At 42.6% G+C, this 121,896-nt stretch overlaps 2 protein-coding genes and 1 long non-coding RNA gene across 4 annotated transcripts in view; 1 reads left to right on the top strand and 2 right to left on the bottom strand.

Annotated features, from left to right (window-relative positions):
- Positions 1 to 15,501: 15,501 nt before the first annotated feature.
- LOC308094276 lies at positions 15,502 to 16,803 on the top strand. Its single transcript, XR_013933934.1, has 2 exons — positions 15,502 to 16,216; positions 16,272 to 16,803. It is a non-coding gene; the product is annotated as an uncharacterized lncRNA (long non-coding RNA).
- On the bottom strand, positions 15,849 to 94,399 carry cskl (c-src tyrosine kinase-like). 2 transcript variants are annotated; one of them, XM_080440626.1, is made up of 13 exons: positions 94,114 to 94,399; positions 49,510 to 49,598; positions 42,884 to 43,000; positions 42,424 to 42,536; positions 32,329 to 32,548; positions 25,788 to 25,881; positions 23,891 to 23,956; positions 22,540 to 22,639; positions 21,649 to 21,739; positions 20,487 to 20,560; positions 19,635 to 19,830; positions 18,975 to 19,061; positions 15,849 to 17,526 (listed from the first exon to the last, which is right to left on the bottom strand). In XM_080440626.1, the coding sequence occupies exons 2-13, from the start codon at positions 49,522 to 49,524 to the stop codon at positions 17,341 to 17,343; spliced, it is 1,359 nt and encodes a 452-aa protein (XP_080296752.1). In that variant the 5' UTR covers positions 49,525 to 49,598; positions 94,114 to 94,399; the 3' UTR covers positions 15,849 to 17,340. The 2 variants fall into 2 exon arrangements, with proteins under 2 accessions (XP_080296752.1, XP_080296753.1); XM_080440627.1 differs by having other exon boundaries at positions 94,120 to 94,399.
- An 18,862-nt stretch (positions 94,400 to 113,261) lies between these two features.
- Positions 113,262 to 121,896, bottom strand: part of LOC308082924 (enhancer of mRNA-decapping protein 3-like) — a 38,830-nt gene continuing 30,195 nt past the window's right edge. The window contains exon 7 of the mRNA XM_080425005.1: positions 113,262 to 120,358. Coding sequence (XP_080281131.1) covers positions 120,021 to 120,358 — 338 coding nt within the window. The 3' untranslated portion in view covers positions 113,262 to 120,020. The remainder of the gene's footprint in view (positions 120,359 to 121,896) is intronic.

Below are 121,896 nucleotides of genomic sequence, written 5' to 3'. Positions count from 1 at the left end.
GGAGGTTGAGGCCGAAACGCGTTAGCGTTCTCAATAAATAGAATGTGCATCTGAGCCTCTCTTGCATTCTTCATTTTGAAGTGCCGCTTTTTCCACTTCTGTGGTATTTGAGCACTGTTACTCATTATCATAATTAGACACATTTATTTTAAAGTTATCTAACCAATTAAACACTAATCTGTACCTAAACAATGCATATGAAAAATGTCTTGATTTAAATGTATTACTATCACAACCAGCTAAGCAGTGGAATATAAATATTTACTACTTCACCCATTTCCAACCGGTCTTTGTATAATTGGTCTTCACTAATGCTCGTTATATAATATGGTACCAGTTTTGTGTCTCAGGGGATGGCTGAACCCCGGCTGAACCCCGCCTACCAGTGACATTAGGCCATTTCAAACAAGATTAAATTATTTTTTTGTATTAATGCGAGAATAATGGCTTCTATTATAGCATGCAAACTTTCCAGTTATAGAAAGCCTGCTGTTTCTATTAGCTTGGATTCCCTATTGATGATAGGCGTGTTTGTGAACTGTCCACAGCCCTCCTCTGAGACACAGACCAAGTAGACAAACATTTTACCATATTATAATGAGCACTAGTGAGGACGAGTGAGAATGGGTGAAGTCCTCCTTTAAGTTAGAGAAACATAGGATTAATGTTTTAGACAACCTCTCAGCATTGGTAACATGTCCCACATCGCCCCACACAATAGCTGACTCTTTGTCCTACATTCGGTTTGTTGGGATCTGGTAAGATGTGACTGGTGAATTTTGAAGCAACCACAATGTAGGAGTGACACACATCTGGTGCAACAGACTGAACAGACGTCATCTGCAGTCCCTTTTGAAATAATACTTTACAATCCCCATGGATCCGATAAGAATTCTGAAGGTTTTTTTTTCTTAAGAGGTGGGCATTAGAGAGCCTGTCACAGACACAGCTCTAATTGGGGCGGCCATACCTGAATGGTTTGATCCCGCCTAGGACTCCGGACTCCGGAGGTCCCAGGTACGATTACAGCCGTCAGCAAAAAGTCGAAGTGTAATTGTTTATTGTGGATCCCTATTAGTCCTCACTAATCCCCATTAGGGTTGAAGTGTCCCTGAGCAAGACACTTAACCCCTAACTGCTCCCCCCTCCGTGCTCCTCTGTGGGCAGCACTCAGCTGGGTGAAGCTGAAAACCCTGTGGGATGTGATAGATACAACACTTTTTTTTAACATGGCTAGCCAATGGCAACAAGAGCCAAACTGACCTCTGTGGAGGAAAATACTTTTGTGTCTCAGAAGTAACTGCAAAAGAAAACTAGAAAAGGGCGCTCCTAGAGGCACAGATCTCCGCCAGGCCAGGTTGCCTGCCCAGGGCTGTGTCAGTCACAGTGTGTAGCTGTCAGGACATGAGGAAGCTGCGGGGGAAACAGACTTTGTACGACAGACGCTGCAACTGTTCGTGTTGGTGACTATGGGCAGAAGTGAACGCGCTTTTGGAGGTGTGCTCTATAGAGGCCCCCCAACATGCAAATCCAATTTGTGTGTCACATAAGTCACAATACCATTTGTACATTCATATTTTTACACTTATGGGTGTAAGTGAAATCACTTTTGGCTCAGCGTCGTTTAGAGGCCCCTCAATGTGTAATTCAAAATTGTAGATCTGACGTTCATCCTCCCGCAACATTTGGAAGCTAATAATAGCCAATCAGAATCAAATATGAAAGATCTGACTGATACGTGTTTATCACAAGGAGTCCACAGATAATGAATACCAATTTGTGAGAGTTTTGGACAAAATTTGTAGAAGAAGTAGCAAAGACTGTTTAGAAGAAAACACAAAAGGGTGGAAAAAATTGTCACAGACACACAGACAGACGGGCAGGGGCAAAAACATAATCCCTGCCCCTGGTCGTTGTGGCCTGGGGGAGAGCTCTCGCTGTCTGCTTGCTGACCTCCCGTGACAGTCTGGAACTCCTACATGCCCCCCAGTGGCGACGGCAATGCATGGCAGGCTGAGGGGACTAGCCGGACAGGGGATCCTCTCCTCTACTCTCCTGCAGGCCGAGCTCGTGTGGGGCTGTTGTAGCAGGATGGTAAATTGGACTTGGGAGTGATGATGGGTCCTGACAGCGGCACAGTCCTGTGGCCATGAGCACAAACTGCCTGGCTTACATAACCATCCCATTGTTACTTCCCTGTCACCGCCATTAAAAATTCATAGGAACTGCATGAAGTCATGCACCGCAGCAACTGTCGGCTCTGGCGGTGGATGGGTGGCTTTGCCAGGAAGCGAAGAGAGAATTTGACACAAAAATATACAAATAATCCAGTGAAAATGGACATTTCAAGCACTACAGGGTGACACAATGGTGAACAGAGAAAGAAAGCCCCCAGTGCAGTTAACAAAATTCTGCTCTGATTCTAGGCAGCGAGTCAGCCGTGCAGTTTGTAGAACATCACTGGAGGCCCCACCAGGGCCAGGGGTGAGAGAGAAGATACACAGCAGCGATTCACACCTTGAAGAATGTGCTATAGCACCTCGGCTAAATCTGTACTCCAACCTTCACATCACTGAAAAGTATTAGACCATGTTACATCATGTGAGGATTTAAATAAAGCTATAAAATCCAGTCTTAAATTAACTCTCGGGAAGACTAAAATGACTATAAACTGGTCAAACCACCGGCAACTGGGTAACCTTCTTCTATAGAGCTTTATAGATTAACAACCTTTGATCTGTAAACTCTTTGAAGTAATCCACTGTACCTAATTGCTAACATGATACTGAGTCTGATTATGGAATCCTATGGTACATGCCTCATGTCTCACACTAACACAAGGTATTTTAGCTCACGAGTGACCTTTCTTTCGAGGATCGAGTGAGCGAGTGCATAGCCAGACGATTAGATAGCTCCGCCTATCTCCGCCTAGCAGCATAAAAATTCATTGTTTGGGCTTGGACGCCCGGGGATCTGTGTCGGGGACAAAGTTAAACCCACTGTTTTTATTTTCTAAAGGACACGCCTTTCACCACACCGACTGAATGCCCCCGCCCAGATTAGGGAGGACCACCCTCCTAATTGCATTGGTTCTGCAATGCAGTTTTTTGTAGATTTTGTATTCTCTGAATTGTTACTACCAACCGCTAGCCTTGGCCTGCACACAATCTGAAAGTCTGGCTATGTGAAAAAGTGAGCAAGAGCAAGTGCTATATTGTTTTTGTAAGAATAGCTTGAGAACGTCAAAGAAGAGGATAGCGCTTGCTTTTGTTAAATGAACAAGGCAGGCTGCAAGTGCCCGCGCCGAACATCCGGTGGCCTCGTGCGTCATCTTGAGTTGGCAAGCTGTGGTGGATGAATTGGAATTGTTTATTACGTGAAGTAAAAGTAGAGCTCCCGTCAATCACAGGCGGCACGGCTAGAGCCAAAATCAAAAGTGTCAAAAACTCCATGGTGAAAAACATGGCCTAATCAATGGCTACTAGAGAGTCTAAGCAAGTATTGTTGCTTTCTCCATTCTGATTCTGTTGAAAAATAAATCAAGAATGACTAGTCCAGGCCTTTACCCGCATGCCAGTTCTATTACATGTACATACAGTGTGTGTGTGTGTGTGTGTGTGTGTGTGTGTGTGTGTGTGTGTGTGTGTGTGTGTGTGTGTGTGTGTGTGTGTGTGTGTGTGTGTGTGATGTGTAGTTGTATTGATTTTACTGGGGTCGGCTGCTTCAAATCACCCATCTATGAAGAAGTGGGGCCTGACAGACAGCGCAGCATGCGAGTGTGGGGAGCTGGAGCAGACTGCCGACCACATAATCAACACCTGTCCCCTGTACAGACCATCTTCAGAGGAGGGCCTGTTCCCAGTGGAACCAGAGATGAGGCCATGGCTGCACCACGACACTGAGTTGGACATTTGATGATGATACACGAAGTGTTGGTGTTGTGTTACGTTGTGTCAGAATCTCATTGTCCAGTCCACGTCTAGCACAGGCAAAACATTTTCTTTATCACTGGCAATGCAGGACAATAGGTCACCCCAGGTGAAAAGGTGTCAATTAAGAAAGTGTCATTTAGAACCAGACAATTTCTGCTTCTCTTCCTAAGAAGTCTTGTAAACTAGCCATTACTGATGAAAAAAAAGAAAATTAATTATACTTGCAGTGCATTTTGCACTGTACAAACATCCAAACTCTACAGATTGCCCAGGGCATTCAGGAGATGTCCTCTGAAGTAAAATCATGTGACAATAATGACATTAAGAATAATAATTTTCCTGCAACTGAATATTTGTAAACAAGTATTTGCAATTCACATCTAAATTGCACTACAACGTGCTGTTGCAGCACCGCCATTAGATATCTGTCTGCATTTTCTTCAGTGGATGCTGAGTTACAGATTGTCATCCGGACACCACAGATGTCCAGTAGTACTTGACCAGCTAGTGTCATCGGTGTCACTACTCACCAACATAGAACTCTTTGTTGTGGATGAAGCATGATACCGGACCAGTTGACAGAGAGCATTAACATCAGCGGGCAAGTTTCCCTCAGACAAATTTCTGTCACATTTTTACTGAACTTAAGATGCCCTGCTTTTTACTCCCTAACAAACCAATTCTCTCCATTTTCTGCCAGAGGGCTGCCAGTAGGCAGCCAACTGCTTCTGGTCTCTGCCACCTTTGAAAACACAGACACATTTCACAAAAACACTCATTCCTCAACAGTTACCATCAGCAGGCTTGAATGAAAAGACCTCAATAAGCTACAACATGTAACAGTTCTACATACATTTTAGAGACAAAAACAATTATAACAAGTCTCCGCCAGGTCAGGTAGGTTATTATGGCCTTCTGGTGGCGCTATAATAGGCCAATGTGAAAAGGGTTCCATTTCTTCTTAGGCTTTTCACAGCAATCGGACACTGCATTCATGATTTTGTTCCAAAAATGTGGTTTGCTAAATTAGACCTGCTGGTGGCGCTACAACAGGTCAATGTGAAAAGGGGGGCATTTCTTCCTCGGCCTAGTGGGAATGTGCGTACAAAATTTCACGGAAATCGCACACTGCGTTCATGATTTGAGGTTCAAAACGGACCTATCCTGCAAACTTTGTAAGGCAATGTTAGGCAAGTAGGATGGAATATGAAATATCGGACACATCCATCTTGATCACACAAACAGCCCCGAGGTGAAAAGGGTGACAACATGTTGGTTTTTTTCGGGTCAGGTGTCACACTATTGCCCTATTTGGATTCAAAACGGCTATTGTAGCTGAAAAGCTACAAGTTTGCATGTCTGAATAATGCAAAAACAGAATTATTTGTTTGCATTTGCTTTTTTATATATATTATTTGCTTTATATATATTTTAATAATAAAAAAAGTGCGTATCGTATCGAAATCGTATCGAAGTTGTGAGCCCAATATCGTATCGTATCGTTTCGTGAAATTAGTGTATCGGCACACCCCTAGTTCCTGTCATGAGAGAGAGAGAGGGGGGGAAGAGAGAGAGAGAAAGAAAGAATGGCCATGAGGAATAGGCCTACATACTGTAGGCCAGTCATCAACCAATACAGCCACGTGTCACAACTCACAACCTTCAACATCAGCCACAACACACATACAGTAGGTCCACATCAGTCGATGGCTGTTATGTCAAAGCCCAAAACCTCTAGCTTGAACTTAAAAAGGAAATAGCAAGCTCACACATAAGATAATTGAAGTGACCAAGAGCCACATACACATACTGTGCCCTGTCACAACTCAACACCTAAGGTAATTGAAGTGACCAAGAGCCACGTACACATAGGCCTACTGTGCCCTGTCACAACTCAACACCTTCCAACAGAAACAACATACACACTGTAGATTCACATAAGCATTCAATTCCAGAGCCAGAAAGGGTCACTGAACATATTTCATTGCCACCCGGTGGGTCTGAAAATGACAGCAATAGTACCACAGCTTGAATCCCGTTAGCAATACACCACAAGCTGCAGCAGCAGCAAAGAAAACATAAAAGGTTCCTACCTTGAGCCGTCTTCCAGGGTCAAACTTTGGAATTCATCATAGAGCGATAGAGCCCCCCTCTATCTAGTTTGTCCTCAGACAAGCCCTCCAGCGGCGTCTCCAGTCATCTCCATATCTGACTAGCTTCACCAGTACTTTCCTCCCCTGCTGGGAGCTCCCGGTGTCAATGGCAGTGACCGATCACCAGCCTCATTCTCCCGGGTGCCATCTTCTCACTCACCCTTGGTAGCCATCCCACACAGATGCTTGTTGGTACTGTACCATGTTCATCCTAGTTAGTGTGGTTGCCCGAATAGGGCAACCAGACTATAGTACTCTTCCGACTTTATTAATCTTTATAGATAAACTTTATTTTGTCGCGCTACTCCTCCCACAGTTTATTTTTCCCAATTTCGTGCTATATGTCAAAATGACCGGTCTCACCGGGAATCGATGGCTATCCGTTTTGCTAATATATTGGTTACATAGTTTAATTGATATTGATTTATTAGTGCATTAAATATCCCCATCGACTTTAATGGGAAAATGAAAAAACTCATTCAAGTATTTTTTTCTCAGAAACCGTAAAGGCTAGAGTTACAAGACTTGGAGGGGAGGTTCATAGTTTATTGCAAAATTATTACAAAAATAATTACACCAGTCGTGGCGCTATAACAGCCCACTTTACCTTTTGGCCTAGAACTCTTGAACCGTAGGTCGTAGAATAAAAATATATTTTCCCCTGGATTCCTTGGGCCATGACGCAACTCCCCTTATAGGCCACGCCCATTTCCATCTGGATAGATTTTCCGCCATTTTGAATTTTCTTAAAAACACACTTTTAGCTCCTCCTCCCACATAATCGGTACACATAATCTCTGGACCCATGCGATAAACATATCCAATAGTCATTACCGTTCGTCCGTAATTGGCTTCCAAAGTTAGTGGGAGGGGCCCGTTTTACCAAAAACGCCAAAAATCTAATAGATCTGCCATTTCTACTACTTTGATATTTTTTATAAGCGAAATTGGTTGTGTGTGTGTTATTAATATTGAACCAATGAAAAGTATTAACAAGAGCATGCGACTAATAACATTGGACCCATTGGAACACAGGTTATTTTTTCCATTTCCTGAAAGGTTTTGGACATACAGTACGAGGTTTCCACCCGACAGCAACGATATGTACATGACTTGTTCTTCCATGGCCAACAGAATCATATGTCAAGGGTGGTTTACTCAACGAATCACCAAAAGCATTTCCACTTTGATCCATAGGGGGCGCCACAAATGCGCAAAACGTGACCGTTTGATGCAAAAACATGATTTTTGAGGGGATCAATCCTCTCAAAATGAAACGCGAGTGATCTCAGGAGTGACGTGACTATATAATTGGGCCGTTACATTTGTGGGAGGGGCCTATTTCTTGAGTGGGAGGGGCCTATTTCTTAAAATCAAAACGGCACGTGTCACGAACGCGGGATCCAATCGGCACCGAATTCGAATCGCGCGTCGCGCGGCCTCCGAGGGTATTCCTCCTGGCGTATTCCTCGAGTCCCAGCGGCCGCGACCGGCGTCGGCGCAACCACACTTTGCAATTTCCCAGAATTGTGACGCGTCTAGTTGATCTTTAGTATTGCACATAGCATTCTGGTGTAGCACAGTGGCCAGGGACTTCTGTAGGGCAGGCTTCAGGGTCCAGCACTCACAGCCATATAGGAGAACAGACTCTACAGTCGCTGAGAAGAAGCTGAGCTTGATATGGTGGAGGAGGTTGGATTTCCACACACTAGACATGCCCTTCAGAGCCATGCAAGGGATTTCCTCACTTTAAGGTTGTGTTGACCCACGAGCCCAGGTATATAAAGTCAATTAATTACTTCTTTCAGGACACTGCCTCCTGTTGTCTCTAGTCCAACCTTGTCACACTTGACACAACTCTGGTCAGGAGCACCTGTGCCTTCTCTTCATGGTCAGGCAGATGTCATCTGTATAGTCTAGCTCTGTTAAGAGTAGTGAAGCCAAGTTCTTGCTCCCCTCCACTGATAGTGCATAGCCCAGGACTATAATGAAGAGGAATGGAGTGAGGGTGCCCTCCTGCAACACCAACACCCCTGCCAGGATGTCAAACTCTGTAATGTTGTTGTCTGGGGTCATCACTGTGGCTCTTGTATCCATGTACATGGCTCCTATAGCCCAGAGAGGGTTGGAAGGGACGCCATAAGCTTCGAGTCTCTGAAAGAAAGAAAATTCAACTACAGAGCTGCTTAGGGGCCATCAACAATGTACTCAACATTGTGTTAATTGAAATATAGTAGGCCTATTAGGATTTAGTCATTAGTATTTTCAATTGCTTCTAAAACAAATTAGTGACCATCTATCAACACACTCTACATTATGCAGGGGGGTGAATGTGTGCACAAATTTAATATTTTACACTGTATTTTTACATTTTATGTTTTTATTACTGTAAATTATGGCAGGGGGGGGGGCACCACTGTGAGCCTAGCCACATAACCCGTCCAGAAGGCCACTTGCTCCACCAATCATGTTGCACTCGGAAAACGAGAGAAGAAAAGGTTATTATTCACAGTAATTGAGTATACAAACAGTATCCACCTGTTTCCGCGGGAATTTACTGGAGCAAAAATCCTGTGTGGGAAACATCCTGCGGGGGGACCGGAAGTAGGAAATAGCGGCTCAGTGTGTTTACATTTGCCAGCAGAACGTAGCTGTACTGCGGCGAACGGGCCTTTTGCATGTAGTTGAAGCGCAAGGGGGCGGGGGGGCGGTGCATGGGGAGAGAGTCAGCGCACTGAAGTCAAGGCACACTACAGACTACTGTGTTGTTGACAGACAACGGATGCACGCTGCGAACGAGCTACGTTCTGCTGGCAAATGTAAACACACTGAGCCGCTATTTCCTACTTCCGGTCCCCCCGCAGGATGTTTCCCACACAGGATTTTTGCTCCAGTAAATTCCCGCGGAAACAGGTGGATAAGAGGAGCTTAAATAGTTCTTGGGGGAAATAATAATACAATAACTGAAATAAATATCAAACAAAACCCAAACATAACAAAACAAAACAGCAGTGGCAGTCACAGTCTACAAAAGAAACAAATGATAGACATTAATACACTGTAAAACACATCTATTATAGGGTTAGGGTTAGAAATAGCCCCTTTCGGGACCCTGTTTACCTTTTTTATATTTGGGAAGGCGGTATCCAGGGTCCCTTGTCGCTCAAACCACTCTCTCTCGTAGTCGCGGCTACCACTGTCTGGTCTCGGGCTAATAGCTCGTCGCTTAGAAGTTGCAGAGATTTCTCAAAGGTTCCCACAAGAGCAATAGTAGCGCGCCAGAAAGCTGCATTAATCCGCACGGATCGGCGATGCCGTTTAACATTTTTAATAATTTAGTAAAACTTAAGCTCCTCTCTCACACTCTGCTCCACTGCCCATGTCCCGCCTCCCCGGGTGACTGACAAGCTGCGCGTCCTACGCATAACTCTATGGTTACTGCCTCTGATTGGCGAGCTCCTACATGCTTGCATGACAATCACAACGCGGGGAGGCGGGACATGGGCAGTGGAGCAGAGTGTGAGAGAGGAGCTTAAATTTTACTAAATTATTAAAAATGTTAAACGGCATCGCCGATCCGTGCGGATTAATGCAGCTTTCTGGCGCGCTACTATTGCTCTTGTGGGAACCTTTGAGAAATCTCTGCAACTTCTAAGCGACGAGCTATTAGCCCGAGACCAGACAGTGGTAGCCGCGACTACGAGAGAGAGTGGTTTGAGCGACAAGGGACCCTGGATACCGCCTTCCCAAATATAAAAAAGGTAAACAGGGTCCCGAAAGGGGCTAGGTTAGAAACAAAATAATGACAATTACCTCTGTCTGACTATTGAACACAACCCATGTGGAAGGCACAACACAGGAGCGCAGAGTCACTAGGGAGCAGGGCCTAAAGTGTGACAAACAAAGGGTCAGCCTCAAGCAGGTAAAATATAACATACATGTACTTTCACCTATTATCTACAATATACACCTACCCGGGGCATTGCACAGAGCAGAGGCAACCTGCTACAACAGGGTTCAAAGAGGGCGAAGCCCCTGCTCAGTGTGGCTTTTATAGTGAACCAAACAATTTGGAAAACAGGAAGTGGGAGGGGCTGTGGCATGTATCTCCACAGTAGCCTAGGAGGGACATTTCCTGACTGGCTACACTTGTATATAAGTGAAATTGGTTGTGTGTGTGTGTGTGTGTGTGTGTGTGTGTGTGTGTGTGTGTGTGTGTGTGTGTGTGTGTGTGTGTGTGTGTGTGTGTGTGTGTGTGTTTTAATAATATTGAACCAATGGAAAGTATTAACAAGAGCATGCGACTAATAACATTGGATCCATTGGAACACAGGTTATTTTTTCCATTTCCTGAAAGGTTTTGGACATACAGTACGAGGTTTCCACCCGACAGCAACGATATGTACATGACTTGTTCTTCCATGGCCAAGTGACAAGGGTTGTACAATCATGAGGGAGATGACAGACAAAGAACCAATGATGTAGGGTAGGGTTGTTATCTCAGTGTTACCTGAAGTGCGTCAGAGACGTGGACAGGAACGAACTGACTGCTCCTTACAACCTGTTAATTTGGGTGTGTAAATGGACCTTCACATGTGACAAAGTGACCGGGAGTCATTCATTTCCCATGAGCACTGGGAGAGGAGGAGAGACAGAGGACTGAAGGCTCCATTCAGGTCAGAGTCAGGCTACTGATATTGTTGCAAGGTATTGTGCATGTTGTTGACACCAGTGGGTCTCAAATTGTGGTTCCTTGAGGGAATTCCAAAGGGCCCCTTATGGGTGCGTAACTCCGTCAGAATGTACAAATGGATTGGGGGTCCTTGAAATTAAAAATGTTGAGAACCACTGTGCTGCACTAAATGGGACAGAGCCTTCATTAGTATAACTGAAGACCTGTGAAGGAAGTAAGGAAGAGGCCCAATGTCTTTCCAATGTGGCTGCTGTGTATAGAGCCGTCTGTTATGCATAAGGCGTTTACTTCTCTTTTTTTTTTTACACATAGCCTATCTGTACACATCATATTTAACCACAACACACACACACTTATTTATGTTCACATAAAGGAGAAACATACAGGGACATAAATGTTATGTGCAGTAAGGTTACGTTCTCAAAATCATGGAATGTCTTCAGCATATCACTCAGCACTCTATGGGTTAATAGGTTATTAATGCAGTGGTTCTCAACCTGTGGGTTGGGGTTGTGCTCAGAATAAATTTGAGAGGAGCTTCGAGCTATCAGAGGCAGCTCCACGGATCATGTTCAACCCAGATTTGGCTCAACAAAGGGAATGAACTCGTTCTCATGCTATTCAACAAAAAAGTGAATGCCCTACCAAAACGAGTAAAGGAGTGTAAAACCCTACTCACTTTCAAAACTGCCCTAAAGAAACACCTTTAGGAGGCTGCAATTCGAAAATGGCCCCTGTCAAAGTCTTAACCTAACCCCACCCCCTCCCCGAACTTTTCCTTTTTTTTCTCTTGTACATAATTTATATTATTCCTACCAGTAACCTGTAAGCTGATGACGTTCTGTATAGAGCATCGCAGTTCCCGCCCACTTCCTGGTTCCACTTCAAAATACTCAATGCATTTTTCCCATTGACATTTCCAAAAATGTTTATATCAATTAATTTAAGCCTAGAATCAAGCCATCCAGGGTCCTGGTGAATCATGACCATAAAACATTTTTTTCTGTGATTTCTTTTATTTTATATTTAATATATGATATACTATATTTAATAAATACCCTTTGTTTTGCCGTTTTCAAAAAAGTTTTTTCACACCCTGGATGGCTTGATTCTAGGCTTAAATTAATTGATATAAATATTTTTGGAAATGTCAATGGGAAAAATGCATTGAGTATTTTGCAGTGGAACCCGGAAGGGGCGGGAACTGCGATGCTCTATAGTAGTGTGTATATCTGTCTGTCTCTTATATGTCATCATGATTTGTGTGCGTGGGTATCTCATTTTAAACAAGCTTAGTGCTTTATGAGCCTTCCAGTTTAGTAGACCTTGTATTGTGAATGTGTACTTCCATGTACTGTTGTTCTCATGCCTTACTAAATAAAGTACATCAATCAATCATAGTTATAACCAATTTGGTCAAGCGAGAGTGTCCATATGGTTTCACGATATGTTGGGGCTGGCCATGCATTTTACACACGCAGTTCCTGTTCATTTGCTCCTAGGCGGCAATGCCATACCTAGGCAAGTATTATATCACTCACCCAGCAGAGAGAGCACAATACTTTGCCAGCCTTTTTGACTCCTTTTTGGGCATCGGGTTGTTGAAACCCTCTAACAACCAGTCTGTGGGTATGTCCTAGGCTGCCAAATATAAAAAAATAGTCTGCTATTAGCCCGGTCAGAGATGGTATGTAGGAGTGGTTGGTATTTAATGACCTTGGTCATAAAGGCTCCCTCTAGGCTAAGGTCAAAGTTGCATATATATATGTGTACACAGGTCTGGTCTTTTACGTTATTTGTATTTTTACACATAACCTATCTGTACACATCATATTTAACCACCACACACACACACACACACACACACATTTATGAGCTTAACTAGGCCTGCATGATAGCATCACAATCAAACAGCTCAATTCAACATTCAACACATTCACTTCATCTCATACAAAAATGCAAAAACTGCACCCCCCTTGAAAAATCACGTTTGAGTATGTGATCATGCAGTCTTATATTATTTGACAATTTGGCCAATGTTTGACCAGTTTTTGTAGTATAGTTTGTTGATTACTTTTGATGCAGTAATGGTCTTTTTTAATTTAATTTCTTTTTTTATAGGTATTAAAAAGTAAATTGTCACTTTAGTGTCATCTGGGGACCCACATGTTGAGAACCACTGGCCATACTGTGTAATGTTCACTTGTGATTCTATGGTCAAGGATACATCAAAGAAGGTTAATCGGCATTTCTGCTACATATCCATATGAGCATTTGTCATTTCTCAGTTCACAGCTACACATCTTGATAAAGTGTCCGTTTTATTAGATTTTTGGATTAAGATGGCTCGTTTTAATTTGTCTCATCAAACTATAGCCTGCTGACAAGATGCACAATTTAGACTACCTACATTTGAACTTTCTCCATTAAGTTTTTTTTAATGTGCATGTTCTTCTGGTATTTGGGTTGTGTACCAAACTGGTTTGAGAGCCACTGTTACACTAAGCAGGACTAATTCCCTACCTACAGAAATGAATTAAGCCCCCACAAAATTTCACCCGCACTCTCAGATCTGAGAGCAGATTCCTCCTCCTCGATGTCCCTGGTACAAATCTTCGTACTATGGGGACCGGGTCTTCTGCTCGGCAGCGCCGTGCCTGTGGAACAGCCTTCCTATTGACCTGAGAGCACCACAAACCCTGGACTCTTTTAAAATAGTTTTTGTTTCAGAGGGCATTTTCGTGTTGAACTGTTATTTAGTCACATCTGTTTTTAAACCCTGCTTTTTTAACTTTATATGATTGATGATGTTTTACCATGTGACACTCTGAGATTCCTTGTGAACGAAAAGTGCATTACAAATAAAATGTATTATTATTATTAATTGGCTCTAGTATAGTCTGAAATATCACGTCTGTGCATTTAGTGTTTATTGACCATCAATGGTTACTTGGATGACATTGTATGCTTTTGAAATACACTACCTACCTCAAAGTCACCAGGCAGTCATCAAATGTCTTCCTCTAGTACAGCAGGTTAACTCCTGTTTTTGAGAAGAAGCGTGACATTTTCAGCATAATTAGTAAATAATACAACATTAATTTTCAGAAGGGGAGGGAAGTCAGATTTGACCTCTGAGGACCGTCAGAGGTCAAATCCAAAATGGCCGCTAGTCCAACTTAAGTTTGGAACCAAACACAGTAGAAAAATGTTTAAAGTATCATTTCCAACTAAATAGGGGATGCCTTTTCATTTGGTGATACTTTCGAGATCACCAGATTTCAAGGAAATGCATTTAGGTCGAGGTCAAGGTAAAAATGTGCCCAAAAAAATAGTGCAATGATTTCCTCAGAATCAACAAATGGCAGTGTAACAAACACGTCTTATATCATAGGCGACACATCTGAAGGGGTTTAGACAATTAATTAATTAACATTCCTCTATCAGAGGGCAAGGAACTTTATGCAACCAATGGAAGTGGAGTCGTCTGTTCTCCTGATTCTCCTGCTGATTCAAACTTGGCCTGCCTTGCCCCATGTTCACAAGAGGAGGCTGAGTCCATTTTATTGACAAGTGCCTTGATTGCCGATATTAGAAAAACAGCACCCCCCTCTGGATTTAATGCAGCAGTGCAGTTGTTAGACTATTATAAGTTGGTCCAGTACACATTCACTCATTCAGAGACTCAGTGCAGATGTCGAGTGCAAGAATCTAAGCTCAATCGAAGTCTTCTTTATTTTAGATAATCTTTCATTTAGCTTTGGTTTAGTTCTTGACTTTTAAGATGTGTTCACACAGGAGGAGAAGATACATGTGTACTTCACGTCACTTTATTGACGTGATTTTGGTCTCTGGGTTTATTCGCGTGTTCACCTATTTGCCTATTCACACATGCTGACTATCACTGTACACATATTTCCATATGTTCAACTCGAGTGAAGATTATAAATTTGCCTCTTCCGAGGCGAATTTCACATCTTCATGCTCAGTTCGACTCATTTGCACCTGCCCGATGCAACGTTGCACTAATTCCCATCTTTTCCTTTACTTTGCATGTAATCACGCCGCATGACAAAATATCTTTGCCTCCTGTACTGTGGACACACCTTCAGCCTTTCCTATACCCGTGTATGTTTCATAATTATTGCTGCTGCAGTATCCCACGATTTTGTAACCAAATTTTTTTTCACCCAGTGCCAATTGTCTAAGTAATCCTGGGCACTACACTCCCTCTGCCAACCAAGGGAGAGCTCAGAGCCGAGCTCATGCCTCCTTCAATGCATGAGAGCTAGCAAGCCTTCTTATCACCCGACAGGGGGAGTTTCCCCGGTTGGACGTAGCGTGTGGAAGGAACACGTTATTCCAACCACTTCCTTTCCCCTCCATCAGGCGGGCCAGGGGGGAGGCAGTACAGTGACCAGGATTACTGCATGTTTTTGTGAGGGTACCTACCCTAAGGAACACGGGGAGAACATGCAAACTCCACACAGAAAAGGCCCTTTCGCCAACCCCACCTAGGGTATGGGCACTGATGACACAGAGGAGAGGACACGCCCCCAGTGCCCACAACCTCTTATCTCCAAATTTTTACTTTTATGTTTTTTTTCGTAATTTAATGCCCTACTTGATCATACTACAGCATCACACAAAAGTATCTAAAGTAGCAGATCCACAAGCTGGTAGATCTGCTACTTTGGCTTTTTTTTTAATTAGAATCCTGAAAAGTAACAGTTTTGGACATATGAGGTTCCCACCTGACAGACAATATGAACTTCCCTCTGCCCATAATATTACTGTCCAGATGTCGATTTCCACGCTGTTCAGATGGAATGATTTATTCTTAATCATGGTAGCATAATAAAACAATGAACATTTAAAGCACTGACAGTTAAACCCCAAAAGGCCTCTCCCAGCATGCACCAGCCCAACCCCCCCCAAACCCCCAATGGTCATTGACACTGACCACGTTCTCATCCAATAGCAGTCATTTTCTCTGACCTCCTTGACTTCCTTTTTTTTGTCCCCCAAACCCCAGTCACTTCCTTTTCCTTTTTTTTTATTTTTTAATCCTTTAAATATATTTTAATATAAAACAAGCCCACATATGATGAACCGACCATGTTTTGTGTGTGTGTGTGCGTGTTGTGTGTTAACTGCCCCAATCCCGCCCTCTCTCTCTCTCTCTCTTCCTGCTGTGTCCTTGTGGCCGTGGAGATGATGGCGGCGGCGGCGAATCAGTAGGTAGGAGGAGGAGGAGCCACAAAGCTGAGGTTGGAGGGTCGTTACGTTTACCGGCTACGCCTCCTCTGTTGGCGTTCACACTCTCCTTATGAACACATCAAGAACTCCACCCCCCCCCCATAAATCCAGGAGAAAGAGAGAGACTGTGTGTGTGTGTGTGTGTGTGTGTGTGTGTGTGTGTGTGTGTGTGTGTGTGTGTGTGTGTGTGTGTGTGTGTGTGTGTGTGTGTGTGTGTGTGTGTGTGTGTGAGAGGGGGGGAGGGGGGATGTAGACAGCACTAAGACAAATAAACCACCCCTTGGAACAAAAAGAAAACAATAAAAAAAAAAACGTATAAAAAAAAAAGAATCGAAAGACAACAGTTTGACTGGAGGAGTTTTGGAGGCTTGGCAGGGGTGGGGGGGGGGGTGGGGGTAAATCTGGAGCGCTGTTGACTGGAGGCACTTTGGCACAGAACGAAGGCCCCACACGGACACACTGGGAGGGGGGGAGGGGGTGGGGGGGGTATGGGCTGGATAGGAAGGGTGGGATGTGATGTGATGGAAGAATAGAATCAGGAATATGGAAGGGTTAATGAAAAGCATGCAGAGCCACTCAACAACACAGAGATCCAGGAATGAGGGGCTCAGAGAAAAAGAGAGAGAGAGAGAGAGGAGAAATGGAGGGGGGCAGAGAGATAGATAGATAGATAGATATATAGATAGAGCACCTGACAAATACGTGGAGGAAAAGGCCAGCCCCCCCCCCACACCAATTATTGTCATGTCCAGGAGAGGAGGAGGAGGGGAAAAAAAGATATTGATCTCAGAGTGGCAGAAGAGGAGTATCTTGGACCGAGAAAGAGAGAGAGAGAGAGAGAGGAGAAATACAGTCATGGCCCACAGAGGGGGGATAGAGAGAGAGAGAGAGAGAGAGAGGGGGGGAGAGGTGTGAACAGTCCAGCAAAAAGCTATACAACACATACAGGAAACCGTCCTTTAGTTTAATGGAAGCAGAGGAGGCTTGACGACGGACAGCTGAGGGGAGGTCAGGAGAGATAGGGGGGTGGGTGGGTGGGGGCAGTATTGCAGTCCCACAGATCAACAACTTGGTCAGGTGGAGGTGTTGGTAGGTAGTGGTGGTACTGGAAGTAGTGGTCCAGAGAGGGGCGGGGCAGGTGGTGGACAGACAGACAGGCAAGGTACACAGACAGACAGTTGCTGTGCCCCAGCCTCCACCCTCCTCCTCCTCCTCCTCCTCCTCTTCTTTATTCTTTCTGTCTATGGCTGCGTTTTTGTCCTCCTCCTCCTCCTCTTCACCCTCCTCCCTCCCTCGCTCCTCTTCACGGCAGGTAGAGCTCCTTGGCTCTGATATGCTGCAGCTTCTCCCTCAGCATGCGGAAGGAGGGCCTGACCACACAGTCCAGGGTCCAGCACTGCTTCATCAGGTCGTAGACCACTGGCGGGCAGCCGTCCGGGGCGTCCATGTGGTAGCCCTTCTCCACCCGCGGCACCACCTCTTTCAGGGGCTGGAGGGGGGAGAGGGGGGAGAGGAGCACAAGGTGATTTGAATGATAATATAACATTATAACCCATTCAATACGGGGACGCATCTCTGTCATTTTAGATTTCTTTGGCTATTCAAAAATAGCAGATATACAAGCTCATAGCGCGGCACCGAGTGCCGCGCTATGAGCTTGCATATCTGCTCGGTGCCGTCCTTTATTAAAATAATTAATATAAATACACTGCTATGCTCTATTATCCTGTGGTAAGGTAGGACCACTAGTGGTTGATAAGTGGTACTGCCTGAAGGTCGAAATTCAATTTCTCCCCTCAGCGAGCAGGCATGCTCTAGTCTAGTAGCTCAATTGTAAATATTTCAGCACTTGTGCAGAGGACCCAGAATCTCGGGTAGGACATGACGCGTCGCGTAGCGAAGCATCGTGAGCTTTTAGATCTGCTATTCTTGCTATTGTTGAAAAAAAGGGGAAAAAATGAAACAATTTGGGGAAATGTAAAAAAAATAAAGAGAGAGAGAGAAAGGGGGACGCCAAGGTCAGTGTGGTGAAGGATCTAACTGGTGCTCTCGGCTCACTGTCAATGAGTGCAACTTTTTTCTTTTTCTTTCTCTTCTGCACTGTAACTGTATATGTTTTACTTATTTTGTTTTATGAATCCTAATATCATTGTATAATTGTGTTTCCTTTGCTTGATGTTCTGTGTCAAGCACATTGTAAATTGCCTTGTTGTTGAAATGTGCTATACAAATAAAACTGAGAACAAGCTACAGTTGTATCATTGTTAACATTAAGAGAAATGAACAGTGAGGAATGCAGGGTAAGCAGCTACTGTACGGTGTCAATATTCCTGTGATCTTACGAGATCTCATGTAAGAGAAAAGTGCTTGGAGAAGAATTATGGGAGATGAGAACAGAGTGGACTATTTATTCTCGCCCTTCAAGACGAGGGCATGTCAGAGTGAGTAGAGGAGGGATATGCGTCTGATTCTACAGTATCAACATGGGAGGTCTGCCAAGCATCTAATACACTCATTTAAACATTGCTTGCTTTGAATCACCTTGCACTGCATTTCTACAATGAAGCCTGCCCTCTACTGGTGTTGTGAGGTCACAGTTCCCAGACAGTCATTAACCATAATCACATTTGGACCAACTTTCGAATTTGTCGCAGAACACCACCTTCTTTACTTTGCATTGGAGAGGTGAGAGGTTTTGCTGAACCACTTATTTACTTTATTCTTAGCTGTACAAATTGACTTGCAACGTTTTTTTCTTTTACCTCATCCTTCTGTGCTTTTATCGTGTTGCTTCTATATTCTTTCATTGTGCAAATGAGCCAAAAAGTACATTTTGCCAGCACAACAAAAAGGCACAGTTGAGCACAGGACATTACACTCTCATTAGTTTCCACATACCGTAGATGTTGTCAGTGAACCACAGGTAAGATTACTTACAATTCTAGGGTAAGGCACACGCCCAAAAGAGTAGATCTCCCAAAGCAGGATTCCGTAGCTCCACACGTCAGACTTCGTGGAGAACCTCTGTGGGATATGAAAAGAAAAACATCACAAATCATTCATTTATCAAATAGATGGTCATCTAACTGCATCAAATCCATCAAGCAGCATTAGCAAATAGCTGACAGTGATATGTTTTAGCATCCAAGAGTTTACCACACGGGATAATAAAATGAGACAAACATGGTTCAATCACACAAGAACATCTCAAAGCCAATTTAGCATGTTCACTGTGACGACTTATCTGATGTCATTTAACCTCATGAACCCTAATGTCCCTATTCTGGACATGTCATAATAGGCGAACATTCTGTGAAAATTGCAGATCTACAAGCTCATAACACATTGCGAGCTGGTAGATCGTCTCTTTTCGGCAAAGAGATTTGGTGTAAAGGGGGAAAAAAGGAGGGGACCAAGTACCGGCCCCTGGGGGGACCCAAGTGTATAGGGTTTTAAGAGGGTAACTTGGCCTGATGCTATGCGTTATTGAATCCTGCCCATCTAGTACCCCGGGAACGTTAAAGCAAACCGAGACAATGATAAAAAAAACAGCTCCTGTCAAGTAACCCAGGTCTGTGAAGAACCATCTCCTCTCACCTTCTCTCGGAGGGCTTCGGGGGAGGTCCACTTGACGGGCAGTTTGGCAGTGTCCTGTACAGAAGAGGCTTCCTTGGTCAGGCCAAAGTCGCTGACCTTGGCAATGTTGTCGTCGGATACGAGCACGTTGCGGGCCGCCAGGTCCCTGTGGACAAAGTTCTGGGTCTCCAGGTACTCCATGGCCTCGCACACGTCACTGAAAAAACACACGTGGAATTCAATTGTCAATTAAAACAATATGTACAATTATGATGGTTTTAGGTAATATTGTTCCTGCTGTTCTACATAGAGCCAACCAGGTGAAGAAATCACAGATCGAGGCTTTAACCTTTGCTTTTATGAAACATCCTAACGACCATTAGGGTTTTATGGAAGATGCTTCTGAACATATTGCTAGTTTGACCACTTCAAATGCTCCAATCGTATAATAGCTGAAAATAGCCGTGAGAGCTTGTAGATCGGCTATTCTAGGTGCACACACGCTTCCATAGAAGACATGCTGTCTTCTATAGAATACCAAAAAAATGAAATCAGTCGTGGCGACTGAGAACTTTAATCCATGTTACCTTCAGAATGTGGCTTAAAGTGTTTTACGAGCAGCACTAGGACACATACAAATATAATACATACCGTTAAATATACCGTTAAAACATTTAGAAAATATTAGAATTATAGCATCGCTGTTGTATGCCTCCGCCAACCAGTTGTCACTTACAGTTTGAGTTTCATAATGCCTGTCAAGTATCTCGGTGTCCTTCTAAAAAAAAATCAGTTTGAAAACCTAATGAGATTTAGCGTGATTTTGTTTATGCTAATGTACTTAAGAGTGTCTGGCTGGTGAAGGACACTTACAGAGAGAACTTTAGTAGGCAGTCGCCACCCAGCACGGTTCGTCCTCGGGAGCGGAGGTAGTCAACTAGACTGCCCTGTGGAGGGGACAGTTACACAACGACTTTAACACAGGAGCAATTAGGGTGAACAACTGTGCAGAAACCTGGCTAGATGTTAGAGGAAAGAGGAGGGTAGAAACTAGAAAGATGACAGAAAATAATAATGAGAATAGTAAGCAAGAGTAAACAATATACACTGGTACGCCAATGACGCATCGGAAATTACACTGTGTAAATGTTTGCATACAAATAAAATATGCAAGTCAAGAGCAGTGTAAGCATTTTGTATTTTGAAACACCGGCTCTTATTGCATACACTGCAAATAAATCAACTTAAAGTTGAAAGAGCTGGGTTTTTACACACTAACCCAGCGTTTTCTTTATTATTATTTACAGTAGCTCTTCTAGCCCCCAATAACTCACATCTGCCCATCAAAGACCACAGGACCTTTTTTATTGTGTAAAAAATACATATTTAGCCACCGGACAGAATGCCCCCGCCCACTGTAAAAAATATCGCGAAAATTGCTAAAACTATAGAAAGCAGTAAATGAAAAAAAAATAACACTCATCTTTTATTTACTTTAAATACAAGCTAAAATATAAACCTTGGTTGTAAAAAAAACTAAGTTGTCCTTTAAACTACAACCCAATATATTTGTTGGGGGGACGGGCGAAGTACACAGAGCCAACTCAGTTTAGCGTCTACACCAAATATCTTCACCAAAATTAGCCAAGCTTTGTGAGCCTGTAGATCTGCTATTATTTGGCTAAGAATATGGATGCTGGGGTTCAAGTGGGGGTACATATACTTTGACTATCTACAAGCTCTACAAACGCGTTGTTAAGCTATTAGGGACACCAGGTTGAAAGGAGTTAGCCAGAGAACCAGGATTCAAAAGTGAGTTGTCAGTTGTTCTAACAAGGTTGTGGACAAAAAGACATACATCAGTAGGGAGAGATATTGTTGTGATATTGCGTTAGTTTATACACAGGGTCCTGTATTGTTTTGGCAAATGTATTATAATCAGCAAATCCATTAGTTCCCTTTTAATGGCTTTGAAAATGAACAGATCTACCAACTGAAACAGGTGGAGGTGTGGACGGTAGAGAAGTGGTCAGACCTTGGCCATGTATTCTGTGACGATGTAGAGGCTGCCTCTCTCCTCCACGATCACCCCCAGTAACTGGACCAGGTTGTTGTGCCTCAGCTGCCTGTGGGTGGGGCACACAGACAGCATTGAGCAATAGCACTGTATGGATGTTTGTTTAATGTTTTGTGACAGTAAACACAGATTATATAATATATATCTAGGGGGATAACAGGGAGTAATCACAGGTTACAAACTGACATTTCAAAATGGGAAGCAAGTAACCAAACAAACACACACACACACGCACTCTTAAATGCTTTATATTGAATCGAGTGAATTAAATAATACGTTAAATAACATTCAGAAATACAGTAGTGGTTTAACAGAGCTACAGAAAATGCAGAAAAATTTACACACAGCATGGCTCAGCAACACACATGCACACATACATGCACATGGCAAAATATGTATTAATGCAATTACTAAAAGTGAGCATAGTTTAACTCCTTGAACACCTTGGTAGTAGAATCCTCTGACCCCCACCTCTCCTTTCTCTGTAAATATACCTTATAATTCAACTGAGCTTTACTCCAATATGTATTGTATTTGCATTACTGCATGTATTACTGATGCATCGAGTACAATGGACCACAATGAAAAATTATATTGTACTTTAACCCATTTAGACCTGAGGCCGATTCTAAAAACGCCTTCTAAATCCTAACCTTAGTTTTATGAAAAACCTCAAATATGTTTTTAAAAATGACAAAAAACGTATGCTGATACTGTACATAGCAAGAGGAACCCCAAAAGGTTGAAAGATATTAGTAACAAATAGGGGTTCCCGCTCAAAATGTGTTAATATTCAATCAATCAATGCAACAGAAATGCGTGCCCAGCGTCGGTCATCAAAAGCCTTACGTCATGACGGAAGCCTCAGCGATGAATGCCTGAGCGGTGGCATCGTTCTTGATGCACTTCACCGCCACCTTGGTCCCTCTGTAGTCGCCTACCATCACATCTGATGACACAAACACAATATTTTAGAAGTGCGTTTATTTATCGGTAATGTTGTTATTCGTGTGCCTAGAGGGCAAATCAGATTCATTGAACGGGTGAACATATTCGACCAATAGACTCATTCTGAATGAGTTAGTATGCAAAACTTTGCTTATGCTGGCTTTAAATAGTCTATTAGTCGCCATTACAAGATCTGATTACAGTATAATGGATGTAGCTTTTACGGCGCGTCTTTGCAGGAAGCAAGCCACCTGTTTGTGTATCTAGTGTTAATCTTGCAAACCGCTGGACTGATCTAGCCTGGTAAACCCTCCCTCCGGAAATCTCATTTCTATTTGATTCCTGGAGTGAGTCTGGCCTGATCCGCCTTTCTGCAATATTGGCTGTGTATGCCAAACGGCCGGGCCTATCAGCGTCGTCGCTCATTGTTCTGTGATTGACAGCTTACGTTGGCCAATCAGGTGGCGAGTTCGAGTGAGCCCAAAACACGAACGGCAGCCATCTTTTTCTTGTGCGGCCAATTCTCCGCTATTTTTTTACTTCAAAAAGCTCTCTAACTTCTATTTTGAGGCACGGAATTTACTTATAAGATATCGTTTGGATAGAATTTAGTTGTTTAACTTCATATATGTGGTCAATTAATCATGACAAAGCCTATTTAAAAATAAAAATTTAGAGAACCGGTAGGGGCGGGCAGTGACACCATTGTATCCGAAAAAGGCAACCCATTTTGGGTATGGCTGTCTCAAAAGTCTCGTTGCGTCACATTAAGACTGGTGAACTGCTGATTGGCTGAAGGGGAAAAATTATCATTGGCTGAAGGGGTTGTCAGTCAACGGTATTACTCCCGCCCAACTCCAGCACAGCCAATATTGCAGAAAGGCGGATCAGGCCAGACTCACTCCTGAAATCAAATGGAAATGAGATTTCCGGAGGGAGGGTTTACCAGGCTAGGACTGATCAGCACCACATTTTATGTTTTATTTTTATGCCATTTATCTTTTAATAATATTTTTTTTTAATTACGGACATCAAAGGGGCTCAGATCAGGCTGAATCCTTGCCCACATTTGGAGTCATGTGACATGGATACATCATAGACGACTGACATTACAGGATGGCCACACAAAGTCCAAGATCCACATGTAGCCACACTGTTCCCACGTGGATCTCAAGATCCACGCCATTGTTTTTTTCTTTTACTGTGGAATATTGTAAAACATGTCAACCAGGCCCTCCGCTCAGCTCCTCACCTCCAAACTCTCCTTTGCCGATGGTCTGCAGTAGTTTTAGCTCTTTCCTGTTGAGAGCCCAGCCACCTGGAGACACAAAAAACACAAGCAAATAAAAAACACAGATAGATAGAAGTCTGTGCTACAAGTTTAACTAAAAGGCAATACCACTGAGTAACCATGGTGGTGGGCATCTTTTCGAGGAATGAAGTGAGAAAGAGGTGAATACTTAAGGTCTTCACCTCAGTTATGCTTTGTGTGTGTCTCACAATGGTCCTTGGTAATGGAGCTTACTTCATCTTGTCACCTAATCTGAGTACAGTGTTAATTTTGACAGCAAATTCTGATTTAGTCTTAGTCTTTTAGTTTTAGTCCTATTGTAGTCATCTGAAATTGTTTAGTCTTAGTCGACTAAATATCAAAATCTTAGTCTTTTAGGGTGGATTCAGACTGGGTCCGATTGATTCGAACCGTTCCCGAGTACGATTGGCCTCTCCTAGCTGGCCAGCATTCACATTGGCCAAGATTCTTCCGTACCCGAGTACACTTCTTTCAACAGTAATGGTACTTATGTGCCTCATGGGGGCGCTGTGGACTATGGGGCTTTGGGAGATAGAGAATGTCATTCACAGAAAAAGAGTAACTTGTAAGAGTTTAGAGTGAATAATAAAGTTTTACTTTGTTCCTGACGTTGTCTTGAGTTATAACATTAACAGAACAAAAATACACAACCAAAGCAGTGTGTGTGCTGGTCTTTGAAACCTTGCAATGTAACGTTGTCTGTAATTATCATATAGTGATGTCACTGACTCATCCTTAGTATTTTAGCAGTGACGCCACTGACTTATCCTTGGTATAATTATCCTAGCGGCAGACAGTTTTTTGTTTATTTTTTTTCACGGCTCGCACTACACAAACACTAGCGGGATTATTATTTCTTGTCAACATTCAAGTAGAATCATGAGAAGGTACAACCCAGGTAAAATAATGTGTCATTATAAAAACATCTAAATGATAAATCATGATAGCAGTCCACTTCCTTCTGTTGGTACGGATGGATTCACATTGCAGCGTTCCGTACTAGAGTACGCATGATCCGGATGCGAGACTACCTCCCTAGGTGGTCTCGGGTACGGTATGGTGATCCGTTACGGGGAACGGTACGCTACGTTCACACTATCACAACATCTGCCAAGTGGTCCGGGGTGCGCACCCGGGACCATAGTCTGAATCTGCCCTTAGTCTTTGTCAACAAAATGTACACTGTCTGAGTATGCAATATTTTACGAAGCATCTGCGACAGACGACCGCTAATTGTTTCAAAAGGTACACAACATACAGATTTTTATTGTTTTGACATCACTTTTGTCGTACTTTGACTCACAAAGAGCATAATTTGACATTTAAGCCACATTTATTTCTGACACTATCGTGCGTTTCAAACATGAATCATTCCAGCTGTGTTAGCCGAATAACACCTGAATTGAGTTCAAACCAACTCAAGTTAAGTTGGATCAGATCTTCAACACATCTCGGGTGAATTCAAACCGCAATTACTGTGTGTGTTCAAGTGTTGTTCAATAACAAAGCAGAGTCCCAGGTGATCTGATTGTTGTTGACCAACACTACAGCACATAATTCAGGTCAATTCAGTCACATGTTGAGGCCATTTGTAAAAGCGGGGCCTTTGATGTTGGGTCTCGTGTCTGCTGGGGTTGATCTGTCTCCAGACAGACAGCACAGCAGTGTCTCTGAGTGAGATTAATAACCCTTAGCCTATTTGTGCTAGGACAATAGCACAGCATTACAGAGGATGAGTGAGAGTGCACGCGTGTGTGAGTGAGAGTGCACGTGTGTGTGAGTGAGTGAGTGAGTGTGCATGTGCTGCATCGGGTGATCTTGGTATGCTTGTCCTTACTCCTGGAGAACTCATCCTGCGCCGCCACTGTTCCCTCCATCAGCTTAGGTTTAATCAGCCTCGTGCACAGCCCATCAGCATCTTTGGTGTAATGCTAAGAGAGAGAGTGTGAAAGAGAGTGTGAGAGTGAGAGAGGGGGAGAAAGAGAGACTGCTTTTATGGCAAGCTTGGTTGCATGGATTGATTTTTACTGATAGATCTTCAACACATCAATCATTCAACATGACATTTTGCTGACCAAATCAATATTAGTTGAGGATAACACATAAAAGTAAAGTTAAAAACACATATTTCCACTATGGTCCTCAAAAGTGTCTGACAGAAGGCAAGCAAGCTGATTTGTTCATGAAGCCGACCTGACAAGGAAAACACATATTTCCAAGCAAAAATGTGGATGTCGTCTTATACAACATAATACAAATAATAAAAATATCTAAAATGTATATAGCGCTTTTCTAAGTACCCAAAGACAAAGTCTAATACACAGTAAATAAAACAAGAAATTAGTTATTTGTCAATATATAATCTTTCTGCTATTTGTTCATTTATTTAGAGGAGAGTGGATGGAGCAAGTCTAGCTTCTGCTGATGTGTAGGTTTCTTATCACCTACTGTGTACACATTGTCAACTGAAACCCTACACACAGTACACTACACACCAAAACTAAAACATGTCGGACAATGAGAACAGAAGTGGAGGCAAAGTCACGCCTGGGGGTGTGAACAATGGTGTCTCAGACAGAGGCAGAGACAGAACCAGATAAACAGCCAAACTCAGCAGTACGCAGTGCGCACCGGGTAAACAAAAGTAACCAGTAACCAGTAACCACATAAACCCTAGTGTCCCTAATTTGGGCACATGAAAAAATATATCAAAACGTCTCAACATTTTTCAAAATATGTTCAATTTGGTAATTTTTGTGTTTTCAAAAATAGCTAAATAGTACATTTGCAAGCTCACAAGATTGGCCATTTCATTATTTGTCATATGGCAAATATACTGTAGGGCTTGTGGTTAAATAAGACATTCCATAACAGGATGGAATCACAAGGTGATGCTCTTCCATTCCATTCACCACAGCTCGTCTCCCCACGCTGCTGCAGGGAGGAGAGGAGAGGAGGAGGGGGATGATGATGATGATGATGAGAGCTGAATGTGGGAACCAGCAGGAGAGGAGTGGTGTGTGGGTGTGGGAGAGGTCACGGACGCTGACCTCTGACCCCCCAGACACACAGCAACAAACAAAGCTGCGGTCAATAGAGGCTCATCTCCCAAGTCAGCAGGAGTCAAGTGCAATCCTCCACGCTGCCTCTTGTCAAACTTTATTGACACTCAAAGAGTCTTTTCACATGCCCTTCTTACAACGGGCGGTCACCGCCAAGTAATAGCACGCCTCAGAGCCGAAGGAGGCGTCTACCTTTATATGTCTATGGTATTTATCACATACAGCATAGAGCAGGTCTAAAATGTCTGAGTAGAAACCTTCCCTCCTAGTGATACTCTATTGATTCTTTCCCTCCGCACACAGAGCAGTTAGGTACACTGTAAAAAATTCAGAGTGTTCATTTAACTCTACAGAGTGTACAAATGGATCCATTGCAGTGTAGCGATTCAGGAGGCGTCCTTCCTCAAGGACACACTGGAGGCAGGGGCTCAAATACTTGGGACCTTCACATTTGAGTCATTTAGCTGATGCTCTGACCCAGAGTGACACAGAGATGGATTTAGATTTAAGAGTCTAGCTCCAGGACACTGGGACCGGACAGATGGGCACAGCGGGGATCCAACTTAGGACTGTTTCCGTTCCTGGGACAGTCGGGTCTATCCACCGGATGAGGCAGACAGCTGAGCTCACTGGGGATCCAACCTGTGCAACCGCTAAATGGCGGTAATGAGTTGCGTCACCGAACTGGCCATTAACCACTTTAAGTCCTATATATATACTTTGTCACATGATGCACAAATAGCAATTTGTAACAATTCTACAAGCTTGTAGAACGGCTATTTTTGAAAAATCCTGACTAAATGGTATATGTCAAAAAATATGGACACCAGGTTGAAAGTAGCTCATCAAAGGAAAAATCAGGAGTGCTTAAGTGCCTGCCCACCACCGCGGAGGTTGTGGGTTCGAATCTACCGTGGTGCATCAGGCTTTGTTGAGCGTCTACTCTATACAAACACAACAAGAGGAGTTGGACTAAGGCTCTACGTCCTCCCGGTGGGGGCTCCGCACTGGTAGGCAAGTCAGTAGGATACAACAGCAGTGACAACACGCAGCAAATGGCATATGCTATATACTGTACATGCACATACACACTCACTGCAACTCCCATGTTGCCTACATTGTATATTTGACTGCTCCAGTAAGCTGGTGTCTGATACTTATTTGAGAGTGGCATTTTTCTTCTTTTCTCTTCTTTAGAATTGTGCGTTAATTAGATTAGATTTTTTGTGGGCGTAAATTCACTCTCAGGGACCATTCTATCCAACTGTATCTCATCAGTATGGAGGACTGGACTAGGTACCATGATGAGGTAACAGTCCTCACCAGCAGAGGGCAGCAGAGCAGAGTGAAGGAAGTGCTGGTAGAGTGAGATTCATCAACACAGGGAAACAAATGAAACGCAGCTCAAGAGACAGACAGTCATGTCAGCACATGAACAACCAGACCTTCTCTGACTGTTCCAGTGCATTCTTCACAGCTCCAGTCATTTCAGCCTGTCATTAAATAGTTTCACGGGGACATTCGAGAACAACTACGTACGTGTAGTGCACAAAATATTGGGAGGCACTCTCATCAACCTTCCACAACTCTGCAATGCCTTGAGGCTTATAAATCCTCCTTGAACACCACACCTCTTCTTCTAAACTCAGTTCATACAATATTAAGACAATATTGAATTATCCTGAACAATTCATGTCTCAAGCTGCTTCAAGGCTTACAAAACCATCTTTAAATCTGTCTGCTGTAGTGCTTCATGGCTGAAAGCAAAATCTTGTATAAGACAAGATGTTATATTGTTTCTAACTGTACATTTTGTAAAATTACATTGTTATTTCTTCTCTTACTTAATATATTACTAAGTTTAGGATGTTGCACTACATTTTTTTGTGAACAAGTCCCAACATTTGGCTGCTTGTACTTGTATTAAGTAAAACCTTCTTGATTCTAGATCTTGAAGGAAACTGCACAAGTATGTACAGTAAGTCATCATGTAAAATAACATAAATGACAAGTGTGTACATGAGCTAACCACATGAAGTCTAGCGTCCCTTCTTTTGGCATGTCATAATACGTGAAAATAGCAGATCTACAAGCTCACAACGTGTTGCGTTGTGAGTGTAACTTGCTCGTAACTAACGAGCAGGGGTTCTGGTAGGAGACACAAAGGAGACTCTTTGTGTCTCCTACCGGAACCCCTGCTCGTCATCAAATTATTGACTTAGGAATAAGCATTGTTTACACCAGGGGTTCTCAAACCTTTTCTTATCAGGAACCCCCACATTGATATGTATTTGGCCGCGGACCCCCATTTGAAAATGTTTTTTTGCCAGGGACCCCCAGAAGAGAATATTTATGTTAAAGAATATTCAAACATTTCTAAACATTTTCGATATTTTTCAAAAAATCATATACAAGCTCGCAGAGTGACGCACTGTGAGCTTGTACATCTGCTATTTTTTAATAGCCAACATATAAATGGATAAAGTGGTTAAAATGATTGTGATGCTACATTAACTACTTTTGCTGGGGACCCCCTGGAACCCCCCCAAGAACCCCTGGGGGTCCCCGGTGTGAGAACCACTGGTTTACACAATAATAATAACATATAGATCTCATATGTTATGAACAATTGCTGACTGTTTTCCATTGCTAATGCGCTCTTTAGAATGTTTTAGAGAGTACACAACACAGGCTCTGCACTCCCTGATAGATCAGATCTAAGATTTGAGCTCACAGCCTTTTCATCTCCCTGTGCCGCCGACACATTTACCATAAAGTGCTCATAGAAAAACATCCTGCATATCTCTATGAAAGTACTGGCCTCTTTGGAGATAATGTTACGTAATCAGACGGAGGTCTGCCTATGCGAGATAACAATCTGGCTGCCAACAGTGCAGACACACACTGCACACACACACCACAAAGAGCATCATTCCCTTACTACCTGCGCTCCACTGTGATGCATTTACAAAGGAGTAAATGTAGATTTCTTAAATTTGTTTCCCTCAGCTACTAACCGTTGTTGTTGCTGTTCTGACATCTATATACAGATAAAGTTGTGGCGGCTGCATGCCTGCCGCAGGCGCACAGATAAGCCCATATATGGACTGGACATGCCCAACGTCATCACCAATCGGATATAAGCTATGCCCATGCAGTAAATGGACTGGGCTGATAACATGGCACTTCATAAGCGCAAATCAGCATAATGGTATGCCATATATGGACTGGACTGTTAACTCATTCAGTGCCTGACTTATTTCTGGCAGTTTGGCTCTGAGTGACGTCTTTGCACAGTGTAATATATGACAGGAACAGTTCAGTGTCCACATGCGTTCCTCTTTATGGATGACAAAAACAACATATGGAGGGGCTTTCCCTCCATTTCACGACTAATGGCGACTAAAATCTAATCATTTTCTCACAGCGGTACAGAACGCCAGACGAGCACATCTACACTCTGATTGGCCTATTGCCACACCGGCATCGATGTGTATATTTGCTTGAAGTTGAAGCCTGGAGCAACTTTGTTTAGCGCCAAGACGCAGCGACCTGTTCGCCAGCCACTATAGACTGCACACCAGCCATATTGGAAAGAAATCGGGCGTCTTCTTCCTTACTTCCTTCACAGGTCTAACCAATTATGCTAATTGAAGTTGTGTTCCATTCAAGAGTCAGCGTGCTGACATTGTGCATGTTGACTCACTGGTCTCAAAGTGTGGTCCAGGGACCCTCATGGTTCCTTGAGGGGGTTCCAAATGACCCCTTTGCGGGTGTGTAACTCTGAGAGTGTACAAATGGAACCAAATGGACCTGTAAGGGTCCATTTGGTTCCATGTGTACACTCTCAGAGTTATGGGGTCCTTGAAATTAAAAAGTTTGAGTACCACTGTGCTAAATGGAACAGAGCCTTTATTAGAATCATTGGTAACACCTGTGAAGGAAGTAAGGATGATGGCCATTTTCTTTCCAATATGGCTGCTGTGCATAGAGCCCAATTGCGTTCTCCGTCTCTCCTCCTCTCCCAGCGCTCATTGGAAATTAACGACTCCTGGTCGCTTTGTCACATGTAAGGGTCCATTTTCACACTCTGGAGTTAAATGAACATGTTGTAGGAGCAGTCAGCTCGTTCCTGTCCACGTCTCTGACGCACTCCAGGGCCAGAGAGTGAACACCAAGTAACACTGAGATAACAACCCTACCCTACATCATTCGTTATCTGTCTGTCCCTCTCCATACCTCCTTTTCACTCCCTCGCGTTCTATCGTCTCCTCTTTCTCCGTCTCTTGCCCTCATCTCTCTCCCTTCTCACGTCCCCCCCTTCATTTTCCTTTCCATCACCTCTCTCCTCCTCCCTATTTCCTTTCTTCCTATCCTGTCCTGCATCCCGCAGCGTTCATATTCCACCTCTCTCCATGCGCCTTTCTCTCCTCTCCCCCTTGTCTTCAGCTGTCTGTCCTCGGCAGCTCTCCCACCCTCTCTCCTCTCCTTTACTTTGATGTGTTCTCTCTGTCTCCCTCACTTCCCCTCCCCTCCATCTCTTTTCCTCTCATGTACTCCTTCCTGCTGTCTACACTCTCCGCTCAGTCTGAACTATAGTGACCCTTCCACAGATAACCTAGAAGGGTTTCTTTGAAGGACATGGCTGTTAGCGGACTGAGTTTTGCAACATGGTTATAACCATAGACCATATTCACACAGCGGCCATATTGGAATTTAACATTGAAAGTGCCGCCACCCGGGGTGGCTACTTTCATTGACTTCATAGAAACATGGCCGCTGTGTGAATATGGTCTATGGCTAGCTACGTTCTGGCGGACCAACCGGCCACTTTGGCAGGTACAAGCCAGCCATTTCTCAAAAGATCCTCTTCCAATTTCAAAAATGGGATTTGATAGGTCAAGTTTTCAATTAGCCGCTGTGACCAGTGGGCAAAGAGGATAGCTTCCTACTGTATCTTCCCATTAGTGATTCAATGCTTTGCTCACAGATAATGTGACTGGACACAGCAGCAGGGATTTGAACCCACGCTCTTTTCCTATTTTGTTTCATGCTTCTGCGTTGTCAGTGAGTTAAACTAACATTAAAACCGGGAAAGCATCTGTGTCATTTTAGATTTCAGCGTTGGCTATTCAAAAATAGCAGATGTGCAAGCTCACAGCGCGTCACTTCGTGCTGCGCTGCAAGCTTGTACATCTGCTATTTTTTTTACATTTTTTAAAAATCTTGAAAGTCTGAGAACTACGTGATTTAGAAGGCATTCATAGACTCGGCTTCACGTCTTAATAATGGGTTAAATTAACACTTCCCCCTCACCTCCACCAGCTGCATGAGGTTTTCAAAGTACTCCTCCTCGTCTATGGTCAGCTTGCCGTTGTGATAGATAATGCGGTAGTGTTCCACCTTGCTGTCACAGCTCACACACAGGGTGTAGTCCCCGGGGTAGTTGGTGCTCTCCCTCACCAGGTACAGGCCCGTCTCTGGGGGGTAGAGGAGCCGCTCCGCCTGTTCCCGGGTTATCTTCCCATGGAACCATCTGCAAGGGGGCGGACACGAGGGAGGAGAGGTGAGGGGAGGAGACATAGAGATGGGTAAACAAACGGAACAAGCACGCACATCCACTCTGAAGTGCCAGGAGCAGGAGATATGTCAGACTATAAAGCCCAAAGTGCACTAGGGCTCGAAACGTCACATACGATGGTGGAAGAAAAATACATTTGAAATCTTTTGGAGCATGATCCAGTGTGCAGATTACAATGTTTCCTTTATAGAAATAGAGAAATAAGAGAGTCAGAGGGCAAGTATGGCCCCAAGAGGGAAACGACATAAGAGCCAACAAGAGAGCAACATGTTCTTAGAATTGCTTACGTGAATTTAAGCCTGCATTGTGTGCACACAAACACGCACATGCACGCACACACACTCACTCAAGCACACACTCACCCACGCACACTAGAGCAATTAGGCAACGCAGTGCATAAGATGATGCCACAATGTGTTGACTGGCTGTTAGAAATGGTCCCAAAACCAGAAGTTCCAACAGATTACTTAAAGTTGTACAATGCAGAATCACAAATAACGATTTTTAGCAACCTCTGCTGGTCACTACCGTCACTGCATACAATTTCCCTAGTCCTCGATTACCCAGAATTCCATTCGTTTTCACCGGAAGCCGGAAGCGTTTCAAAAAGCGATCTTTTAATTGTTTTATACTATCTACGGATCGTTTCTCTTAGCCAGTGGAGCATTAGTTACCATGAGCTGTGCTTTCTTTTTCTGTTCTTTTTCGATCTTCCAATCCTACATTATCTTAAAATCAGCGTGAGGTTCCTTTTTGTTAATAGCGCGGTAGTTCCTGGCCAAACAGGAAACCGTTGCGGTAGTTCCTGAGGACGTCGGCCACGACGTCATGACGTTGGCCAGGAACGTCATTTTCCCGGGAAAGTCCCCCCCGTACACGTTCAATAGAAAATATATAAATAAAAGGCTTCCGGGGGTGAAATTCACGGAGTGGGTGTTGTGAAACTTTTGCCACTCGCAAAAGATATACAATTTAACTTTAGTTTTGTTGAAAACGTTACCTAGTATTACTTTAACTTTCTACATTCATCTATGAGTCCTGTGCTGGAGGGAGACACTTCTCCTCCTTCTGCATTGTTCAAATGACCATCAGCACAACAACTGGAATATAATATGTAACCAGCATTTAGCATATTATATATTAGTACCTAGTTTCCTAGTGTACCAGATAGTTAACCACTTAAACCCTCTATTCTTGGTAAAACAGACCTGAGTTACAACTGTACTTGGACTGCTGTCTTCCGTCTGCACCAACTCATTTCACGATACGTCGCTTGTAGATCTGCTATTTCCGGCGAATGTTCCCCCAGAAATAGGCGTGCAGTGGTTCAAGTGGTTCAGTGCATTCACCTGGAGTGCCAGCAGGTCTAAAATAGTTGATTAATATGGGGCGTGAGTGACAACCAGCGGCCCACTCAAGTGTCTAGAACAAGAAGAACAACATATCATCGCTCTCTAGCTGCATGTCAATCCATCAGAATACAGAGAGCAGGTTTCACAGCAGCATTAAGTCAGAATTAAGCCTCTGGCCAGCTGCTCAATGCTGTGGAAGGGGAGAGGAGGGCAGTCATGCCTTGTCTCAAAGAACCAGAGAGAAAATACCTGGGTCCAACAACAGGAAACATGTCTCTCTCACACACACACACACTCACACAAGCACGCGCGCAGCCAGGGATAGAGTCGGAAACTGACGCACAGTCGCTGCAATAACAGGAAAATACTAAGCATCCGAGGGAAGATGCAGGGACCGCCTGCCTGCCCCTCCCTCCCTCTCTTCATTGCCATGGGGGTGAGAGTCAGAGAGAGGGCAGAGACCAGTGGAGTCTGCTCACCACACGGTACAGTCAATGAACCCTGGCCTCAACTGACCGCAAGCCAGGCTCGGGTCAACCCTCCCAGGCAGCACTGGGAGCCCCACTAGCTCTACCCAGCTCTGCAGGATAAATATAGCTCATGATTTAGAGTGCAGTCTTTGGGCCATACTGTTTAACTCTGCCTTATTCGCACCATATGGCACAATGGTTGCATATCGTCACTGTCGGGCAGAAACCTTGTATCTCTTTTGTTTTTTCATAAATTAATGCCATTAGCTTATACATCGCTGTATGACTTTGTCATGCAAAAGTAGCGAGAATCGCCACCCTACAAGCTCACAACGCCTCGCGATGATGCATCATGATGCATCATGATGCATCATCTTTATAAGCTCACAACGTGAGCTTATAAATCTGGTATTTTCTCTACTGTATGACACGCCCAAAGTGGAGACGCCAGGTTGGAAATAGTTTAATAAATATTTAACCAATGAAAAGTATTAACAAGAGCTTGTGACTAAATTATAACTCGTTGGAACACAGGTTGTTTGTCCCCAATTTCCTGAAAAGTAACCGTTTTGGACATACAAGGTTTCCGCCCGACAGCGGTGATATATAGGCTAGTAGTAATGGATGGATTTGCCCCCCCACCCCCCCCCCGAGCCGACCCTGTCCCTGAACAAGACACTTAACCCCTAACTGCTCCCCGGGCGCTGTATTAATAGCGCGCCCACTGCTCCTAGTAGTTAGGATGGGTAAATGCAGAGGACAAACTCCACACATTATGTACAAATGTAGTGACAAAGATTACCTCAAAGGAGTAGGGACTAAAGTCCCTCAATGTCAGTAGTGTACTTAATTAACAGACACCCTCAACCAGGAGTGTACTGTGGATTTTTTTAACTAGTGGAGCTCTACGTCACACGCATTGACGCGTACGCGAATTTATTTTATTTTTATTACAGCGAACTCAAATCTTTGCTTCTGGGGGTCTCTGGAACAAAACGTTTTGAGATGGGGGTCCGCGGCCAAACGCATATCATTTTGGGGGTCCTTGAGAACCACCGATATAGAAACATACGTTTTTCAAAAAACTGTAGGATTTAGAAGACATTTGTAGAATCCCCAGAAGCAAAGATTTGAGTTACAAATGTTTGCTTTAAAAATATATATATGTTCAAAGATTGCACAAATTGTCAAGATTTTTCAAAAATAACCAAAATCTAAAAAAGACACAGATGCGTTCCCGGTCTTAATGGGTTAATTCACACCGTTGACACTCGGCCCCACCTCCAGTACACCCCTGCCTTCAACCAAAGGCAGGAGAAGAGGGACGCAAGTCGACAAATCAGACACAACCAAACAAAACATACTGTGTATATTATTGTTCACGACACCGTGGCTTACCTTCGATACGACTTTCATGAAGCTGAAGGACGTCAACTTTGACATGAAACTCTAAAAGTTTATATAAAAGATACTTTTTTTTATCAAGGACTGTGCAAGTGTGCAGGTTGTATTCCTCAGGTTGCTATAGCTAGAGGACGATGAGTAAGCAATGCTCTACCAGTGAGATAAAACATGCTCAGCTCTCTGAGGAACTAGGACAAACGGAGAAGGCGACAGGGTCGTTGCCCACTTTGCCCACGTTGAACAGGATCTGTTAAAAAAAATCCCATACTAAACTAAAAACAAAAGGTGACAAAGCCTTTCAGGCTGTAGCTCCCAAACTTTGGAATGCTCTTCCACAGGCATCTTTTAGAATCCCTGATATACATCTACCATCCTATTCTCTTATTTTCCACTGTATTTTACTTATTTCTATTATTTAGTTAAGCATCAGCTCTGGAAAGCATCAGCTTTCATCAAACGGTATGTCTTATAGACACGTCTTATGCATGCAGCCAGCACCTTTCCAAAGAATAGAAGATGTGGACAATACATTTATATCAGTGACAAGTATAGTATGTCAGTGACACATACTTTTAGTATGTCACAGTGATGTACTCACAGTATGTCAGTGATGTAGCTACTGTGCTGCTGTCTGGCATGCTGATGCTGCATGCCAGACAGACATGGCCACTCCATTCTCTTTGTGTTGTTATTATTGGGTGTGTGAGCTGCTGTAAAGCGGCTGATCCTGCTGCCAATTTCTTTTGGGTCAATTCTGTACATTGTTTATATTGTATATTGTCAACATTGCATTGCACTTTGTGCTGAGCTACATTCTATGAGTGAAAGGTGCAATCCAACCACAATTAACGATCAATCTCTGTCCTGCCATCCACTGAGCCGTCAAACTATAGAAAGAATATCTACAAACTAGAAAAGTGTGCTCCTCCTCAGAGAACAGGTCTCCACCAGGCCGGTGGAGCGACACCATGAGGCCGATTTGGTCATTTTGGGTGGTTAGTTCTTCCTTGGCCTACTGGCTAAGGAAGAACAGGAAGAACAGGGGCGAAAACATAGTCTCCGGGCACGGGCAAAAACACATCGGACTTCGGCCGTCCGGCCCAGCGGAGACAACCATGTCAAATGTAAACTGTAAAGCCCAGCAGTACCGGTCAGGCCCTCAGAACAATAGGAGATAAATAATGGATTCCCATCAGACAGCCTGTGTGAGACGGACTGTGTTTAAGACACTACAGTAGCAGCATAAGAGGTGATTGATTTATTCTTAGCCGCGAGCCGGTGTCGCGCACCGAAAATACAGCTGCGGCGCGTTGTGAGCTTACAGATCGTCTATTTTCGGCGAGCACCATGGAGCACAAGAACCAAGTACGAATCAAGACTTCAGCCCCCTCAGGGTGTGTGTGAGTGGATGCTAATCAGTGGGGTCTAATTGATTCACCCCGTTTTCGTCCTCCTCCCCTCCGAACTTCTCCTCTACCTCCACCTCCTCCTCCAGCTCAGATGGAGCAGAGAGTGGGCTCCTTGTGGCAAAGCAGCTTAATGTGACCAGGGTTGATTAGATCAGCAGAGACCGCGGGACGGCAGCTCCCTAACTCCCATTAATCTGAGAGGAGGCATCGGGCAAGCTCAGTCCTGAGCCTGACGCCAGCCAGCCGCACGCACACACGCACGCACGCACGCACGCACGCACGCACGCACGCCAGTGGTGTCAGAATTACTCAAATATTTTACTTAAGTAAAAGTAGCAATACCACAATATAACAATACTCTGTTACAACTTACAAGTAAAAGACCTGTGTTCAAAATGTTACTTGAGTAAAAGTACAAAAGTATTGGCAAGTGCCAAAAGTGAAAGTAATCAAATGTTTGAAAATAGCAGATCTACAAGCTCACAACGCGTCGCAATGCGACGCGTTGTGAGCTTGTAGATCAGCTATTTTCAAATAGCCTATGCATAAAATAGGGCTGAAGTGGTTAATGTACGTTTAATAATGTAATAATTGATATCTGCAAAGTAACTAGTAACTAAAGTTTTCAAACAATTGCAGTGGAATAAAAGCACAATATGTGCCTCTGAGATGTACTGGAGTAGAAGTAAAAGTATTGAAAATACTACAGTAAAGTAATAATGCCTAAAAATTTTACTTAAGTACAGTACTTGAGTAAATGTACTTAGTTACTTTACACCACTGACGCACGCACACACACACAAATACACACACACACGCTCGCTCGCACACACGCGCAAAAAGGACAAAGACACAGCCTCTCAGTGCTCCCCACATTGGCCGTTCTGTCCTCTGAAATCAACCAGAGGGCTGTTGTCTTGCATGACGTCACTCAGAAATGTGATGTTTGTGAGGATTTTTGTCATTTCTTCAAAAATCCAATCAAATGTCAGAAAATGTGGTAAACAACCAGCGAATGAAAGGAGAAAGAGAGGAGGCACGGAGGCAAGGAGGAGAGGAGAGGAGAGGAGAGAATGCAGGATCTGTGCTCCTGGGCAAGCTGGTTTAGGGTGGTGCTGCTGGGGCTCTGTGTGACCCAGCACAACAGAGCACATGTCTGCCACATGGGGGCAGCAGAGAGAGAGAGAGCGAGAGAGAGCGAGAGAGAGCGAGAGAGAGATTCCAAAGAGAAAGAGACTCCAGAGAGAGGGAGGTGGTGAAGACAAGAGGTACAGATACAAAATGTATCTATTGTTATTTTAATACTATGTATTTGTGTTGCTTTTTACCAATTACATTTTTTCCCCACAATTTACATTGGACATATATCAATTTGGGGGGTCCTTGACTTGAAAAAGTTTAAGAACCACTGCATTAGAGCACGGTGAAAATGTTAGAGAGAGTAGTTACAGTGTTGGGCCTGAAAGAGAGGAGGCCCTGGAGACACTAGGAGACACAGCTGAGGTCTTCTGTCAGCTAGTGCAGAGTGAGAGGTCCCATAAACACATCTGTTAGACATTCACAACAACAAGCAGCAACGCAAACAGGACCCCCAGGACCCCTCGGCAATGACCCGGCAACAGGGCTGTGTCACCATCATGAAACTTTAGTTGACCATTACATTGTCATACAAATAATTGCGACTGTTGATTTAATTGTGTTTTTTTGGGGGAATTGAACATTGGAACACAATAAATACAAATTAAGATTTCTGTTCGCCTTTTAGGGCTTTGTGAACAAAGAGTACTACGAGGCAAAATACATTTAAATTTAAATCATTTGTATACAGATTATTTATATTTTATAACGATTAGATAATATCAAATAATTGCGACCAAGCGATTATATCGTCTCCTGTTTCCTGTCTCTCTCCCCTGCATACTATCAATAAAGGCAGAAAAGCCCCAAAAATATATTTTTAAAAAACATTTTAAAAAAAAACTACTTCTCAGTGCTCTGACCTAATATGAAATAATCAGCCAAACATCCAGTGATCTCAACCGGAGGGAGGGGGGCGTGGCGCTGGAAGAAAGGGACGAAGTAATGCACCAAATACCGGAGAACACGAGTTCACATAAACATGTCCACAATGCAAATGAAAAGAGGAGATCACAGCCAGAGATAGTAGAACCACATGTGAAACCTCAGAGAAAGCTGTGCTGTTTGAGGAAGAAGCTAAACACACAGCCAGGCCTGTCTCAATTTTTACATAATCGCCTAAAACCGCTATTATTTGAGATAATCGCGATTATTTTTGCATAATCATCAATCGTTTCCATGTTCAAAGATTTTCATACATTTTCAAGCATTTTCAAAATAGTTTAAATAGCAGATCTACATGCTCACAACGCTGTGAGCTTGTAGAGCGGCTATTTCCACTATTTTGAAACAAGTTTTGAGTACAAAATTATTAAATATAGCCCATTGTGGTCATAGTACATTATTTATTGTGATTAATTATTGGTACCGGTCATTGTTAGTAATTTCTTTGTATATTATGTGACATAATCTTTGTTTACAAAATCTAAAAAAGCCAAACAGAAAATGTAAATTTCATGTTCCAATGTTCAAAGGAAAAAACACAATTAAATTGTTAATCGCAATTATTTGTGTGACAATCAACTGTCAAGTAAAATGTCAAGATGGTTGACAGCCCTACAGCATCACACAAATGTAATCATCACTCTAATACTGTGTCATCAGGAACCTGGCCTCACACCTCTCTCTCACGGGGCAGCCGCTGTAAGCATGCATGCCATGCTAATCCCTGTAATCCTCCATTTGTTTACCGACTTTGCACACAAACGCTGTAAGGAAAACCTACTCAAAATTTTCCCATGTTCCTATGGGATTAAAGCAGAAATTGTGAACTGTACCAACATCAGTAGGAGATTATATTGTTAAGACCCGAGGCCAATTTTACAAATGTCTTCAGTTTTCTGAAAAACCTATGTTGATCCCCAAAATTGATATGTAAATTGCTCCAGGGACCCCCACAAGCAAAGATTTGAGTAAAAAATATGTATTAAAAAAAGATTATATTCAAAAGATATGCACACATTTTCACGGTTTAAAAAAAATAGCAGATCTACAAGCTCACACCTCAGCACGAAGTGACATGCTGTGAGCTTGTATATCTGCTATTTTTGAATAGCCAACACTAGAATACAAAAAAAATCCCGCTCTTAATGGGTTAATGTACTCTGTTAGTTGTATGTACAACTTGGATAAAGAAATAATGGTGACATCATGGGGACTGAATCGTCTCGTTTCTCTGCCTTCTTTTCCCTCTGTTGTTGTACTCTAATAAAGCAGCAATGATATAAAAACAAAGTGCAACATGTACTGCATTTGCAACCGCTAGTAGTCCAACGTCTGTATGTGTAGACAGCCCAGTATAAAATCTGCAGTGAAAAAGGTCTTCTCCTCACACAAAGTACCAGACATGACTCCCGGATGCCCTTCAGATCAACAGTCCACCTCACAGGATAAACAGGGAGTTTAAATACTTTGTTTTCTCCGGATTTTCCGGGTCTCCTCGCTCCAACAACCATCTGCTTCCACAGCTACTGTGAGCGAGCGATGACACCGTAGCGACTCCATGCACACTCTCTCCCCCTCTGACTTTAATATTTGCATAAGTCTCTCATTATATTTTCCTCTTCTGAAATAGCTGTCGTTTCAAACGAGAGCACCGATTCAAATCTGGCTCCGCAAGGCGGGCGGGTCCTGCCCCCAGAGGCAGCCACCCAGAGAGAAGAGACGACACACGCAGTAGGAAAAAAAGAAAAGGCAACATCAAACAAGCCAAGTTGACTGTTAGGTGGAGGAGGTTGGGCTTTGAAGCCTTGGATGACATTTTAGATGCATTGCTACGTTCGCTCTTGCGACAGGTAGCAGAAGGTAAGGTTAGTAATAGGTACACACTGTAAAACAACTGAATAAACACACTTGAGTGTACTTAAGCAATGAATGTACAAAGCTATTTGTACATCGGTAGGACTGAAATGAGCTTCCCGTGAATAATTTTTCAATGCAAAGAGCAGTGTTGAAGAGTCAACACGGGTCTCGAGACGAATTTGATCATGCATGATGTATGTTGTGATTACGTGCGTGTACAGTACCAATGAACCCACATGAACCCTGGCATCCCTAATCCTGGGCATGTCAAAAGAGGCGAATATATGGGGTGGAAGATAAGCTAGATCAACAAGCTCATAACGTATCGCAACGCATTGTGAGCTTGTAGAGCTGCTATTTGCTCAGAGATTTGGTGTGTAGACTGAGGGGGGAAAAGGAGGGAACCAGGTATAGACCCCTGGGGGACACCGGTCAGCAAAGGATAATACTGTAGGAATTACGTGGTTAATGACTCAACAGGGCAGCCACCCCACGTTACCAAGATTCATTTTAGCGGGAAGAGGGGAAACCTAAAGAGCTCAGAGAATGCTAACCTATGGCTTGTTGTGGGATGAGGGTCCTTGGTCCAAATCCCAGGGTGCCTTTGTGCAAGCCAGCCAACCAATGGCCAGCAGTAGAGGAAATAGACATGAATTAAAGTAACCACCTGGATTTGAACCCAGGTCTCCTGTACTGTATGTCCAACCAAACATCTAACACTCATCCAAAAGGGGCTTCTGAGCGTGGGTGGGTGTCACACTCCGAAAATAGCTGATCTACAGATGCGTTGCAAGCTTGTAGATCAGCTATTTTCGGCACACCAGCTAAGTATAAATCAGGCATTACGACACCATCAAGGCCCGCCAGAATTAAATGTAGTCGACTAAATAAACTGTAGATTTAGTTGACTAATCTTACATTTTGTCTTACCTAAAACTACCGGTAGGTATTTATATTCAAAAGACAATGACTAAAACAAAGAAAATACAGAATTAGACCGATTAGCTCAGCAGTAGAAATGTTGCCGCTCACGCGGGGGATCCGGGTGGGACATGAAAGTGATGGGATTGCAACTTGAAGTTCTAACATTATACATCAGACACACTCACACACATAGATATAGAAACCTAGATACCTGTATCGCGGCCGCCATTTTAGAGGTGGCGCGCTGCCATTCAAAGTGACCACTGGCCAATCACAGCGCGTTGACCACTGGCCACACTCACACACACAAACACACACACACAGTCACTTACGGCATAAGACTGAGTTTCCCTCCTGATTTGACGCCTTCTCTTTTCTGGACATAGTTGGCAGGGATGGTTCCTTCTCTGCTGCTGATGTTCTTCGCTCTGTACCAGTTAGGATCCTGAAGACACATGGACCGCATTAAGCTTCATTTTATACTTAGAAATTACTTAAATTCCTTACTTCTTTCACACATCTTAGCGATTATACCAATTAAGGTTTTGTTCCATTTAGTGTAGCACAGTGGTTCTCAAACTTTTTTTTTATTTCAGGGACCCCTATAACTCTTGAGTGTAAAAATGGAACAAATGGAACCAAATGGACCCTTACGAGTGGTTACGAGAACCATATTATGGAAGTAAGGAAGAGGCCAAATTTCTTTACAATATGGCTTCTGTGCATATTAGAGCCTATTATTGCATAGTTTAGTGTAAATAGCCAATCTGCAAGATTGTAGTCTTTTCTTACACGGGTGACTCCGATGATGGTCAAGACGTCTCCTTTACAGAAGGGAAGGTCCTGTTCGTTTTTGGTCTGGAAGTTGTATTTGGCCACACACTCAGTGCCGGTCGCCCAGGGTGCCGGCTGAAACACAGATACACAATCCAAGGTAAGGAACCTCTTATGAAAACTTTAAAAAAATCAGGGCAACAGATCATTTTAAATGATGGATATTCTAATAATGTGAAGAGGAAAAAAACAGTACTTGTGTTATAATTTGGCATTACTAAAACAGCAAATATGTTTTATAAATGTTGGGAAAAGGTGTTTGAACAAAATAATAATAATAATAAAGATGCCCCCAACATTCAGTTGAGCAGTTTTGTGATGTCAGCAGTGGAGGTCGTCCAACCTGGTAAACTCCCTATAGAGACACTTATCTCATCAATGTACATTTAATGTAGCCTTTTACAGTATAGAGGCTGCTAGAGCATTGCAACCATGTTCATTTATAGGCCAATGTTACACTCAAAATAATGGCATTACAGTGTATTGTACATCTAAGAGCTTCCTCCACTCGTGATGTCATTCATCACTGTCAAATTCCTTTTCGGCTAACCTGTAGCGTCACCTTTTCAAAACCTCAAATTTTAAGTGATTTCCATACAATTACTGGTACGTAAAAAAAAGAGAGAAAAAAAAACAGAATTGTTGTTTTAGAACTAGAATGTAAATATCAATTGTTGTGCTTTATCTGTTGCCCTACCTTTAATCCAAGTATAAATTAGCCACTTTTTTTTTTTTTTTTTTTTATTAAATTTTATCCCGCGATTTTTGTAACCCTATTTTTTACACCCTGTGCCAAATGTCTATGTAATCCTGGGCACTACCTTCCCTCTGCCAGCCTAGGGAGGCCAGGGCCGAGCTCATGCCTCCTTCAATGCATGAGAGCCAACTGACCTTCTTGTCACCTGACAGGGGAGAGTTTCCCTGGTTGGACGTAGCGCGTGGAAGGAACACGTTATTCCAACCAGTTCCCTTCCCCTCCATCAGGCGCCCCGGCTGGCCAGGGGGAGGCAGTATAGTGACCAGGATTACTGCATGTTTTTGTGAGGGTACCTACCCTAAATTAGCCACTTTCAACGTGGCATACCTTTTTGGGCATGACATACGCAAAAATGTTTATTATTATTTTCAAAAATGTTCAAAATGGTAAAGATTGCCAATCTACAACTCACAGTGTATGAGCTTGTAGATCGTCTATTTTCAACATTCGTCGTGTGACTATGTATAAAGAGCTTAAAGGGATATTTCATTTTAACCACGTTAGATTAATCAAAAACACCCGTCCTTGGTTCTGGTGACTCATACCGTCCACCTAATACGCGAGGGGGCCGTGTTTTTTCAATTACTTTTTTCATTTATTTGTAATATTTTTTTGGGAAAATGAAAAAAAAAAAATACAATAAAAAATATTAATAAAATAAATGAAAAGATTTATAGGAAAAACACAGCCCCCTCACGCATTAGGAGGGCAGGGTGAGTCACCAGAACCAAGGACGGGTGTTTTTGATGAATCTAACATGGTTAAAATGGAGTTTGAAGTTACAATGGGTTTGTATAGGAAGGGGGCGTGTCTGATAACATTTATATCAAATATCTAAATACTGAATCAAGCAACTTAAAAACTGTCTGGGGGGCTCACAAAGGCCTGAGTAGACGATAAAATGACCAAAAGTTTGTTTGAAAGTTAAATATCCCTTTAAGTAGTTAAAGCTGTAGAATCAAACGTCCAAAACAAACGGACAACAACTGGAGACATACTGTAGGTTTCTTTCTTCTGCTCCACAAACATTAGAACACTGACCTATGACCTCTTTACTAATGACAACAACCTGTAATGGTGGTTATCTAGGACAGTGGTTCCCCAAAGTGGGATCCGGGGACCCCCAGGGGTCCTCGGGTGGGGGGTACCAGGGGGTCCCCAGTCAAAAGATTGATAGTTAGGAACCAAATGGACCCTTATGGGTCTGTAACTCTAAGAGAGTACAAATGGAACCAAATGGACCCCAACGGGTCCATTTGGTTCCATTTGTACACTCTCAGAGTTAGATCAACACAGATGATACCACAGTGTAGATTGGGGTTCCAGAGTTCAAAATGGTATCAAATGGGAGTCCATGGCCTAATGCATATCAAACTGGGGGGGGGGTCCTTGATATAAAAATGTTTGAGAATCACTGCTATTATGTACAAATCTTCTCTTATGGGGGTCCCTCCCTGGCATATCTTTTCAAATGGTGGTCCGTGGGGCTAATATGTGTCAATTTGGGGGGGTCCTTGACATGAAAAGGTTTGAGAACCACTGATCTAGGAATGCAATTGTAACAGAGTGCTATGGAGTGGCCTTTGGATAAGAGCAGCAGCAGCACCATCTAAATATTCAAAAGTGTTACATGTACATGAGTGCTGCAGGCTGTGTGTATCCAGCTGTACAGTAAAGCCTTTTAACCCATAAAATCCGGGAATCTGTCTCATTTTAGATTTTTTGTTACAACCATTATTTTATACTTTGGCTATTCAAAAATGGCAGATCTACAAGCTCCTCTGTGCCGCGCTATGAGCTTGTAGATCTTTTATTTTTTTGAAAAATTTTGAACATTTTTGCAAATCTTTGAATACATATATTTTTAAAGCGGACATTTGTAAGTCTTTGCTTCTGGGGGTCCCTGGAACTAAATATTTTGAGATGGGGGTCCAATACATATAATTTTGGGGGTCCTTGACATGAAAAAGTTTGAGCAGCACTGATATTATAGCAACATACGTTTTTTCCCCAACAAACTGTTAGGATTTACAAGACATTTGTAGAATCCCCAGAAGCAAAGATTTGAGTTACAAATGTTCGCTTTAAAACGTATATATATTTTCAAAGATTTGCACACATTTGCACGATTTAAAAAAAAATAGCAGATCTACAAGCTCATAGCGCGGCACTCGGTGCCGCGCTATGAGCTTGTAGATCTGCTATTTTTGAATAGCCAAAGTATAACATAATGGTTATAGCTCAAATCTAAAATGACACAGATGCGTTCCGGGATTGAATGGGTTAAAAAAAGAGGGGTTGCTGCTTAGTCTGATGAGATCAAAGGGAATAGAAAGTGGCAACAGTTTTTTTTCCTCCTCTTCTCGTGAGTGAAGAGGCCGTCCTTGTATAACCCGGCCCGCGTTGCACAGCTGAATGGGTGTAGATAGATAGATGCTGCAGCCGGAGCTGACAGGAGAGCACATGCCTGAGGCATTACTTCATGACAGGATGACCACACCAAGGGACACACACAGTTCACATGGTCGTCGATATTAAAGGGATAGTTCACCCAAAAAAATACTTTTTTTCTATCGATTAGTCACCCCCCATGGAGACTTGGATTCATTTTGTTTTTGTCGCATTCCTGAGCCAATAATTCGATGACCAGCGGACCGGACGGCAGCGGTTCCGATAGAAGACACAAAGGAGACTCTTTGTGTCTCCTTCCCGGAACCGCTACCGGTCATCAAATTATTGGCTTAGGAATGCGACAAAAACAAAAAAATATCCATGAATTCAAGTCTCCATGGGGTGAGTACTTGATAGGAAAAAAAAGTCATTTTGGGGGTGAACTATCACTTTAAGGGCGGCTCATGGAATAAATCCAAATAAAATCTCACGACTGAAAATGTAATGATGAAGTTCAGGAATTTTTATTCTAAATCGTATGTTGCTGCTGTTCTACAATACAGCCAACCAGTAAAGAAATTACAGATTGAGGCTTTAAACTTAGCTTTAGGATAAGGATAATTCCTTTAACAGGTCCGTTCATGAAAGTCCTTACTGTCTTGTTTCCAATGAGGGCCTGTGAGCAATTAGGGGTTAAGAGTCTTGCTCAGGGACAAATTTCATTTCATCGACACATTTGCTGGCCTGGCCTGGAATCGTACCTGGGGCAACCAGGGCCTCTGGCTCCCTAGGCGGGCTCACTAACCACTCAGCTATGGCCTCCCCAGCTTTTATGAAATTTCGGAGACCATTCGTGTTTATGGCAGATGCTTCTAATATTCTATTGATAGTTTGAACACTTCAAATACTCTTTTAATCATAACGTAACTAATAACCGTGTTGTGAGTTTGTAGATCTGCTATTTTCGGTGCATTCATGCTTCCATAGAAGACATGCTGGCTTATGGAATCCAAATGACTGAGATCAGTAGTGGCGACTGAGAACTTTAATCCATGAAGGCTGAGTTATTTTTCACATTTCTTTCCATGTTTTAGGCCAGTGGTTCTCTCAAACTTATTTCAAGGATGCCCTTAACTCTAAAACAGTTACAGACCTACAGAATAAGGGTCCATTTGGAACCCTGTGGGTCCCTCCCTGGACCCCACTTTGAGGACCATTGTTTTTGGCATTGGGCGAAGGTTGTTTCTCGTCAGTGAGTAGTAGCAGCAGTACAAGATGACGCTTAAATGACTACAACATCCATATGACCAGCAATCAACAGAATGCAGAGTGAGAGCGTCAGAGCCATGATTACAACAAACTAATCTTTGTCCACTGGGCTTTATGAAACCTCATTTAAAACCCAGACACCTCCTAAAAATAACAAGAAGAGAAAAAAATAAGTACATGGTCATCAATTTGCAGACAAGGCAGTTTTTTTGCTCTCTATTTTTTTGCTTTTCTGAAAGGAACACATTATTATGTTTTAACAAGGCAGTAGGGAGACAGCGAGTGTGAAGGGGAGATGGAAACAACTCGGGTTTCTAATCAGCAGAGTAGTTTTCATGACTCTCTTGTGTCTGTGGAATACACTAAAGAAATTCAACAACAACAAAACCCTCATCTATTTGAAAAGAGGTCCTTTTCCCCTCTTTCTTTATTATTATTATTTTTTCAGGAGATACATGGTTCTCACCAAACAGCTGTGGTTACTGCGCTGACAGAGAGGGAAATAATAACACAGATCAGATCAATAGGGGAATGTGGAGGGGAGATGGTAAGATGGTAACCCTATGCTGAAACTGGTACAAGAGAGTCATTAGTTCGGCCACCGAAGACAGCCCAGGAAATATGATACGGCTAAAACAAGGCAGAGCATTTTGACGAATGTGTGTGTCCAACAGCTATGTGCATTAGCACCAGGGCAGCCCCCCTGGGTGAGCGCTGTTTGGGAAGAAAGCCAAAAATCTTCTCTTCTGGCGTGTATTATCATTATAAACGCCATCAAACACGCAGTAGGAGTGCTAACTTATTTTATTTGTGAAATGTAACTAGAACATGTGGAGCTCCTGTATAATTCAAATTCTATTTTAGAGTCTATCCCCCCAAATGCTGTGTGACAACTAAAGCCTGATTTGTACTCGGTTGCACACCCCGACCGAGTGTGGCGTGCCAAAAAATTGCCCATCTCTATGAAGCTCACAACGCGTCGCAGAGCGACACCTTGTGAGCTTGAAGATCGGCTATTTTCGGTGTGCTGCACTGCACATAACACCGGCACGCAACAGAGTATAAGTTTTGAGCATAAGTGAGAAACGGCACAAGGCTGTGGTTGTGCTAACAGCTGATGGGGTGAGAACGCAGGTAAATGCATGGATGCAGTGTTAATTTGACATTTTGATTTAGTTTCAGTCATTATCTTTTGAATAAATTTGAATTTAGTTTTAGTCATATTTTAGTCATCTGAAATATTTTACTTTTAGCCTAGCTTTAGTTGACAAAATATAAGATTTTAATCAACTAAATATTCAGTTGATTTTTAGTTGACTAAAATGTATTTTGGCAGGCTGTGATGGCGTCGTAATGCCCAACTTATACTTAGCTCACTGCATGCCGAAAATAAACAATCTACAAGCTCACTGCGACACGTTGTGAGCTTGTAGATCAGCTATTTTCAGAGTGTAACACCCACACGCAACTAAGCATAAAATGACTTGTCTGATTTCTACTGGATCTCTTCTCCAGTACCTCCCCAACATTTTTGTCTAGTTTCTATCTGTTGACGAAATTGTCAATAGGTTTAGTCACAAGTTTTAGTCATCACAGATAGCTCAGTTTTTATGTCGTTTTCGTCAGTGAAACAAAGATAGTCAACGAACATTTTTAGTCGACAAAATTAACACTGCATGTGATGCGAACCAGGGTGGTACATAATCGTCTAATCGTAATTATTTGAGATAATCACAATTATTTGAGATAATCGTCAATCGTTTCCATGTTCAAAACGTTTCATACATTTTCAAGCATTTTCTAAATAGTGTAAATAGCAGATCTACAAGGTCACAACGTGTCGCATCGTGACACGTTGTGACCTTGTAAAAGGCTAAAAACATTAAGCTAAGACTAAAAAGCAGAAAGGGAGATTTGGTTTGAGTTAGGCGGGGAAAGCCAGTCTGAAAAGGTGGGTTTTGAGTGAGGCTTTGAACACGGCAAGGCGGCTTTGATGTGAGGTGGGAGTGGGTTCCACAGGGAGGGGGCTGCAACTGAAAAAGCACCCCAGGTGGGTTTGTTAGTCCAGGAGGTTGGCATCACCAGACCGGAGGGAGCGGGGGAGGGTCAACTTAACTGTCAAGTAAAATGTCATGATTGTGGTGACAGCCCTTCATGTTCCACTCACCTGGATCCCAGACATGATGATGGGAGTGGGGCAGCAGGCGTCCTCAGGGCAGGGCAACGCTCCTCACTGTTCAGCAGCTACCATCAGAGCTGCAACAACAACAAGAGAAGACAGAAACATTCAATTTACAATGTATTCATTTCAACTAAATCTTCGATGTGTGTATGTAACGCCCGGGATTCGAACCCGGGTGTCCCGTGTGGACAGACAACATCTTAATCATTAGCCTAAAGGGGAGTTCCACCTTGGCTGGGGGAAGATACTCTCTCAGTGCCAAGCTACGAGTTATCCCGAGTTTTTTCTGAATGCCCTCAGTGCCAAGTACGAGTTATCCCGAGTTTTTTAAAAATTAAAAATTAATATATATATATATATATTTTTTTTTTTCTCAAGAATTTTCAGAACCCAAGATATCGTGATCCGAAGATTTGCTGCTCCATTCACTTCTTGTTCAACTTATTATTATTATTTTGTTTTATTTAGAAAAAATTGCTGGCACAGTATGAACATATTTTTTTATTTCATTGGCACTGAAAGAGTTAAGCTTTTGGTCATCAGGTGAACAATCCAGTGTTGCACACTTCCACATGTTGCTGTTGATAATTACACGTATGTAGATGGCAAGAACATGTACAAATAATGTGTCAAATGTATAAAATGCTAGATATTATTGCTATGTGATTCTGAAAGAATACCAAGCCATTTTAAGTCAAAGCATAGGTGCAATTTATGCAGAGTTTATAATCATTGAACAAGTTTTGCCGTCATGTAACTGTACAAACTCAAGAGCATGAATTTCAGGATGAAAATGGGTCTTCAATAAATCATAATTACAAGGTAAACAAAGTCAGCGGTAGGTCAACTATTTCCACAGGGGGCGCCATACTGTACTGCAGTCTGAACTGTATCCACAGGGGGCGCCATACTGTAGTCAGAGTCTTTTAACTTGACACATGTTTGGGCTTGAAACTAAAACCGGACTGGATACTATTACTCACACACACACACACACACACACACACACACACACACACACACACACACACACACACACACACACACACCCCCACACACACACACACACACACACACACACACACACACACACACACACACACACACACACACACACACACACACACACACACACACACACACACACACACACACACACACACACACACACACACAGTGCAGGTCAAAACAAAACTGACCCAACCACATCCTGCGGGCCAGTGAGCAACAAAGAAAGAGACAAATGAATCAGTCCGATTGCTGACTGCCAGGATTGTATAGGTTTAACCCCTTTAGACTTCCACGTACGAATAGCAAAAATGGCAAAAATGCAAGCTCCTAACATGACATGCTTTGTGAGCTTATAGATATGCTATTTCTGAAACTTATTTAAAACAATTTTGAAGAATTTTGAAGATAGGGATGCCAGGGTGATCCTCTGGCGTTTTGCATTTTGTTTTAAAATGCAAAATATGGTCATTTGTGGTATGGCCGACTTGGAAGGATTGTAAAGTGTTTAAGGCAAGCCAATAAGCCTAATTGATATACCACATCACACAATGACGTTGCTTGCCGTAAAGAACGGCATTGTTATGTGGCGTGTTGGCAGTGGTGTAAAGAAACTAAGTACATTTACTCAAGTACTGTACTTAAGTAGAATTTTGAGGTATTTTTACTGGAGTATTTCTAATTTTCTGTACTTTTACTTCTACTCCACATCATCTCAGAAGCAAATATTGTACTTTTTACTCAACAAATTTCTTTTGAAAACTTTAGTTACTAGTTACTTTGTAGATTTTGATTAATATTACAAAACATACATTACCCACTTCAGCCCTATATACATTTTGGCCATTTGAAAATAGCCGAACCCATGGTTGAATGCGTCGCGATGCGACGCATTGTGAGCTTGTAGATCGGCTATTTTCAAAAGATTTTTATACATTTTGAACTTGTGAAATGGGTCATGCTGCACAATGAGTACTTTTACTTTTGTTACTGTAAGTATATTTTGATGCCGATACTTTTGTACTTTAACTCAAGTGCATTAGGAATACAGGACTTCTACTACTCTTCTACTACCACCACTGCCTGTTGGTAGCTTGGAAATCAATTCTTCAGTTCAACCTTTATTCAACACCAACACTAACAGCAAAACAAAGGAGCTCCTAATTGTGACCCACGGCGAGTGATGCTCTGATCGATCCACCATCGGTTTAAATCAGCCGATTTTCACTCCAAATGACTTGTTCGGTCATTGCCAAAAAAAAGAAGAAAGGAGGGGACCAAGTATAGACCCCTGAAGAACAACCGGTCAATGAAGTTGCTGTAGGGCAGAAACCTCTGATCTCCATTTTGTAACTTTCTGCGTTTCTTTTCTGTAAATTAATGGCCTAAGTGATCATACTACAGCGTCACACAAAAGCATCAAAAGTAGCAGATCCACAAGCTCGAAATGCAGTGCGAAGCGACACGTTTTGAGCTTGTCGACCTTATACTTTTGAAAATGAACCCCGAAAAGTAACAGTTTTGGACATGAGGCCAAATGATATGTATTTGGCTGCGGACGTGCCAGGGATTTAAAAGAAATAGCAAATCTACAAGCTCATAGGGCGGCACTCGGTGCCACGCTATGAGCTTGTATATCTTTTGTTAAAGTGGTTAAAATGATTGTGACACTATATTAACTAGTTTAGCTGGGGACCCCATGTTACTCCCCCCAAAGGACCCCTGGGGGTCCCCGGACCCCACTTTGAGAACCAATGGTTTAAGTGGTTAAGCATAGTTAATATAGCATAGCGGACCTGTAAGTAACCTCACATCTCTCCGATTAATCTTATGAACCCCGACAACCAGTTAGTGGCCCTCACTGGTTAACCCATGGTTGACAACCAACACTAAAATCAAACCCAGTACAAAGTGGGGGGAGATTTGACTATCTGATCATCCGGCGCTGCATGCCTGCTGCTACTGGGTGGTTGGTGGGCTCAGGGTGACCTTGGTATATAGAATTACAAGCAGGGGAGTTAATCCTTCCCCGGAGAGGAGAGGAGAAAGTCAGGAGAGGAGGAGGGGGAGAGAGAGAGAGAGAGAGATACAGTGTGTCTGTGTGTCTGTGTATGTGTGTGTGTGTGTGTGTGTGTGTGTGTGTGTGTGTGTGTGTGTGTGTGTGAGTGAGAGAGAGTAAGAGAGAGAGAGAAGAGAGAGAAAGGAGAAAGCTAGAGAAACAAGTGAGAGAGAGGACAGTCAGACGGCGAGAGAATAGAGTGAGAGGAGGGAGAGAAGAGACAGATATCTATGCATCTATTTAATATAAAAGTTAGACAGAGAGAGAGAGAAAGAGAAAAGAGTGAGAGACAGACAGCGAGAGAATAGAGCGTGAGAGAGGAGGGAGAGAAGAGATAGATATCTATCTATCAATCTATTTATTTATATATATAAAGAGGGAGAGAGAGAGAGACAGAGAGAGAGAGAAAGAGAGAGCTCCAAGCATACAGTCAAGTGTCTGTGGTTGGAGCAAATGGCTCCACTCTTCTGCACTGCACTCTGGGTAAAACAGAGCTCCAGGGCTGACTAGACACGCAGGCACTGTGCTGGAAGAGGTGTGTGAGTCCTCGGGCGTTGTCATGTGGAACTTGAGTATGTTATGTGTGTGCGTGTGCGTGTGTGTGTGTGTGTGCCTGAGACAGCGCGTGTGTTTCAATGTTTACCTCAGAGACCATGTGTGTGTGTGTGTGTGTGTGTGTGTGTGTGTGTGTGTGTGTGTGTGTGTGTGTGTGTGTGTGTGTGTGTGTGTGTGTGTGTGTGTGTGTGTGTGTGTGTGCGTGCGTGTGCGTGTGTGTGTGCGCGTGCGTGTGCGTGTATATACGAGAGCCTTCGTATTAATGTGTGCACGTGCCTTAAAAGCTTGCTTGTATGTCCATGTGGTGATGTTTTTTTCATGAGAATGCACACACATATGCTCAGATAGTGTGTGTGTGTGTGTGTGTGGGGGGAGGGGGGGGCACAGAATGTGTGTTTGCCTGAGGAAAAGAACACATATGTATATGTATGCATGTGTGCTTGAGAGTGTGAATTGTAGATGTGTGTGTTTGATGGAGCGTGCACATATAAGTGCCTGACGGCCCGTGTGTGTGTGTACTGTGTACTATGTAAGTGTGTGTGTGTACTGTGTAAGTGTGTGTTGGTGTGCAGTGTTCTCGCCCCACTGAAGACAGACAGCAGAGTCCAAAAAGGCCGGCGGCCAACAGCATGGCTGCCCGGCTCAGCCGGCATCACACTGGGACGGGCACAGAGACAGACAGACACATGCCGGCACAGAGGAACAATGTGCCATCCACTGTTTGCCAGGGCATAGAGAGAGAGAGAGAGAGAGAGAGAGAGAGAGAGAGAGAGATACACAAGGAAGGGACAGCTCGCTCCTGACTGATTTCTGTCCAGAAACACTGGCTTAAACACAGACAGGAATGGAGAGACAGACAGACAGACAGACAGGCCCATTTCAACTCATTCCGGATGAAATAACAGGGAAATAACATGATCTGAGCTAGCCGGCGGAGGAGGTTAGAGTAACTCTGTGTGTGTGTGTGTGTGTGTGTGTGTGTGTGTGTGTGTGTGTGTGTGTGTGTGTGTGTGTGTGTGTGTGTCTATACTTCCAAATTTCCCCACAAGTATAGTAGAATTTCAAAAATAGACAACATAGACAAGAGAAATGGTTTGTTTTATGGTTTAAAAAGATTTTTAGAGTTATGCTTACAATTAGGAAAAGATTCTGGTTGGGGTTTAGGGTTTTGCGTTTAGACGTTAGGTTTTGGGCTTGGGGTGTTAGGAGTAACGCCTGATTTATAGTGGTGCGTCCGTGTCATGCACTGAAAATTGATGCATGACAAAATTGGTCTCGTTGTGAGCTTGTAGATTGGCTGTTTTTGGTGCATGACACCAGCAACTAAGTATAAACCAGGCTTTAATGTTAAAAATGGCATTTATAAAATTACTATATGATCTTAAAATGTTTTATGTCTTCACATCCACAAGTACAGTAATACAAGTGTGTGTGTGTGTGTGTGTGTGTGTGTGTGTGTGTGTGTACGAGTTTACGCGTGTGTGTCTGTAATCCTCCATGTACTGCAACTCACTTTGGAACAACCGAGGAGAACAGGAAGTTGAGAAAAAAAAATTAAGGGGGAAGTAGCTGACGCATATTTTCCAATCCAGGTTCGTGTGAGAGAGGGAGGGTGGGAGGGAGGGGGCCATGGGGTGGCTTGTGGGCAATTTCTTTCATAACAATGCTTGGTAATGCAAAGGGAGAGTTCAACATGAGGGCCATCATCATGCCCCGATCGCTGCCAAGACAGAGCAGACACAACAAGTCTGAAACAGCCTCGCGTTCAAGACGGGACAGGAAGTCCATATTGGAAAGAAATTGGGCCTCTTCCTTACTTCCTTCACAGGTCTTACCTAGCCTTAATTATACTAATTAAGGCCTTAATTATACTAATTAAGGCTCTGTTCCATTTAGTGTAGCACTAGTGGCTCTCAAACATTTGAATTTCAAGGACCCCCATAACTCTGAGAGTGTACAAATAGAACCAAATGGACCACGAGGGGGTTACACTCAAGAGTAACCCCCTCAAGGAACCAAGAGGGTCCCTGGACCACATTTTGAGACCCACTGGTGTAGTAGTGTTTCTAGGAGTGTTTCCAGTGAGCCAACAAGCGCAATATCAGCATCCTGACTCTGTTGGACCAGAATGGAGCAGAGCCTTAATTAGTAGAAATTAATTGGTAAGACGATGTGAAGGAAGTAAGGAAGAGGCTTCTTTCCAATATGGCTGCTGTGTATGGAGCAGATTTCCGTGCTTGCATCTCTACTCTAGTTGTTGGTCACTGGAGTACAAAAAAAAAACACTCCAACACCTGCCTCCCTGGCAAGCCTGATTCATCATTCAGCGTCACACTTGCGTCATGCGACGCAGAGATCCGTTGAAAATACGTTATTTTTAGTCACACGCGTTGCATGACACTTTGTCGGCAGAGTGGCGTTCCAATGGCAACCCATGTCTCAATTCGTCTAAAAGGCAACACAAGCTGTTTTGACAGCTTGCGCTTACGTCACCGTCCACAAGACTGACCACAGAGGAGTCTCCACACAAGTCATCATGTTCAGAGGAGAGAGCCATGGCACTGTGTAGACAAAGACTCTAATAATATAGAAGAACACCTGCTCTGCTGGCTTCACCACGGATGAGCTGACGTTCCCAAAACCTTTGTATATTTAGTTCGGACTATGGCCATCATTTCTTCTGAGTTCTGCACCAACTGTAAAGCCACAACGGAACGTTAGAAGCAATAAACAATGCATTATGACTCTAGCAAGGGCCTACTAGTATCCAATGGGCTGGACCCTCAAAGCACACACACGCGCACACACACACACACACACACACCATCAATGGCTTCACTTCACAACACCACTGCTCATATCCTGTGTTGAAACAGGAAGTAGCCTAATTGCAGACTGCAGCAGATTTGTATGCAGACTGACAGAGCCAAATATAGCCGTGGCCAGGCTCCGGGGCTGCTCTGGTATAGGCAGAGCGCGCCCACTTCTCTCTCTCTCACTGCTCTCTCTCTCACTCGCTCGCCCATTCTTTAGGTTGAGCTGGAGCAGACCGCTTCATCAGGCCCAAAGCCCAGACTGCTAAGCTGGCCAATGAGGGAGTGACAAGTGAGCGCTATTCTTATCAACTCTCTCCAGCGCCCAGGAATGCCTTGGAGGCATTCGAGAGCTTTGGCTACACTACAATGGTTGCACTTCTCTCCTTAACTTAAGACAAGTGGTGTGTGTGCGTACGTACGTGTGAAAGTGAGATGTTCACAGTCTAAAGCGTTTTAGAGCAAACTGGTCCTTCTTTGTAGGAGGAACATCTCCTACATCCTGTCAGGATTACGGGTTCCATTCCATGTGTTGCTCAATGGCTGAGCGTGGCACTGACAAGGCTGGAGTTATAGGGATCTGATGATTTAGAGCCCTGTGTGGAGGAACTGTTTTCCACAGTCCCGCTCCCAATGGATTTCTGACCATTCCCACCCCCCGCTCCCGCAATGGTTTCATCCCATGCCGGCCGCAGTTTATTTTGGACCGCGTGAGTGATCCCGCCCACAGCAACGTTTTAAAGTACTGTCTGCTGCTCCTGCAATGTTTTCATTGGGACCCAAAATACAAACAGAAAACACAGACAGAGAGAGAGAGATCATGGCCATTACAGCACCATGGACAGAGACACACAGCCTTACTGCTCGTCAGCTAGGTTATTAATAAATAGATGCATCTACTACGTTTCAAAATCATTTTCTCTTCCTCCAGTTCCTTTCCATTTTTGTCAGTAACAACAATTCAGAAACTTGTCCATATGTCTTTGCTTTTGTATTGTTCCAGCTTTGATGTTCTTTTCAAATGTGTTTGTCGACCCCATGCTGTGCTCTATGCTGAAACAGTGCTGAACACACAGTGTTGCATGCTTCAGGTTCACTACATCCAGGTTATTGGGGAATGCTGATCCTGCAAGTTGTTTGTTAGTTTGTTTGTTTGTAAATAACTAGAACCTCTAGAGTTCGACACCTACGTGCCACTGCCATAGTGGGGGTCCGGGGACCCCTGCGGGACGAAGGGCTCGCTTCTTTTGGGTTTGTTTTCATGAACCTGGTTGCTTGTTTCTCTCGCTAAACCTGGCAACTGTTGGAAAAAACCACAGACCGCATAGGGCTACATGTAGAACTGTTGTTTATAACGTGGTTAATAATGTGTTTGCGGGGGTCCAATACATTGAGGACCCCCTGGGGGTCGCCGGACCCGCGCGAATACATCGCGGAGACCTAGTGGTCTAGCTCTGAGAGAGAGAGAGAGAGAAAGAGAGACCATTGATGGTCAAGTGAGCATCAGTTTCTATTGAGAGAGGGACCGTGAAAAGGGGAGTGGCATGCATGAGGAAAAATAACATATCTTCAAGCTGATGGGGGTCACTATAATGGAGTATATACGACATTATTGCGAGCGACTGCAAGGGAGGAAAGTAAGTGCAACATTAGTAGCTCGCCCCCTCCCTTGTGAGTGTGTGTGTGTGTGTGTGTGTGTGTGTGTGTGTGTGTGTGTGTGTGTGTGTGTGAGCCCATGACGGTCCACTTGTGTTTCACAGATGTGGCAACACCAGCGCTTGTTTCTCGCACATGATTGGCAACACGGGAGACCCGTACACCATACACCGTAGGGCATGCGCGCGGCTTCTCTATTGGATAGATAGATAGTACCATTCTGTAAACAATCTCTGACATTGAAATAGGCAAGTCATTAACAAATGGCTCAAGAGCAGCATCTAAATATTGCACATACTGCAATCAAGTTCAATAAAGTAATAATAACAATAAAAGAACCAGTCTGTATAAACAATTACCATCTATGAAATAGGTAAGTGACTCACTTATGGCTCAGGAGTAGCATATTGCACCGCTCTAATAATGGACCTTGCGGGTCCATTTGGTTCCATTTGTACACTCCAGACTTACACACCCGTAAGGGGCCATTTGGAAACCCCCCAAAGAACCATGAGGGTACCTGGACCACACTTGAGACTCACTGGTGTAGCAGAGTGTTTCCACTTTCCTGTATGACCAGAATGGAACAGAGCCATTCATTAGTATCATTGGTAAGACCTGTGAAGGAGCCCAATTTCTTTCCAATATGGCTGCTGTGCATTAGCCTGCTTCGCTACGTTCGGCGGACTTTTTTTTCTCTCTTCGCTTCTCAGTCTGGAAAGCCTCCCATTGGGAGGTTTTGCAGAACTACACTGGAACTACATATGTTACGTTGGGCAACGTCGTTGCTGATTGGATGTTGTTCAAACGAATGACGAATCACAACGATCACACTGTTTTTTTGGTCCCGCCCCGCACCACAGACCAATCAGAAGCCCCAGGTTCGATTCGAAGCTTTTGGCATGTCCCGCCTCCCTTGGAGATAGGAGGCTTTCCAGACTGAGAAGCGAAGAGAGAAAAAAAAGATAGCCGAACGTAGCGAAGCAGGTTGGATCCCAGGCTAGCTGTGCATAGAGCCAATGACTTCCACATCATTAAGGTTAAAAACAGCCGTAACGGCAGCTCACTGACTGACAGCTTGGTGGTCTGTTGCTTCACCTGACGTGACACTCATCGCCATTCGCCTCCAGCTCTTTTTCTCCCTCTCCGCTACAGGAGGAGTGAGCAGTGTTGCCAGATACTGTGAGAGAAACAAGCAACCAGGTCTAGGAAAACCAGCCCAAAAGAAGCGACTATGGGCCACATGAGTACTTAAACATGTACATCAGCTATTTGAAAATAGCAGATCTACAAGCTCACAATGCGTCGCGATGCGACGCGTTGTGAGCTTGTAGATCTGCTATTTTCAAATAAAATCTTGCGGGGAAATTATAATAAGCAGATCTGGCAACCCTGCGAGTGAGTGCTTGGCAACGGTGCCGTGGTAACCTGGGCGAGTGACGTTAGAGTGCGTCCCCATCCTCTCCACTCTGGCAAATGACAGTGATGAGGGGAGCCTCTCTCCTCCACCATAAACATCAGAAGGCAGAATGCATCGCTGCAGCATCATGCCTGGCTGACATCTCACACCGGATGCCTTTCCACCACCAACCAGCTCAACGTAGACAAGCCTGAGCTTCTCCTCTTCCCTGGGAAGTCTTGCTTCCTTGCAGATCTAAAATTTCAATTTCCATCGACAACACCCTGGTGGCTCCTGCTCAGATAGGCTCTATGCACAGCAGCCATATTGGAATGAAATTGGGCCTCTTTTCCTTACTTACTTCCTTCACAGGTGTAACCATTGACCAATGATACTAATGATCAAACAGAGTCAGGGGTGCCGATATTTATTGTGCACGTTAGCTCATTGGAAACACTCTGCTACACCAGTGGGTCTCAAAGTGTGGTCCCCGGGGACCCTCGTGGTTCCTTGAGGGGTTTCCAAATGACCATTTGATTCCATTTGGAACCAAAACAAAAAGGAATCTACCCTGCACTCGTTATCAAAGCCTTGCTGGTCTCCCTGCATATTGTCTCGAACCGATCCAGAATGTCATGATGACACACCCAGTCTGACTTCAACCTCCCTAATTTTGCACGTCTCCCCGAAATGCACTCCCTTCCACAGGCTTGCCGTTGCTGCCCCCACATCCATTTCAAAACACTGGTGATATGACCTACAAGGCAACCAAGGGCTTTGCACCCCCCGCCCCCTACCTCCAGGACATGATCACCCCTTCACACTCCCCCATTTTCAGCTGGAGTCTGAAAACTCACCTCTTCAGATTGTACCTCACCCCTAGCACTCCTCATTCCTTGTCTCCCGTTGCGTATTTTGATGGATGCTATAGTTAGGCTATATTAAGTATGTCATTTAGATAAGCATGTTATTACTAGGTTTGACATTTACATAGTATCCTAGTTTCTTTGAAGCACTAGTGATTTATTTGCACTCTATTTATTTAACCATTTACACTGTTGTTTGTTGACAAGGGTTCATGCCAGTGTACTCTAATCTTGTCCTTTGTAAGTCACTCTGGATAAAAGCATCTGCTAAATGACTAAATTGGTACTTCATTTTGGTTTTATAAATTGAACAAAGACAAACATTCACATTTTGATCAAGTTGGAAATCACATGTTATACATTCTTGCTTGATTCATCACACTAAACTAAACCAGTTCAATTACTAAACTTTAAATATATATAATCATTTCTGTTAATGTATTTAATTGATTATTTGATTGATTGTTTTTCACCCTTATACTCGCAGACTGCTCCGGTACATTCTGATCCTGCTGCCTGGCTTGAGCTGGTAAGTGGTAACAGTAATTCACCTAAACATGGACTATTTTTAGATTGCAGTTTATTGATCCCACAGGGGGGATATTCAGTCATTAGCAGTCAGGGTAAATAAGGGTGCTGCTGATGTATGTTACGAGGAGTTACTGTGTTTAAAGAATGAAGTAGAGAGACGGAGAGAGAGAGAAAGGGAATGTGATGTGTTACTGTAGAATAACTTCCAGATGTTTATCACAAACACCATTTGCAGAGGGACAGGACGGAGGGGGAGAGAGGGAAGGCAAAAAGAAAAACAGAGAGGAGAGGAAAGCAGTGAGAGGTAGAACAGTTTATTATGCATGCCCCAAGGCAAGTCTTTTGAATTATTTCTCATCTTATGTGTTTGTGTCACTCTCACACAATGTATGTGTGAGAGTATGTATGGTGCAAAAGAACCAAAACTATTCTGCTATAAGGTGGTCCTAAGGAAGTCTTTCCTATTTTCTCTACACCTTCCTTAATAAACTAAACAATTCAACAATGTATCATCAACATGTTTTATGTGTTCATTAGCTGAAATTGGATTTATGAAAAATGCTAGATTAAATACTAGAAAGGTGCCCTCCTTCGAGCGCAGGTCTCCGCCTGGACGGGTTGCCTCGTAGGCTACCCAGGGGCTGCAAAATGTGGAAGTCAGTCATAGCCAATGGGAATGGAATATAACAAATATACATCTTGATCACATGACTCCAGAGATAATGTGTAGCGATTCGCGTTAGTTTTGGTTAAGATTTGTAGGAGTAGTAGCAAAAACTGTGTGGACAATTTTGTCTGGCACAAATGGCTAGGGGCCTATATCGCCATGATCCAAGGATCAAACCTTTTTCTGTTGGTGTCATGGTTTCTGGCCTTTAATAAAGAAAAAATGTCTTGTTGCTGGTTTACTCCATATAGCACCAAATTAGTAGAAGGGAAAGAAGCAGTTGCACAATGTAAAACAAACACCAACTACAAAAAAAAGGCTATTTCAAATGTACAGAAATGTAAGCAGAAGCAGAACAACCCTGGAAAGGCAATTCTCAAAGGCCAAAAGCCCATCTGTAATGTTGTTTTATGCTCTGTAATTCTTCACTGTTGATGACAATTTGCTGTTAAGACATAAGTCATATTCAGCCTGGTGTCCCTATTTTGGGCATGTCATTATAGGCCACATTTTGTAATAGTTTTCAAAAGTTAAATAAAGGGAATTGATATCACCACAACTCTTTACGGCCCAATCACCAGTCGGGAAAGTTTTGTTCAGTCTCACCACCACGGCTCCTGACTCACTTCTGCCCGTCTCTGTGCCTGCAGGGCAGGCTGTTGTGAGCTAACAGCCACTAAACTGAGTGGTGGCTCTTCAGCACAACTGTATGACACACCTAGACACTATGTAGAGTGTTATGTGTTGTACTGCTCCTTTGTACTGTGCAATTGTACTCATGCAATACTTGCATTTATCCTGCAAGGCCGGTCTTACTGGGGGAAAAAAACGATCCATTACAGGAAGATAATAACCCAGTATTGTCGATATCATATGCCTCTAGTTAGGCCAAATTCTTCACTAAAATCTATATCATAATAACAATGACATAATATATCTCCCAGTCCCTAACTAGCACACTCTCCTTCAGGCCATACAACAGGCTTAGCTCTCAGTAACGCCTCCCTCCCTCCAGAAACAACCAAACAATCCACCACCACAACATTATAATGTATTCTGCTAGAGTGACAGATTGGAGAGGGGTAGGTGTGTATGCATGGATGGATTAAAGCTAAATAAAACCTCACGACTGAAAAGTCCCAATCTCTGAATTGTGAAACCGTGTGAAATTCAATGTTTTAAAGCTTTTTAATACCTTTTGATAGCCCTTAAAAAGTTTATACCGGTGCAGAAATGGGTTGAGTGCACACATACAGTATATCAGAGCTTCAATAAAAAGTTGACTGGCGCAATGTGAATGTGCGTGGACAAGCAGCATGCCCGGAGCATGAAGACTGAAGAGAGACTACGCACGCAGGCTTTGGAGGAAGGCTTCACAGTGACTTCACAGTGGCGTGGAGTAGTTTGGATTTGGCCCGGTGAGCCCCAGACTCCAGGCTGTACAAAGTTGGTATTGTGGAGTTTACTGGCAGTAAACGAAACGGGCAGGAGAGAAATATGGAAATGTGACCTACTGGGTATGCAAATAACAGCAATGGTGCACAACACACACACACACACGCGCGCGCACACACACACACACAGACACACACACACACACACACACACACACACACACACACAGGGGGGCTGGATGGGAACAACAAACGTGGAACTGTCAACATCAAGATGACTGGTGGCTATATCGCATTTCCCCATATGTAAAATTCTGGACAGTCGACCTGCTTGCAGTAAAAAATCCACCGCTGTACAGGATGAATAGGCTCTATGCACAGCAGCCATATTTGGAAAGAAATTGGGCCTCTTCCTTACTTCCTTCACAGGTGTCACCAATGATGCTATTGCTATAAACACATAACCCGCCACGGTATTAATTACCTTCATCCGATGAATTTTGAAACGCTGTGGAGAAAGACGAAAACAAAAAAACAAAAAAGGCGGAGGGAAGGGGTAAGAGGAGGGATCTGTGTATTCAGACGGACCACAACTTTCCAACCGCGATCCGCCATTTTGGGGCTGGGGCTCGCTGAAAACAGTGGTTTTCAATGCAAAAAACAGCAACTGAGTTACAGCCGTTTTTCTGAAAATCCCATAGTCAGGGCGGGCGGAAGTGACGTTTTTTTGAATGATCTCACATCCACATACTTCTTCTCTCATTGACGATGGATCATCCCAGAGCTGTGTTACGGTGCCTAAAACAGCGTGCCTAATTTTATAGAACGTATTTATGCGATTTGGCGGACAAGTGCGCTATTTAATAAACGCATTTATGCGCGATTGGCAGGAAATGAGGTTGTGTTCCATTCTGTGGAAAGAAATTGGGCCTGTAAGGGTCCATTTGGTTCCATTTGTACACTCTTATGGGGGTCATTGAAATTAAAACGTTTGAGAACCACTGTGCAACTAGTGCAACACAAAATGGAACAGAGCGTTAATTAGTATAGTTGGTAACACCTGCGAAGGAAGTAAGTAAGGAAGAGGCCCAATTTCTTTCCAATATGGCTGCTGTGCATAGAGCCTATAGAGACACACAGGCACCTAAGGGAGAACCGTCTACTGCGCAGTTGTCAATGCAATCCATATGAGAGGCATTGTAAAATACCGTAATTTCACTGGTTGACTACTGAGGCTGTAGCGATTTTTGTGGGTGTTCTAATTAAGTGTCCCATTTGTTTGATTTGTCATTTTTAATGTGTATTTTTATTCAAATCAATATCATCTCCAGTTCATGTAGGATTATTTTAAAATTAGGCTAAATTGCAGTTACAGTTAAATTCAGTGGCTTCTATGGGCTGGCCTGCAGTACACCATTCCCGAGTGATTGTGCCGTCTCAATTGTGGGCGGGAAATTGTAGGCGCAGCGCCCGTGTGTCTCTATTCACATGATGAGGCATGTGGCGTCTACCGTTCGATGGCATGTGGCGTCTACCGTTCGATGGCACACTCGTACTATTCCATCACACGTCTCGGTGGCAAACACAGGTGACTGTAATCAAACAGCAGGTGATCATCATTAGGCTAAATGACAAACCCCGGACAATGAGCTGAGGCAGTGGGACCAGAATGTGTGGCAGAACACATCATGAGACTACTAGTGTGAACACAGGCTGACAAAACAACATGTCCCTGGTTGGCTGGCGGCGAGGAGCAGGGGATGCAAATGACAGACAGCAGGCAGCGCGCCGCATACATAAATGAGGTAACCAGTTAGTGTTTGTACTGTGAGTGTGGTGTGACATTAACCACACAGACCTGAGGCCCATTCTACAAATGTCTTCTAAATCCTATCAAGTTTTCTGAAAAACTCATGTTGCTACCGGTATATCAGTGATGCTCAAACCTTTTCATGTCAAGGACCCCAAAATTATATATGCATTTCGCCGCGGACCCCTCCCCCCCCACCCCCCCATCTCAAAATATGTTGTTCCAGGTACCTCCAGAAGCATAGATTTGAGTTAAAAAAAATGATTAAAAAAATATATATATATATTCCGCGCTATGAGCTTGTATATCTGCTATTTTTGAATAGCCAAAGTATAAAATAATAGTTAAAGTGGTTAAGGTTATTGTGATGCTATATTAACTACTTGTGCCGGGGAACCCCTGGAACCCCCCCTCCCAGACCCCACTTTGAGAACCAATGTGCTACATAGACACAGATGCTTTCACGGATTGAATGGGTTAACCACATTAACCCTAGCGTCCCTATTTTGGGCATGTTGTTGTTCTCAATTCTAAAAAATGTGCATATAGGCCTAATGCTTTAATTTGCACGTTATACGACAGTGTTGTGCAGCAAAAATAGCTGATCTACAAGCTTGGCTATTTGCGTTTTTTGTGTGGTGTCAGGCTTTAAGTGGTCGACTACAATTTGGATGTGCCACTTTCCATTTGACATTTCAGACATTTAGCCGACGCTATCATCCGTGGCTGGAGTGACTGAACATAGCCGTGTGCGTGTGTGCGTGTGCGCGTGTGTGTGTGTGCGCACGTACGTGTGCGCGTGTGTGTGTGAGAGCGAGAGAGAGAGTGAGAGTGCATGTGAAGGCTGAAGCATGCTTGTATCTCCTTGCTTTAGCGAGCCTCTGGCTGTGTAGCGTGGGTTGAACCTGTGGCCTTCTGGCTAACGGGACTGTCCCTCTGACCAACTCATTTAGATCCCTCCGCATCACCACAAAGTAAATGCTGCTCTCAACCAAGAAAGAGGAACAAGTCTCTCCACTGTACACACACACACACACACACACACACACACACACACATGCTGAGATGTAAATCAGTTCACAGACAGCCACAGTGGCTGCATGTCCACAACAAATCTACAAGCCCACAACATTGTTGTGAGTTTGTAGACCTGCTATTGTTTTTTTTATAATCGTTAATTCATCGTAATCAAGGCAAACGTTTGAAATCATATCACTCAGCCCAAGTGTGTGTGTGTGTGTGTGTGTGTGTGTGTGTGTGTGTGTGTGTATATATTTACTTGTGAATGTTTGTCCCCCTCTGCTCTGCGTGTCTGTCACCTTCTTCCTGCCAGTAGGAAGCAGGAAGTAGGCTCCAATTAGTGCCTCATATGGCGGAGACATGATGTGCCCTGAGATAGAAGCAGCCTCTAATAAGCCACTGTGTCCTTTTCATGTGGCTGCGTGACCCCGTGCCTGGGTCACACACCCTGCTGTGACACGGCTCCACGTCATTCAGCCTTCACATGGCACTCACACACGGCGTGTGCGCGCACGCACGCACACACACACACACACACACACACACACACACACACACACAGAGTAAAATTCTCTCTGTGTTTATTCAACTCCAGGAGCGTACAAATGGACCAAATCAACCTGTTGGTTACATTTGTACACTCTTGGGAGTTACAAACTGATACATTAATACTGTGTACTGTACACTCCCAGACATAGACAAAAATACCGTACCTCGTAGGGTTGTACCATTAATATATACATAAAAAAATAAGTTAAAAAAATATGTAAATCTATAAATGTGTTTGACAAATTGCACGAGGGTTTAGGCCTACAAATATTACAATCCCATCAGGGAAATCCTTAAAATATCACAGTCAAAAAGTCTAATAATGGCCAACATATCAGCTCGACCGATACATCAGTCTGGCCCTATTAGTACAGTAAGTTACACACATTCACACCTGGGATCTGCCCAGTACAACAGAGGTGCAAAAACCCCAGCCGTTCTTCACTGAGCAGCAAGCTCTACCACCAGCCTTGCTCAAAGGCGGAGGAGAGATCGTCACTCATCCATCCATCCCTGTCCAAGGCTTTCACACACAGCCACTGAAGGGGTTTGAACCACCAACCTTTAAAGGCCAACGAGCTAGCATCGTAAGTCAAGATTAGACTCGAGACAACGTGTCCCTTATGGGTCCAAATTAGGTCCATTTTCAAACTCTCTCGTCATTTAACCCATTCAGACTTGGAAAGGCTATACGTTGTCATACCTTTAAATCCGGGAAAGCATCAGTGTCATTTTAGTTGTTACTATATATCGTTGCTGTCGGGCAGAAACCTCTCATCTCCATATTCTAACTTTTTGTGCTTTTTTCTTTTGTGCTTTCTTGTGCTACTTGATTGTACGTACTACAGCGCCACACAAAAGTATGAAAAGTAGCAGATCCGCAAGCTCGAAACACGGCTCGAAACGAGCTTGTAGATCTGCTACTTTTGCCATTTATTTATTTTTTAATCCTGAAAAGTAACAGCTTTGGACATATGAGGTTTCTACCCGTCAGAGACGATATAATAGCAACAACCAAAAACATAGGTTAAGATTTAGAAGGCGTTTGTAGAATCGGCCTCAGGTCTAAACGGGTTAAATGAACACTAAGGATTTTTTTCTTTCTTCCCGAGTGCTGTAGTGCCTGCAGCTGAGGCAGTGCTTCTATCCTTATGACAGGCTTTCCTCTGGGAGGACAAAATGAGGCCAGTCTCTCCGACTCTCTCCCTCTCTCTCTCTCTCTCTCTCTCAGCAGCCTGCTGCTGGGGGGGGTCCACTGGGGGGGTCCACAACCACCTCCACTCTGCTCACAGCCTTTACATCATCACAGAGGAGACAGCCAGGGGGTTGACCTACTCTCAGTGCTTCTCCTACATTCATCATCTGTCACCTACCAGGGATGTCACCGGGGCGGCGGGAAGGCGCCGGGAACACTACAGACTAGGGCGCCCCCCTCCCCCCCTCTATGAGAAATGACTGGTCACACATACGGCTGCGATAGTGTTTGGGCTTTTAGGCTTCATAAACAAAAAAGCTGCACTGGGCAGATATGACAAATAACTTGCATAATGTAATAATTTCACACAAAAAAAAAACATGAATAGTGGAAATAGCTTGTAGATCTGCCATTTCCACTATTTTAGAAAATGTTTGAAAATATGTGAACATTTTTCAACATGGAAATGACGATTATGTGATTATGTACTAATTGTGACAGACCTAGTAGTCGCACAGAAAAACCAATCCAGAGGGGCAGATTCATTGTGCACTAATGATCTCATATTGCCGATTTCAGTTTCCGACACATCATGTATTATACCTATATTGTTGGCATAATTGCAGATATTGATGTTTTCTTTTGGAAAAGATCTCTTCTCTCTCTAAACCACGGTTCCCTTGTCTACTCTGTACTCTCTCTACTGCTAGAAATGTCACCCACTGCTCCTGAATGAAGCATGAGGACGTGGGAGAGCACTTTCACAGCAAGCGGCGGCAGCAATCGTCTCCCATCACCATCTGCTTTCATCTGAATGTGGAAGAAATACCGGAGGAGGACAACAGCCTGACAGACAGACAGACAGTCCATAGCATATCATGTACAGTATATATGAACGCTGCGTTGCTCACACATTTATGTCTAACCTCAGGTACTTACCACACCGGATAGATATACGGTACCGTACTATGTGTAAATATGTAGATCATTTGATTGTTTTTTTTGTCTTTATTATCTCTCTTCCCTTTGCCCCCCCCCCCCTTCTTCTGTTTTTCTTATGGAAATTACAAAGACGATGGAGCTGGCACAAAAACTAATTTTACCCACTGTTTTACACCTGTAAACCTGTGACAATTAAGTTGATTCTGATTCTGACCAACACAGACAGACAAAGACAGACAGACAGACAGGCTGATCCTCGTGCTTCAGTGATGTAACCATTAACAACAAGCATAGGCTTGTTTAATGATCACACACTTGACTACAAAGACAAAGAACCAGGATGGCGGGGGGTGGGGGGGGGGGGGGGGGGGGAGACGACGACGAACGAACGAAAGGGAGGGCTGTTACATAGGAGGGAGGGAGAGAGAGAGGGAGAGAGAGTCAGACTGAATTAGGAAAGGCAAGGGAGAGGAGAGGACAAGAGAGGAGAGGACTATTTATAGCCTCTTCATATGGCCAACGGAACGGTGCACCATGCTCATATTCATGACTGCATACATTACAGCATCTCTATGTGTAGGCTGGATGTGGGGGGGGGGGGTTCCTCCACTCCACTCATTAGCCATCAAGGAGGAGATGCAACAAAAGGAAATTCTTGCCTCGAAGGTGGGCGGACAGCTGGAATAGTGTGTGTGTGTGTGTGTGTGTGTGTGTGTGTGTGTGTGTGTGTGTGTGTGTGTGTGTGTGTGTGTGTGTGTGTGTGTGTGTGTGTGTGTGTGTGTGTGATAAAACTCCCAGGTGTCATTGGCACTGAAAGGTAAAGTATGATAAGCAGAGCAGACGCGAGCACAAGCACACATGCACAAGTGTGCGTGCACACACACACACACACACACACAGTGGTAGTGACACACACAGAGAGACAGACGTACAGAGAGACACACACAGGGAAAGACAGACAGACAGAGAAACAGAGACACTGACACAGAGAGACACACACACACTGACACAGAGACAGACAGAGAAACAGAGACAGACACGTACAGAGACAGACAGAGAAACGGAGACGCATACAGAGACAGACAGAGACACGTACAGAGAAACAGAGACACTGACACAGAGAGACACACACACACTGACACAGAGACAGACAGAGAAACAGAGACGCATACAGAGACAGACAGAGACACGTACAGAGACAGACAGAGAAACGGAGACAGACACACCAACACAGAGACAGACACACTGACACAGAGTAGGGCTTTCACCAACTAGTCGACTACTCGACTAGTATAACCACTAGTCGACTCTGTTGGTACTAGTCGAATAGTTGAATAGTTTTTTTTTTTTTTTTTTTTTTTGTAATTTGTTTTAATGCCATAGTAATGGCCCATCTTACTATTATTATTATCCTCCTGACTTATTTTTTTATCAAAAGGGGGTCAAAAGTATGCCCAATAAAAGCCTATTATTGGGCAATGGGGATCCTTGGAGACGCTGCTGTGGTGCTGTGGTGCTGTGCTGCTGTGCCAGAAGCGCTTCCCTTAAAACGCCATAAAAATAAAGGGCAGGAGGATAATAATAATAATAGTAATATAGTAGTAGGATGGCAGTTTTTGTAATTTTTTAACACAGAGGCAGACAGACAGAGACACATACAGAGACAGACAGAGAAACAGAGACAGACACACTGACACAGACGGAGAGAGACATACAGGCAAACAGAGACACAGACATAAAGACAGAGAGAGGATGCACTGGGCGGGGTTGAGAAGAGGAGGGGGGTCTGGAGGTGAAGGATGCTGGGAAGAGCTGGGTGCAGCTTTGGTGACTGGCAGCCAGGCAGGGAGTGGTTGTTGCACCGTCAGATGGCCACACACACACATGCATATCAGATGGCCACACACACGCACGTTGATGTTCACATGCACACAATCGGATATCCAGTTGCCCACACACAATCTTCATCTGTGCAACACAGCAAAAACGTGGGCTGTCACACCACACACACACACCCTGTGTGCATCCCTGGCATCATGAATTATATGTCTCTGTCTGGTGGAAACCTATCCAAAAGTCCAAAACTGTTACTTTTCAGGAATTCAAGCTTGTACTTTTGATGCTTTTGTGTGACGCTGTAGTATGATGAAGTAGGGCATTAGTGGGGCATTAATTTACAAAAAAAAACACGAAAAGTTAAAATATGGAGATTGGAGATAAGCGGTTTCTGCCCGACAGCAATCACCCACACACACACACACACACACACATTTCCCCACTGTGCATAAATACAACACAGCTCTTTTGTTCAGACCAGGCAGCCACAACACACACACACACACACAGTGAAAAAGAAGAGAGGATTAGAGAGGAGGTAGAAGAACACTGCAATAAGACCTCAGCCTCATCTTTCCAATAACCCATCAAGACCGAGAACGCATCCGTGTCATTTTAATGTTTTAAAGCGAACATGTTTCGATCTGTGGTTCTGGGGGTCCCTGGAGCAGCATATTTTGAGATGGGGGTCCGCGGCAAAATACATATCATTTTGGTGGTCCTTGACATGGAAGAGTTGGAGCACCACTGCATACCGTTTTAGATATGTATTTGGCCACGGACCCCCATCTCAAAATGTGTTGTATAGGGACCCCCCAGAAGCAAAGATTTGACTTACAAATGTTCACTTTAAAAATATATATTTTCAAAGATTTACACACATTTTCAATTTTTTTTCAAAAATAGCAGATCTACAAGCTCATAGCGCGGCACTCAGCACTTGTATATCTGCTATTTTTGAATATAGCCAAAGAAATCTCTGATGCGTTCCCGGTCTCAATGGGATAAGAGACACATTGAGCCACAGCAGCATTCACATGGTGGATCAAGGCCACCACCATAAAGCAGTGAAAAGTGATGATTCATGGGGCCCGAGGCTACACCAGGGCCCACAGTATTAATGTCATCATCTGTATATAAAATCCATTTTTAAAAGAGGTCTGGTATCATCTTTTCATGGGGCCCAGAACTCATTGCTGGCACTGGCCCAGGCACGGATTAAAAAAAAACACTATGTACGGTAAAGGAAGGATATAGAGAAATTCTTGGAAAGACTGGGGGCAGAGAAAGAGAGAGAAGGGGGGGGGGGGAGAGAGAGAGGTGAAGGGAATAAGGACAGGGCCCATGGTCTTGAAGACGGATGTGGTTCTCAAGGATTAAAGCAAAATAATCTCACAACTGAAAAGATTGTGCATGGCCAAGTCCTATTACGTACACAATATGTAAAATTACGATGTTCTAGACTAGTGATATTGTTCCTGCTGTTTTACATACTGCCAACCAAGGTGAAAATCACAGACCGAGGCTTTAAACCTTTGCTTTTATGAAACAGCCGAGACCATTAGGGTCTTATGGAAGATGCTTCTAAACATATTGCTAGCTGGACCACTTCAAATGCTCTAGTCTTTTGTTAAAAATAACCAAAAATAGCCGATCTACAAGCTCTAAATGAGTCTTGTAGACAGACTATTTTAGCTGTGCAACATGCTTCCATAGAATCTGGCTTCTATGGAATCCAAATGACTGAAATCACTTTAATCCTTGGGTTCTTGTCTAGTTAGTTACATTAGCTGCAATAGTGACAGTCAGACACTCGCCGGTTCTCACTGCATGCATGAATGAATAATAATGGCTCCACCCCCACAGTAACCACACCCCTATGACAGACAGACTGCTGAATAATTGATTCCCGACCTTAGAGTTCCATTAGCCGACACCACGAGGTGCCCGACGTGACGTGCAGTATATACTGTATATATATACACGCATGAGTGTAGTTTCGCCCCATTTGCACCATCATCGCCCAATGCACGTGCAAAAGGTAACACTGGGATTACACGAGAGCTGGGCGACATTACGTAACGATAGCACAGTATTTATGGTTAAACGTATCAAAATAATGCCAAACTTTCTCCAAAATTCCTACCGGAAATGATGTTCCTATATTATATTTCTTACTGAAATTAGAATTTCTTACTTCTGAATTATTACATTTAGGGAAAGTGATGATAGAGATGACTATGATTCATGAGTGTCCATCCATGCACACCAGCGTGCACAGACTTGCACACAAGTGCAAGCAGTGCTTGTGCAGGTGGGTGCTTCAGCTTCACTGCTTGCCAAGCACCCACCTGCACACAGAAATCCCTTTAATCTCTGAACGTGACACTGTAGTGTAGATAGGTTAACCACTCGTCACACGATGGAATAGCAAAAAATAGAATATCTACAAGCTAAAGCCTGGAAAGTTTTTTACCTCACCTATAATTATATGCTCAAAACATGGGACTCCAGGTTGAAAGTGTGTAAGAGACAAGTGTCAAAGGCAACAACGCACCTGGGGGTGCAAACACTGCCTGCACCAATATATCACTTGCTCTAGCTGTTGATTGTGACCATGACCTTCAAATGAAAAGTTAATCGCCTCTTCAAGGCAGCCTACTGATCATTCCCACCAAGTATGAAGAAATCCAGCCTCACGTTATCTTGCTAACAAACACACATACAAACAAATATAGGAAAGATTACAATATCCTGCCAAGCATTGCTGGGGGCAGGGTGATTACTAGGCAAGTGAAGAATTTTCATAGGCGTGTATATTAGTGACTAGTGTAGTGATTAGTGAATTGAATTCTAGCCTAATTAACTTGCAGAAAAATAGGCATATATATGCAGAATAGAATGCACTGCCCTGTTGGGACATTTGGTAATTTATCTACTACTGAGGGGTGAGGGATTGTGAACATAGCATCAAAAACATTTTAACCACTTTATACATTTATATGTTGACTATTAGAAAATAGCAGCTCTACAAGCTCACAACGCGTCACTTCGTGCCACGCTGCAAGCTTGTACATCTGCTATTTTTGAACATATTTGAAAAATATTGAAAAAATATATATATTTGTATTCAATATTATATATAATATTGAATAATTATTTTTTGGGGTCCCTGGCACAAAACCTTTTCAGATAGGCATCCGCGGCCAAATGCAATTTGGGGGTCCTTGACATAAAAAAGTAGCACGTTCTTATCGCTAGCTTCCCATCCGCTACAAGTGGCACATCATCACCCAGGTCGATGGGTGATTCAACGTTAAAGAGTTGAACTCTCATTAAATGCAGAAGGGAAAAAACAACCTACCACACAATGACAAACAACCTCAGCTTTGTGCAGGAAAACAACCACAAAACACAACGACAAGGAGCGAAAACAGAGACACTCAACAGTGCCAAAGGTTCAACAGAACATGAATGTGGCGGGAAAGGCAAAAAATGTAACGCATAAATTGCGAACATGGCTAATGAGGTGTATTATTTCCATTTTCTAACTCAGTTTTTTCGTAAATGAATGCCCTAGTTGATCATGCTACAGTGTCTCACAAAAGTATCAAAAGTAGCAGATCTACAGCTCGAAACGCGGCGCAAGAAGGCCGCGCTTTGACCTTGTCGATCTGCTACTTTTGTTTTTGAATTTGAAACCTGAAAATGTACAGTTTTGTACATATGAGGTTTCCACCCGACAGAGACGAAATATAAGTGTTAATAAATATTGTGATGTTCAAGGTAGATTTTGGCAGAAGTTTATATAATAACGACCCGTTATAAAACATATACTCCCGGTTCAGAAATGTAAATCTATGAAATGATGAATAAGCAAAGGATTAAATGCGGATGGTTTATTCTTAATGTAGTTGAGAAAGGATTCCTGGCAGGAATTGGAATTACTCATTTTAGACTTTAACTTGAGCGATAGGCTACTTGTAGTAAGCAGCACAAAAAATATCTGAGACAAGAAAGGTTCACTGCCTGCCTGTGTTTTCCGACAAAGTAAGAACTCATTTGTGTGGCACATATCTAGTATAGATGTACGTAAGTGCTGTGTGTGTGTGTGTGTGTGTGTGTGTGTGTGTGTGTGTGTGTGTGTGTGTGTGTGTGTGTGTGTGTGTGTGTGTGTGTGTGTGTGTGTGTGTGCGGTATTAGAGATATAAGAAAATAAGTAATTGTAGTGAGAAAACATGATAGCAGGAACCCAGAGAGAGAGAGAGAGAAACAGAGAATGAGAGTAAAGGCTTTGCAGAGAATTTCTGCAAATGCAGAGCAAATGTTTGCAGACTAGGCAGCATCTGCAACCGAGCCTGCAGAGAGTCAGGTCTCGGGGCTCTACAGTGTATTAGTTCAATTTACACAAGGCTCACTCACTGTGTAGTGTGTATGGCGATACTGTAAGTGCAGGGCATTGGCATATTCCATGTGCTGTGTACATACATAACCCATGGCATGTCATTATGGATGATTGAACCCTGCATTGTCATTGTGCAGTTTGCAGATAGCTCAGGGGCACAAGCTCAAAGAGCAATTTTCTACCATCATCTTAGCTTTCATATAACACCCCACTTGGCAAGTGGTCACACCATCAGGGTGTGTCACTAACAGCCTGTCACTTGTCACTGCACACAGTGACGACAAAACACTGATAAAACACTAACCCCTGGTACCGTTCGACACGTCTTTCACTCACATTACTTTTATTTTTATCTTTATCTTTTACCCCTTTTTCTCCCCAATTTAGTCGTTATGCCAATTTATTCCTCCCCCACACACAAATGTGTATGTGCTGTCACTGCTGCTGTGTCGTACCAACTCACCTACCAGTGAGGAGCCCCCACCCGGAAGAAGGAGAGCCTTTGTCCTACGCCTCCCGCCTGATAGGTGCCACCACAGCCCGTAGGAATACGTGCACCCTCCCGCCCGGCTTCCGTCCCCCAAACAGTCGAACACGGGCCAATTGTGTTCGTATAGACGCTCGACAAAGCCGGATTGGAATTGAACCCACAACCTCCGAGGTGGTGGGCTCATCACATTCACTCATCGTCCCACAGCACTTTACCACTGTGCCACATTTTCTTCTCTGATGGCCATAGTGGCAGTGAATTCCCTGTGAAATCTCACTATTCACTAGGGATGTAACCGTATACTGATAGCCTTTCCTGTAATACTGTGGCAACGGTATGAGTGTGTAAAAAATGTTTATATTTTTAGGTAAATATTACATAATGCAGGGGACTTTCCATTAAATACACAAGAAACACACACAGGCACGCACACATTTCAGTTCAATAAAGCAATATTTTTCATCAAAAGCAAAATACTTGTTTGTTTCTTTTGCTATGGGCAAAATGAATACCGTGAATCACTGTATACCATTGGTAGACACTGTACTGTGAAATATCATACCATTACATCACTAGCCTACTGTTCACTTCACTATTTCCCTTTTTACAGGGACCCTTATGGCCCCTGTAAAAGTGAAGGCCTAGCCCCCGCCCCCCCCCCCCCCTTCGAACTGTTTAATACTGTACATATTTTTGTTTTCAAACTATTTATATGATGTTTTGCATAGTAGTGTATATTTGTCTCATTAAATGTTTCGATGAATTGAGTACAAAGGACCCCAATGGAAACAAGCCATAGGCTTTCTTGGGTTTAAAATCCTCTTCAATCAATCACAGGTCTGTAAATCTGAGTGTACAAAAATGAAACTAAATGGACCCATTCAGGTCCACTTGGTTACATTTTAGTTCACTCTCAGAGTAATGGGGGTCCTGGAAATTGAAACGTTTGAGAACCACTGCCTGCGGTAGAAGACAGTGGTTGCACTGGGCAGTGAGTGAATGTGTGTCTTAACTGTACAAGTGTCAACTGGAGGGCGTTGCTGAAACAACATGCACGCAAACTATCTCTGGATACAGTATATAGAGGTTAAAAGACAGGGTGTGGCAGCCAGGATCAGGCAAAGCGGGTATTGGCTCGGCCCCGGTTCCTTCAAGAGTCTGTTCCCACAACCAGGGTGGAGGAGAAGTGCCAACAACAACCACAGCACTTCTAAACAGTGGAGATTCTCCAGCTTTTCTTTTTTTAAAGCACAGAATCCAAAGGCTTAGTTGATTCTCAAGCTTTGTAAAAAGGTAGGGTAAGAGATTTGTTTTGGGTTATAACAAAAAGTTTGTTGTTAAAAGGTTAAAGCTATTCTGTGTGCATTCTGTGCAAGTTCTCTCCGATTGGATAAAATAGGTATCCTGAACTGAAAATGTATTTTATTTTTACTCTATAGCAATGAGTACTTTCACAATAGAGCTAGTTAACACTTATTTTAACAAAACAAAAAAGCCACTTACCCTACCTTTACCCATTTAGACCTGAGGCCGATTTTAAAAACGCCCTCTAAATCCTAACCTAAGTTTTCTGAAAAACTTCTATTGTACGTTCGTTGTACGTTGTGAGCTTGTAGATCGGCTATTTTCACAATGGTTGCCTCTTTCTTATGCAATATTTGACAATTTGGTATTAACATTTTTAACACATTGGGTGCCAGAGGTTTATTAAAATATTATACGTTGAGTGCCAGCATTTCTTCCATCCACTTGCGTTATACATTTCGTGCTGTGAGAAGCCCAGACGCGGAAATGCATGTAAACAAAGCGTGCGTGCGAGACGGCGGAGGGTCCCGACTAACGCCTGGAACAATAATATTTCCAACGCGACCCTCCATTGCAGCGTGATCGCCGATCGAAAACGGCTCGTTTCCACCACATTAAAAAGAAATGGAGATATTAAGCTTTTAATCAAGGAGATAACATTGAAAACGCCGACCGGAAGGATTTTTGACATGGAGCCACATCCAGCCTCTTCTTCTCAGAAACTGCTTGGGTGATGTCAAAGTTTCGTTTTAGCGCCCCACGTGGCCCACATGTATAAAAATAGAATTGGGTCAAAAACGGTCCGGACCGTTTTCGGCACTTCTCGTTTGGACCCTCAAAAACGGTCCGGACCGTTTTTGGCATTCAATGTGTTAAATGGTAACTTTTGAAATGTGCAGATACCCTGCCTGTATACACTTTTACTGTAATGTCTGTTGGTTTGTTTACTGTCGAGTGAGAAAACAATGTTGCACATTAAGCTAATCATCTGGGGACCCCCCAAAATAATTTGGGGGCCCACCTTGGGGGTCTCAACCCCCAGTTTGGGAACCACTGCACTAGAACACCAAAGACCCTTTATCACCTTAATGGCCAAATAAAATAGGGAATAACTGTGAGTAGTACGTACTAGTCAGTATACTGGCACAGGCACACACAACAAAAATAAGTATAACCTTATGCAGTGCACAAGATATGTAGTCACTTTTCATACCCCGTCCTAATGATGGCAATAACCATTACAACACCCTACTGTACATGCCTAACATTTCGCCAAACTCTTGACACAACGAGGGCCACAGTAAAATAGTGAAACCAAATTAGCAAATGCCTTCGGAGGGAGGCATTTAGATTCCTTCATTCCCAAGAGACTGACATTGAGACAAGCTAGACGGCAGGCTGGCCCTGAGGCCTGCACAGCCACTCAGGAGGACAATATACTACTGCTTTTCAGCACAGCTCCTGAGAGCCAGAGTGAATGAGAGCGAGAGAGAGAGAGAGAGAGAGAGAGAGAGAGAGAGAGAGAGAGAGAGAGAGAGAGAGAGAGAGAGAGAGAGAGAGAGAGAGACCGAGAGAGAGAGAGAAAGAGAGAGAGAGATAGGGCCGTCTCTACGATCATTACATTTTAGTTGACAATGAATTGTCAAATAAATAAATGCAATTAATTACAAAGAATACATAACATGCCTTTAGGCTTTGTAAACAAACATTGCACAGGCATATTATGTCAAATAACGTATTTACTGAATCCTTAATTATTAATTTCAATACTCTCAAAAAGCGTAGCCAGAATAGTCAATTTACAAGCTCACGTGTTGCATCGTTGTTTGATTGATTGATTGAATTTTTATTAGGCAAAAGAATGTAAAACAACACAGTTACATTTATAATACTATTGTCTAAAAGGTCCGACCAAAAAAGTCCTTGCGGACTTGTTTCCGTTGGGGTCCTTGACATATGACATTTCATTTAATTTCATCCAGCGTTTCGTTTGATTCAGATGAATGGAAACCATTTTAACAATGCAAAATCTTTGATTTGCTCAAATAATTGCAATCAGGTGACTATGTAATAACTGTCTTAGCTAGAGAGAGAGAGAGAGAGCGAGTAGCAGATAGTAGTGGACTAGTAAGTGGTGGTGTGTGTGGCATGAAAGAAGGAGTGAGACATTCACACTTGGTGATCAAGTTGGCAGACGTCACAACAGAGATAGCCCTGATCACCACCAACGATGAAGACAACCTACAGGAGAGAGCTCAGCAACCTGACAGTGGTGCCAGGAGGAGATCAAGCTCTCTCTCTCAACACTCTGGAGGTGGTTGCGGAGTGGAGGATGAAGACCTCTCATCTCCGCTACGATGTGCTAGCGGGGATGAGGAGCACATTCATCACATTCACTCATCGTCCCACAGCATAAAACAAGGCGATTCGGACAGTCCTTTGAGCCAGCAGCCATCAAGACACGACACCTCCCTCTTTCACCTACAGGCCTCCCACTGAGAGCATCCTGTTCCACCACTGCGTGGTATGGGAGCTGTACCGCTCTGAACCGCAACGCTTTGCAGAGGGCTGTGTGGACAAGCCAGCGTATCAGTGGATGTGAGCTTCCCTTATCAAAGATCCCAGGAACCATTAGGCCTGTCACAATTATTACATAATCGCAATTATTTGAGATAATCGCAATTATTTTTGCTTAATCGTCTCCATGTTGAAAAATGTTCACACCTTTTATATAGAAAAAAAAGCAGGAATAGCAGATCTACAAGCTTACAACGCGTCGTGGAAGCTTGTAGATCTGCTATTTCTGCTTTTTTTTCCCCATTTTTACATTGTATATTTAATTATTTGTCATATCTGCCCTGTGCAACCTTTGATTACGAAGCCTAAAAGGCAACAGAAATTAAGTTTTTATTAATAGGTCCCAATGTTCAACGCCAAAAACACGATTAAATTAATCGCAATTATTTGAGTGACAATTAATCGTCAACTTAAATTTGTAATCGTGACAGCCCTAGGAACCATTTCAAATGATTTTGACTTTTCTGATCATATGAATTCCCCCTGGGATCAATAAAGGTCTGACTATAACATAAAAAGCTAAATAATGGCTTATGATTGATATACAGAATACAAAACACATGTGAGAAACAGCCATTTTTACAGCATAACAAGAATAGAATATGAAACCGAAATAGAATACGATATGAATCACAGGAAAAAGCATTAGCATTCATTAATGTAATCCCTATTGATGCTGGGGAAGAGTCATCAGCCTCAAGTAGTTTCCTCAGCATTCACATCACCGAGGAGGAGGAGGACATTCTCCTGGCACGAGCGCACCGGCCATGTGGTGAACAAGGCAGAGCAAACGCCTCCTTCACCTCAGGCGGCTAAAGAAGTTTCGGCACGGAGCCCAGGATCTTGCAGGCCTTCTTGCACAGAGGCACCACCGAGAGAGAGCATTCTGACTGGTGGATGCATCATCGCCTGGCACAGGAACTGCACTTCAGAGCGGGGACAGTCCCAAAGCATCAGTGGATGTGAGCTCAGCTCCCCTCCATCCAGGATTATGTACAACGGAGGAGGGTGTGTCAGTAAAGCCCCTAGGATTACCAGAGAAGCCCAGCCACCACAACCATGGCCTGTTTCAACTGCTAGACCATGTGGAAAGTAGTACCGCAGCCTCCAGGGCCGCACCAGCAGGCCCCGGGACAAACCTTTTTCCACCAAGCAACCTGGCTTATGTTGACTTATGCCAGTGGTTTCTCAAACTTTTTCATCTTACCACACCTGCATTTTGCTGCTTGTATCCATCCGAGTAGTGACAAATACACAAACACACATGCAAACCACACACACACACACACACACACACACATTTAAACTCATCCTAAACACACAGGCACCCGGCACTTGAGAGGAAGACAGAAGGACCCGTGCACAGTGCACACACAGCACATAAACAAAGCCACCTTACATTGTTCAACTGTGAATTAAAATAATCTTTACTACACATTTTACCACTATTTTTGGGTACTATTTTTCTTATTGCTGCAATGTTGTTGAGCAGCTGAAACACAAAGAATGTCACTCTCTCTTCTTATTGTTGTATAATGGCATGTTACAGTAAAAGATTCTTGAATCTTGTACTGTAACACTCAACACCCACAATTGTGGGTGTTAAGCGAGAGATTCTGCAAGAGAAGTGAGAGTGAGAGGAGAGCGCTACATGGCGGCAGCAGTGCTGTGAACCCCGGCCATAAAAGAGTAGCACAAACAAACACCATCAATGTTTCAACTCCACTAATCCCATTTCCTCAATCGACTATTTATAGACACCAGGAAGTGAAGTTGCATCCAAGACACTCGGGAGGCCAGAGTGCAACGCGATGACTAAACTGCCTGAGTTGGTGGCATGCCGCGTCATATCGCTCACTGAAAATAACAAATCTACAAGATCACAAAGCCGTCGCAGTGTGAGCTTGTATATGTGCTATTTTTGGTGCACGACACCGGCCCGTAACGAGGTGTAAATCAACCTTTACTGGAAAGAAGTGGACAGCTTTATATGGCCGTCCATCCTGTGTGTCAGTGTCAGTGACAGCCAGGCAGAAGCCAGACTTTGTTATTTAGACCAGTGGTTCTCTAACTTTTTTGTGCCATGGACCCACAAATTGATATATTTGACCGCAGACCCCCATCTCAAAATGTGTTGTGCCAGCGACCCCCAGAAGAGAGGGTTTGTGTTTGTGTGATTTTTCACTTTTTCATGTTTCACACTTTTTTCAAAAAATAGAACATGTACAAGCTCGCAGCGTGGCACGAAGTGACGCACTGTGAGTTTGTATAACTGCTATTTTCTAATAGCCAAAGTAAGTGAAATATGGTTAATGTGGTTAAAATTATTGCAACGCTATATTAACTAGTTTCGCTGGGGACCGCCTGGTACCACCCCAAGGACCCCACTGACTTCCTGTCAACATGTGGAAGGAATGTGTACGTGTAAAACAACAGTCATTGTTAGATTATGTATGAGAAAGGTCAACATTTCATGATAAGAGGCAATGAAAGGTCACATTCAGCCTTTTGTGACCTGCCGGAAAAAAAGCCTGGGTACCGAAGGTTTCCCACCAACCAGATGGTTCACAGCAACCAGTGTTAATTTTGACAGATTTTTTTTTAGTTTTAGTCATAGTCTTTTGAATAAAATTGCATTTAGTTTTAGTTATATTTTAGTTATCTGAAAAGTTTTAGTTTTAGTTGACTAAATATCACAAGATTTTAGTTTTGGCAGGCCGTCATGGCGTCATAATGCCCAATTTATAAATGGCCGATCTCTAAGCTCACAAGCTTGAAGATCGACTGTTTTCGGAGCGTGACATCCACTCACAGCCAAGCATAAAATGACTAGTCTCTTATCCACTAGTCCCTCCTTAACATTTTTGTCTAGTTTTTATTCGTTGACGAAATTGTCCAAATATTTTGTCATAGCTTTAGTCATCATAGCTTAGTTTTTATTTAGTTTTCGTCAGTGAAAAAAAAGGTAGTCGACGAAATTAACACTGCCACCAACCAAATGTTTTCACAAACAAACACTGTGACCTCAGGAGTCACAGCATTGAGCATATTCCATCGGTGAGTTACCAGTTCTGGGGTTCAAACATCTCATGTAGGACGTATTCTGTGGCAGCATGGAGATGACATGGAGATTAGTGGTGCTATCGCTCAGTTCCAGGCCTGCTGCTGTCATTAAGCAGCTGTGGCTGAGATGGATCGCTATGGAGACCATCTGGTCCCACCCACAAGTGTGTGAGAGTGGGGCTAGTGGGTGGATGATGCCAGACAACAAGACTAGGTCAATAACCTATAAGTATGTAGCTATGGACCGTGTATATGAAAGGCTAAAGGGCTTTCGACAGATGAAACGACAGATACTGGAAATGGTAACGAGGTGAGTTAAGTTATCCAGGATATCAAGGTTCAAGGTTGCATACATATTGTCCAGAAGCAGGAAAATATTCCTTTCTTAGCCTGTGATAAGTTTTGACTGAGCTTAACGGAACCTCCAACGCCTTGAGGATGCTGAGGAGAACATAATTGAAGACCACGGCAGACATAACTGAAGACTGTGGAGCCGCTGTAAATGGCCCCCGATGACCTAATAGGAACCTGTAAGCACAGAATCATTTGAAAGCGCGAGGGCACAATGAGGAAAGGAAACACTCAGATGTACTCTTAGGATGGTCGATATTTCTTGGAAGCTTTCTCTTGTTGAAACAGCTTGTGTCTGCATTACATTTTTAGGGAATTGAGCAGACGCTCTTCACAAATGCACGGAATTGCGAAATGAGAAATAAATTCAGAAATTCCAAACATTGCACGGTGCAAAGCATCAGATAATAGATGTCCGCACTAAGCAGTATTACTGTATCTACGTTACTCATGCTTAACAGAGAAACGATGCAATTTCACTGGTAAAGCAAGAAGTTACTGTACTGAGTCTGACCACAAAATAGTCACACACAGCCTAAATGTGAATTTGACACAAAAGCTACGCATGTAGCATGACTGTGTCGCCAGTGTTGCTGCATCCTGATGTAAGCTGTGGTAGATCTGTACGTAAAGCAGCTGCTCCAACATCCTTTTTCTGAATGACTGGTCTGGTACTGCATTATTTTCTGAGCTCATCCTCTGCCTCCTTAGCGAAACCAGGGTCCATACACAACATTATTATTATTATTATTATTATAAAATAATAATTTAGTCGAGTCCCCACTCATTTGGGGTATGTTTTGTCACTGTACATTTGCACATACCTGAAATGTGTCCTTTGCATTTACCCAGCCTAACTATTAGGAGCAGTGGGCGCCATTAACACAGCACCCGGGGAGCAGTTAGGGGTTAAGTGTCTTGCTCAGGGACATTTCCACACACAGAGCAGACCATTAAGCAGACTTACTGAAAACCCACTCCCCTCCCCTACTCTACTCACCCACCAACCAACCACTCACACATGCATCCACACACACCACACTCATACTCTCCAACGAATGTTGCCAAGTGCCAAGCACGTACTCTGCTATGAAGCTGTTAAGGGGCCACTCTTACTTGCGTATGTTAACTTCTTGACAGTTTTTATTATACTGTCATACTTGTATTTCTCGGCTCCGTAGGTACGTTGAGCTGTATCATGTTTATGAAAGGCGCTATACAAATAAATAATGATTATTTATTACCTTTGTGATATCCTGAGCAAATTTGCACAAAACACAGTGGAAAGGTTTGTCCTGGGACAAGGCAGAAGTCATTATTTTCATTCCGCTCAAAACTAAAGGCAGTGTGGAAGATGGCATGACCTGTCATGAATGTGGCACATAACCATTGAGCAGCATAACACCACAACACTAGTCCCATGGAAGGACTGAATAAGTGGTCACATGCGTCATAAAGTTATATCGGAGGTGATGCCACCTTATAGACAAACTGCCACCTTGGTGGCGGTCTGCGCTCCACGGATCACATTTTGTAGTTACTGTATGTATCTCTCCTCTCCAGCTGAAATACCCTTCAAAATTGTTTTCAAAATATGATATAAGGGCTGTATGAACATGTGATTGTTTTCCTATTATTTATAATGGTGTCTTGGATACTGGACTTCAGTTCAATACAGGGATGTGGACTAAGAGTTTGTCCTCATTATACAGCTGTCATATTCACTGGGCCTATAAACGTGAGTTCAAGGGTCATGTGTAAGCTGGACAAATCTTCGGCCTTAATCCCTCCTCACATCACAACAAAAATGTCCATTTATAAACAGCCGATACTGAGGTTTCACATTTATTCATCCAAAAAAGGAGAAGTATGCTATGCAGTCCAACATCCTTCGTATATTTCTCTTATTTATTTGAGAGAGACAGCGGGAGATATAAGAGGGGGAAACAGTAGAGAAAGGTTTTGGTTGGGAGTTGATCCTAGTCCACCTGGGGTAGCCTACATGTGGTTCTACAGAAACTTAACTTAAGAAACGGGGGACTTCCGTATTTTTGCACATCAAAAACATTCCCAGTACATTCTTTTTTTACTGTAGTTCCCTAAAGAAACTCTATAGACCTTAGTCGAACTTGCTCAGATCACTTTACTTCCCAAGCATCATTAAAGCGAGGCATCTATTTCTGATGCGTATCTGTTGGACTGCATTGCGTGAGTCGTCTCCAGTGGCATCAAACACCAGATGAAAGTGGGAGCGGCGTGGTTTCCCCACTGTGAGGAAGGCTCATCACGGCAGGTGACTCACGCTGCATCTTCTACAAGACACCACCTCAAACAACAACAACAACAAAATAACAACAGCGGTACAGTTATATAAAATAAAATAAAAACACCCCCAGCGAGAACATGATATCGACATCATGGCCATTTCCTCTTTCTCTCGGCCCATGGGCTCTCAATACGAATGACAGTTAAGCCAGTACACACAGGTGCTGTTTTGCTGAGGGCGGGATGATTACAGATCACAGCAGGGGAAAGCCCATGATGTCCAAAACACAGCAGACCTGCTTTACTGGGATTCAAGATTCAAGAGATTTATTGTCACAAGGATGTACGAGTACATGCACCGTGAAAAACGGGTGAGAGGTCAGGGGTGCTCCATAATACACAATAAAGTAAAAACAATACATAAATACCAATACTAAACTTATTAACAGCCCTATAGCTATTTCTAAAAAGGATTCACCCTGCTTTGCTAGTAGGAACTATAGGCCCTGAATGGTATACAAGTGTATAGGTCTGTCTGAGCGATGCGACTTCAAATCCTAATATCATGATTATTTCAAACTTTTGCCTTGATTATGATTAAAGAACGATGTCTTTTATTCTTTATAGCTCAACGCGTCACGGCCCGTTGTGGGCTTGCAGATTGACTATTTTCACAGAATGTTGCCTTATGACATCATGCCCAGCAAAGGGACGCCAAGGTTCAAGTCTAGTGGTTATGCGCAGCACCCCTGGGTGCCACTGCCCGCATCAAACCCATCAACTGTACGTATATAAACCAGTGATTCTCAAAGTGGGGTCCGGGGACTCCCAGGGGGTCCCTGTTAGCTATCCAGGGGGTCCCCAACAAAAATGTGTTAATATACCATACTTTGGCTATTCAACAAATAGCAGATCTACAAGCTCACACAACGAGCTGAGATGCAACATGTTATGGGCTTGTAGATCTTTCTTTTTTTTCTTTTTTTAAATGAAAAATCCTGAAAATGTGTGAAATATCTGCAATAATTTTAAAATATTTCAACACCACAAACCCTATCTTATTACGGGGGTCTCTGGCACAAAATATTTTCAGATGGGGGGGGGGGGGGGTCCACAGCCAAATGCATATAAACCAACATAGGGGGTCCTTAACGTGGAAAATGTCTGGGCAGAAGAACCACTGATATATACACAGATCAAACCAGGGACAGGCTGTGGGCTGGCTGCCTCCCACTGTCGGCCAGGCCAGACTAAATATCTTGATGAGGGCTCTTCTGCATGGCTCCACTCAGAGCAGGAAGAGACCGGCTGTTCCCAGCCACTCAAATTTATCTGCTGCTCATTAATTCAAATCAGCAGCACACTCCTGCACACAAAGCCCCAAACCCTCCAACACAATACAACACTACACTACCGCCGTTTAAATAATTAATGACCATGGCCGCCTGACTGGCACTACATATGTGTATGTGTGTGTGTGTGTGTGTGTGTGTAGGTTTGCGTGATGCATATACAGTATAGAGAGAACGAGAAGAAAATGCATCTGTATGCGACTATGCGCACACGTGTGTGTGTGTGTGTGTGTGTGTGTGTGTGTAGGTTTGCGTGATGCATATATAGAGAGAACGAGAAGAAAATGCATCTGTATGCGACTATGCGCACACGTGTGTGTACGTTTGCGTGATGCATATATAGAGAACAAGAAACAAGAAAATTCATCTGTATGCCTGACGCATATATCGAGGTAACGAGAGAAAAATGCTTATGCGCACGTGTGTGTGTGTGTGTGTGCGTTTGTATTGCTATACTTGTGAGGACCAAATGTCCCCACAAGTATAGTAGGATTTGAGGAACAAACCGTAAATAACCATAAAATAGCTAATCTACAAGCAATGAGCTTGTAGATCAGCTATTTTTCGGCTACTGTTTGTCTATTTTCAGCCATTTTCAATTCTAAAATGCTTATGTCCTCATGAGTATAGTAAACACACAAACGTGTGTGTGTGTGTGCGTGCCTGGCGTGAGTGCGTGTGCACGTGTCCTGGCTGATTGATTGATGTCCAGTTAGGTGTGGATTACTGCACGGCACTATTTTGAAATCATCGCCCTCCGGTAGGACATCAGAACATGGATCATAAATCACATTTAGTAGAGGGAGCTTACAGGATCTGCCCAGCCTCCTCTGGTATGTTACCTGACCTGTAGAGCTAGCCTCCTCTTACTACAACACTCCGCCTTTTCGTGGGCACACATTGAATAGAATAGAACATAAACATCATCTGACGGTAACCTCCAAAGAAAGGCGTCGCTGGCGTCCTGCCCAGAGCGTTCGTTCGTTCGTTCATTTATTCATTCAATTAATTTCATCCATGGTACACTAGTTAAGTGCAAGTTAAGCCTGATATACTTTGTCAAACGACAAAACCTGATCTGCGAGCTCACATTGTGAGCTTGTATTTTCACTCTTTTTTGGAATGTTTTCTGACAATTTCTTTGACAATATAATGAATGACATGCCCCAAATAGGGAGGGTTGCCGGGTTGAAAGTGATTAACCCATTCAATCCCGGAACGCATCTAGAAATGTCTTCTAAATCCGAACAGGTTTCTGGAAAACATATGTTTCTATATCAGTGGTGCTCAAACTTTTCCATGTCAAGGACCCCCAAAATTAAATATTTGGCCGCCGACCCCATCTCTGGACATATTTTCACAAGTAAAAAAGAATAGCAGATCTACAAGCTCATAGCGCTGCACTCGGTGCCGCGCTATGAGCTTGTATATCTGCTATTTTTGAATAGCCAAAGTATAATATAATGGTTATAGCTCAAATGACACAGATGCGTTCCCGGATTGAATGGTTAAGCCTGATATACTTACGTCAAACGACAAAACCTGATCTGCAAGCTCACGTTGTGAGACAATTTCTTTGACAATAATAATGAATGTCTGACATGCCCAAAGTATGGGAGGGATGCCGTGGTGTGAAAGTGATTAAGCAAGCATGATCACATTTTCTACTAGACAGAGAGAGCACTGAGATAGATGACATACATAATACTGTAACTGTACAGTATGTAGCATGAACATTGATTGATTGATTGATTGATTGAATATTTTATTAGACAAAAATGCAAAACAGTACAGTCAAATACTTGGTCCAAAAAAGTCCTGGCGGTCTTGTTTCCATTGGGGTCTTATGTATTCAATTCATCAACATATAAAAAATAACACCAAAATTCTATATTATCACAAATATAAAACACTATATGTACAGAGTTGAAAAGGGGGGGGGGTCGACTCGCCTGTCTAAGGGAGAAGTGATAATTACCTCCTCCTTTGGTCTCCTGAAAGGTGAATTTTCAAGGCTGTTTTAAAGGAAGCCAGTGAATCACTTTTTTTTTAACTAAGGATAAATACAACTTCTTCTTACTATTGGAGTTTAATTTCCCAACAGTCATCTGTTAGACATTAATAAAGACAAAATCAATCAATCAATCCCCTTCACAATAAACCAATAAGGGTGTAATCCTGCATGCAGATATCTTGTCTTTTCATGGCATGGGCTCTGTATAAATCTAGCCCACTGTTTGTCAACGTCTGGTCCGGGGCCCACCAGGGGTTCCAAATGTACCCTTTCATATCTCGCAATCCGCAGTAATAGCAGTAGAATAATTACCTTTGATGCACATTCCCTAGGGAGCCGTCAAAGCCTGTGAGCCCAGCACCGTGAGAGACGGTCCAAGTACAAGTACATACAAACAAGTGCAACAAAAAAACTTGAACTGTAAACTCAACCCTGACCTCTCATCCCGTCATGCAAGTCATCTTTCAACTGTGTAAAATTGACACCCAAAAAAGAGCCAAAACTGAGCACATTTTGATCTATAAGGCCAAATCTCATTTGAAAAAAATATTTATACCATTAACATTTAAAATGATGCTCTCACAGATGCTCCCAAATAAATTAATCACATCATGCCAATGCGCTAACAAAAGTAGGTCAAATCAATTATGCCGTCACTCCAGCGCAGTCTGAGCCGTTCTGAAGCACACTGCTGACTGTCACTGACCAGTTAGTTAGTTTAAACCATTCAATACGGGAAGGCATCTCTGTCATTTTAGATTTATTTGGCTATTCAAAAATAGCAGGAAGGCCTATACAAGCTGTATACAGATATACAAGCTATGAGCTGGTAGATCTGCTATTTATGAAAAATCTTGATTTTCTTTTTGCAAATGTTTTCTTTTTTTAAGCGAACATTTCTAACTGTCAAACTGTAATGTCTCAACAAATGTCTTCAGTTTTCTTGTCAAGGACCCCCCAAAATTATGTTTTTGGCCGCCAATCCCATCAAAATATGTTGTTCCAGGGACTCCCAGAAGCAAAGATTTGAGTTAGAAATGTTGTTTAAAAAATATATATATATTCAAAGATTTGCACAAATGTTCAAGATTTTTCAAAAATAGCAGATCTACCAGCTCGTAACGCGGCACTCGGTGCCGCGCCCGCGCTACGAGCTTTTAGATCTGCTATTTTTGAATAGCCTAAGTATACAAATTAATCGTTATAGCTCAAATTTAAAATGACACAAATGCGTTACCGGATTGAATGGATTAAACAGTATTGGATCTTCAGCCAAACAGTTGTGATTGAAAACGTAGGCCTACTCTTCAAGCCAATAACACAATCATAACATTTAACTTAGCATGGAGAAGACCTCCATGCCAAGCGGGCCAGTCAGGGTGGGTTCCATGGCCCGCTCTCAAGCGCCAGCCTGCCTGGCCATCCGCTGTCCAGATGGAGAGGCCTCGTTGCGTGTTTCACCCAAGACGGCGCCCACAATGGAGCTATTCTACTGGGCAGCATGGTGGCCAGGAGGAGAGAGGAGGGGCGGCCCTATCACAGCACCACAGCTGCTGAACAGTGGCGAAGAAGGAGGACGACATGCCGAGCAACACATAGATGCGTAGAGAATGGAGCTCAGGCACTCGGGGACGAATTCCCTAGGCAGTCAGCCGGAAACACGGGAGGAACAGCAACGCCAGGACTAGGTCTCACTCAGCACTGCTGAATAGCCTGGTCAGGTGTAATGACGAGTGTCTTCAAAGGTATGACACTAGTGTGGTCCAATGCACTTTTGAACTTCCACCTAAAAAAAAAGGTGGAAATGCAAAAGTGCAAATGCAAGTTGATCAGCCTGTGAAGACCACAAAAGTAAATAAGCCCTGAAACCACTTAAACCCTATGTACAGTACTTGGTTTAACCGGAGTCCCCCAGGTATCTTTACTAGGCCTTCTTCTTTTTTTCCCTCTAACACCACATCTCTTCGGAACAAATAGCCTATCTAGCTTACAACGCATCGCAACACCTGAGTGTAGCAGTAGTGGCTCTAAGCCTCTGCCTGATGACCAAAAGCCTAATATCTCCCCTGTCGAAGGGGGATTTCCCCTTTAGGCTAGTGGTTAAGATGTTGGATTTCCACGCGGGACGAGACCCGGGTTCGAGTCCCGGGCGTTACATGAGCTTGTAGATCGGCTATTTTCGCAGAATGCTAGGGTTCACGTGGTACACTTCTACTACACGGTATTATTTCAGAATGTTTTACATATTTATTATTCATATTCTGAATGACTCATATGCTCATATACTGTCTGTGTTGCGTGCTATACGTCATTCGACAAGATTGTCACTCTACCAAAATTCAGATTCAGTCAGCAATCTGACAGTTTTGGACATTTCATTACTTTAGAATTCTACATTTAAAATTGACAGTTAGGCTTGATTTAACCTGTTGAGAGATGACAACAATGAAAACAGACAGTACAGAGGTGTCACCGAGCAAGAAGTCAGTGGGAGGACGTGGATGGCAGAGATTTGTTTGTATCTTTGTGGTTTAAACAGGAGAACACATTCGAGTATGATCTAAAAAGAGGAACAGCTGCAGGTGCAATGCAGAAACTGCTACCACTTTCAGTTTCCCCTCCTCCCATATCAATGGGCATGTATGCAGAGTTGGCTTTGCTATCTTTGCAAAAATCTTGCCACAACTTGGAATTGTCTGCACAAGTCTGCGCACTTCAGAGATTGGATGCTGAGACACTTTGCAGCCACAGGAATGCGGCTTCTCAGTCACGTTATTTCTGGCAACTCACTAAGCAGCATAAAGTTGTCTTTGTACAAGGACACACATTACACCTCCCGACACCATTTAGGCATTTACAGTAGCAGACTTCTTATCCAGAACGACTTACAAAGTGCAAGATCAGAGTCAACTGACATGAACCCTAGTCAACAACAACAGGGTGAAAACTAAGAAACACTTTAGTGCAACAAATAGTAACTAGATACAGTACTAGGTCAGCAACTGTAGGGCTGTGCACAAAATAATGAATATCGGGATACGTATCGGTGATGGCAATACCCGTATTGTATCGCAATATTCTTTTCTCAGAAATAACAGAAATAGCACATCTAAAAGCTCACAGCGCATGGTGATGATGTGACGCATTGTGAGCTTTGGATCGGCTATTTTCGCCCACACGCAACACTTAAAATCCTACAATCTGATGCTGATGTAGAGGACAGTGGACGTTGGAGAGGGGACAGGCTGGGAGAGGAAGCAGCTAAATGCGGTCATTGTGTTAAGGTCAGCAGGGCCTTGGAGAGGCGTCAAATGTGCAACGGAGACACAACGGCGTGCAGACAGAGCAGCCATTACCTCCCTGCTGGGCGCGTTGAGCCAAGCTCAGAGCTTAGCCTAAGTCCGTAATAAGGCCTGTCCGTAGTAAGGCCTATCCACTTCCTCACTGATCGCGTTGCCAGACCAGAGTGGGTTTCTTTCCTAAAGCCCTTCAATGGAACAAGGAAAACAGACAACCGACTAGGCCCACAGGCCTTGCCTGACAACCGTTAAGGCCTCCTCAAGCCACACAGCACAGCGACTTCTCCAATCTAGCCATCAGTCATTCAATGTGAGAGTGGTTAAGAGCTATTGACAGAGAGCAGATAGTGATGAGAAAGTGACCCGATGTGGTCAATGTCCTCGATATACGAGATGGGTCTGCCTGTCTTCACAGACTGATTGGAGAGTTCTACAGCCTCTTTTTAAGTCAGCCTAGTAGCATTGGATTTGTGCTGCTGTTCCTCTCTCTCTGTAGGTATCCGGGAAATGAAGGCATATAGGGGAGCAACAGTTAATTGAACTAATCGACTTAATCGATTATAAAAAACGAAATAGTAAAAGAAATCCCTATTTGAGGCAAGTCATTATAGACGAAAATGTTTCAATAAATGTGTGTGAAATGAAAGTAGTCGATCTGCAAGCTATCTTGAGGTTCGTGCTGTTGTGATCTTGTAGCTATTTTTGCATGACATCTTTGTGCGACAAGTGTAAAATAACGCTTAAGAGGTTAATCGATTTGTTGATATATTTAAAAAAAGATTTAAAAAAATTAAATGCGCTTTTCGATTATTAAATTAATCGAAAAAGCAACCGACAGAATAATCAGCAAAGAAAATAAACTACAGTTGCAGCCCTAATGGCCCATCCAATTGCACGCCCATTGCCCACACGTGCTATTTGCACGATTGTATGCACGTTAAAATGAGGAGTGACAATAACAAGCTCTTTAGTCAGTGACATCTCCACATGGTGTAGGCAGGTAGTCTTTCCATCATCAAAAGACCACATTTCGCTGACCTCACTAATTAGTTCCCATCCGCTCTGGCTGAAGTTTTTAATTAAGTAAGTTCATGTTCAACGAGGTATGGATGTTTACAATGCCAACAACTGATCTGCCAGAATCTCAACATCTAGGTCAATGTGCACTTCTGTATTACAGAGACGCAACAAGCATATCGTCTCTGTCGGGTAGAAACCTCATATGTCCAAAATTGTTACTTTTCAGGATTCCAATTAAAAAGTTGCAAAAGTAGCAGATCTACAAGCTCGACGCGGGCCACTTCACACCACGTTTGGAGCTTGTGGATCTACTACTTTTGATGCTTTTGTCTGACACTGTAGTATGATCAAGTAGGGCATTAATTTAACACAAAAAGTTAAAATATAGAGAGAAGAGGTTTCTGGCTAGACAGCAACAATATTCTGTGCTGCTGCTTCAGCCAGACCCTGAAGAAACCGGCTGGAACATCCAAGCATAGCAGCAACAGGTCGGCCTCAACAGACAACGTCATTACAGATCCTGAACATGTTGGAGTCTGATTTTCCCAGGCCACACAACACACACACCCCCCTTGCACATGCACGCATACACAAACACACAAACACACACACACACACACACCTACTTTAAGTTCTCACCATGTTGATAACAGATTTCTCCAACTGAAATCCCAAAGCTCATCATGTCACTCCAATGATCACTCCTCACTGTAATTAGTGGGATATTTAAGACAGCATTTAGTTCACTGCCATGTCATTACCATCCAGTAAACATCCACAAATGACATTTATCCATGATATGCGTATATTAGTCAGTGAACTAACGATATCTTTGCAATCAAGACATCCATGACTGTGTGACATGATGTCCTTGTCATAAGATATTTGAATGTTGGACAATAATAGGCTGGGTGGGTGCGCTGCCTTTTAGAATTGAGCTTTTGTCAGTGAAGTATACGTTATAATTTTGCACACCGGCGACATTAAATGCATTATGAGTTGTTCCTTCAGGAAAAATACATAGAAGTGATTTGGTGTGTTAACATTTTGTAGAGGAAAGATAAAAGTAACAATGCTCATGTTACAGCATGCTTAAGTATGCATGTTGCAACTAGGCCCACAGTAATATACTGTACCCAATTCTGATACAGATAGACTGTCTATATTAATGCTCATTATGGAACAACTGAATAGTATACATGTAATAATATATATATATATAAAGAGAGAGAGAGAGAGATAGAGAGAGACTACTACTCTGTTGCTTCACCCATTTAAACTGTCACTAGTATGGCACATGGAGGTACAGTACATTTAAACTGTCACTAGTATGGCACATGGAGGTACAGTAGGCTACATTACATTTTTGGAGGTACAATTTAGAGATAAGTGAAGTCAAGATAAAAACGCTTAGATATCGGGACATCATTGAAGGTCGTCGTTTGGTTCGGTAAATATCGCGATATAACGTATACATGTCATACAGAGAGGTTCCTCTCTGGACTAACCATTTATAACACATAAACCTAAACGTGGTTTCCGGGGCCTCGTCGTGGGCACGCGACACAACCAATAACAATACACTGTACAGTACACACCACACACACACACACACACACACACACACACACACACACACACACACACAAATAATGTGCATGGCAAATCGTTCACACAACATGCCGTCCCAGACCACACATTTTTAACACATTCTAACATGGCCCCATATGAAAAAAGCAAGTGATATATCAAGTGTAATGAATTTAATATGAAAAAAACATAACACACGCGGCATCAATGGAAATGGGCTGACCCTAGTGCTGCTGCTATAGTACATTCTGCTGCTACACTACATTGTATCCATTCCACCGACAGATGAATAAGGCTACAATGTAGCCGCTGCTATAGGGCTAAACGCTGCGATTATGAACAGTTCATGTCTAACACAAAACACAGATTGACACATTACAGAGAGCAGTGTACGGACATTAATGGAGCTGTGGTTTGACGTTTATTATGAAACATAAAAGCATTGCTGCTGCAGCAGGAGGAAGACAAAACACTGCTTGCACTCTGTGTGTGTGTGTGTGTGTGTGTGTGTGTGTGTGTGTGTGTGTGTGTGTGTGTGTGTGTGTGTGTGCAACTCACCCGTACAGAGAGAGATCACTTCAGAATCAGATGTTGGATGGTGTTGTAAACACTAGCGACGCTGCAGACCCATTAGGAGGAGGAGGACCTTCTGTTGTTGTCCTGTCTGTCGGGGACATCCGTCCGGCGACTGTTTACTGCCTGTGTGTTCAAACGGGGACGATCATCCGAAAGGAGGCTGTGATTTGGGACCAGGATTGCTTGGACTGTTGCTTCTGCTATGTGTGTGTGTATGAGTGAATGTGGCAGTGTGTGTGGTGTGGAGCTGATGCCTGGGCCTGCAAGAGGAAATGGTCTCCAAGCCTCACTAGGGACAACACGCATGCGTGCTACGTTCCCGTGGCTCTGCTCAGAGTTTACATCATGGCAGTGAGTGGCGTGGGCTCTGAGCGACCCCTTGTGGCCAGATGGGCGATGTGTGGATCAACTGCAACTTGTTACAAGTTTACAGGTCAGATTCAGAATCAGTCAATCAGAATAACTTCACAGGTTAAAACAAATCCACATGGTAGATCCACAATAGCCTGGTAAACCCTCCCTCCGGAAATCTCATTTCTATTTGAAATGGAAATGAGATTTCCGGAGGGAGGGTTTACCAGGCTAGATCCACAAAGGGAAGTAGTCCAACATAAGAAAAACTGTCAGTCAATAATTAGGCATTTGGTTCGGAGCTATACTAACTGCTACACAAGCTCCCAACATTTAGCAGTGACAAAATATACTCATAAATAGAGAACAAGACAAATCGGGGACTTAATAGGTTATCACCTGGGCCAACAATAATGCCAGATATGAAATAGGGAATCTAAAAAATAAGTAATTATATATGTATATATATATATAGTTCAAGTCGTCTGCCTGTCTGTCTGTGGCATGCGGGTGGGCAGATTATGCCCAAATATGGACATGTCCAACATCACAATGACCTTGGACCAGAGCTCGATGAGCGAAAGAGAGGGGGAGGGAGGAGAGAGGGAGACAGAGAGAGAGAGAGAGAGAGAGAGAGAGAGAGAGAGAGAGAGAGAGAGAGAGAGAGAGAGAGAGTGAGAGACCGCCTATTTCACCCACGTGATAACCTGGACAAAACTGTCTAGGTACCAAATCTCAACAACCTGAGCGATGGGAGGGAGAAGGAGAGAGGGAGAAGGAGAGAGGGAGAGAGGGAGAGAGGGGGAGGGTGGGAAGGAGAGGGGGATATGTCACCCATGCAATAATCTGTTGAGGGAGAGCTGAGAGAGCCTATTTCACCCACACAATAACCCAGCCAATGCTGGGTATAGCCTACTGAAACCTGAACACGCTGATCGACGCTTCACAAAGGAAAGCGTTATCAGCACAATTACCCCAGCAACGCCAGGCAAGCTGATTTTGTGCTTGTACAAATCTAACGTAGAATAATATTGATTTAAACAAAGAATACTGATGAAAGAGCAGAATATTGCACTTACTGTACCGTAGTATTATTGCCCCAGTGTGTTGTATATCTGGAATTTGTTTTGGTGAATGCTGGTGCAGTGATAACCATAGAACAACACATGACAATATGAACATTATGCTGGCCATCTCTGTTGTTTTTCACCCCTTTTCTAAGGCATGTTGTCAAAATCCAGCAGGACTCCAAGCTCCTCCTACGGTGTCCCCTCCCAGAGCTCCTTGCCATCTTGCCTCACTTTCAAATCTGCTCTCCCTCTCCCATACCCATTTTCAATGCAGGAATACTTCTAGCTATATTTCAGCTGAATTGCTGTTAGTATAATCTGTATCCTGTGAAAAGTAGCCTATCAATAATGTAGATACATTTACCACCAGCATTCTTTCCACATTTGGCTCCACCAATGTAATCTCATCTTCATTAAAACATGGTTACATAAAAACATGCAAAACTATTTATAATGGCTAATAAGACAAATATTGTGCTGCATTGAAGTAGACATACATGTTGTCATACTAGCATGAAATATTCACACATTTTAAATGTTCAGCTCAGTGGCCTTGTGGTTAGAGTGTCTGTCCTGAGACTGGGAGGTTAGGGTTCAATCCCTGGCCGAGTCATACAGAGGACTATAAAAATTGAGCCCAATGCCTCCCTGCTGGGCACTCTCACGGCTTGCCTGGGTTAGCAAGAGGAAATGGCCTCTCGCCTCACTGGGGACAACACACAAGACACAAGCATGTTACAGTATGTTCCCTTAGAGTCACTGTGACAAGTGTGACATACTAGCTTCATGTCCAGGGGGTGTACAGTACTTGTACATCAAGCTGCCTCACGCTACCGAAAAAGGACTCCTGACCCACAGTATGGGTCACTTAAGACCACTCAGTTAAGGGAATTTCTTCAAATTTGGAACAAACATCTATTCGGACTCAAGGGTGAACTGAATTTGGTGGTCAAAGCCAAAGGTCAAGGTCACTGTGAGCTCACAAAACATGTTTTTGGCCATAACTCAAGAATTCATATGCTATGACAACATTTCACAGAAACATGTTATATCCAAAAGGTCAAAGGTCAGTCATAATGTTCTACAAAAAACACTTTTCTGGCCTTTAATGAATGTCATAACTCAGGAACTGTAGGGGAGATAGTGACCATGTTTCACATTTGGTTGGATAATTAATTGGTGACACTAATCTTGGGTGCCTACCTTGAAACTGCTGTGTTTGTATAGATCTTCTGTGCTGCCGGGTTGAAGAAGTGTGAGAAACTGTCATGTTTTATCATTAGCTTATTTGCAGCAGCGTCCATATATGAAACATTGTCATGGCTTTGACTTTGTGTTCTTTTAGAATCAGCTTTTTTTTATTTTTTATTGAAAAATACTAAGATTGGTGATGTCACAATTTCCCATTGAAGGATGCCCACGGTAAACAATTATGCATGTCTTCTTGTCTGATGTCCACACAAAAGGCTCAATACTGTCCACAATCAACCTGCATTTTATATGAGATTGTATGCAATACAGTGCATGCAGTTAATTATTAACCCTTAGATGCACAAATGGACCAAAGTGGGTTTGTTTTCTTGCAGGTTTCTTTATTATGTCTGTATCTTGTGTACGGGTACATACCAGTAAAAACGTTTTTCTGGTTCCTCAGTAGAAGCAATCATAATAATATTAATACAAATAATAATAATAATAATAAAAATCAAGAATTCATAAGCTTATTATGACAACACAGTTTGTCTGTTGGTCCTATCGCTTAAGGTTGAAGGTGTTGTGTGCAAGGTTCTCACTACGGTGTTATAAACATCTCTTTAGATGCATAATCTAAAGTAGCCTATGTCAAGGGTTCCCAAACTTTTCAGGCTGCGACCCCCCAAAATAATATTTTTTGAACTGGGGACCCCCCACCCTGACAAGCTTGGTCTTGAAATTGTAGTAGTTGAGGCATTACATTTTGTTTGACTCTGTATTTTCACAATGTTTGCCTCTAAATTCCTAAATTGTAACGTCTACCTGGCCTACTACCTGGCTACCTACTGGCCTGGTATGGTCATGTCACAAGACATACGTCCCTGTCAGAGACCATCCTACTTGGGACAGTAGAGGGAAAGCGAAGAAGAGGCAGGGAGAGAAAGTCCTGGATGGACAACATCAAGGAATGGACTGGCTGAACCTGCCAAACCCCGCTACGCACAGCAGAAGATCGAGAGCGCTGGAGATCCCTGACTGCCCAAGCATCCACCATGACACCCCTACGGCCCCCTAGGCCATGGGATGAGTGAGTGAGTGAGTGAGTGAGTGAGTGAGTGAGTGAGTGAGTGAGTCCTTCTACCAGGTACAGTAATGGAAGGGAACTGCAGACGAACTCTTGTCACAAGCATGGCCTGGGGCTGGAAAGAGACTTTTGGGGTGCTTGTCCCTGTCATAAACTGACTTACCACCAAGCTCCACACAGCCTCCACAGAAACTCATGATGATGATATACAGGTCATCACCAGACTGCTCAGCCGGAGGAGGTGCATATAATATAATAATAATAATCTTTATTTGTATAGAACCTTTCAAAAACAAGTTTACAACGTGCTTCACAACACAAACCACAACAAACAGTGTGGGGAAAGCTAAACAAAAAAAACAAGACACAGACAGTTCACAAGACACAGACAGTGTCTTGTGAACTTGTGTCTTGTATAAGGCGAAGCATGACATTAAGTGTGCTGTTGCATGTAACTGCAAAGAATCGGGGTGTGCAAAAAAAAGCAAATTCATCTAAGGCTGCCTATGTGATGACGATGAAGATGAGCCAGACAACTCACAATGATGATAAAGTTTTACTTGTTGGGAGTCTAACATGTTTATGTTCATCACTATGTATGATTGTTAATTTAGTGCCAATTTGGCAGTAACAAATATCTATAAAACTGCTATTTTAAGTCATAAATAATGTTGTTTTTTAATTGATGTTAATCAACATTCATGGATTAGTGATGTTACTCAAAGCAAAAAAAAGAAGCCATACCGCTGTAACACCTTTGAAAAAAAAAAAGAATTTCCAACATTTCTTTTCTGATGTTCTTGGACAACTCAACCAGGTTTTGGTGTTATTCTTATGCTATGTTGATGAATTGAGTACCTAGGACCTAGGGATAGATTGTGACAATGGAAACAAGTCCCCAGGACTTTTTTGTGTTATCCTTTTAGTCTTAATGTCTCTGACTGTACCTCGTGCTGTTGTTTACATTTCTGTCTATAATAAAGTATTCAATCAATCAATCAATCAATCAATTAATCTTCTCATCTTTTCTGTTGTTCTTGGACTCAATCAAGTTCACTCAACCATTTCCCCCCCTCCCAAATAAATGCCTTTAATATAATGTATTCAAGCCTTGGTGGTGGCGCCCCTGGTGGTCACACAGCACAGTTAATGTCATGGTTTAACTTAAGCACGTACAAATCAGGCACAAGTGCACAAGCAAGGCTATCATCACGTGCTTGTCGAAAAGAACTGATCTACAAGCTAACAATGCGTCGCGTTGCAACGCGTTGTTAGCTTGTAGATCAGTTCCTTTTGACAAGAGACACCCTAGCTCGCATAACAGCCCGCCCTCCCCCAATCTCTGACCCACCAATCACCTGAACGCATAGTAAACGAGGGTTTACACGCAAGCCCCTGATTGGCGGAGAGCCCAGATTGACAGGCCATTCCGACGAATCAGAGCTCACACTATCATTTAGCGGCAACGCGACGTGACACAATAATTGTGCGAGAGAAGCAGAGAGCATGGACGGGACAGGTAAATAAATGTTTAGATATCATTATTTTGTTTAACATAATAATAATGACGTTACACGGCAATAAAACGTGTCTTCAACTTTACCATAGTTTTGTCAAGCTGAAATATAGTTCAAATGGCAATGTAATCTATTATCTACAGTCATGGATCCAAGACGGTCATCCAACATAGTGTTTGCACTTTCTCCCCTTTTGGCCCGTACATCTACATAAACGATCAGATTTCAAATATAAAGTGCTTACCCCCATGGTCAAGAATGTTGCAATCATGACACTGTTGAAGTTCATCCATATCCATGACATACATGACAGTCATGGATCAGGACTATTATCTACACCTGAACGAGCTTTGTTGAATAAAGTTATGCTAGCAGTCAATTGAAAGTTTATTTTTTCCTCTGACGTTGATATTATTGTTAATGTCGATGTTTTTGAATGTGTTTTTAGCTTTGATTGATTGATTGATTGATTGATTGATTGATTGATTGATTGATTGATTGATTGATTGAATACTTTATTAGACAGAAATGTAAACGGCACGAGGTACAGTCAGACATTTGGGCTAAAAGGATAACCACAATTTCCATTGTGGTCCTATGACTAGCATTACATTCTTCTTGTATGTTAATATATGACTTGATTGATGTACTTTATTTAGTAGAAGACAAATGATAGTTGATTCAATCATTCAAATGGAACTGTTCCAGACATAGTCTAGCTTGGTAGATACGAAGGTAAAACCTGTATATCAAGGAGGAACAAGACTCAAAGAATAATACTATATTAAAAACAGAATATACATCTATTATTATGATTATTAATGTTGTTATATTCGTGTAAGTAGACTTTGAATAATCACCAGCAAACACCAAGTCAAATGAATGTATGTGCAAATTGACCTAATAATGTATTCATTATTGTATTATTATTATTATTTACAGGGCCAAAAATGGTGAAGGTTAAGCCGAGGTTCACTGCTCCTCTGAAAAGCTTCTTGCAAGAATCAGGAGGAGAGAAAGGAGGAGAAAGAGAGGAGCAGCAGACAGCTGCAGGGCCGAGCAGCAAGAAGAAAGGAAAGAAGCGACCGGTGAAGGAGGGAGAGGATGATGGGAGAAAGGACAAAGTGAAGAAGAGAAGACAAGAGGAGGAGGAGGAGGAGGAGGATCAGAGACACGTGGCCAAGAATGTGCGAACCAGTGGAGGAAAGAGAAAGAAAGGGAAGGAGGAGAGAGCGGAGAAGAGACTGATTGAGGAACAGGAGACACTACTGTACAGTACTGTAAGACAGTGGTTTTGTCAAGGACCAATATGTGTTTGGCTGCGGACCCCCATCTGAAAAAATATTTAGTAAAAAATGTTTGCTTTAAAAATATATATGCAAATATTTGCACACATTTTTACGATTTTTCAAAAATAGCAGATCTACAAGCTCATAGTGACGCATGAAGTGACACGCTATCTGCTATTTTTGAAAGTATAAAATATGGTTAAAGTGGTTAAAATGATTGTGACGCTGTATTAACTAATTTGGCTGGGGACGCCACTTTGAGAACCACAGCTGTAAGATATATAAGATATGATATGTTTAGTTAAGTTACAGTAAGATGAGATATGAAATATTATAATGAACACAGTCACATGTTCAGTGGGTTTGCCTAAACAAAGTCATAGGAATTGTACATGTTCATCCACTTTGGTAATCAGGTGCAGGGTATTAATAGAGTCTGCTGCACTGTTGTCTGCTCCCACTGTTTATCGCAAGGACCGTTTTCCATCACAAATGGATCTTCATCAGGATGAACACCTAAACAAGTACACTTGTAAATGTTTCATTCAAGCACTTATGCCCTATTTAAAAAAACAAAACAATTCCCAAGCAGTCATGCGGTGGATCTGATAGATAGATAGATAGATAGATAGATAGATAGATAGATAGATAGATAGATAGATAGATAGATAGATAGATAGATAGATAGATAGATAGATAGATAGATAGATACTGTAGATAGATAGATATCTCTGCCTCCAGTGTCTTTCTTTGAGGAGATATTTCTGTTTCTGTGTTCTACAGGCTGGGGACATCTCAACTGATACTGTGGACTACACCAGGTACAAATGACTTTTTGTTGCACTCCCTCATGGAGCTACTTGCGGATTATACTAGGGTCAGTCCACTCTAGGTGGACACGCACTGACCTTTTGCACCTTAATCCCTTGTATAACACACTGACTTTTTTTTTGGTCTTTTTTTTATTGTGCTCTTTTTCCTCTAAGCACCTTAACGTCCATTGTCTATCATGCACAGTATAAGTATAACATGCACAGTATACAATACATTGCTGCTATGCTCAGGCACCTTAGTTTAGTTTTTTTTGTTTTTTTATTATCTCAGGTAATTTGTAAATATGTAGATAACTTGTCTGGCCTTCTGTTGCTCTCTTGTTTTGATCTCCTTCCCACCTGCCCCCCACCCTCTTCTTCTCCCCCCCCCCCTCTTCTTTCTATGGAAACTAACGTTGCGATGGGAACGATGTACAAAAAAGAATTTCACCCACTTTTTTACCTTGTAAACCTGTGATGTGACAATAAAACTGATTCTGATTCTGATTCTGATTCTGAATTGATGCTGAACAGGCTGACATCATTCCCAGGTCACTCACACACACACACACACACACACACACACACACACACACACACACACACACACACACACACACACACACACACACAGAGTCAGCAGGTTAATACTATGTTAAAACCTTTCTGTTCATGAAGTGAACCTTGTTGAGACCTCCTTGTTATTATGGAAACAGGGAGGAAGAGAAGGAGAGGCCTGAGTCCAGAGGAGGACAGGAGGAGGATGAAGAAAAAGAAGGAGTGGAGGCTGAGGAAGACGGCGGTAAGTACAGACAGGTCCTTTGCTAGGGTTGGGATCCTTTCGGATTTTAACGATTCCGGTTCCTTAAAGATTCCCTCTTAACGGTTCCCTTTATAACGATTTCTTTATATACCTCATTGGTTCTCAAAGTGGGGTACAGGAACCCTCTGGGCTACTTTAGAGGGTTCCAAATGGACCCTTACAGGTCTGTAACGCATTTGGTTCCATTTGTACACTCTCAGAGCTATGGTGGTCCTTGAAATTAAGAAGTTTGAGAACCACTGGTATTGTAATTGTATAGCAGACGTGAAGAATCAGAATCAGGTTTACAAGGTAAAAAAGTGGGTGAAATTCGTTCAAATCCCAGATGCTCTCTAGTCTCATACCACGATATTGTTATAATCGCTATATTGCCCGTCCCTAGATCCATCGCTGTCTACCAGAATGTCTTATTTTAATAATGATAACAGTATTATATTGTGTTGTGTTGTAGCTAATCAAAGCTGGGTCCAGTGCTGCAAACCAGAATGTGGGAAATGGAGAAGAATTCTCCCACAAACCGACCCTGCCGAACTCCCACGAAACTGGAACTGCTCAATGAATATTGGTACCACTACAAGACACACCTGCCAAGACGCTATATACACACACATTTTAAAGTATTGATTTCAAAATATTGCTGTTCATCTTTGAATCTAAGGCCACAAATATAGCTCTGACTTTATGAACCCTCAAGAAGTCTTAGGTCATCCGAGAACAGTCTACTAACTCTTCTAGAGTTCTAATAAAACCTGGTTAGGCCGGGATATCAATGTTATCCAATCAGGATAGAGAACTCAGACAGGATACAGATTAAACAAGTGCAATTGGAAGTGATTGTAAGAAATGAGCAGAAAAAATTAAGCTGATAAATGGGCACCCTCTCCTGATTGGCTGAAATTGTACCTGAAAATGTCTTTTCTGACTCCTGTTACTGAACAAACACTCTATAGCAATGATTACTATCAGAATACTACTCCTACCGATTTTGTCCAAACATCACGCAATTCGGTACACATGATCTCTATAGTCATGTGATCAAGACGGATCTGTCCGATTTTTTTGTCTCACTTTCTCTAGAGCCAGTATGTAGTAGTTATTAGTCTCTCTCTCCCTCTCTCTAGATCCAGTATACAGTAGTTGTTTGGTGTCTGAGGAGGAGTTTGATGAAAGTGAAGATTACGTCATCTTGAGTAATCTGGTGCCAGGTTCTCTGGTCTGGGCCCAGCAGAGAGGATATCCCTGGTAAACAAACCTTCATACACTACATAGCCCTACTGGTAAAAATGACACTACATAACACTACTGGTAAACAATAAACACTACAGCAAAATGTTTTTTGCCAGGAAGTACCCCAGAATAGAAGATTAAAACGGATTTAACATTTTACAAACACTTTCAAGATAAAAATATAGCAGATGTGCAAGCTCATAGCGTGGCACGAAGTGACGCGCTGTGAGCTTGTATATCTGCTATTTTTTAATATCCCAACGTACAAACAAAATCAAGCGGTTAAAAAAAAAGGATTGTAATGCTGTATTAACATATTTTGCTGGGGACCCCTTGGAAGACCCCCAAGGACCCCGGGCGTCCCCGGACCCCATTTTTGAGAACCATTACATACCACTACTGGTAACCCAACACATTGTTAGTAAAACAATACATCAATACAGCTCACAGCTTATCTCTGAGAAGTTTTATCTGTTCAATCGTCTCTCGTTTATCAATGTGTGTGTGTGTGTGTGTGTGTGTGTGTGTGTGTGTGTGTGTGTGTGTGTGTGTGTGTGTGTGTGTGTGTGTGGTTCTTGTTCCAGGTGGCCTGCCCTGATAGAAGACGACCCAGATGACCCAGACGACCCAGATGACCCAAAGACGGACTCTTTCCGGCAGTTTAAAAGTGCCACCGACAATCAGCCTGTATGTAATCAAATGTCAGTCAGGTGCATGGGTTGACACTAAGGTCTGAGAGGCACTTGCCCGTCTGGCAAGTACAGGTCATTGTTCTACTTGCCCAAAGGTCATGTCCACTTGCCACTTACCATTGTCCACTTACCCATTATAAAATAATAGGTAAAATGTACACGTGTAGAACAAACTTATGTTAAAGTCACTCATATTTAATGAAGACGGAATGCTGTTCCCCGTCGGGTAACCAGGACTCCACTTGCCCCGATCGTTTTATTTACTTGCCATGGGCAGTCGGGCAACCATTAGCGTCAACCCCTGCGGTGTACTTCATACCTACAGTATGTACATTGGGAATATGCACTAGCAAAACTATTCTGAGAGGAACGTTAATTTTGCCGAGAATAACATTGTGAGGTTGTAGATCGACAATTAACGTGAGAGGCTCATTGCCATGATTTATAATACCCTAAGATACGTAACGTGATCATCGCAACATAATGTCGCACACTCTGTAAACAAATCATTTGCAGTGAAGCAGCTTCGTTACGCTACAAATTAACTCAATTAAATAGAGCTTTTTGCCTCATTGTCTCAATTAATTTCTGTGGTCTGTTCTGGCGATCTGCTATTCTTCGGCTTTAGGCTAACGGTAAAAAACGTATAGTAATACAAACGTGTGTGTGTGTGTGTGTGTGTGTGTGTGTGTGTGTGTGTGTGTCCATCCAGTGTCGGTACCATGTCACCTATCTGGGAGAACCAGTCAGCAGAGCCTGGGTACCACAAAGTAAGGTCAAGCCTTACATGGACCTGACTGAACACCATGTGATGATGGTGAGTACCTGTCTTATCTGCTTCACTATCTCATCTGTCTGTCAACCTCCTCAGCTCTATGCTATGTCATTAGATTAGATTTGATGTCCTTTATTATCCACACAGGGAAAATCGTTTTGCTCTGATCAATGCATTCATTCAAGACAAGACTATAAATAAATATACACCACAATTAACTCATTCACTGCCAGGCTTATTTCAAGCTAGTTGATCCATATGCCAAAGGCATTTTGGGTCAAACGGAGAAAAAAAATTCTCCGTTTACATTTTAACATTGAAGTGGATGGAGAATTAACTTTTTGAAAATCGTTTTCTCCTAGTTCCTTTGAGATTCAAAAAAAAAAAAAAAAAATTAAAATTTTATTTTGATTTTTTATTTATTTTTTAGGAGACGTCAAAAGACGTCATTGGCACTAATGGCACTCTGAAAACGGCCGTCAAAAGACGTCATTGGCACTATATGAGTTAAAACACCCAGCAACCGACAATAAAGACAAGAAGTTCTTCTATTCTATAAATGGTATGCCTAATTCTGAATTTAAAAGGGTCTTTAATAGAAACCAATGTCCTCTCCACACTCGTGGAACGCCCATAATTATTGGTAGGTCTACCTGTCGTTATACTGCATATATATAATACTGTTTATATAGGGCTGCAACTATCGATCATCTTCTTAGCGTTTATTATGTTGATTACCTTTTAGATAATCAAATAATCGGGGGTGTACAGTATGTACACATATATATCAATGAATATATATGTAAATATCAATTGACTAAATCAATTCCTCTGTGCCGAGATCAAGATGCGGCGAAGGTCAGGTCAGGGTCCGAGGTTGAGTTTTTTTTCCTACTTGCCCCATTCAAATATCTACTTGCTGTGTACTGTGGGGCATGTATCTGCTGTACGCCTGTTTCTCAAATAAAATAAATAAATAAATCTACTCGCCCAGCCTGGAGCAACTAGGAGGTACCGTTGCCATTAGCGCAACGATTTCTCTCACAATATAATTCTCAAATCCATTGCCTGTTGATCATGTGTAAAATACTACAGAACATGAACAGTACTTTCTTTACTCTGTATCTGTAACTCTTAACTGCTGTGCTGCCGACTGAAATTCCCCATAAAGGTATCTATCTGTCTATCTAGTTTTTTTTAAACTACCGTATATTATCTATATTACATCAATAATTCATTCATCATATTTAATTGTTGATAGAAATTGGGTTCCAGGTATTATATATTAAGTCATTTGAAGCATGGACAGGTAAAAGCATTTGGACAGATCGCACACACACACACACACACACACACACACACACACACACACACACACACACACACACACACAGTTCACACATTTACAGTAGGATTAATACAATGTTTCTTATGTTTACAGTCTGCATCTCAGGGGTACAAGCTGAAGCTCAAGGAATCCATTGTCATGGCAACAAAAGTCCAGAAAATACCAATAATGGTACAGTGTCTGTCTGTCTGTCTGTCTGTCTGTCTACATAGCTGCGTGTCTAACTGTATGCCTACATTCTAGTTCGGTGGATCTCAAAGTGGGGTCCCCAGCAAAATGTGTTAATACAGCATCGCAGTCATTTTAACCACTTTATCCATATTTTATACATTGGCTAGTCAAAAATAGCAGATGTACAAGCTCACAGCGCGTCACTTTGTGCCACGCTTTGAGCTTGCACATCTGCTATTTTGTAACATTTTTGTAATATCTCGAAAGTGTTTGGAAATTATTTTTTTCCGGAATAATTTTGAATCTTCTCTTCTGGGGGTCTCTTCATAGCTATGAGCTTGTAGATCTGCAATTTTTTTTTAATCGTGATTTTTTTAGCAAATCTTTGAATATATATATTTTTAACTCAAATCATTGCTTCTGGTTGTTTTGAGATGGGGGGGGTAGGTCCACGGCCAAATACATATCATTTTGGGGCCCTTGACATGAAAAAGTTTGAGAACCACTGATTATGCAAGGGATAATGCATGGGGAGGTGGTCATTATTGAAATTTGAAGCCCGACAGGGTGATTATGCACCGAGGCGGAGCCGAGGTGCATAACCACCCTGAAGGGCTTTAAATTTCAATAATGACCACCTCCCCATGCATTATCCCGCTTATTACATGGCTACTTAATAAATACATAAATAAATGTATCCAAAAGTAACAACAAAACGAAGTATTTCCTTGCTTACAGCAATGAAAGTATTCCATAAGTATTGGGCTGGGCGGACAAGTTCGCCTCGGAAAACAAATGACAGTATTCCACAAGGTAACCGGAAAACCTGCCCCAAAACACACTCGCCCCCATTCTATATACCGCTGATTTGCCTGTAATACCGCCGGATTTGCCCCGGGGCGACTGTGTTTTGGGGCGAGCGTTTTGGTATTCCCCCGTTGTTGTGCCACGATAAACAAGGAAGTGCAGTGGCTCAAATAGAATCACTTTTCGGTTATTGCATCGTCTATTTCTCACTTCAAATGTTTTCAAAAACATTCTTGAGAGCAACGTTTAGTTGTAAATGACATTGGTTGTTTGTTTACATGGCTGTCATGTTGGATAAAGCATAAAACCAAGCAGCGCAGGTTGTGCTCTGAGTCTCTGATTACACAGCGGTCCGTTATAGAGCTCATCGGTCATTATCCAGAAATAATGACCGATGACTGACCAATCAGAATCGAGCATTCAACCAAGCCGTGTAATAAAGCAACATACGTTTTTTCAAAAGAAGAAGGACATAAGAATACATTTGTAGAATCCCCAGAAGCATGTTGTGTGTTTCTCTCTCTAACCCGCTAATTCACCCAGCCTCTCTCTCTCTCTCTCTCTCTCTCATGCTGTGTCGGTGTCTCTCTACCAGAGGAGGCTAGAGGAGTTCGGGTTTTTCAGCAGAAGATATGTTCCACAGGACATTTCTGACAGCGAAGTAGACAGCGAACTGCAAGGTACCCCCCCCCAACACTCACACACACACACAGGCACACGCACGCATACACGCACATAGACGCACGCACCCGCACACACACACACACACACACACACACACAGTTTTGTACTATTACATTTGCATAGCGTGAAAATAGCCGATCTCCAAGCTTGTAGATCAGCTATTTTCACTACTTTTGTGCGACACTCTTGTATGATTTAGTAAGGCATTAATTTACGTAAAATATGTATATGTATACATATATATATGTATACATATATATATATATATATATGTATATATATATATATATATATATATATATATATATATGTATATATATATATATATATATATATATATATATATATATAAACGAACTGCCACTAAACGGATGTACCAAAAATAATAAAAGCAAATGACAAATAAAAAAACGTAATAACTCCTCCCTGTGTCTGTCTGTCTGTCTGTCTGTAGAAGCAATGGAGATTGTGTTGGAGAAGAGAAAGAAGGCTCACTTCAGGAAGAAGGTACACATGCCATAAACATACAAAATAAACACTATACACAAATTACACAAACTATTAAGATTCATACACTTCCGTCAGATCTTATAATTGTATGTATGTGTGTGTGTATGTGTGTGTGTGTGTGTGTGTGTGTGTGTGTGTGTGTGTGTGTGTGTGTATGTGTGTGTGTGTGTGTGTGTGTGTGTGTGTGTGTGTGTAGAAGCATCCAAATAAAGACAAAGTGAAAGGTAAGTGGATTTATATTATATATTGTTTAGGTTTAGGGTGATTTATACTATAGTAGTGAGTGTGATAGTTATACTTAGATGTGGCAATGGAAAATAGCTGATCTACAAGCTCATAACGACTTTGTAGATCAGCTATTTTTAGTGCACGACACGGGCGTGCAATCCTTACGTCGTGTCACTCATCATGTGACGTCTTGTTATTTTGTTCCATATCGTCTCTGTCGGGTGGAAACCTCATATGTCCAAAACTGTTACTTTTGTGTGGCACTGTAGTATGATCAATTCGGGCATTCATTTACGGAAAAACACAAAAAGTTTAAATCTTTAATTCACATCCTCCCTGAACTTCATGGCTTCTGTTCTTCATATCTCTCTCTCTCTCTCTCTCTCTCTCTCTCTCTCTCTCTCTCTCTCTCTCTCTCTCTCTCTCTCTCTCTCTCTCTCTCTCTCTCATCACTCCATTTTTTAGTGGAACACAAGCAACACAAGCAAGAAAAGAAAGAGAAAAAGAAAGCAGTGGAGAGTACACCAACCAGTGGAGTGAAGAAGGAGAAGAAGAAGATGAGGGTGACCAAGAAACCAGGTGAAAGAAACATTTAGCACAGAATGTAGATCATCTCACCGGTGAAATGTGTTTGCTTTTTTATACCGTTACGTCTTTTTATGAAACGTGAGATAAACATTCTAACCAGCCTTGTAGCTGCAAATTGTGATTCTACGACCTACGGTTCAAGAGTTATTGGCTAAACGTAAAGTTGGTTGTTATCTCTACTAAGTGTTTTTTTTATTAGTCGGAAATGTAAAAAGCACGTGGTGGTACAGTCAGACATTAAGGCTAAAACACAAAAAAGTCCTGGGGACTTGTTTCCATTGTGGTCCTTTGTATTCAATTCATCAACATAGCACAACAAATTTACACAATAATACATGTCATCAACAAATGCAAAACACTATACCTGTATGTACAAAGGAGAAAAAGGAGAAACGGCGGCAGTAAATTACACTTTTTTTTGGTGGTAAATTACATTCACCTCCCCTTGAGGTCTCCTGATAGATGTTTTTTCCAATAGTGTTGGTTGCCTAGAGCATTGGTTGAGTGAAGTGAAGACCCCCAGGTCCAGGGGGTCCCCAGCAAAAGTAGGTAATCTAGCATCACAATCATTTTAACCACTATTTCCATTTATGTTTTTGCTTCAAAAATAGCATATCTACATGCACAGCGTGTCACTTCGTTCTGAATCTGCTCATTTTGAATAATTTAGATTTATTTTTACATACCGTAAATCTTCTCTTCTGGGGGTCCCTGGCACGAACCATTTTCAGATGGGGGTCCGCGGCCAAATACATATCAATTTAGGGGTCCTTGACACGAAAAAGAACCACTGATTTAGGCGATAATAAAACATAATTTTTATTTTATTTTTCATGTCGATTCATTGATCGATAAAAGATAGTTTGAAAACCTGCGTGTCTCAATGATTTGATTAAAAGTAAGTAAGAACATGATGGGTAGTTGCTGCCTTACTAACTAAAGGTTGATAGGACAGCTGTTGGCTGTATGTTCAGACTATTTGGGCGGCAAAGCTTCCACTGGCAAGGGTGGCCCAGCAGTGTTGTCATGCAATTTACAATTTAGGCATTTAGCAGACGCTCTTAATCCAGAGCGATTTACAGTAAAGCAAGGAAAACACGAGGTACATACATCAAATGCATAGAAATAGTCATATTGTAGGTAAACCAAGAAAGAACCTAGCGTCAGTCTAAACATCATCACTCCAAGTGGCGTTCAAGCTAACGGTGAGAATACGTTTTATCTACATTTAGATCATGGGATCAGGAAGTTTCAGGAGAGAAGATTGAGAAGATTGAGAAGGGTCTTTGGAGTGCTCAGAATAAGTTGGTAGGTAGTTAACCACTTAACCCATTCAATCCGGGAACGCATCTCTGTCATTTTAGATTTCTTTGGCTATTCAAAAATAATTGTTTTCTGAGTACCACCCAAAATGATATCTCTGCTGTCCGGCAGAAACCAGCTAACTCCAAAATGTTCATTTTTCAGGAAATGACAAACAAAACAAAAAGTGGAGTTAGGAGGTTTTGGTTCACCATTGATAAGAACAGCTAAATGGACCTCCAAGCTCACAATGAGGTTGGAGGTCAAAAGGGGGTGGAGCCTGGAGTCAGCAAAACCAGCTAACTCCACCCCCCTTTGGTGGAGTCAGCTGGTTTAGCAGAAAGTTTGAGGATCCAATGGAGTTAGCTGGTTTTGTCAGAAGCGCTTCTTAATACTTTTCATTGGTTCGATATTTTTTTTTATCAACACACAGACGTAAAGGGTGTGTGTTGTCCACAAAAATCCAAAAGCGTCAAAATGGAGTTAGCTGGTTTCTGCCCGACAGCAACGATTATGTTTTTGGCCTCCGTCAAAATATGTTGTTCCGGGGACCCCCAGAAGCAAAGATTTGAGTTAAAAATGTTGTTTCAAAACAATATATGTATTCAAAGATTTGCACAAATGTTCAAGATTTTTCAAAAATAGCAGATCTATGAGCTTGTATATCTGTATATATATATAATTTTTTAATAGCCAAAGTATAAAATTATGGTTATAGCTCAAATCTAAAATGACACAGAGCTAAAGTTTCTAAAGTGTAGTTGCTTATTTGGGCTGGCTTCCTAATGTTTTTTAAATCAGTGGTTCATTTTCATGTCAAGAACCCCCAAATTAATATGCATTTGTCCAGGGACCCCTGTGTTGTTAAAATGTTAAAAAAATATTCCACATTTGTCACTTTTGCAACGTTTTGTGAGCTTTTAGATCGTCTATTTTATAGACCTGGTTACTTATTTATCTCGCAAAATCTGGCAACACTGCTTGAAATACCTGTGATCTGTAGCACCATATAAGGGCCCGCCGATGATGGAGTGGAGAGGCGGAGAAGACCAAGAGGAGAGCGAGGGAGGAAAGGATGGAATGGAGACAGACTTCTCCTCCGACGAATGGTGAAGAGGAGAGATTTCTCCTTCATGTTTGAGGAGGAGAGGTAGTTGGAAGGAGTTAAGAGGAGAGACCTATTAGGCAAACAAGTTCAAAGTGTTCCTTAGGAAATGTTATGCTCCTCTCTTGTTCATATTGTGTTCTGTTTTTTTCTTTCTTCTATTTCCTTATCTAGATTTCATTACAAATCATTTGTTTTCTTTCATATTGTTGCTGTATGTGCCCTTCGTGATCATACTAGAGCGTCACACAAAAGTAGCAGATCTGCAAGTTCAAACGCGGCGCGAGGCGACGCGTTTCGAGCTTGTAGATCTGCTAATTTTGCCTCTTTTGAATTTGAATCCTGAAATGTAACGGTTTTGGACATCTGAGGTTTCCATCCGACAGACGATATGTTTTGCTATGTTTTGATTTGATTTGTTCGTTACTTGATTAGTAATTGAGGGTGTTGTAAACAAAGTGGGGAGATGAGAGGAGAAGTGTGATAATTAAGGGAGTGTGTGTATGGGGGTGTGGGGGGGGGGTGGTGGGCAGCTTGTCGGGTTATGAATCTTGTTGGTTCTGAAGACACAAATTGTTAAGAATTCTTGTTATTTGACCACCGTTGTGGTAAAATAGTGTGTGTAAATTTGCTACATTTAAATAAAGTTTTTAAATGTCATTCTGGGCGGAGGTCTGTTTTGTGCAATAGGACAGTGGTTCTCAAAGTGGGGGTCCGGGGACCCCCAGGGGTCTTTGGGGGGGATTCCAGGGGGTCCCCAGCAAAAGTAGTTAATGTAGCATTACAATCATTTTAACCACTTTATCCACTTATACTATACGTTGGCTATTAAAAAATAGCAGATCTAAAAAGCCACTCTGCAAGCTTGTACATTGCTATTTTTGAGAATTTTTGAAAAATATCGAAAGTGTTTGTAAAACTTTTAATAATTTTGAATATCTTTAACACAAATCTTCTCTTCTGGGGGTCCCTGGCACAAAACCTTTTCAGATGGGGGTCCACGGCCTAACACATATCAATTTGGGGGTCCCTGACACGAAAAAGGTTTGAGAACCACTGCAGCAGGACATTTACCTATAAGCTGTGTGTCAGTGAGAGTAATGACAGAAAGGCAAGGTATTCTTCTGAAATGCATTTATTCCCCATTCTTTACAACCACATTTTATATATCTGCTGGGATTATGACTGTTAATAACATGTAAACACACACTCACCAAGTTTAAGCTTTTCATCATCACAAACATTTAAATACTTGTATGTGGTTTTCATTCTAGACTTATTATACACAGTAAAAATCCTGAGTGTTCATTTCAAATCTGAGTTCACAAATGGAACCAAATGGACGGGTCCATTTGTAACACTCTGGATTTATCAGTATCTGTGTATCTAGAGAGTAAATTTGGACCTGGGAGAATACAATTAACGACTTAAAACCCCAGCATCCTTATTGTGAGGGAAGGCTTTCGCAGAAAAATAGCAAATCGACAAGCTCACACCACTGTGACTCGTTGTGAGCTTGTCGATCTGCTATTTTCAGCGAAAGCCTTCCCCACAATAACAGAAAAAAGAAAATAAACCAGTATAGAAGCCTGAGAGACTCCTCTCAATCATATGGGGTTTAAGTGGTTAATGTCCAGGCAGAACCCAAATCTAGTAGTTGCAGGACCAGAGAAACAAGTTTATTAGCTGGTTGAATTGAAAAGTAAAACGCTGTTATCGGGCAGAAACCCATTATCTCCATATTCTAACAAATTCCGCAAATTAACGCCCTACTTAATCATACTACAGCATCACACAAAAGTTAGCAAAAGTAGCAGATCCACAAGCTTGAAACGCTGCTACTTATGCCATTTTTTTATTTGAATTCTGAAAAGTAACAGTTTTTGGACATAATTATGAGGTTTCCACCCGACAGAGACAAAAAGTAATTTGAGTCCTCAGGACTGAGAGTTGAGAACCACTGCATTCAAGAAGCCCTGAGCTTGACTCTGGTCTCCACAGATATGGACTTTTTTTTCTTTTTACCCCTTTTTCTCTCCAATTTAGTCGTTATGCCAATTAATTCGTCCCCCACACACATTTCTGTGTGTCGTCAGTCACTGCTGTTATAACACACTGGCTCACCTGCCAGTGAGGAGCCCCCACCGGGAGGACGTGGAGCCTCCGTCCTACCTACTCCTCCCACCCAACACTCCCCGCTGACAGGTGCCGCCCCCAGCCCGTAGGAGTAAGTGCAGTGACAAATATCACCTCCTCCCCGCCCGGCTTCCCTCCCCTGAACACGGGCCAATTATTGTGTTCGTATAGTCGCTTGACAAAGCCGGATGCACCGGTGGATTCGAACCCCCAGACTCTGTGGTGGTGGGCAGGTACTTTAGTACTGCACCGCCTGAGTGCCCACCCAAATCATTTTCTTAATGCTGTTGGCATACTGGAGATATATATGGCATATTAACAGAATATACAGCAGCTGTTCTGAGTAATAATAAGTACATTCAACTAACACTTTCACCCTGATGTCATTATAGGACAAACTTTTCATAAATAGCTAAAATAGTCGATCAACAAGCTCACAACATCCCGATGCCACATGTTGAGCTTGTAGATTTAGACGTGCTATTTACTCTAGTCGTCATAGGGGCTTAAGTGGTCAACCAACACTCTTATCCAAACATACTGGCAATGAGTGAGCAGGTCATACTCGCTCAAAGACACTACAATAGGTCAAATATATTATAAATGCCAGTACTGGTACTGTATTTATTTACATTTATATCTCAATACAAATTACTTGGCATAGAAATGTAAACAATGAAAACATGAATATACAGTTTCAGTTCAAAGTGAAATGTATCTTAGTACTTAAATTCCCTTTGTACCTTGTGGTGTTTTATGGCATATTAAAGATGGTCTTCACCACAGTAATGTGTGCAGGCTGACCATACACACATCCAGTTTAAATCTTTACCGTTTCAAAATGTCTTGTTCCTCTTTTTCAAGACTAGACATATTTTGGCAGTCGTTCAATATGATTGTATGCTCAGAGTTGTTGGGCAGTATGGTCCTCAAATATTCATCACACCTTTCTAGACTTTGAGCCCAACTAAAGCTGAAATTATCAAATGTATTCAAACTTCTGGACTTGTATGTGGAAGACAGTAGACAGTACTGCCACATGGTGGACAATCTCTGTAACTACTACTCTCCAACAGCAACTTCAAATGCTACAGTATTTACTCTGCCTCAAAGTTAAACTCAATCTAAACAATAAAAAGCATCATTATGAGTGCATTTGTGCCACATGAACAGTGTGCTTAGTATTGTTGACTGATCTGATGTACAACCCAGTGGTTCTCAAAGTGGAGTCCGGGGACCCCCAGGGATCCTTGAGGAGGGGTCCCCAGCTAAATTAGTTTATATAGCGTCAATCATTTTAACCATATTTTATACTTTGGCTGTTTTAGAAAAATCGTGAAGATTTGAGCAAATCTTTGGAAACTTAAGCCAGAAGTTTATTGTGAGAAATTCAGACCCAGGTCATAGAAATCAACCTTACAGCGGCACTATGTAACCTTTTTTTCTATGAATAAAGTTTCATTTTGTCCAATCTTTATGGTAGAGTATGTTAATACAATATAACTTACATGTTGTACAATTGGGGTGGTTGCATTTTGTCTCCCTGCTCTTCTATTGAGACATTTAGATTGTGTCAAAGGTCATGTCTCACCTAGACACAGGGACACAAATTTTGACCCGGCAGTCAAGATTCAATTTATGCCCTGGGCAAGCAGGCATGTAGTCAAGGAATATTATCAGAATAATGTCATATCTAGGAATAAATTCCTTACCAAGAAATTTCTTCACCAATGTGTTTGTAAAAGTGTCCAGTAACACATCTCATGAAGACTGAAATGCAGTTTCCCTAGGGGAATTTTTGACAGCTGCTGAAAGTTGGGGTATCATAAAAACACCCTAGTTTGACCCCTCACATGCTAATTAAAACAGAATTAAATTTAGATTTTTTTCCCCGCATAAGGTTATGGTGGGTACCCCAACTTTCAGCAGCTGTCAAATTCCCCCAAGGAAACTGCATTTCAGTCTTTATGAGATGTGTTACTAGACACTTTTACAAACACATTGGTGAAGAAATGTCTTGGTAAGGAATTTATTCCCAGATTTTTTAAATATCCCCTGACTAATGCTCTATTAGCTCAATGGTAAAAATGTCAGCACTTGCGCAGGAAACCAGATTCTTATAGTGTCGTCTCATGTATGTGGTCTTGTATACATGGTCAACATAAGACAAGTCCTAGAGTGAAAATGGATGTAGATCACCTTTTTGCCAACAAGTTTGAGGTGCATTCAATATCGTACAACTTATTACGTTTTGATAATGATGAATTGCTTATTCATGCTTTGTCAACATAAGGCACATTCTGTTCTAGTTAAAATAGTGAGGAAAAAGTATTGTCATGGACCTTCAGAATTCAGCCCAGAAAAATTTGCGCGCACACACACACACACACTATAAAAAAGGTAACATGAAATGCATAAAAGCAGTGAACTTCAATGGTTAACCACAAAAACGCATCACATGGTACATTGAAATATAATACGCTGACCTAGCTCATTATTGGCCATTATAGTGCCGTATTACCAATACTCAATCAAGCCTAGGCTAATGAAAAATGGAATAAGTCAACTAGAAAACGAGAGGCAAACGTTATTGATTTCCTCTATTGGAGCCCTTTTGAATTATCCTCGAGATCAAATGAGGTCTATGGGAGCAAAGTATGAAAAATCTCTGTACAGTAGGCTACTACAGAGCAACATGGCACAGTGCCAACAGAAAACATTACAGTAATGACTTGCTAGGTTGAACACACAATGATGAGACAACTGTGCACAGGCCCAGCAGTACAATGAGAGCAAGGAAACAGCCAGCACTCAACAAAATGTCCTTTCATTGGTTTTATTTGCCTCACCTAGAAAAGCAACGGACGCGTTTCGACCTAATCGATTAGGTCGATCAGAGTTGCAACGCTGAGGAAGACCGATTAGGTCGAAGCGCATCCGTTGGTGAGGCAAATAAAAATCAATGAAGAGACATTTATTGAGTACTGGGTGTTTTCTTGAACTCGCAATTAACCACAACCTGGTGCCCCCAATTCTGGGCACATCATTATAGGTGAAAATGGTCAACAACGAAAAAGTCCCCAAAACAGAAATGGCCAAAAAAATTGCACATCTACAAGCTCGCAATGCATCGCTGGGATGCATCGTCAATCTTGACAACAGTGCTCAAGTGGCTAAATCGCTCCTTTTGAGGTTACAAATTCAGGCAAATGGCCAACCATGTTTTCCACTATGTTTGATTTAAAAATGTTCATTGCTCAAACCTGTACAAACACTTTATTACACAACAGTTTTGTAAGTCCAAGGGCTCAACGTAGCTGATGATGACATCAACAGTAGTAAACAGTAAAATGTTCTTTAAATGGTAACAGCCACCTAGTAAAAGCTTATTTATACTTAAAAACTAAACATAAAGTAGCTTTATATATTGCATCTTTCAAAATGGCTCATTATGAAACAACTGTATTCAAACATGTGTGGGTTTTACCCCCAGGTTAGAATAAAACGCCTACAAATCAAAGCCTGACCAATGATGACTGAAAGCTGTCCAGGATTAATCTTTGTTTTTTTGTTTGTTTGTTTTTTTGGGGGGAGGGGTCAAATCCATCCCTCACCAAAAAATACACAAAAATAAATAAAATCTCAAAATTAAAGGAGTAGTTCACCCCAAAAAGTACACATTTTCTATCAATTACACACCCATGAAGCCTTGAATTCATGGATTTTGTCGCATTCCTAAGTCAATAATTTGAGTCTCAAATGCAGGTCAATTGACTCTGCCGGTCATCAAATTATTGGCTTAGGAATGCAAAAACAAACTAATCTGAATTCAAGGCTTCATGGGGTGTGTAATCGATAGAAAATAAGTAATTCTTTGGGCGAACTACCTCTTTAAACTCAGTGGGTTTGGGTAGAACATAAAATTATTTTCAAACGTGAGAAAAAAAAAAAGAGAAAAAAAAGATTGTCAATCACAGGTCTGTTTACAGACAAGTCTCCCAGGAAACGGTATCTCATTTCAAAGACCATTTAGAATTATGAGGAAGTTGTGTTTCTTCTTGCAATCATGTTCGGAATGGATACGAATTATTCATAGAACTTTTCCAAACCCATAAATATGTTGTGGTGAAACCACTCATGATTACAACAACCTATCAGTAACGGATCATCTCCTCGCCCCAATGCATGATTCTCTCTGGGTTGAAGAAAGGGTGCATTTCTTCTGAAACACTGGTTCTCCAAGAGGGGTCCGGGACACCCCAGGGGGCAAATAATACACATAACATTTTGGGGCGTCCTGGACATGAAAACGTTTGAGAAGCACTGAAACACTTGTAGGGGTTGGGAAATATGAGGCTTTTTTTTCCCTAACAGCTGAAATGTTTGACATTTCAGAGAGTATCAATATGATGGAAACTGCTTGAAGACACTCAGTAGTTGTTCTGTGTGGTTGTGTTGTGTGTGTGTGTGTATATATGTTGTCATTAAAAAGAATATCGTTGCTGCCGGGCAGAAACCTCTCATATCCATATTTTATATTATATAAATATTTGTTTTTTTTGTACAATAATGCCGCATTTGATCATGTCACAGAAGTAGCAGATACACGAGCTCGAAACGCGCCGCTTTTGTGCCGTGTTTCGAGCTTGCAGATTTGTTACTTTTGCGGTTTTTTCCCCCAATTTTAATCCTAAAAAAAGGCACAGTTTTGGACATATGAGGTTTCCAACCGACAGAGACGATATCAAAGGTTTGAAAAGAAAAGAAAAGACATTCAGTAGTTACCTTAAAGAAAACAATTGAAACGACTTCTGAATGAATGGATATCACATAAAGCTAATATCAACAGAGATGATAAATGTTGTGTGCAGATCTTAACAACTTTCAACCTGGCATCCCTATTTAGGACATGTCAGGTGAAAAATGTTGAAAATACAAGATCTTACAAGAGCTTGTAGATCTGATATTTGCTACCTTTTTTATTCTTATCATTTCTTTTACAATTATTAACAATATTTGACAACAGGGCTTAAGTGGAGTGTTGTACATGACCCCTGTTTTCAATGGGCTTAAATACAAACCTACTTGGTGAAAATGTACAGTTTTACCTGAGCTATAATTGCCAGAAAAATAATAAAAAATAGATATTTTTGCTACAATTCTTGCTACAATCAATACTAACTTGGCCAAAGAGGAAGGTTCCTTGAGTGGGTTTCCAACCTTACAGGTCTGTAACTCAGTGAAATAAAAAAATTCTGAGAACCACTGGGCGAGTAATTCATAAAAATAAAAAAAGCAAAAAAAAACTAAAGGATGACCAAGCCACTATGGGGCAGGTGAGTGACAGATTTGGGACGGTCATTCCTCTCGAATAGGATGAAGCTTAGAGCTGAGCTATGCTGTGCTTGGGTTCATAAGTCAGGCTCAGGCTCCATGCACAATCTAAAAGGAGGAAACAGGAAATGTGTCTCTGGGTCAGAGGTCACACAGATAGAGAGTCACGGCGGTCAGCATTTATAAGCATTCTTACACACTGTGGGTGAGAGAGAGGGCAACGCAGAGCCCTTATCAAAACACCCCAAAGAACAGGAAGCTTTTCCCTTTTCAAAAAAAAAACAACAGCTATCGCACGCAACATGTAAAAACCAAAAGAGCCCCTGGGGGATTTGTAGTTAGAAGAAAAACACATAGGAAAACATACAGCACCAGCACAATGACTTGTTGTGAGACGGTGTCTGCTAAAGCTTGCACTGGTTTAGCAGACTGCCCATTTGCACACTCTCAGAGTTAAATGAACACTTGTACACTTGGACTTGTACTGCGTGCCCAGTTGCTGCAACGCTCCCCCCCCCCCCCCCATTTGCCTTTGTTTTGGACCGTGCTGTTGCTCTTGAACTATTGCGCCGCGGCGCCTGGTACACCCCTTGTGGAAACAAACCATTCCCCTCCCATTGTCCCTTTGTGTATCAAAACCCAAGTCTGAACGTGCCTCATAAGCCTGAATTGTACTTAGCTGCAAGCTAGTGTCACGCGCCGATAATAGCCGATCTACACGCTCAAAGCGGGCATTGAGCTTGTAGAACTACGCGTGACACTGACGAGTAACTTAAGTATAAATCGGGCTACACTGTGGCCTTGTGGAGCCAGTGACCCCCCCCCCCACCCCCCACCCCCTGCTATGCAGAGTGAAGTGGGATGACAAATTTGCTTGCAAAGGGAGAGTGGTAGTCGATGCCCACTTCTTGGAAAACCAGCTTGGGGATTCCGATGTCGCAGAGGTAAACTCGGCCCTCGCCCGCGGCCAGAGGCAGGGGCAGGCCCAGGGAGAGTGTCCACTTGGCCTGGACGGCCGGCTGCTGCTCTCCATCCGGAGGAGGGTCGATGCTGAGGACCGGGGCTCGGTTTCTGTTGGCCCAGTCGGCAGCGGTCTGGTACCAGCTCTGCTCTCTGAGCAGAGGGTTCTCATGGCAGTCCAGACAGTTGATGACTAGGTCCACGGGACTTGTAGGCAGGTCTACAGGGGATAGGACAGGAGAAGAAGAATACACATATGATGGTTGTCCGTTTGTGAAGTGCCTCACATTCACAATAAGGAACTGTACCACTACCACGTACATCATAAGAGCCAGGCACTAAGATAATCAAATTAACGACATGAACCCCAGTGTCCTTATTCTGTGGCGAACATTCTGCAAAAATAGCTAATCTACAAGGTCACAATTGGCTTTTTTATTTGGTGTTGCGGGGGAATAAAGGAGCGGACCAAGTATAGAGCCCTGGCCTGGGGGACCCCGGTCAACTAATTATAAAAGGGTTTAACCCATTAACACCTGAATGGCCGATTCTACAAATGCCTTCTAAAATCAGCAGTTCTCACTTTTTCGTAATTATTGAAGATTTTTCAAACACTTTCAAGATTTTTCTAAATTGTTCAAAAATATAGCCAATGCTAAAATCTAAAATGACAGATTCTTTCCCGGTTTTAAATGGGTGCGCGTAATAAGACAACTAGGCAGATTTGGAACACAAAGAAAGGAACATGAACGCTATACATTGCCAATCATGATTTTGGAGAGTCCTAGACCACTGGTTCTCAAACGTTTTCGTGCCAAGGACCCCCAAATGATTTGTATTTGGCTGCGGACCCCCCATCTGAAAATGTTTTGTAAAGAAATGCAACATTTTTCAAACGCCTTCAAGATTTTCTTTTTTTTTTTCAAAAACAGCAGATGTACAAGCTTATATGTCTCCTATTTTTGAATAGCCACGTTATAAAAATATGTATTAACAGATTTAGCTAGGGACCCCCTGGAACCCCCTCAAGGAGCCCAGGGGGTCCCCAGATCCCACTTTGAGAACCAATGTCCTAGACCACCAATTAGACCATTATTTTGTCAAAAAGGTACAAAATCTTCTAATCAATTTGAAAGACTTAGATTTGATTAAAGTTTCTATTCACCCTAGGTGGGGTTGGCGAAAGGGCCTACTCTGTGTGGAGTTTGCATGTTCTCCCCGTGTCTCCTAGGGTAGTTAATACCCTCACAAAAACATGTAGTAATCCTGGTCACTATACCGCCTCCCCCATGACAGCCGGGGCGCCTGATGGAGGGGAAGGGAACTGGTTGGAATAACGTGTTCCTTCCACGCGCTACGTCCAACCAGGGAAACTCCCCCCTGTCAGGTGACAAGAAGGTCAGTTGGCTCTCATGCCTGAAGGAAGCATGAGCTCGGCCCTGGCCTCCCTACTGTGGGGTGACAGGTGTAATACTGGTGTAGGGCTGGTGTAGTGCCCAGGATCACTTAGGAAAGTGGCACCGGGTGAAAAAAATGGGTTACAAAAAAAGTTTCTATTCAACTTAGAAATAAACACAAATATCTGTATTTAACTACTAGAGCCTTTCCAAAAGTTTTCAAAACTAGCTACAAGCTTACGTGTTGTAAGCTTGTAGACTTTTGAAAAATGTTTCCTATAATGACATGCCCAAAATAGGGATGCTCGGTTGACAATGGCAAACAATCAAAGCTGCATAGTCGCAGATTGAGATGTCGTCA

The sequence above is a fragment of the Gymnoscopelus braueri genome (assembly GCF_963280865.1).
Source record: "Gymnoscopelus braueri genome assembly, chromosome: 1".
NCBI lineage: Eukaryota > Metazoa > Chordata > Actinopteri > Myctophiformes > Myctophidae > Gymnoscopelus > Gymnoscopelus braueri.
The sequence above is the reverse complement of the archived record's forward strand: the minus strand, read 5'-3'. Positions and strand labels throughout refer to the sequence as shown.

What these genes read in the sequence shown, in the direction of transcription:
- cskl (XM_080440626.1), bottom strand. An exon ending in CCGAAGCCCTCCGAGAGAAG is followed by an intron (nt 19,062 to 19,634) that starts GTGAGAGGAGAT and finishes CATATCCCACAG; the next exon opens with AGGTTCTCCACGAAGTCTGA. An exon ending in GTGTGCCTTACCCTAGAATT is followed by an intron (nt 17,527 to 18,974) that starts GTAAGTAATCTT and finishes TCCCCCCTCCAG; the next exon opens with CCCCTGAAAGAGGTGGTGCC.